Source organism: Sarcophilus harrisii, chromosome 3 (assembly GCF_902635505.1).
Source record: "Sarcophilus harrisii chromosome 3, mSarHar1.11, whole genome shotgun sequence".
In the NCBI taxonomy this organism is placed as follows: Eukaryota; Metazoa; Chordata; class Mammalia; order Dasyuromorphia; family Dasyuridae; genus Sarcophilus; species Sarcophilus harrisii.
The window spans coordinates 12,469,074-12,613,252 of record NC_045428.1 but is presented as its reverse complement, the minus strand read 5'-3'; positions in this window follow the sequence as shown (position 1 = coordinate 12,613,252).

Below are 144,179 nucleotides of genomic sequence, written 5' to 3'. Positions count from 1 at the left end.
TTCCAAAACACAGCCAGGTGATAAAAGAGTTCAGATCTTTTATTGTGTCCTTCAATATAGCCCGGTTAGCTCAGAGCCTATCTCTTTGCTTGGTTCCAAGAGATCTTGCAGCTTGGTCCTTGATTTCTGCCTCTGCTTTCTTCAGCCTCCAGCCAGTACCAAATTGGAAGATGCAATGAACCTCTCTTGCATCGAAAATAGAGCTTGTGGGCTTCCTCTCAAAGTGCTCCTCTTCAACTTCAGTCAATGTTCCCAAGAAAACTCGAGTGGCTCGCTGGAGCTGTATTTATGCTACTTCTCCAAGAGTGGGATTGTGGGATATCTCCCAGCATGCTCTCTGAAATCTCCCAAACATGTGAACTCCAATGAGTACTTAAATATTTCTTGCTTCTATGAGCTCTCTAAAGGTGTGAACACAAGCATCGTTTCTATCAGTTGTACTTAGTACCTTGTTTCAAGTTCTGGCCCAAAATATCTCTTTCTAAGATCAAATCAATCATATTGAACCATGCTAAATTAGATAATTATTGTCTCTATCAACTCTAATGGCTTAACACTTTGTAAAGATTCCAACACTTGGGAAGGATGGGATGTCATACTTCTCCCATGTAGCAAAGTTCAATGTCTATGATCTGACCACATTCATTATAACCCTTCCCAACACTTGTTTTATTACTACATATTTAATTTTATCCTCTTGATGTGTAGTATTCTAGGTACATGCTGTAAAAATGTAATTTTCATTTAAAATTTGCAATCTTTTCATTAACTAATTAGTGTAAACATCACCTCACAGTTAGTTGGATATTATTTCATAAAAGCAGAAATCTTTCCTGAAATTAATTTTTCTTATCTATAATTAAATAAATATTAAATTACTAAAAGGTATAATTTGTTAATGAATGAAAGCCATGAAAAGATAAACACATGCATGTTCAGAACTATGTGGCTATGAATGATGCAGCAGCATCCAATGTAATAAAAGTCGAGTTCTTTTTACTTGTCTAATAATTCTGTCTTATACCATTAAAGTCACTCCAGAGAATGATTATAATGTGGGAATATTCTTAATATTGCTCTTCAGGGTTAGTGCTTTTATCTCTCTCTTTACTCTTGTAATCACGAGTAACATTCGCCTCAAAACATTTGCCAATCTTCACAAATTCTTCAGGCAATTCTCTTTATAAGGTTTTATTATAATATATAACTTGTGACAGATCAAATGAAGATGTTTCACATCACCTTTTCTCCCTCCATCTTCTCTACAAAGTTCTCATGAATCTTCATAAAACACCTACTTTCTGACTCCATAGAGAAAAATACTTTGTGTGACATTATGTTCTCAACTTCTTTTTTAAGCTGCCAACTTGAATTGGTTTTTTTCAACATTCATTCAGGATTTAATGCTACTGTCAGAGAAAAAGGGGTCACTTATAAATATGTTTATATTTATGTCATTTTAAATCCATCTAGAATTTATTCATCGATGTTGAACTTAGGAATTTTCAGCTATGTCTGTCTCTTTGCAATATCATTTGAGGTTTTCTTGGCAGAGATACTGGAGTGGTTTGTCAGTTTAATTCTCTAGACTAGTTTCTACATAAGGAAAATGAGGCAGAGTGAAGGGTCTTCCCCAGGGTCACACAGCTAGTAAATGTCTGAGATGAGATTTGAACTCATGACTCCATGTCTGGAATATACACTGGCAGCTCCGAATATATTTGAAAATGTACTTATTTAGGAGGATTCAGGTTGGAACAATAGATAGTTAACTAGTCTCAAAGGCCAAAAAAAAACCCAAAACACTGACCTTAATTTTTTTTCTCTTATATGTATCAGTTGTTAAAGACCTAAAATATTGGGGCTCAAATGTTACCTTTCTCACTTATTAGCTTTATGATCACAGGCAAATTTCTTGATTCTCTGTCCCTCAGTTTCCTCATGTGTAAAATAATTGTTGTAATACTTCAGAAAATTGTCATGGGATTCAAGCAATCTAATGAACGTAAAACCTTTTATAAACTTTAAAAACATTTGAAATAAAAAAAACATATATGGAAAGATAAATTATGTAGTTTGACATAGTTGAATTTTACAGAACTTCATTCAATTTTCACATGGGCAATCTTCCATTCAATTTAAGTAGGTAGAAAAACATATATAAATTAGAAATATAACAGTTGGTATTATCTCTGATGAAAAAGATTAATGCAAAGATAGTTGGGTCATACTATTTAAAAATGTTTTTATAAGTTTCTTTAACCAGAAGCACTCTTGAAAATTCTTAGATTCTGAAAATGTCAATTTAATCACCCATCTGTGCTTAAATACGATCATCCTCATCATCCCCATTATTGATTAAGTATTTATGATATTCTATAAGTGTTGGTGAAAAAAACAATGATGCTCCTGAGGAGTCTCCATTCCTAGTGAGACAATATACAAATTATCATATATATCAATGATATAAATACAGTGTAAATTGGAAGCAATCATAGAAGAAAGGAATTAGCAACAGGAATAGGAAAGTTGTGGAAAGTTAGAATATGAGTTGACTTCTGAAGATTCCTATGTTACTATCATTGTTGTGACCATGATGATAACTATCATCATCATTATTATCATTTTATTTCCTATTATTATATCATTTCTTTCTATTGGTAAAAAGTTTTATGTAGATTCATGCCCAACAAACATTTCTTCATTGTACAATTGGTTTGGGCAATATTAGATTAGTTTATATTATCCAAATTTCATGTAGTTGGTAGTAAAAACTCTGAATCTAAAATCAGGAGACTTAGGTATGAATATTTCTTTGATGAGTAATAACTTGTATCTTTGTGTCCAAGCTTAAGGTCTCCGAGGCTCATTTTCTTTATCTATAAAAGGGAGAGGAGTTGGACTCTGACCTCTGAGCCTCTCTCCTGATCAATGTTTTCTTTAAAATGGTTTATTATTAAGCAACATTAATACTAGAGCCAACACAGTTTGATAATTTAATGGGAAAAAGGGGCAAATTGTTGGAGAATTTAGAATTACATAGTCAATATATAAACTGCATGAATTATTTTTTTACCCACTCTCCATTGTTTTTTATGATATAAATGAGATAAAGTGATTTGCCCAATGTCACCTGGTGAATGAATGACTTATGACTTCACAGACATCATGAACAGTGTTAAATAGGACCGATTTTAGGCAATTCTGCTTTAAATTTAGTGTCAACCCAAAACATTTGAATGAAACGAGAAACAGAAATGTCCCAAGTCTATCCGAAGTCAAGGGATGGCTGTTTAATTGGATAATAAGCTCCTGGGATAGTTGCAATCACGAATACCCCTTTTTTATTTGGATTAGAGCACAAACTAATATATTACAAACCATATAAACTGATTACCCTGAAGGAAGAAATGATAACATATGATAAAGGCTAACTGGAGAATACTGACCTAGCTTAGCATTAATCTATTTGAAAACACAGTGTGAATCCCAATCGTATGCTCCACTCACACTGGGCAATTTTCCATCCATTTTCCTTCCCTTATCATCATTTGCTCTTCACAGTTGAGTTGGAATACTTCCAGTTTATTTTTATTACATTTTGAATGGCCTAATTTCTATTCTCCACACCATTATGTTGTGGATAATCTGGGGCCATTTCATATCGAGTCGAACTCTTTGATTTCACCTTCTGGGCCAATATGTTTGCATGCTTAATTTAGACAGGTAGTAGTATATTCCTTTAACCTTGAATAAAGAGTCTGTTAGAAGTCTTTCAACTGGAAGTTCTAATTTCCCACATTCTTAGAAAATATTTAAAAAGTTAGCCAGTGGTGAGAGCATCAACAAGTGGATAGATCCTTTTAAAGACAGCCTTGCTAAATGGTCATTTTTTTTCATTATTCATCTAGGACACATAACAGCTGATGTTCAACAATTATCAAAGAAAGCTGGTTTTTATTTTGGTCAGGTAATCAGATTGGCTTAAATTGGATGGTTCACCCAGTTAAAAAAAACATATTTTACACAGCTGAAATAAAGTATCTCTAAGTACAGGGGCACATATTACATGTTTGTTTTTGTTCTTCAAGGATGTGTAATTTCTTTTTATTTTCTGAGGCAATTGGGATTAAGTGACTTTTCTTGGGTCACACAGCTAGGAAGTGTTAAGTGTCTAAGATCAGATTTGAACTCAGGTCGTCCTGATTTCAGGTCTGGTGCTCTATCCACTACACCAACTAGCTGTCCCTAAGGATGTGTAATTTCATGTATCAATGTGAATTCTTTCTCCACTGTCTTAAATTTCTACAATTTAGTACTTTGTCTCCAAGAATTGCTGCGACCAAAAAAATTATCACGCCATGGGAACTTTCATCCTAATTCTCTAAAAATGAACCTCGGAGAACATATTGGGTAATTAAAAGACCAGGTTTCTGATATACTCAATCCCTAGCATGTGGAAGTACGTCCTGAGTTATGTGAATGACAAATCACACAAAGCGGTCACATGTATATGAATTTGTATTATTTTAAATTATAATTATGTAAATATGGTAACTGGTTATTGTTTGCACTAATTGGGACCCAAATATACAGTCTCATCTACATTCTAATCTTTAAATATTCAGTCTTGCTAATGGTTAAATCTAACCCTGGCATTTACTTGCCTTGTCCCTTATTAAATGATTAGTGCCTACCACCAGAAGTTCACTTAACTCACTGATCACAATTAATCCAGTATGATTATCTCAGAAGCATTGTGTCAATTCTATCAACAAGAGAATCAAGCACAAAATGTGGAAGGAACAAATGGGAACTGCAAAGGCCTTTGGGAGAATCATAGAATAAAGGGTGTCTTACATGCTTACATGCTCCTGAATATGATATAGGATCTAACACATAACCATTAATAACTGATCAATCTACCATGTATTCATGTATTCACACATATGCATCCTGATATGCATATGTGTTCATGTATTCATCTATATAATTACCTACCCATCTATCAGCTATCAACTGAGAAAGAGAAAGAGAACATCATCCTCAGGGCAGGAGCAACCACATTAAAGGATTTTTCATGAGCAATATTTTTCCAATGCTACATGGCTCATAGAGAATCTAATTGTACTACTGTACTGACATTTTTCAAACAAGTTACATATACATATAAAATATTTGTAAATATGCTTCATATATGTGTATATTGTGTACATATATAATATCTTATATCTGTACAGTATATATATCTGTGTATATATTTTTATCAGATTCATGATTTCAGTTAAGAAGAGAATGGCCAGTCTCCAGCAATGAGATGAACTAAATCAGTTCCAATAGAGCAGTAATGAATTGAACCAGTACACCCAGTGAAAGAACTCTGGGAGATGACTATGAACCATTACATAGAATTCCCAATCCCTCTATTTTTGTCTGCCTGCATTTTTGATTTCCTTCACAGGCTAATTGTACACTATTTCAAAGTCTGATTCTTTTTGTACAGCAAAATAACTGTGTCTACTTATATTGTATTTAATTTATACTTTAACATATTAAACATGTATTGGTCAACCTGCCATCTGGGGTAAAGGGTGGGGGGAAGGAGGGGAAGAATTGGAACAAAAGGTTTGGCAGTTTGTCAATGCTGTAAAATTACCCATGTATATAACTTCTAAATAAAAAGTTATAATTAAAAAAGAGAGAGAGAGAGAATGGCCAGTGAGGAACTTCTTTCTACCAATGCAGAATGGTGACTAGTTACTTGTCAATTTTATTCTTGAAACATTAACTAGACCAGGATTTCTTAAGCTTTTTCCTCATGTCCCTTTTCATCTGACAAATGTTTACTCTGGTATATAGATATATAAAATAGATATACAACTCAATCATTTTCTGATAATCAGTTATAATTTCATGATTCCACCTGGGGTTGTGAACTATAGTTTAAGATGCTGGGACCTAGAGCACTGAGAGCTTAAATGTCCTCCAGAGACACAACCAATATATGCTAGAAGTTGGACTTGAACTAGGTATGTCTTATTTCTGCATGGATGGATGGGTACCTGGATATTGTATGCACATACATACAGACACATGCAAATTCTATCTATGTAAAATTGCTGTTATATGGGAATATAATGTGGGCTATACATATGTATCCATATGAATATGTCTTTTAGCATCCCTCATATCAACACATAACTCTACATCAACCAACCACTTCAGCAAGCAGTTATGTAAAGCTAACTATGTGCTAAGTTTTGGGAATACAAAACAAAATGGAAACAGTGCTTCTCTCTGAAGAAGATTATCTCTTATTTATTCTGCATATCTCTTTTGTACTTCATGGCTTGTCATCTCCCATTAGAAAGTGAACTCCTTGAGAGCATGGATGATTTTTGCCTTTCTTTGTACCCCTAGCTTCGAATACATTTAATGGTATGTTATAAGTGCTTGATCCATGCTTTTTTGATTTAATTTAAGAAGAGATCTTGGTAAGCTTTTCCCAGTTGCTAAAATTGTTAGTTATATCTTTCCTAGATGACTAAATGCGAATCGACAGTTCCACAAACCAAGGAAACCGTTGACGGTAAAAAGGACAGGAAGCCACTTTGTCCTTTCCCTTGGGCCCAATGATACAAAAATTATAAAGATGGTTCTATAGAAGTATATATATATAAAAAAGTAAAATGCCATAACTTCCTTAAAAGAACTGCCCCATGTGTGGATCTCAAACTATTATCATCATCATCATCTAAAATAGTATCAAACAGTAAATTTACTTGTCACATTGGCTATGCAGAATAAAAAGAATAGTAGATGTATACATTTCTCTGAGTTGCTTGGGTTTCTCTTCTTTACAATAAGAGAGTTAGATTACACATTCTCTGTAATTCCTTCTCTCTATAGTTATCTGGTCCTCCACAAGTATACAATACAATTGATTTTTTAAAAGTTATAAACAATAAAAAACACAAGGACTGACTTAATAGAACAAGGCAAAGATGTTTGAAGACAGAGCCACAACATTAATATTTGTACTGCTGATTGGAAATATCCTTGACTGCTATTGTGAGAATGGACAGAAAGTGTGAACAATAAAGACCATCTGAATTTACTGCTTGCTTCTCTTAAATAGCTTGAAGCCACTTTAATCAACAATTTCCCTGTCCAAGGTTCTGGGATAAAGAAATAGATATAAAATGTACTATCTTATTAAGCACTGATGGATTTATAGGTTTGCATCTTAAGATGTCTTAGAGGATTTCAGTAAAGTACTATGGGAATATATACAGGTAGAATAGAAACTCTCTTGAATACAAAATTATAAACAATTCCACGCCATTATAAAAATGAATTCCCACTCTCCAGCCCTTAGGAGACACACATTGAGCCGTACAATTTTATCATAATCATGTGACCCAAGTCAATAAAGATTTTAATATGGCATTATTCTGTATAAACAAAAACTTCAAGGTGCTAAATGCCAAATGATTACATTGAATGTTTCCCTCCAATGTACTTCAGGAAGGATTTAGCAAAATACTGTGTAATTGTTTCTTTCCCTTATTTCCCCATTCTCTCTTTGCCTGGCAATGGCACGGCATTAAAATCTGTCAGCACTTTATAATAAATATTGCCTTAATATATATTTTTTTAATCTTTATGGACTTCACTCTGGTAGTTAGTGTAAGTTTTCAAATACAATCATTTTTACTGCAAATAGAAAGGGAAGAACATTAATTGCTATTTGCAAGTGTGAGACCCAGAATCCTGATTGTGTTGCCCTGGTTGGCAGGAATCAGCAAAGCAATGTGGACAAAACAAAATGTGAGAATGAGTCACTGAACATGGGGACCCAGAATGTCACAAATCATATAAGGTTTCAGTAGGATGGGGAGGGAATGTGTAACAGGAGACCCGTGCTTTACCAAAGCACCTTTTATAGCCTCCTACATACTTACCTTCCAAATGTGAATTGAATATTAATAAGTTAAGCATTTTAGGAATGCTAACAAGTCACATGCATCCGTGGAGATAGCTCTGCTGAGACAGCAACTAAGTCAGCTTACATGAATTATAATACCGGTTTTAATAACAATCTGCCAGGGACTGCATGGACCAGAGTCTCTCTAAACACATTATTAGTTCCTTACTCATCTCCTGCTCTACACCTCATAGGTTCATGTTAAAGCTCAAGAACTCCAAAAGAACATAATCAATAAAAAACAAATACATTTAGTATCCTGTAGAATTTATTTTGGCATCAAGTGGCACAGTGAATAGAATACTGGGTCTGAAGTCAGGAAGACTTATGTTCCTGAGTTCTAATTCAGGCTCAGACACTTGCTAGCTGTGTGATCGTGAGCAAATCACTTAACTGTTATGACTCCATTTCCTCATCTGTAAAATGATCTAAAGAAGGAAATGGCAAACTGCTCCAGTATCTTTCTCAAGAAAACTCCAAGTGGAGTCACAAAGATTTGGATTGAGCAACAAGTTTACTTTATTACATAACTTTCAATCTCTTGTCTTTCCATAGAAAAGTTTTTTTTTATCACTAAGATAATGGAAAGGAAGTAGCTTTGTGCATAACTAGATAATACAGATGTTTATATAAAACATAGACTGCTGTCTGTAAGGTCTAACATTATGCTTGGTATCTTTTTTTCCCTCTTCATAAAAAATAATTTTTCTTTTCACTAAATAATAGAACTAATGTTCTAAATTCTTTTATGTAAAAGGTGGGTTGTTTTTTTGTTTGTTTGTTTGTTTTGATTTGTTTTATTTTCACTGACTTCTTGCAACTCCTTCCCAGGGGTCTTTTTCTAATTTCGAAATAAGCATAATTATAAGCACATGGATAATGTAGATAAAGGATTTCATCCCAAGCAACATTTCCCACTTTCCTGGTGAAATGACCTGGATCTTGCAGTTGAGAAAAAAAATGGATTTATTTATGTTTTCACAAAGTCATCTTCAACAATGTCTCCATAGAATCATTGATGATGACAGACACCCAGTCACATTTGTACAGCTTTTTCTGGCTAAGATTTCATTTTTAGGGGCTACCTTTATAATCAGTCATTCAGGTCACTTATTTCCTTTTCCATTTGTGAATGTTTTCCAATGTCACTTATTGTATTTAGAAATAAAGACCCCAAACCAAAGACCCAAAGCAAAATGTTCTCCTCTAAAATAAGCTCCCTAGCTCTTCTAGATGAATTAGAAGCAGGATAAAAATCCATGCTGTGTTCTCATGCCTCAGGAGCTTTGATGTCCCAGAAATTTAGTGTTTTACCTTGTCTTTTCTTGAAAAGCTGGATTCCTTGATGTATTCATGGAAAGCATATCAGCTGTCTTCAAGCAGATAAAATTGGCGACTATAATTACATACCGATCCAAAATATTTCTTCATTATCTTATGAAACAGGATGTTGAGGACTATGGGGACCCGTAAAAACATCAGTATAAAGAAATAAAATTGGCAAGTTTGCTTCAGATCATGTGGTTTGGTAATCTCAGCTGCCTCACTACAAATCTTTACTCTCAACGCTTTCTTATCTCTATTACCTGCCCATTATGCCATATCATTTAATCAAGTGGACTCTGGGATGGAGGAGTCTCCTCTTCTTCACCACTATCCAGATAGTGGTCAGGAATGGTATTTGCTAGTCCATCTATCCTTTAAGAAAATAAGAACTAGATCTGTGATTTTAACAGTACTGATTGATGAGCCCTGTTGAGCCAGATTTTGCCTTTCATCATCTTAAAGAATTGTCTGGACCACTGAGAAGTTAAAATGCTTGCCCACCCAAGATCACACAGTCAGTAAGTATAAAAGACAGAATTGAAATCGAGATCTTCCTCTTTCTAAGGTTATCTTTTTTTTTTTTCCTACTGCAGCAGGTGCTTCCGAAGTCCCCGCTGAATTCCCATGTGTGAAGCTTTCTCTTACTATTCTGGCCCTCAGTGAATTCTTCTAAATTCCAATAATTAGTTTTCATTTTCATGACTCTTCTCAGTCTCAATAATATTTCCTTTGATCATTAGTTTTTCATGTGTATAAATTTTGCCTCTTCAGTTCCTTAAGGGAAAGGAGATATTGAAGGGGAAGTATGGTAATAATGGATAGTGCTGGATTTAGAGTCAAAAAGACTCTAGTTTGACTGATGTCTACAATATTAATTAGTTTGGTATCTTCAAGGTCACACACTCAAACTATTTGGATCTTTAACCTGCCATCTGGGGGAAGGGGTTGGGGGAAGGAGGGGAAGAGTTGGAACAAAAGGTTTTGCAATTGTCAATGCTGAAAAATTACCCATGCATATATCTTGTAAATAAAAAAAAACTATAATAAAAAAACTTATTTGGATCTTAATTTCCTCATATACAAAATGGACTTTGACCTTGGACTTTATTACTCATAGGACTTGTTAAAGCCCAAGTCCAATATCTGATAAACTTATATTTTTTGAACTCTGGTGATTGAAAAGATAGTGGCAGCCTCCAGGTAGATATATAGAAGTTGAGGATGGGAAGAAGGAGGAGAAAATTCTAATATGTTCATAATAAGACATCCATGGGGAAATATGAAGCAGCAGATAATGAGGTGAGTCTATGAAAATTAGACTTAGAAGCCATTCCACACAGGTAAGAGTTAAATCTGGGAGAATAGATATCACTTTTGAAGGAGGGGAGCAAAATGGACTCCAAGAACTGAAATCCATCAGATGTCTTAATTATGTAAATAAATAGAGACAAATCATGAGTAATAACTTGGAGATCTGAGATAAATATGGCAAAATGACTGCCTAGAGGAACAACAGAAAAGGTGCTCTCAGATCACCTTTGGGAAATAACTTCAGGCAGGAATGAGAAGAAAGACTTAAAAGAAAGAATTGGGAATCAGGAATATAAAGCCCTTCTTGGGAAGAAACTTGTAGGGGGAAGTATTAGGGAGAAAAAAGCTGGGGATACTAGAAAGTAACGGTTGGGGAAAGCATCATTAAAAGAAAGACCAGGATTATGCAAAAACAAAATAGAGGACGGGGAGGAAGCATGATATCTGGTAGTTTTTTTTTTTTTAATAATACATTTTGTTTTCAGATTTACTCCTGTACCATCTTTCCTCCCCTATCTAAAGATGTTTCAGAATAACAAAGAAATTTTTGAAAAATAAAAAATCAGCAAAACAATAAACATATTTAAAACATATTTACTTAATATTTTCCCCAATTATATGTAAAAACAATTTTAAACATTCTTTTAAAAAATTGAATTCCAAAATTACTCTCCCCAATCCTTCCAAAGAAAGAAAACAAGGAATTTGATACAGGTTGTACAAGTGCATTCATGTAAAACTTATTTTTCATATTAGTCAAGATATAAAAGAAAACTCAGACCAAAAGCCAATAAAACCAAATTAAAGACAGATTTTCTTTTTTTTTTAATATGTTTCAATTTGCATTTAAACTCCCTTAGTTCTTTCTTTGAATGTAGATAGCATTTTTCATCATGAGTCTTTGTTATGGTATCAGATCACTGTATTGCAGAGAATAACTAAGTCTTTCACAGTATAGAAGCCTATTATTAAGTACTTCCAGCAGTTTATGTAGATCTTTCCAGGTTTTTCTGAAAGCATCCTGCTTGTCATTTCTTAAAGTACAATTGCATTCTTTCACAATCATATATCACAGCTTGTTCTGCCATTTCCCAATTGATGGGTATCCCCTCAATTTCCAATTCTTTGCCACTACAAAAAATTGCTATAAATATTTTGTACATATAGGTCCTTTTTCCCTTTAAAAATCTTTTTGGGATACCCACCTAATAGTGGTATCATAAAAAGGTATACATGTTTTTATATCCCTTTGGGCATTATTCCAAACTGCTTTTCAAAATGGTTGAGTCACTTTACAACTCTATGAATAATGCATTAATGCCTCAATTTTACTCCAGTCACCTCCAACATCTGTTACTTTTTTCTTCTATCATATTAGCCAATTTGATGGGTATAGGGGATGGTACTTCTGAGTTGTTTTCATTTGCATTTCTCTAATCACTAGTGACATAGCAATTTCTACATATGATTGTAGATATCTCTAATTACTTCATTTGATTGACCTATTCATATTCTTTGGCAAATATCAATTGAGGAAAGAATTTTCTTTTTATAAATTTGACTCATTTGTCTATATATTTGAGAAATGAGGTCTCTATCAGAAAATCTCACTGTAATTTTTCACATTTATAATTATTAACTATATATCTTTCTCTATCCTATTTTTTTTACCTTTTTTATCCTACTCTTTCTCTCCCTTTTTACCCTACTTATACTCAAAAGTGTTTTGTTTTTGATTACTACCTTCCTCCATCCACTTTCTTTTCTTTCAGTCCCCCCACTAATTTCCTTATTTCCTACTTTCCTGTAAGGTAAGATAGATTTCTATACCCAACTGAATATGCATGTTATTCATGCTTTGAGCCAGTTCTGTAGATAGTAAGCTTGAAGCACTCTTCTCCATCTCCCTCATCTTCTGGTCCACTGTAAAAATGCTTTCATGCCTTTTTTATTTGAACTAAGTTTGAAATGACAGGAGCAGAATGGAACAGAGGTCTGTCTGTTCATTGCCTAGACTCAAGGTCTTTGATATTGGCATTCACAAGCCTTGTAGAAAATCATGGCAAAATTTTGTTGCCTGGGAAAGTTGATCTGGATCATACATCATTTTGAAGATGGCCTGCTTGCATGGGTACTGGATACTGGGTGATGCTCTCACACTTTCTAGGCAGCAAGTGAAGCAAGGCCACATAGTTGCTCCCATGCTTTCTAACATGATGTTTTCAGCAATGTTGTCAGACACTTTAAGTGAAAACTAACACAGCATCAAGGTCAGTTACCACACTGATGGTAAATTATTTAAATTAAAAAGGCTACAAGCCAAGACTCAAGTAGAGGGAAAGTTGGTGCAAGACATTTTGTGCACATATGATTGTACAATTGATGAAGCCACTAAGGCTGTGATGTAACTCGGTACGAAGGGATTCTCTGCTTCTTGTGCTAATTTTGACCTAACAAATAGCACCAAGAAAACAGAAATTCTCTACACATGAACACTAAACCATCCATAGATGTAATTATATATTACAGAAAATGGAGAAATTTTGAATTCTGTGGATAAGTACTCTTACCTTAGCAGTTTATCAACCAGGTATGGTCACGTAGATCATGAAGCTGATGAATGTCTTGCAGAGCTAGCTTAGTATCTGGGAAGTTCTGAAGGACACTATGGGAAAGAAGATGTATTAGACTGCCTACAAACTGAAGAGATACAGAGCCATTATTGTGACCTCATTGTTGTATGCTTGTGAAATCTGGACAGTATGTTAGTACCATGCCAGGAATTTGAATTGTCTTAGGAAGATCCTGGTAAGATAAAGTACTGGACATTGAGGTTCTTTCTCAAGATGAACTGACAAGCATCTTCCTTTGTTTTCTGGAATATATTCCAAATCCTCTGAACTTTTAATATGAAACTTTTATTATCCTGACTGAGACTCTGCTATATCTGAATTGTTTCTTTCTGTTTGCTTGCAATAGTTTCTTTTTAACCTGGGGGCTCTGAAATTTGGCTATAATATTCCAGGGAGTTTTCACTTGCAGATCTTTTTTCAAGAGGGAATTAGTGATCCAGTTTCTATTTTTCCCTCTGACTCTAGAATATTGGGGCAGTTTTTCTGGATAATTTTTTGAAATATGTTTAGACTTTTTTTTGCTGAAGGCTTTCAATAATTCTTAAATTATTTTTCTTCAATGTCTTTTCCTGCTATTTTTCCAATGCGCTAATTCCCTTTTTTCCTATTTTTTTATTCTTTTGATTTTTTAAATTGTTTCTTGATGTTTCATAGAGTTCTTAAAGTTCTTTAAGTAATTATTTACTTTAGTGAGCTTTTGAACCCCCTTTTTATTTGGCCAATTCTGGTTTTTTTAAGGCATTCTCTTCAGTGGATGTCAGTGGACCATTTAGTCTATTGTGTTTTAAGGTGTTATCTTCTTCAGTATTTTTGTGCCTCCTTTACCAAGATGTTGACTTTTTTCACAATTTTCTTATATAACTATAAATTTGTTTCTAAATTTTTCTTTTACCTTTTTTACTTGACTTTTAAAAGAATTTTCAATATCTTTCCAGGACTCTTTTGGGGCGTGAGACCATTTATATTTTTCTCCTTTGGGTTTGGATATAGCAATTTTTACTTTGTCGTTTTCTTCTTAGGTTGGATCTTGATCTTCCCTGTCACCATAGTAAACTTTTATAGTTAAGTTTTTTTGTTGTTATTTGCTCTTTTTCCCGGTATATTTCTTGATTTTTTTTTATCTTATGTTTAAGTTGGGCTCTGCTTGTAGGGCGAAAGAGACACTGTCCCAAGATTCAGGGCTTTTGTGCAACTGTTTTCACAATTAGTTCAGAGATAGAGTAAGTATTCAGTTCTTCCAAGGTGATATGAACCAAGAACAGTTGTGTTTACTGTTTTCCTAGCCTGTTCTCCGGTCTGTGAACAATTAAATCACTTTTTCTGCCTTGGAACTATGACTAGGGTCCCTGTTCCCTTGCCCCACAAGTTATGGAGTCCTTGTAGTGCTCTTTGACCTAGGACAGAGACCTGGGACTGTAATTTGGATTCAAGTATGGGCACGACAACAGAGTTCTGCACCCACTGCTAGAAAAGAACTCCTTTAACATCCTTTGGACCAGTTAACCTGTAGGCCGAGAATTCTGGAAGTCACTGCTACCATTGCTGATAAAGACGTTCCCAAGATCAGCTGGTTATTTATTGGGAAAGAGGTGTGGCCTGCACTGGACTGTGAATTATAGTTACTTACTCTAATTTTGGCTCTGGATGAAATGCTAGAAAAAGATGAAGGAGCAAGCCAAAAAAAAGAGAAAATTCCAATAAGTTATAGAATCATAAACTTAAAGCTGTACATAAAGCTGTAAAAGACATCCTAATAAGTTTGATGTATTTAGTGTCTTTTTTTTTGTTTTGGTAGAGGATGTCATTCTAGTCATTTCATTTGCATAATTCAAAATGGTAACTTCCTATTTTTACTGTCTTACTAACAAGATGCTAACTTCTGTTGCATTTTTTTTTTTTGACAATGCCTTCTAAATTTCAACCCTGTATGGCAACATTACGGTTGCTTACTCTAATTATGGCTCTGGGTGAAATGTTAGAAAGAGATGGAGGTACAGGCCAAAAAAGAGAAAATCCCAATAAATTATAGAATCATAAATTTAATGCTGTTCTTAAATCTGGAAGAGACATGAGAGATTTTCTTGTTTAACCCCTTCATTTTATAGGGGTTAAACTATAAAATGTTTTTTTTCTTTTAATAATATATATATTATTAAAATTTCCTTTACCTTAAGTTTCTCTGAATTATGACATATTGTCATATTTTCATTCAGTTTTTCTCTAAGCATTATGTACACTATATATGTGTGTGTTGATATTTGATAAGTAATTGATAAATTGACCCTGGGAAATCAGGGTCGCACAGATATATCAGAGGTATGAATTGAACTTAGGGCCTATTACTCAAGTTAATGCTTTTTCCATTATTTATTTCCATGTTGAAGAAATTTTTTTAAAAGGAAGAATTTTAAGACAGAGAAAGGCATCGCTGTGTCACTGTATAGAAGTCAAGGAAAATGAGACCTGAGAAAAGATAATTGGTTTGGGAAATTAGAGGATTGTTTTTGTGACCTATTAAGAACTTTTCAAATTTGGTCATAAGGATTATAGAGCTCTTTACATATATTATTTAATTCGATTCTCTGTGAGATATGTGTTTTTATTTTTATTATTTTATTATATGTTATTATATTATATATATATTATATTATAAAATTATATATTATTATATGTTATTATTATTAGAAGAGGAAACAGAATAAGAGGAAATGAGAGACTTTCTCAGGATCCTGTAGCTAGTAATAGCTTGAACTCAACTTCCAGCCTTATCTCTTCATTTCCTGTTTTGGACAAGTTAAATGGAACAGTATCTTTGCCAAGGGACTGTGATTTGCTCAGAAGTCTCTTTCAGTTTGGAATGATTTCTTACCTTACCTATCCTTGTGTAAGTCTAAGTGAGATTCCACATAAGTCCATTTCTTGGGTTCTTGTAACTGAACGTGGGAATCACAAAATGATGATTTATTATCAGTAAATGTTTGAATTCTATACCTGTTTTCTATACTTATATATCCAGGGTCATGTAAATATTTCTTGGGCAAAAAGAGGTCATGAGTGGAAACATTTTAAGAAGCCTTGATCTAGGGACAGCAAGGTTGAGCAGTGGATAGAGCACCAGCTTTGAAGTTAAGAGGACCTGAGTTCAAATCTGATCTCAAATACTTAGCACTTCCTGGCTGTGTGACCCTGGGCAAGTCACTTAACCCCAATTGCCTCAGCCAAAAAAAAGAAGGAGAAGGAGAAGGAGAAGGAGAAGGAGAAGGAGAAGGAGAAGAAGAAGCCCTGATCTAGTTGACAACAATTGTCCTTATGGCTGAACTTCATTTAGAATACATACTATCAAGAAAGGTTTTTCCTGTTCAGTGCTGCAAAAAGAGCAAATTTGTTCATCAATCAGCAAGTATTTGTTAAGTTCCTACTATGTGCCAGAGACATCACTAAAACCTGGAAAAGAGGCAGGAAATGGTTCTAGTGATTAAATACTGAGTTTGCATCAGATACTTATAGATTTGTAACACCAGTCACATAATTTAGGCCTTTTTTCTTTTTAGGCCTTCATTCCTTGCTATAGTGAAAAATATTATTAGATCACAGGCTCCTTGAGGGAAAGGTTTTTTTTTTGTCCTCCTCCTTTTTTTCCATTCCCAGGGGTTAGCACATTGCTAGATGTATAATAGAGCTTAGTAAATAATTCTTAACTTGATTCTAGCACTTAGGTCCCAAGGTTATATGTAAGATTCAATTGAGGTAATGTAAAGCCTTTTGTAAAATTTTAAGTGGTATTCAGTTCAATTGGAAGGAAATAGTATCTATTACATGCTAATCACCATGCAAATATTGCCTCATTTGATGCTCCCAATAATTCTCAGAGATAGGTATTACCTCCATTTTACAACTGAATAAACCAAAGCTGATGATAATTAAATGACTTGCACAGATTGGGGCTGGATTCTAATTCTGTAATCTTCCTAATTCCACCCCTAGCACTCTATACTCTACATCACCTAGAAACAAAGGACTTGGGTTTGGATCCTGACTCTACTTATTTCATGTGTGATCTTGGACAAATCATTTCCTTCATTGCACCTTTACTTTCTTCATCCAAAAAAGGAGTTGGACTAAATGGCTTCTAAGTTCTCTTCCAGTTCAAAATTCAGTATCTCAACAAATAAATATTGATTAGAGTGATTATTCAGGTTTGTCAGAGTATTACATAGATATAGACATTTCAAGCAGATCCCATTATTCATGAGATTCTTGAAATATGAGCAGGATTGGCTTTTGCCTTTGGGACTTCACGTATCTCATGACTTCATGGAACACAAAGATGCACATGAGACTATATTCAGAAGTATTGATTAATTATCTGTCATTAGAGAGAAAAACTGTAAAACAATTGGATAGTAATAGTAATAGAAATCATAACAATAGGAAATGGAAAAATTAAGTAAGATTGATCAATATCAATCACAAAAACTAAGTTTCATAAAACTGAAAATTGTCCGGGGTGAATTTGGGTAGTTCACAGTAATTTCTGTGGTCTTTTCACAAGAAAAAATCAATATTTCATTGTACAATCCCCATTCAGCTTGAATCGAATTCTACTATGAATCATATTATCTTACTCTTAGATAAATGTACCAACCAATATCAACAGTAGTATTAAGTTAATTTATAGTTCAATAGATGATTAAGTGCTATATAATATATATATATACTATCTATACAACTTACCAATATTTTTTGTTATAATAAAAACTTTTACAGTACTTTTATAATCTACACTGTGAAATTAATTTCTGTTGGGAATAATGGGAAGAACAAGAATAACAATGGAGTATTATTTTAATCAATTAATAAAATGTTATTAATTATGCTGGATATTTAGGGCACAAACACAAAAGCTCCCAAAGAACTTTGCTTTCTTTCAACTGGGATTTATGATTTGTTCTGAAATAAGTAAATAAATGTAAATTAATGCCCTAAGGCCTCTTAAGGACTATGGTTTCACACGAATCAGGCTCCTCCTAATTCTACATTGTTGAGCACATTATTTTCAATTATTTAGAAACAGATTATTTGACTTGTTGCAGAAACTTATGCTCTACTGGCTAGGATCTAGGACCCTGGATCTGGGTGTGGTGAAAGATTATATTTCTGTCATCAAAAGACTAACTCATTGAAGTCCCTTTTTTTTGTTGTTTTGAAAAGGGACATTTTTAACCTATTAAGTGGAATTGATATTCTGTGATTAGCTACAAACATTACTTCTCAGCACACAATCCCCCTGTCTCCTTAAATATCTGTCTGTAAAGCAAAACAAAATTAGTTAAGCAGAATAGTCTAACATAGCAAAAAGAAATGACAGCACGGGCCATATTTGGTTCCCACCATTTGACAGGGTTATATTCTAAGATTAGGCACCTGGAGTCAATTACAATCCATATGAATTCATTGGCTTTTAACTCAATCTTCATCCATCAATATTGTCATCATGAATACTTTTTCAAGTTCATTTTTTCCTCCTCCCACTCTGCATTAATTTATATAAATCTTCTCAGATTTCTCTTCATTCTTCCAATTTATTTTTCTAATATTACAGCAATATTCTATAATATTCATATGTTGCATTTTGTCTCATCGTTTCCCACTTGATGACCAAATAATTTTCTTTCATACTTTTTGTTCTGATATAAACAGTGTTGCCTTAACTATTTTGGTGTAAATGGGAACTTTCTTTCAATAAGCTACTTAAGGATATGAACCCAGTAGTGGGATAATTGGATTAAAACATATCAGCTATGGCTTAGAATTCCAAATAGGTTTTGAGAATTGGTAGACTAATTCATAGTGCCACAAATTGCATATTAATACACCATCTTCTCATAGTTCCTCCAGCATTCACTGATTTCACTATATGCCAGCTATCGTCTTTGACAATTTGTCAGTAGTAAGATGATATTTCTGTAATGTTTTGATTTCTCTTTTTGTTAATAATTTGACCCATTTTCATATAGTTGTTAATAATTTTCATTTCATCTTTTTATCAAATAATAGTTAATTGCTTTCCCCAGTTACATGTTGAGGGAAATTTTAGCATTCATTTTTTAATTTTATTATTATTAAAGCTATTTATTTTCAAAACATATGCATGGATGATTTTCAACATTCACCCTTGCAAAACCTTGTGTTACAATTTGTTTCCCTCTCTTATCCCCACTCCTTCCCCTAGTTGGCAAGTAAACCAATATTGTTAAACATATGCAATTCTTCTATATATATTTCTAAATTTATCATACAGCATGAGAAAAAAATCAGATCAAAAAGAAAACAAAATGCAAGCAAACAACAATAAAAAGAAAGAAAATGCTATGTTGTGATCTATACTCAGTCCCCCCAGTCCTCTCTCTGGGTACAGATGGCTCTCATCATCACAAAGTCATTGGAACTGGCCTGAATCATCTCATTGTTGAAAAGTCATGTCCATCAGAGCCGATCATCATATAACCTTGTTGTTATGTACAATGATCTCCTGGTTCTGCTCATTTCACTCAGCATCAGTTCCTGTACGTGTCCCCAAGCCTCTCAGAAATTATCTTGCTGATCATTTCTTACAGAACAATAATATTCCATAGCTTTCATACACCATAGCTTATTCAGCCATTTTCTAACTGATGAGCATCTGCTCAGTTTCCAGTTTGTCACCATGACAAAAAGGGCTGCCATAAACACTTTTGCACATGTGGGTCCCTTTCCCTTCTTTAAGGTCTCTTCAGAATAGAAGCCCAGTAGAAAAACTGCTGGATCAAAGGGAATGCACAGCTTAGTTGCCCATGAAGCATAGTTCCAAATTGCTCTCCAGAATGCTCTCCAGTTCACAACTCCACCAACAATGTATTAGTGTCCCAGTTTTCCCACATCTCCTCCAACATTTGTCATTAAATGTTCTTGTCATATTAGCCAATCTGAGAGATGTGTAGTGGTATCTTAGAGCTGCTTTAATTTTTTTCATTCATTTTTGCAAGATTTTGAGTTTTAAACTCTTCTCCCTTCCTCCTCACCACTCTTCTGAAGGTATAGGTCATACATGTGATATCATGTAAAATATATTACCATTATTAGTCACAGTTATGAAAGAAACAAATTGAAAAATACAAAAAAATAATGTAAATGAAAAATGCTTGTCTGCATTCAAAGTTCGTTAGCTCTTTATCTGAATGTAGATAGCATTTTGTTAGTGAGTCTTTTTTTACATATCTTGGATCATTATGCTCTGAGGAGAACTGGGTCATTCATAGTTATTCATTACACAGTATTGCTAATGCAATTTACAATGTATTCCTGGTTCTTTTCATTTCAGTTTTTATCAGTTCATACAATTCTTTCCAGCTTTTTTTCTAAAATCCACCTGTTCATCATTTCTTATTGCACAATAATATTCCATTACATTCATATATCATAGCTAGTTCAACCATTCCCCAACTACTGGACATCTTTCCAATTTCCAATATTTTGGCTCCATACAAAGGACTGTTGTGTGAGTGTGTGTGATATTATTTATGTTTTATACATATATATATATATATACATACATGTGTGTATATATGTGTAATATATGTAGGTATATATATATATATATATATATATTCTGTATGTTTTAGTCTTTTCTCTTTTTGATGCTTCCTTTAGGATAGAGATCTAATAGTGGTATTGCTGAATTTAAGGGTATGCAAAATTCGGTTGCCCTTTGGGCATAGTTCCAAAATGCTCTACAGAATGGTTGGATTGGGTTGCAACATCATCAGTAGAGAATTAGTGCCCTCATTTTCCCATATTCTCTCCAACATCTATAATTTTCTTTTTTGTCCTATTATCCAGTCTGAGGTATGAAGTGGTACCTTAGAACTGTTTTAATTTGTATTTATCTAATCAAAAGTTATTTAGAGCTTTCTTTTCATATGCCTATAGATAGCTTTGATTTCTTCATCTGAAAACTGCCTGTTCATTTCCTTTAGCTATTTATCAATTGAGGAATGGTTGGTATTCTTACAAATTTGATTCAGTAATCTATATATTTGAGAAATGAGTCCTTTATCAAAAACATTTGCTATAAAGATTGTTCCCCTCTTTTCTGCCTCCCTTCTAATTTTGGTTGCATTGGGTTTGTTTGCACAAAAGTTTTTTCATTTTAATATAATCACAATTTTTCTATTTTACATTTTGTAATGTTCCTGATTTCTTCTTTGGGCATGAATTTTTTCCTTCTCCGTAGATCCAAGAAGCAGACTATTCCTTGCTCTTCTAATTTGTTCATTGTGTGACTCTTTATGTCTAAGCTTTTAGATGCTATACCATTTAATATATGTGTTTAGTATTGATATTATTTTAGTATTTAGCATTGATATTGCTTCATTGTCTATAGTACCTTTTAGCAAGATGTCATTTCTTTCCTTTGCTTTTAATTAGAGTTATTTTTGCTTTTACTTTGTCGGAGATCAAATTATTATCCCTGCTTATTTTTCACTTCATCTGAAATATGATAGATTCTGCTCCAGCCCCTTATCATTACTCTATGTGTTTTTCTGTGCTTCAAGCGTATTCTTTGTAAACAGTATATTGTAAGATTCTGGTTTTTGCTCCACTCTTCTATATGTTTTTGTTTTGTGGGAGAGTTCAGCCCATTCATACTAATAGTTATGATTATTATGTAGCTCCCTACATTCTATTCTTCTCCTTTGTTTGGGAGTACATACACACATGAAAGAGTTATGGTGATTCAATTATTACTTCATCATCTTAGTTGTTGGAAGTCCCTTTACCTACATTTCTTCTTTTAGAAACTGCTTATATCATTTGATTATTTATAGTCTGTGGGTAATCATTCTTATTATATAAACCTACTAACTAATAAAGAAATTATAGTTTTAATTGATAGAAAATCAGCTAGATTTTTTTCCCTCATGTTTGCTGCCAAAGTTCTAGAGAATAATCTATCATCAGTACATCTATTTTCTCACCACCTTATTGCTCATTCCCACAAGTCTGGTTTCTGTCCATACTTTGCTAAGGGCTTGCCTTTTTTGAATATTATTAATGATTATTTCTAGGGAAGAGTTCAGGGATGGACTTTTGATATAATAAATATAATGAACATTTGGCAAGGAAAATATTAATGCAAGTTTGTACTTTCTTAGTAATATGTCTTGGTGAGTTATAAGTGGCTGGGGGACTCTGAAAAATTAAGTGACTTTCCAAAGGGTCCAGCCTATATGTGCCATAGGCAGGACTTGAATTCATATTAACTCACTTTGAAGTCAGCTCTCCATCCACTGTCTAATTTTTATTGATATTTACTTATTGTTACCTCCAATGAGTATTCATCCTCTTAGACTTAATTGAGCAAATGACCTCTGTGATCTAGCATGAAGCTTTTCCCAATCCTCACAGCTCCCCAAACTTTCCTCCCCAAACCACATAAAGTTTATTTTACAACCTATGAGACAGTTTTCTCACATGGATATTTTCTTCCTCATTGAAATCATAGACCAGTTCCTGTCCCTATAGTTTATCATTATATAGGTACATTTAGCTAGTTCAGTAGAATATGACTACATTGAAGACAAGGTATTTGTTTTGTTTGTCAGTCCATCTATGCATCTCTATCATATATCTATCATCATTATCTGTCTGTCTACTCTGACCTATATTTAATCTCCGTCATCTACCAATCTATCTTGGGTACCCATGTACCTATGTAGATATATGTCTGTATGTTCATCATTATCTTCATCATCACATCTCTCCTGTTTTATTTATCTGTCAATTCTTCTATCAGTCAATCTATCAATCTGTTTATCTTCTCAGAGCCTTGCAAAGTATAGGCTTGTTGTCTACCCCTCATTTGGCTTCTATGCTGCTACACTATTATTGCTTTATTTGTATGATTACCCTTTTATTGCCTTTCTCAAAAACTCCACATCCTCCTCCTACCCTTTAAGCATAGTTTTCCTCCAAGTTTCTAATCTTGGATCATTCACTTTTCTTCTCTCTCCAGACAAAACCATCATTTCTAGGATGGCTCCCAAATCTATGTCTACAACCCCAGTTCTCTCCACAGCTTAATTCTATATTTCTGACTACCTGATGGATAGCTTTACCAGGATGACTCAAAAGCCCTCAAATTGTCCAACACTCATTTCACCGTCATCTTCCCCAATTTAACTCCTCCTTTAAGCTCTCTGTTTCTCTCAATGGTTCCACTTTCTTTTCAGTTACTCAGATTCAACAACTCTGAATTATTGTCAGCCCTTCCTTCTAAGATGATTTTTGTAAAAGTACTTAGCACTTAGCAGAGTTCTTGACACATGGGAAGCACTTATATAAATGCTTATTCCCATCTTATCCTTCTCCATTTCTCACCTAGACCTCAGATCCCATTTGGTATCATATCTTGTAATTTTCTCCTCCACAATATCTTTCACCTCTGAGATCTTAACTTCATACTCATTTCAGAACCCCTTGTTTAGGTGTTTGAGTCTTCTTGCCTATTTAAACTGCATTATCACTGGTGTTCTTGCCTCAAGAATACTTTTATTTAAGGACAACTAAGATTCGTTAATTTATTTGCTAAAACAAAGAAATAAACAAAAATTAGTCACATACAAACACACACATGCAATTTCAATGTTTCCTTACCATCTAGGGACTAATGTATACAATATGGTTTCAGCAAAAAGATCCTTTTTAATCTGGATCTGGAATAAATTTATACCATATATATAATATATATTTTATTTTATTATTCTTTTAAATATTTTATAATATATATTTTATATAATATGATGTAATATAATATGATCAAATACAACAACAAAATATAAATAATGTAATATACTATAATCTGGAATCTTTTTTGCCTCAATGGGATGCGGGATCAACAACTAATTTTAGAACTAAGAATACTCAGGTTCATGTTACAATCTAATACATAACTGACTATATGGCCCCAGGAAAATCATTTAATTTTTCTCTATTTTCACAATCTAAAAAATTTGTTATAGAAAAATTTTGACTTGCACTGGTAAAAGTTTCTTCACCTAAGAGTCCTCTAACCAATTAAGTCACAGTTTCATTTCCCACCCCTATTCCTTCATGAGCCAGACTGTAAAATATAATGTTTCCTTTCCTAATTCTCCCACTCTTTGCCTCTTTTACATTCTTTACTTTGTGTCATATTTTTCCTATGTTCCCTGTAATGGATATAGATTACCTTCATTCTATTTGTTGACAATCCTGACTTTATTCAAGGCCTGATTTAGGAATTATATCATTTATGAAGATTTCTTTGGTATACCTTGTAGTTGGAAGTGGTCTTACTAGTCAAATTTCTTCCTTCCTTCCTTCCTTCCTTCCTTCCTTCCTTCCTTCCTTCCTTCCTTCCTTCCTTCCTTCCTTCCTTCCTTCCTTCCTTCCTTCCTTCCTTCTTCCTTCCTTCCTTCCTTCCTTCCTTTCCTTTTTTTTTCTGAGGCAATCAGGATTAAGTGATTTGCCCAGGGTTACAAGTGTTAATTATCTGAGGCCAGATTTGAACTCAGGTCCTCCTAACTTCAGGAGGTGCTCTACCTGCTGTACCACCTAGCAGCCCCACTAGTCAAATTTCTTAAAGCACAGTATATGGCTTTTTTATTTGTACTAATCAGGCTCTCCTTTATAACATATTAATTTATGCATTTGCATCTCCTTTTTGACAACTCCCAAATAGAATATAAGATGCCTCAGAGCAGTTTTGGGGTTCTCTCTGCTTTTGCTTAATCACTGGAGCTCAACATAGAGATAGTGGGTACCTAAAATATGATCATTCAGTCAAATAGAACTTGTAGGAGTAGACAAGATAACCAAAGTAAAAAGGAGGGAGGAAGAGAAGGAGAGACAGAGAGAGAGAAAGAAAAGGAGAGAGAAGGAAGCCCTAGGATGGAACCTTGGTAGATGTTTACATTCAGATTCCTGAAGAAGATAATAGGGGCCATTGAAGAAGAAAGAGAAACAAGAGGTATGAGACAGAAACTGGATAGCATAATTCAAGGATGAGAAGAACATAGAAAGAAGTTTTAGATGAAGCAATGCTTCATATTAGAAAAAGTGTTTATTGTCTTTAGGAAAATGAGAATGATGTGTTTTCTTTTTAAAGTCAGTGGATTTGACATTTGAAGATAATTTTTTGTCAAAACAGTTTGAAGAATACACGGGTGATTTGCAAGTAGTTCTATTGAGTATAACTTACTCGTTTTAGGTATTGTGTAAATCAATAAGCATTTATTAAGCACCTATTATGTGCCAGATATGAGGAATGGGCTGGTAGTTGGAAAGTAGGTCAGTATCAAGGAAAAGAGAAGATTATTTAGGAATTAATAATGGTCTGACTATGTTTACATCTGAAGGAAAGAGTGTCATTGATGTGGGAAATATTAACATTTACAAGAGAAATGTTGAGTGATAATAGTACTAAAGGAAATTGGAATGAATCTAAAAGTTGAAGGAGTTAATCATGAAAAGGAGAAAGGAGTCACTCATGGAAAGGAAAGGGGCTTTGTCTGAAGCCAGGGAAGAGGTTTGAGGAAGATATAGAGATTTGGAATTGTAGTAGAAGGAAACTAAGGGAATTTATATTATTTACCCATAATCCTCTTAGTAAAACTACTGTAAGTATAGTAATGTGAAATTGAAGGATCTGGAATGTAGGTAGGGGTTGATGAAAGACAAAAGTTCTTGGAATGATCAATGTGGAAATTTGATAGGAGAATGGGTCATTAATAAAGGGATAAAAAGGCCTACAGAGCAGCAGTAAAAAAAAAAAAACATTAGAGAATAAAAGATGTGTAGATTTTTTTGTGAATTTCAAATGATGAGAAGCAAAGGGAAGCTTTTGGTTCAGAAATTTTAAAGAAAAGAGAGTTTGGGGAGAAAAGAACTCTTGCCAGTTAGTAGGTGCTCTATAAATGCTTGCTGACTTGACCCGGCTTTCATGTTATTTAGAAAATTCATTGCTTAAAACAAAATTTTAAAAGCTACAAACAACATAAATATAGCCTGAGAGAAGAGAAACATGGTACTGTTGTGCTGTTGTACAGGACAGGGCAGATGGAAGAGCAGGGGACTTTGAAGACTCAGGCAGTCGAGATCTTCACATCACATTATTGTCACTCGAAGCAGCATATATCACAATCGTTACCCAATAGCAAGAACTGGACTGAGGCATATGGTTCTATGTTAGGTACTCCAAGAAGCTAATGAATCTGATATGACCTTTCCCCTGCAGAAACTTAAACAGATGATGTGAAATGATAAAATATCTCTTGGGAAGAAAAAATAAAATGGCACCCAGGGAATACAGCTCTTTAATTCTGGACTCATTCTTTTTATCTGTTAAGAAATGGCAGAGCCCATGTTCAACCAACTCAAATCAAGTCAATAGGCACTTATTAAGTGTTGCTGTGGGCCAGTTACTGTGCCAAGCACTGGAGACACAAATACAAATAAAAATACAGTCTCTGCCCTCTAGGAGTTAAATGCATACATGTCTACATACATGGACAAGCCTTGAGAGAATGTGTGTGTATAAGTCATCTGTTTGTACATGCTTGCACATGCATGAGTATATGTGTGCATATTTTAATCTAGAAGAACATTATGTGCTATGTGCATATATACACACAGGTGTGAATGTCTACCTGTGTATATACATGCTTGTGTTCATGCAAGCAATTTTTTGTTTGTTTTGTTTTAAATCTAAGCACCTAGCATATGATCTTGCATAGAGTGAGCACCTACTAAGTGCTTATTGAATCAAACTGAATTGAATGAGGGAAGACAACACATGAAAAAAACTGCCAAAACATGATTTCCCCCATGGGGCACAGTGGCAAAGTCTGGAGTGTCAGGAGCACAGGGGCTGAAGCAAGCTTAGCCTGGGCACCTCCCCCAAATGGTGCTTAAGGGAATGAGCTATAATTGACTCCCTTCTCCTTTTCATGGTAAACTCACCAGTAGAAAAAAGGGCTTAAGGGACTGCAGGGAGAAGGGAACTGAAGCATGATGGTCAAATATGGAGAACAGAAAGGCTGAGGGGAAAGAGCTTTGATACCTGAAAATAATTCAATTCAGTTCAATTTGATAAGCACTTAGTAGGTGCTCATTATATGTGAGATCATGTGCTAGACATATATTTAAAACAAAACAAGTAAAAAATAGTTTGTATGAACATGTGTGTATACATACAGGTATATATTCACACATGTGGGTACATATGCACATAAACACATAAAGTTCTTCTAGATTATAATGTGCATATATAAATATATATTCATGCATGTGCACACATGTACAGACATATGATTTGTATACACATATTCTTTAAATGATTCTTTGTGTGCATATAATCTATATACACACATATACACATATATGTAAAATCATGTACATATACAGCCATTGGATGGCTAAGTGGATAGAGAGAGCATGGATGCAGGGAGATCTGAGTTAAATTTGGTTTCAAACACTCACTAGCTGTGTGACCCTAGGCGAGTCACTTAAGTTTTATTTGTTGCACTCAGTCCATTGGAAAAGGAAACAGCAAACCATTCTACTTTCTTTGCCAAGTAATGTCCTGGACAGTATTGGCATGCTATGATCTACAAGGCCATGAAGAGCAACATGACAGAATCACTGAATAGAAACATGTGTATACACACATATCTCCATGTACCTCTGTGTGTGTGTGTGTGTGTATAAACATATGTATTTGTATTTACAAGATCCTTTGAAATTCTAGTGGCCCTGATTTTTAAAAACCGAAATCTGCCTTATTTCCATGATTTCCTCCTGGCCAAACCTTTTATTCAGTCAGATTTATCTCAGGCTGGTTCAGTGATTCCGTTTTGGAACTGGAATGAAATTCCATACGCACAGATCATGAAAAGTATTAAAAGCAACGTTATTTAGAAGGAGGTTAAAATATTATGAATTCGGATACAATACTACCACCCTTTGCTCTATATTCACCAAATATAAATGAATATACTGAATCAGAAGTGAATGTAATCAGGATAATGGAAATTCTGCTAAAACTGTGAGAGCACCTAATCTCTATAGATTTTACCTCAGAGACCAAGGAAGTCAGATTAATAATTCATTCAAGCCAGAGGTGATAAGGCTTGTCATCTTAAAAGAAAAACTACCCTAGCCTATCGTAAAATAGAGGTTACTTCTATTCCACCTTCCTACTGACTGACTTCCATTGAGTTAATTCCCAATGGGTGAGTATCTTCCTATGATTATAATAATCTCCCATGTTCTCATGGGTCTAGCTCAAACCCCATTTACCAGCTCTTCTTCTAGGAGACCAGTGGAGAATGGTAAAGGGAGACTTCCCACAGCCCTTCAGTCTCTTAGCCATTGTTGAATGGTACCGATGCTGAAGATCCTCACTTTCAATCGGTGAGCCTTGTCCAACTGGTTTTGAAAGTCAAGAAGTGTTGCAGGTCATATGGAGGGAGATCAAAACAGCTTTTTCTCAGAAAGAAGTAAATGTGGTAGACAAGGCAGAAATATTTTGTCAGTTAAAACCCCAGGAGTCATATTTCAGCATTTCTAAGGCAATTTCATCTGTAACTTTACAATCTAGCTATTCTCTTGGGAGAAACAGAAACAGAAAGGAAATACAAATAAATGAAAAACTAGGAAGGGAGAGGAGAAAGATTCCAGCTGAGTCAGTATCTGCTTTATGGAGTCAAATAGAACATTTTCTACCAGTAAGCACAAAGATTATTACCCAACCAAAACCCATTGGAATCCAGCCCTTTCTTTACCCCTGCCACAAAAGGAAATGAATTCAGTCAGTGAGAGGGAAGGGAATCGATGTTGCTTATACTTCAAAAACTTTTATTAATCACCTTGTACTGGCCAATAAAAATAGCTAATTATATAATTATCCAATTTGTGGGTATTTAATGCATTTGTTATTGGTCAATCTAATGACAGCATCAGAATCAACAACATTTTTTTTCTCTTCTTTAGTTTGAGAGCGAGAGGAAAATCTTAGTGGATGAAAAAATAGGCTTAAAATTACTCTCTTTGTATGTGTGTGTATGTAACTATGTATATATATGTGTGTGTGTGTGTGTGTGTAATCTGATTATGTCTACGACAAACTTTTAATTCATCTAAAATTAATTCTACAGTAATTTATTTCTTATATAACAATAATGTAGGTTACCTTTGTATAGTGTTTTAATGGTTTACTGAGTATATAACAAGATGTAGATTTTGAGCTAACTCTCTTCCCTTGTCAGGAAGAAGCCCATCTGGCTACTATTGAGCATAACTAAGTCCTACCCTGTTTGTATAGAGTGAATTGCAAGAATAGAACTCTTTATCAGCCTCCATTGTTTATTCCTCCAACCTCTGGGCATCTTTAAAAACCTTTGAGATATTGATTAGCAAATCATTAGATGGGTCTGGGACCTGGTCTGCCAGGTTCATTCCATCTGGTTCCTCCAAGATCCCTTTCTCTGAGCTACTCTGGTACTTCTTTTCTGACAAAATCCCAAGGTTGTATTTCCCCTATAAAAGATTTACTCATCTTTGTTAAGTCCTTTCCAGGACTGAACTCCCTATGAAGTATTCTTTCTTTCCCTTATAGGCCTTCCCCTTAATGGCATCTGTCTCTTTACCATTACTAAGTGTGGTTGGTCTGCTAAACTTCTCTATGAATCTAACCTGCCAGTTAATAGCTTACTCTGGTATATTTCTTTTCTTTCAAACTTCTTTTTTTCAAGACTTTCCCAAGTCTGTTTCACATTTACCATTCCTGGTGCCTATTTTACCACTTCATTTTGTCTGTAACCTCTTCTAAATAAACCTTCCTTTTGGCAAAAAGAATTGACATTCTGAAGTTGTCACATGTTTATTTTGAACTAGGAATTACTACCTGGACTTTATATATTGTTTCATTGACTTACTGTGATCACCCCACAAGACGAAAGGGACTCCCATTTTTAACCTTATTTTCTCCTAAAAGATGCTGAGTTTCAGAAAGTTGAAGTGACTCATTAAAGATCATAACAGACACAACTATTAGAAACTGAACTTGAACTAGCTCAAGTCTCCTTCTTCCATGATGCTTTTAAAAAAAATGTAGAACAGTAATTCAGTTCAGCCAGAATGAGAACATCTGAGCCATAATGAATATTGTCTTAATTAAAAGTAAGTATTTTGCACTGTCATTTCTCCAAGAGATTTCCTTCTCCCTCCGGCCCTCACATAATCTTTTTTTTTTTCCAATTAGAAGGGAAATTTTGTTGATGAGAAAATTCTCTCAACCTATGAAAATTGGTCTGTGGTCTTCTGAAATTTAGAATGTATTGAAAACTGATATTTTGTCAAATAAGAAAAATGGAACTCAATTGGGAATCTTTCTGTTCTTTTCCACCTATCCATATTCTAGATATCCTTTGAAGCCGAGCTCAAATTTCCTAACTGCTCTATGAATTTAAGATTCTAACCTCTAATTTCCCCAGTTCCAAACTCTTATATTATTTATGACTCTTCTTGTCAGTCCTTACCCTCAATAAGCTTACAATCTAATGGAAGAGGACAGTCTACAAAAGGAAGCTGAAGAACAGGTAGGAAGTAAAGAATATAGCCATTAAGACATTTTCCCAGCTGGTTGGGAAATGAGGAGTTAGATAGATTCTGGGGGATCTCTTTAAATGGAAACTTGTGGAGGACTTTATTACACTCCAAAATCCTCTGATCAGAGGGGCAAAGGAGACTGAGGATACTGGTGAGGTAGGAGTACCAAGGTACTCCTACCAAAGCTGATGCAATCTCAAGAGGGCTTCTTGGGAACATGGTGAAGACCTGTCCAAAAAACTCCCAGCTAGTGGGAAATCACTGCACAGATTTCAAATAGAGGCAAGAGCTAGATGAAGGAGACTGGCAATACCCACAGATGCAGTAGGAGACCTTGGCGGGCTTAAGATAAGGTCTTTCCCAGGTCTCAATTTGTCTGAGGTAAGGCCCATTCAGTGGTTAAAGACTAAATAAGAATTGAGACCAAAAACTTTTGCCTAAAAAAAAAAAGATCAATCTGGGAGAGAAATACGCTCATTTTCTGACAAGAACAGAAACAATTGCTAGTCACACTCACTCTGAGCCATCAGAACCTTTGAAGGGGAAGGACTAGATCACCTCTGAGCTTCTTCTTAGCAGTAAATCTATGCTGTTGTGCTTGTATTATTGCTATATTCCCTTTAAATTTATTTTGATACTATCCTCACTGGTTAGCTGATGCTGGGTTATGTGCCTAGCATTGTGTTTTCTGCTGTGGGAGATTCATAGGATGGTTCCCCCACTTTCCCCCTGGAAGAATAAAAAAAGCTATCACAAAACAAAATAGGAACATGTGGTTACTTATAAAATGAATTATAAAAATTCAGAGACAAATGGATAAGTGACAGAGGGAACTTGGAGAGTTTGTTAAGGAAAGTTTGGTGGAGACAAAAAAACATCTGATTTTGACTTTGCAAAAAGCAAAGGTTTGGAATATACAAAAGAGAGGGTGAAAAATTTGTTTTAGACCATCTTCTGGTTCAGGAAATTTGATTTTCTTTTCTTTGTTTTTGGCTAGTTCAAGTCTCCTAAACATTCTTCGACTAGTTAATTTGAATCATCTTATTAGAACAATTAGATTTTTAATTTAACCGCTCTCTCCCCAAACTCTCATTTCTAAATTTATTATTAGCCTATGCTCCTGTCCTTAGCCAAATTCCTGGATAATAACAGCTCTATGGATGTCCCATCTTGGCAAACCAACCCACTTCCATTCATTCCCTTATCTGAATGAGAACTCCTTAAAATCAGGTTCTATTTTTTCTTTCTTTTTGTTTTGCATTTAGCATAATGTTTGACACAATAACTGTTAAATGATTTTCATTCATTCATTGATCCATGTATCCATCCATCCATGTATTTATCCTCCCATGTACACATTTATCCTCATATACAACTATTCATCCATTCACTTCAGAGACAGGGTAAAAAGTCCAAAAGGGACGGGAATAATCACTTAATAGAAGAATAGAATTTAGGGATGGAAAAGCTGTTTCCAAAAGGCACAGTAGTTCTAAGGGATGTGGAAAATGGAGATTACTAGAGGAAAAAAAACAGAAGAAGAGAAATAACTTGCCGGTAGAGTCTGTTTAATTTTTCTCTTTGGATTCCCAGCTCCTGGGTTAATGCTTTGCACATAGAAAGTGTTTAATAAGCTTAATTCCTCACTGAATTGAACTAAACCGATTGAGTAAAAGCGTTTTCTCTCACCTGAATTAGAAGCAATCTTGAGAAATTTGATACAAATGAAATATACTATGGATAACATGAGGGGGAGCATTTTACAACCCCTTTGAGGTATAATTGACCTCTTGGATAGTCCTGGAAAACCCTAACCTGGATTGTTTGGTTCGTGGCAACATCAGGTATCCCCAGATATTTCCATCATCCTGCCTATTGTCTTCACTTCACAGTGTGCGCTACATGGCGTGCAAATCATAAATGCAATTACAGCATCTTCCATCAAACATCTGGAACTCTGTCATCCATCACTGGAAAGTTCAAGAATTAGCATGTGCATCTTTCAAGAGAGGTAAAAAAAATACCTCATAAATTAGAAAATACAATAACATTGTTAGAAAAGGATAATGTCAGGATACTTCCAGGTTTATTTGTTGTATTTTGGGTGAAGGTTGGGGGTGGGAAGGGGTAGTGTCAGGATTTTCAATATTTTTAAAGGAAGACTACATTTCCTTTTTGGAGAAAAACACATTTCTAACTGAGGAAACCACAATGACACGCTTTTCCTGAGACAAGAGAAAGAGAGAACCACATGTTCACCTATAATTTTAGAAAGATGGATGAGATACCGAGGCAGAGTCTGCCTTCACCACTTTGAATCACCAGGAAAGAGGCGGAAAGGGGGCACTGTGTCTTTAAAGGAAACAGATTAACTTTAGAAAGGCAAGTTGAAGAAACATCTGTAAAGTGTGATAATAGATTTACTTCCTGAAATTTGGGGTAGACTGGAACTGTTTTGGGCAGGAAGTTCATGCTTCTTATCTCAGGCTTGAAAAAAAGTACATAGAGTGATACAGGGAAACTTAAGCTGAATGCTGAAATGCAATTCCATAATAAAATGATTATTAGAGAAAGCTTAGTCTTAAATAATAAATGCAACATTTAGTTATAAGAGTCATATTTTATCTCTGCTGAAGTCTAGTGCACAGAAAATACGTTAATCTATTCCATTCCCTTCTTGGGGACCTTTTCAGGAGAAAGGCATATACTTTCCTTTTTAAGGAAAGGACTATAATCTCTTGCCTGAATTACTAACTCCAGGATCCAATTTTAATGGAAATTTACATTTAGTTCTCCCACAGCAGCAGTTTTGATGCAGACATTTCTTGGTTTGACCCCCAAAAAATAAATAAAAAACACTAACATGGAGAAAATACTTTGTAATCAGAAAAAAAATAACCTTTGTGCTGTGAGCATGTAGATTTTGGTTACCAATGTTTTAAACTAGAAGGATGGCTACCTCTTTATGGTTACTATGCAATATAGTATCAAATGAACAGGAGAGGTTCTCTAAGTTTTGGTGAAGGGCTCTTGGAATCTGCTCCTAAGTCTCATCCGTTTCTATTTAAAGAAATATGATGGTAGATTTATTCTAGCAACAACTCAGACCAATACTCTTTTGATTTGAACTAGTGTTTTTATGCATGTAAATTAGCATTACCAAACTGTTTAAGTTAGATTAAAAGAGATTGACCTCATTCACACAAGGAAGACCAAGTGGATGAATAAATCAATCATACATTTATTAAGATACACTTGTGTACTAGGTACTGTGCTTGGTTTTAGGGATACAAGAAGAAAATAAATTGACCTCAAGAAGTTTATATTTTATCAGATGAAAAAGGCCTCTTGCAGTTAGACAACCTATAGAATTTTTGATCAGAGTGTATACACACACGTATATGTAGGTGTATATGTTCATGCACATATGTGTATGTGAATGTGTACGTGTATGTTTTTGTGTCTTTGTCTGTAGAATAGCTACTGTTGATGGACAGCATCCTAGGCCCAGAAATTAACAGGAGAAAAAAAACAGACTGAAAACTTTAGAAAACTGAATATTCTTTTTTTAATGACTTCAAGCATTCTGTTATATTTTTATTAGCTTTGATTAGAATCTCAGTCTCTAAATCATAGAATATCATACTTACTGATAAATTTGAGAAGAATATCACCGAAAGGACAATGGAAAAGTATATTATGAGCATGAATAGACTGAAATCATACTACCCATCTGGAAACGCAAGGGAGAGATGGTCATAAAGCATGATATCAGAAAACTGGGAAAACAATACATTGATAAGATCAGGAGGACAAGCAACTCTATGTCCTTTTTTGCTATCTAGGAAATAGCAAATGAGTTAGAAGAAAATATTCACTATGTTGGGGGAATGCCCTTTGACTGATAGATGGTACACCATGGACAAGAATCATCCTAGATGGTTAGTTATAGATAGGTGTGACCACATCATCCAGCCAATTTCCACAGCACTGAGTTCACAGGCAGATATTTTAAAGTATAAAAATAAAAGCCAATTTGTGAACTTTGGCCCAAATATTTGAAGAAAGCAGTATTCACTTCTACATCAAGCAGGCAATCAAATTGAATTTATTATATGGAGCAGTTCAGTAGATCATTGAATAGAACACTGGACCTAGAGTTAAAGTCTTAAGTTCAAATTTGGCCCCAGACACTTAAGATCTGTGTGATCTCAGGCAAGTCACTTACCCTTTGTTTGCCTCCTTTATTTGTGTACAAAACATAGATAATAATAATATCTACCTCCCAGGGCTGTTGTAAGGACTAAATGAGATAATAAGAGGAAAGCATTTAGTGCAGTGCCTGGCAGTTGGAAATGAGAGACAGGTCTGGAGAAAGAGCAAAGTTGGACCAATAGATCTGAGAATCATAGAGGTGATTATTGAATTTATGAGATCTGATGAAATCACCAAGAGAGATACTCTTTCTAAAGTATCTAGAGGAAGGAGGGAAGAGAAGTCAATACAAAATCTAAGAGGAAGCCCATGGCTAGAAATCATGACTTGAATAAAGTTCAAAGAAAATAATCTGGGAAGAATTGGGCACATGGGTAGGAAGAGAACCTGGGTAGGAAAATTTGTCACAAAAACCTGGGGAGGAGTAACCATGAGAAAATGATGGACATGTTGAGGGCTGCAGAGAGGCAAAAAAAAAAGTCTGAGCATTGAGAAAGGGCCATCAACAAATTGGATCATTAACAGATCATTGGTAACTCAGAAATTTCAATTGAATCATCTGAATTCAGATTGCAAAGTTAAAAAGATAGTGAGGAAAGAAAATAGAAGGATAAATTGTGTATTCTTGGGAGTTTTAACTGGAGGAGGGACAGACCAAATGAGGGATTTTTAAGCATTAAGAATACCTGGATATGTTTGTAGACCGTTTGTACACAGTCAGTAGATGAAATCTTTGAAGACTCGTGAAAGAGTAAGGAGTAGAGAGAAAGCAATCTGCTAGAGAAGATGGTGGAAGTAAATCACTTATGCTCACAGAGAGGATTGCTTTGGCCAGGAGAAAAGCCATCTTTTCATGTAGGAGAAGAGAAAAGGAAGACAGAGATTAAAGTTATCTAAGTGGTGTGAAGTGAGGAGGAAGAGGGAAGAGGGGGCTCTCAAAGACGGTTTCCATTTTATCAGTGAAATACAAGGTAAGATACCCATCTGAGGGAGTTGGAAAGAAGGAAACATGGGAGGTTTTGAGAAAGGAGAAAAGATCTGATAGAGTGAGTATGGGGTGAGGGATAGTGAGTTGATTAGGAAGGTAAAAAAAGATTGGCCAGAGGTAGTAGGGTGGAGTTGAAAATATATATCATAAAAGTAGGTGAGACCTAGTCAGTGGAGTTTCATGAGATTCTTCAGCTTTATCCAACAGCAAGGAAGTAGTAGGGAAGGCAGCAGATGGGAAAAGGGACCTAAGGCTAACTTACCAATAACAAGAAAGTGTAGACTTCTAGCTTGCCAAGGGATCCAGAGCAGGAAGGGAGAAGAATATAAACAAGTGCAGATGGTCTGGAAGGAACTGAGAGATTGGAAGTAGAAGTAAGGACAGGAAACAGGGTTGAGGGTTGTAGGCAGAAGGAGAGTGGATATGATATTAGAGAGCAGTCAGATAAAGGGATTTGAGAGTTCCCAAAGAGAGCTCACTTTTGCATGATGGTAAGTCTTTCTCTCAGTGTAATAGGGATGGGGTAGAGGTGAAGATCGTGGAAAATGGAGGAGGGGAAAGGTAACTGAGGTGGAGTTGATGTCAGACTGGGTTCCTGGAGCACCATGGGATGGATGCTTAAGGAAATCAGGAAGTTCTTTTGGGCATGTCCATGAAAAACAACTGTTCAGTGGTATTCCCAATGTGCCAGTGAGCATGCAGCAAAGACAAGGCTTGAACCCAACTCTTCATGCTTCTGGGGTCAGCTTTCTATCTACTATGAATCACATACAAATATAACATATGTATACCTGTATACATGCACATATCTGTGTATAGATACATATATACATATGTATACACATATATTCATATACACACATAGGTGTATGTATATGTGTTTGTGTGTACAATCATACGATCTTGTATATATTTGTGAGAGATGCGTATATATACACATATAAGTGAATATCTCAAAAACATATTGCCATACTTCTTTTTTTGTGTAGTGATGCTGTGAAAGAGAAGCCCAGTGTAGACATTTTTGTCACAGACCCCAAATAAACAATTTCAGAAGGCTTTGTACCAGTAGAATCTCACAGTTTTCACTATTTTTCTTTTTAATCTATGCCTTTAGCTGAGCTCCTAGGCACATAAAAGAAAATTATACATTCAAATCAATCTTGTAATTACAGTCACTTCTTGATTATCTCTGAAAAGGAGGAACACAGATAGAAGGGGTAGATTCCATTTACTGTACGGATCATTTCTAATCCGTTGTTATCCCGGTGGCAGAACAAACACAGGCTGGGAGTCTGGGGACTTGGAATCCAATCCTGCATCTGCCACTAACTGGTGATGGAATCCTTACCTAAATAAAGCTGCCCCCTTCACTCAGTTTCCTCACTAGGAAATTACAAATGGCGGTCCGGTTCATTAAGCTCCCTTTGAGCTGCATCTATCATGGAGGTAGCTCTTCTAAACCTAAATCTAAAAATGATAAAATGTTCTTTCTTGTTTGAATGTTGCATTTCCCCAGACATCTTTCCATTATCTTTTCATTATAATTCTCTTAGTAGTTTTTAGAGAACCCAAAGGCAAAGATCAGGAGACAGAAATAGGAGATAGGCCTTGATAATCAGCTGATGACTCCAATCACTAATCTAAAACAGAGAAACAGCAGTATTCATTGCATTGCTTATATTCCCTCTCTGCCTCAGGGAGGAAGGATGGGGCAGGGCTGTGTGGAGGCCAGCTCAAAGGGCTCACATATTGTTAATTTTTGGTGTGAGTATTTGCATCTCAGAAAATAATAAATATTAGAACATGCTTTATTGTTTGATTTTTTGACTTAAAAATGTTAATAAATTTTAAAATGTGTCATTTTTTTTCTGGAAAGTTGGTTGGTGAATATTTCCCAGCATACAGCCAGATTGGGGTACAGTAGGGTTCTTAGTTACACACTGGGTATGTTCTTCGGCAAACTAGTGAGAGGGTATGAAAGAAACTAAACAAAGATGACTTTTCATTGGCATTGCTGAAGGAACAATCATTTCTATGAGACTCTTCCGTGACTGTTACCAAGGAGGATCAGTGGTAATACTATTCAGGCTGGCAACCCCCATCCTTTCCAGGAATGGGATCTCCCTTGGACATACACAGGCCATGCTTTATGCATGTCTACGATGAAATTGCAGATCATTTGACTATTTAAACATGTTGTGGCGGTAGAACTAGGCTGTTAGATATTGGAGATCTTCCAGACATGGAGTATCATGTGGGCCTGGGGGCATATAAGATACTTGATCCCAGTTTGGGAAAAAAAAATATTTTGTGGAGCATAAAATCTATAATAGATTGAATTTAAGCCAAGGAGTCTCATTTGTCTAGAAATCCAATATAAGAAAAAAAATCCCTTCACTTTCCCCATCTGCCCCCCTTCCCCAAGGGAGGCTTCATCAGCTCCCCTAGAAGTTTCATTCTGTGAGTATCCCCTGGATGTCAGAATTCCTGTGGCCAGGGGACTATTTATTCATTGAAGCTGATTGCTCAGAGCAATCCATACTGCCGGCTTTGCTCTTCCTCCTTTTTCCTTCAGGAAAACTAGGCAGAAAAAACAAGCATTGTGGCAGACCAGGAAAACTCAGGAGCAAGACAACTACATGTTTATCCTCTGCTTAGAGTGCTTGCAGGACACAATTAGGGAAAAAAACACCAGAGATTAACTAGTCCAGTTTCCTGGAGGAAAAAGACTCTTAGAAAGAGGAACCAATTTGGCCAAAGATCATAGAGCTAGTTACTGGTAGAATTAGTAGGACCTTGCCTCTGAGAGCAGAAACTTCCTATTTTCCAGGCCAGTTGGTCTACATGTTCCCCATACTACCACTTCCCCCATCCTTGGCATAATGGTTCTGAGTCTTGTTATTCTGTCCTTATTAGTAGTCAAGCTAAACTAACACCTTTGTTATTATTGTGACTCCTTTTGGGGTTTTCTTCACAGAGATACTGGGCTGGTTTGCCACTTCCTTCTCCTGCTCATTTTACAGATGAAGAAACTGAGGCAAACAGGGTTAAGAGAGTTGACCAGAGTTACACAGCCAGTAAGTGTCTAAAGCTGGATTTGAACTCCTGAAGATCAGTCTCCCTCTTCCAAGACCAGTATTCTCTTTAGGTGTTCAAATTAACAGCATCTACACTCCATACACTGCTCTGTTCCCCTGTTCCCCTCCCCTACAGATATATATCACCCACAGCATCATTTGATAAGGTAAACAAGAACACAGGACAACAATCCCAAATTCAAGTCAGGATCAGCATCTTTCCAAGGTCTCTCCTCTAGCATCTTTATTGTGGGATGTTTCCTAATTTAAATAAGCAAATCACCTCCCCACTGATTCTGTGTCAGTAGATTATACACAAATTAAGCATGTGTGTAAATTACCCTCCCAGGGAGTCCACTTCAAAGAGATTTATTTAACAAAAATAAAAGAAGGCAGCTCCAGGTAATATGGACAGAGATCATGAATGTCACTCAAAATCAAAACCACAAGAAGCATATATCAGTGCTTGATAGACTGCTGCTCAGCACTTCACAAAGGTAACATGGTACGGGAAGGGGACTCAGGGGTTCAAGTTTCATCTCAGAAAATACTGTGAGCACAGGCAGGCCACTTAACCTCCCTATTAGCCTCACAACTTATTATGTTATACTACGAAGAAGATTCTGAACTGCCTTGGAAATGGGAATTCACGGAGGAATGAAATCACAGGTCTAAGAGCTATATCCATGTGTGTTTACCAATTGTCTAAGGATTATTTAACTAGGTGACACAGTGGATAGAACACTGAGTCTTGAGTCAGGAAAATTAATCTGGCCTCAAACACTTACTAGTTCTGTATTCCTGGGCAAGCCACTTAGCCCTGCTTGCCTCGGTTTCCTCTTATGTAAAATGAGCTGGAGAAGAAAACGGCAAGTGTTTTTGCTAAGAAAACCCCAAAGAGGGGCACAAAAAGTCGGACATTACTGAAATGACTCAAGAACAACAAGAAAAGGGATTGTTCTGGGTCCTAGGAATAAACAATATGAATAATAAATTTGGCATCTATGTAGAGCTTCAAATGCATGTCCACATTTTAAGCTCTGTATACATCATTATTACTATTTTATAGGTGAGGAACCATGGTTTGGAGGTGTTTAGTTACTTACTTGTGGTTATAGAGTGAATATGTGTGTTAGCAGGAGTAAAATCTTGATCTTTCCTGACTTTAACCAGGGCACTTTTCATACAGAAGGAAAGAGTGAGGTGAAGTTCTCTAAGAAAAGTGGAAACTGGAGAGATCTCTTTCAAGAGTTCATGGAGAAGATGATACCTTAACTGGACCCTGAAGGAAGTGATGTCTTTCTAGATAAAGATGTGGAAGCCGTGCTCAGGGGACTATTATAAGATTTCTGCGTGTGTGTGTGTATGTGTGTGTGTATGTGTGTGTGTGTGTGTGTGTGTATGCATGTGTAGTTACAGAAGGATGGGATAACTAGGATAGTTTTAGTTTTTTACATCTGCCAGAGAATACTGGTCTTGGAACCAGGGACTCTGATCTTCGTGAATTCAAATCCATTCTTAGACTAGCTATGTAACTCTGGTCAAGTCTCTTCCCCCTGTTTGCTTCAGTTTCCTCATCTGTAAAATGAGCAGGAAAAGGAATTGGCAACATCTCTACATCTACATGAGGAAGAGAAGGAAAGCAAGAGAAGACTGGAGGGTATCTTGAAGTGCAGTTGTAATGAGTCAATCCACAAATAGTTATTGAGCATCTATCATGCTCTGGGAAAAGACATCCAAATGAAAATGCCCAACAGATGCCTAGAAATTCAGGACTGTAACCCAGATCTAGAGATTTGGGAGCCACTGGAATAAAGGTTACTATGGTGATTATGGCAAAGCCTTTGTTAATAAGTGTAATGGGCTGAAGCTCGAGTTGATGCACCAAAGGCTTTTCCCTTAACCTGAATTCCTGACTCCGGCTGATTTTAAAATACGCGGTCATCACAAATAAGGTTATTTTAAAATTTAACAAACTAAATTGAAAGGAAAATAGTTTTTTATGGATCTGTGATTGAGCTAAGTCAATCTGTTTTGAAATACAAATGCAAAAAGCTTTGATGCTATTTTATGGAGGGTGGACATGTTTTATTTTATAGAGAATGGAGGGTGGATATATTTTATTTTATAGAGAATGGATAGTATTGTATATTATGGACTAATGACAAAAGGGAAACACACAAATATTCTCTGGATTACAGGATTAAGGATGACTTTAAATCTGCTGAACACACAAAGCATTAAACAGGATTTGAACACATTACCTCCACTCTAATTCTGTTGGCTCATTGTTAATAGATTCTATTGAACTTCTTTGTTGCACATAGCCTTGATTTAGGCACCAGGTGGCAGTGACGGACTACCCCCAGAGGGTAAATATTTATTCGATACCTTATGGAAATGAGATGATCCAGATAGTTCATACTTTTAGAGGTTAAGCTAAGCAGCAGCAAGAGCTATTAAATAGGCAAGTTGTCCTTAACGTAGATTATAAAATCACAGGAATTCACTTGAATCACCTGTTTTTAGAAAAATAATACCCTGGATAATGAGGAAAGGGGGAGGAGACAGGATGAACTCAAACTGTTCCAAGAAACTTTATCTCTTGTGATTCTTTTGCTAGTTGGCTGAATGTCATTGAGCTAATTTTGGGTGGCTGGTATATCTGCATCTCAGGAAGACCTGAGTCCAAATTTACTTTCTAACACCAGCTGTATGATCCTAGACAACTAACTCAATTCCTGATTGCCTCGATTTCTCCACCTTTAAAATAGTGATAATAATAGCACCTACTTCCCAGGGTTGTTGTGAAGATCGAGTGAGATAAGATTTAGAGCATATTAAACACTGTATATTAATCATTTCAATTTTATAAATTTTTATCAAGTATCCAATACACTGTCCTAGACACTAAGGACACTGTCCTTATGTAAGGACACTTACATATGAAAATGTACGAAAAATTATGTAATCCTTCTCAAGAAAATTGTTTCTAGCAATTATTCATTGCTAGCAGAATTCATGGCATAATGGAAGGAGTCTTGAAATGAAAGTCAATAAAAATCTGATGTCTCTCCTTCGAATGGTGCCATGTCATCATAGTTAAGTATAATAATGTCTACACATGCAAAATTAAGAGATATGGTACAAACCCATAGGAATGCTACTTTCCAGTGGGGAAAAAGAAGAGTTCTGATGATGCAATAAAAACAGGAGTGGAAAAAACAAATCAATTAACCTATGACTTTTGAAAGCAAATATGTATATACTTTTGCTGAGGCAATTGGGGTTAAGTGACTTGCCTGGGTCACACAACTAAAAAGTGTTAAGTGTCTGAGACCAGATTTGAACTCAAGTCCTCTTGACTTCAGGGCTGGTGCTCTATCCACTGTGCCACCTAGCTATCCAATATTTATATTTTTTAAAGAAAGGCTAAGTCACGTAAGGAAAGGATTCATAAAAAATAAAATAAAATAAATGAGTATACTTGTATCTACTGGATTCACTGTCTTTGAAACTCTTCTTTCTCTGTGGTGGTTAGATGAAGAACCCAACCTCTTTGTGTTATCTACAGATTCAGCTGTTAACAATGTCGTTGATCCAAGCCCAACCGAAAACCCTTACTCTGGCTTGTCAGCATTAATTAACTCAATAGATCTTGTAACTTCTCTTGGAAGAGAGAGTTACAATATGGATCCTTCCCCATCCACATCCCCCCCCCCCAATTTGTTGCTTCTGATAAGCAGAAAAAGTGGGATCATATGATAAGACTTGTAAAAAGATTCAGCATGCTATTTAAATATTTCCTGCTTTACCTCATTTTTTTATATTTTCACAGGTTTATGGATCTTTCAATTTTGGTTCATCATTTCCTGTAATATGTCTGGGTGTATGTTAAAGGCAAAATGCAAGGGGTATTAAAATAGAAACTGTAATCAAGCAGTAGATCATTAAAATTGGGGAAGGATGATTAAGGACTAGAGCAGAGACTTGAACTATCTCTACACAATTAGAACAAAACTCAGTAGATTAATGAACAACTTAATCAATCAACCAAGCATCTGGTTTGAATGACTTTTTTTTCCTTTCCATGGAATTGAGTAGGAATTTTATTTTTATTAGATTTAGCAGCCCTGATCAGTTTGATGTATAGATAAGGTTTCAAATTCCCTAGACCATTACCTTCCAAGAAAAAAAAATGAACAAAGACTTCTGATTTATCCAGTTTCTTGTTCTTTATAATCTCAGAAAAAAAAAATCTTATGATTTCAGAATCGGAAGAGATTTCATAGACCACCTTGTTGTACTCATACCTGAACAAGAATCCTAGTGGTTCTCCAGACTTTCTAAAAATTACCTCTAGAGAAGGGAAGCCCATTAATTTCCCTGCTTCTACTTTTGGATATCTTTAATTGATAGAATTTTTTCCCTTTACATGTAGTCAAAAATCTGCCTCTCTGAAACTTCCACTGATTGTTGACCTTGTTTCAACCCTTTGGAGTCAAATTTTCCCACAATAGTGTCCTTTATATACTTAAAGATAACATTTCTATAGCCCATTTATCTTTACTCTAGACTGAATACTGTCATTCCTTCAACATGACCTTAAGTCCATTGGCCATCCTGGTCACTTCCGTCTAGACACTCTAAAGAATGTTGATATTCTTGCTGGCACGTAGGAGATGCTTAATAAATGCTTCTTCAATGATTGATCAGTTCCCACATTTTATTGCTCAGAATTTAACACAATATTCCATCTGGGGCTTCATTGGGGAAAATAATGTCATACTTTAACTTCCCTACTTTCCTCATTTGAGGCAGCCTCTTAATGGAACCTTAATTTGCATGAATTCCTTCAGCTGACTTGTCACACTGATGACTTACACTAAACTACTGAAATGCCATTTTTTTTCCCATTTAAACTACTGTGTAGACTTGTTTTTCCTTCTTGGGCTTATTTTATTCCCAAACAAAATCTCCAGATTAAAAATGATTCTCTATTTACCTTCCTTTTTTGACCTTCTTTATCTCCTTCTTTCCTTCCTTTACCTTTCTTTTATTCTCTCCCTCTCTCTTTCCCTTCTTCCTATCTCACTTTCCTTTTCTCTCCCCCTTCTTACTTTTTGCTTCTTTTTTTCTTTTTCTTTCTCCTTTTTTTCATTTTTTAAAGGAAGCACATTGTGCTTTTTGTATCATTCAAGGATTCAGATCAAATACATTGGCTTGAGTGATCTGAGTTAAATAAACTTAGGAAGAAGTTAGAAAAAGTCGGATAAGGGTGAAAAAAATGGTGGCAGTTTCTTGGTAAACTGAGAAGTTCCACTGTGGCTCAATCACAAAAACGGCAATGCAGGCAATTATAGTTAATGCACATAACTCCTCTTGACTTCCTCGACGCTGATAAGTCTTTCCTTAAATAGACTCCCAGAAGACCCAGGTGATGAGCATCCTCACGAGCCATCTGTCATTAAATCCATCCCCAGGAGAGCAGCTTCTCTCCTGACAATTAGCAGTTTTTCTGTGTCTGCACTGTGCTGTGTGTACCTCAGTACAAAAGTTCAGCTCTTTTCTTGAACTCTACCAGTCAGGGATTGCTGAATTTTTCTGTGCCATGAAATCAGCCATTACAAGTGCTGTGGAGTGTTCAGGAACAGGGAGCAAGAATAATCCTAGGGTTCAAAGTTGGGCTACAGCCTCCAATATTAAAGCAACAATGGGAGCCTATGTTTGTGATTCCATCTTGATTATGTTGATATCAGAAAAAAAATCAGAGGAAAAGAATACACAATATTTCTAACCTCTTGAAAGTCATTAGGCACTTTAGCCTGTAGAAGTACTTATTAAAATAAAATAGGTCTGGATGAAATTAGAGCAGGGCAGTTCAAGTATGGCTCATCATCCCTGTAAATATTTCTTTGCTAATTCTCCCATCAGAATGGCACCTCTTTCCCCAGTCAGGAAAGAAAAAAATCCTTCATTATTTAAATGGCAGAACAATTAGATAAAAAACATTAACAAGGAAAATCAAAAATGGGTTTCAGCAATACTATTTTAGATAATACAGTCTTTATGCAGTCTGTTCCATTAATATATTACTAACCATGCCACAACTGATAATGAACAAGGTGCCCAGGAATACTCACAAAACATAGGCAATGTTTCTGTGACTCGTGATGGAAGAAGAGGTCAGAAATCTAGACATAATGAAAGCACCCCCCTTCCAAAATGTTATATTAGAACTCAGCTGTTTTGGAAGAAAAAAATACCAGATATTCAGAAATAGTCCAAAGAGTGGACATCACACTTAGAAAAGCTTGAAGTAGAGAGTGGTGATGTGGGGGAAGGAGAGATCAGAAGGACATCAGAAATAGCTTCAAAGTCTGTGGGATAAAAGATCAATGCTGTTGACTAAGGGACTTACTTGTAGACTATTTTGGATGGAATGGGACAGCATCTAAGTGGGCTTTACAAAAGACAGCATAACTTGGAAAGGTTAAAAAGGGAAATGATAGTATGAGTACCACCTAATTATTTACAATTTGGACATTTTTGTCCTCCGTCCTGCACCCCTACCTCAACATTAGTTTTCAGTACATCTAATACTTTGTCAATCACATCTAAAATAAAAACTGGGAGAGGAGAGAGAGGGAGTTTAAAACCAAAGAAGGTTTTAAATACTAATGGCTGCATATTTATTAGAATCCTTTTATTGTACAAGTTCCCAAAAGAGTAAGTTCTTTTTGAGGCATTTTGTGGGTTTGTAGGTATATAAAACCATATGGTTCGTGAGCCTCAAATAATAGGTTTGCTTTTAGCAGCTACCTAAAAGACACAACAGAGCAAAACAAAGGATATTTAATCAAGTAACATTTCAAATAAAAAAGACAAATAAATCCTATCTCTCCATGCTCACAAGGAGGGAAAGGGACACTCTCAAATAGGGCTATACCACCAATGAGGAGATCATATAAATGATTATGTATAACAAGGGAGGGAATTTATACAAGGAGGGCATTCATTTTGCCTCTATATGCATGGAGGAACATACTTGGCTGGGGAATATATATGGAAGAAAAACATTCAGGGATAAATGAAGCTCACATACATTCATGACCAGGGAAATTCACAGACCTAACAGCTGCCAGAATATCCAGGAGGAGATATTGCATTGATCTCGGTTACTCTAGACTGGGTAACATACCTTTACTTTCCATGACTACTTGTCTATGCGGCATATATTCTCCGCGATTTTTCATACAGTTATTTGGAGTTCTGATTTATCTTCTGTCCTAAGCTCCCTTTTCATTGATATTTGGTGGCTAGAGAGTCCCTTCTCAACAAGGGCAAAGAGATTTTCTTTTAGTGCAAAGATAAAGCAATTGGTCCTATACCTAACCAGCAAGCCCCAAAACAACAAGTCAAGTCAGCCAGGTCATGATCATTGACGTCATTGATTATGTTAGTTTAAGGTTATATTGAAATCATAGGTGTTAGAGAACTGTCTGACATAATTAAAATATTTCCATGATTTAATAGGAATCATACCTGACTTAATCTATGTCCCTGAAAATGATCCTAGTGATTCCTTTTCCCTGGAATCCTATAAAGGTTGTATCTTGACTGGATATCACACTCACTTTGCTCCCAAGATCCTCTTTGGTCTACAAAGGAAATGAGGGGTTTGAATAAAATCTAGGGAAAGAATACAGGCTACTTTTTCTTTATTAGTACGCATATCTATCACCAAGAACAATGCTAGTCCTTTTATGCTCCATTCTAGGTAGCATAGGCCTCTCTGGTTCTCTTTCACACATTGCCCATGAAAGAATGGAAATAATACAGTAGCTTATATTGTTTTAAGTGTCTAAAAAGTCATTATGTTTCTTGATTTATTTCTCAAACAATGATAATAGCAAACTTCAACAATTGAATGGATATTTATGAAGTCCCTTTCATATGGATGTGCTGGAAATAAAAACATACAAAATGAAGTAGTGTTTCCCTCAAAGAGATTACATTCTATTTACATGGGTATGGTGCTTTCAGGTTTTCAAAAAACATGTAGATGACCTCATTTAAGTCTCATCGAGTGACGGCATAGGTTTTTATTTGTGCCGTTAAAACATCTTAAATGATCTTCCTGACTCAAGTATTTCCACTCACCAATCCATCCTAAATCAATGTTCTGAAAATGCAGGTCTAATCAAGTCCCTGACCTCAGTAAACAAAAAATCTCTATTAGGACTATAATCAAATTTTCCTCTGGTATTTTTAGCACTTTGCATATTGGTTTCAATCTAACCTTCCAGGGCTCTTATATAAGATACTGCTTCCTGTATTCCTTAGTTTAAGCATATTGATCCCATTGCTGTTTTTCCCACATTACACTGTATATCCTGGGTAGGTATTTAAGAAAAAGCTATGACCTCTGTTGAGAAGGTTTGCCACTCCCTTCTCCATCCACCTTTAGTGTCCACTCAGTTCTCACCTGTGGATATAAGAAGCTATAGTGTAGACAATGGCTATACTGATAAACCATTTCAGCAGATGCTCTAAACCAGGTTGAGGAAAACTGAAGCATCTCAAACCCATTATTAAGTTGGGGGGGGTGTCTATCTCAAGCATCAGTGAAATGGGTGTATATAAATTTATTCCCATGGCTATGAAGGAGGAGAAAGCAGATGCTGTGGGAATGCTTAGGGATTGGTCAGATATCAAAGATGTCATGATCATTCACTGCTTCCTGGGCCATGTCCAGTTGTTCTTTTATTTTGCCACTGAACTCCAATGACTGAAGACAGACAGAGAGAGGCTATTGATTCTGTCATTCCGCTGCACTGAAATCCAATTTACACAGGATTCAAGACATGATGTTATGATGTTATTGGTCATGAAAAATGAGACAAATAGAATATCCTCTCTGTGAATCTGCACAGACTGTCCTATTCCCCATTTCTAGAATGCATTCTCTGCTGCCCACTATACTGTAAAAGCTTTACTTTCCCTCAAAGGTCAACTCAAAAGTTACTACTTATGAGAGGTCTTTCCCGATCCTACCAGCTCCCAGCTCCTTTTCTCTTAAAGTTACTTCAGATTTATTTGGAATATATATATATATATATATATATATATATATATATATATATACACATATATATATGTATATATATATATGTATTTTCCTCAAATTATATATATATATATATATATATATATATATATATATATACACACACACATATATATGTAAACATATATATAGGGATTTATTCTGAATATATGTGTGTGTGTGTTCTCCCTAAATAAAAATAAAAACTCCTTGAAGACTAGGCAATTTCATTTTTATCTCTTTATTCTTAGCACCTAGCATGGTGCTTGGCAGAAAGTAATTGCTTAATAAAAGGTTTTTCATTGCTTACATTCATCACTGAGGAAAATGAGGCATGAAGATACCTAAGTCTCTCCTGCCTCCCAAGGTCATCCCACCACTATAAGGAATTTGCCCTAGCTGCAACTTCTGATTTCTAATCCACAACCCACCAAATTTTTTTAGCATAGATACTGCCAGACTAGGAGTCAAGAAGATGTGAGTTCAAATCCTGCCCCAGATACTTTTTATAAAAAGTATTCTATTTTTTCCAAACACATGCAAAGACAGATTTGCAATCAGGAGGATGATTTCAGAAATGCCTGGAGAGACTTATATGAATTAATGTTAAATGAAGTGAGTGGAATCAAGAGAACATTGTATAGAGAGCAACAAGATTATGTGATGATCAACTATGATGGACTTAACTCTTTGCAACAATGAGGTTTTCAATGATTCCGGCCAATTCCAATAGATTTGTGATAGAGAGAACCATATGCATCCAGAGGAAGACTGTGGGTATTGAGTGTGGATCACAACATAGTATTTTCACTTTTTTATTGTTGTTTGCTTGCATTATTTTTATTTATTTTGATCTGATTTTTCTTGTGTAGAAAGATAATTTTGAAAATATGTATAGAAGAATTGCACATGTTTAACATAGATTACTTGTGGTCTAGGAGAGGAAGGGGGGGGAGTAATGGAGAAAATTGAACCATAAGGTTTTGCAAGGATAAGTATTGAAAATTATCAATGCATATTGTTTTAATAAAAACAAACCAGAATTGTTAAAAATGAAACAAAAATAGTTTTCAATATTCACTTTTGCAAAACCTTGTGTTGCAAATATGTCTTCCCTTCTTCCTCCCCCCTCCTTCTAGACAGCAAGCAATTCCAAAAGGGTTAACCATACTCATTTTTTCTAAACATATTTCCATATTCATCATGCCATGCCAGAAAATAGATCAAAAGGAAAAAAAAAAACAAGTAAGGATAAAACAAACAAACAAACAAACAAACAACAACAACAACAAAATGAAATACTGTATTTCAAACTACATTTGGTTTCTAGAGTGCTCTCTGGATAAAGATGACACTTTCCATCCCAAGTCTATTGGAATTACTTGAATCACCTCATTGTTGAAAAGATCCTAGTCCATCACAATTGATCATCACATGATCTTGTTGTTGCCGTATACATGTTCATTTCTTAGCTGTATGGCTCTGGGAAAATTCCCCAATTTTTGTCAGTCTCTGATTCCTAATCTATAAGATGAAGCTGATCATCAGAACAAGTCTTAAAGGTTGCTGTGAAAGTCAAGTTGAGATAACACATGTTCAAATGCTTTGAGAAAACAAAACACCTTAAAACCAACACCTTAAAATCAATAAGTAAAGGTTGTTCTCTGAGCCAAGCAAAAACACACTGCATCATTTTGGAAGGAATAGCAAACTTCACATACATACAAGGAGGGCATTCACTTTGCCTTCACATGCATGGAGGAACATACTTGGCTGGGGAATTCAGCTTTCTCAACAATATTTGAAAAGAAGGATTAAAAATAAAATATGGATATTGCAAAAAATTTTTTTAAAAGGTTAATTGTATAAACCTTATTGAGGATTTATTTTCAGCAAAAGCCACATTACGTATTTGCATGTATTAATTCTAGATGAAATATAGGAAGCTGGGGTTGCTAAAGGTGATGGATAAGCCAAGTAGTGAGAGGATACAGTATTTGTGATCCTGGAACAGCAGTTTTAGAGTTCTTCTGTTTACATTGAGTCTTTAACAATTTGGCTGCCACCCACTTTCCCAAATTTGCAAGACACATCATTTCTCTTCTTCTGCTTTTTGGTTCAAACTGACATTTTTGTTTTTTCTTACTTCATTTACCATATTTGTAAATACTAATCTAAAGTCAAAGAGGCCCTTGAATGACTGGTTAAATGAACAGAGCATGGTCCTTGAGGCAAGAAGTTCTGAGTTCAAAATCATGTTCAGATATGTACTGTGACCCTGGGTAAGTCACCTAAATGCAATTTGCCTCAGTTTCCTCATATGTAAAATGGGGAGAAAAGAGCATTTGACTCCAAGATTTTCATTAGGATCAATTGAAATAGAAATTTGTGAAGTGCCTAGCCCAAAGAAGACACTTATTAAGTGCTTTCATTCCTTCCACTTTAAATAGTCAATCATTTTGGGAATGGATAGCTATAACTTGGAGAGTCATTAACAGATAAATGGATAGTGATAGTGTGAATATAAAATATTATGCCTAGTTTCTCAGCCATTTTGCCTAAGATGAAATATAAATTGATATATTTCTTCTAGACATTTTTCCATTAAAATCAAATGATGTTGTTTATGAAAATAGGATCATAAATAATTTTAAATGACTCAAGTCCTTTTGTCAATTCTCACTTTTTTTGAACTTTTTTTCATCTTTGAATCTGCCAATTTCCCTACAATTCTTGATGCCTTCTTCTCTTTAGGTTTCTGTGGCTCTTCTCTTGTGTAGTTCTCTTCCTGCCAGTGGGACTGCTCTTTTTTAGTTTCCTTTGTTGTGTCTTTATCCAAGTCCTGCCTAATTCTGAGTGTTTTCCCAGACATAAATTACCATCTTATCTGCTAAACAAAAATGATTAATAACCATATTGCATCTTTACCTTTGCTTATTATCTTCTTTTCTCTTTTCTATTGATACAACCAGTGTTTCTGGAAACATGTTCAATAGTAATGGTGAGAAAGGCTCTACTGATTTGCCCCTGATCTTACTGGAAAGACCTCGAACTTTAAAATATGTTTATTTTTAAAATATCAGTGGAGGGAAGCAGAATTGGTGTAGGCAGTGGGATCCTTGTGGTACCTATATCAAGTGGATGTCCTCCTTTTCCCTACCACTTCCCCCTGCCACTTCCCCCTGCCCTCTGGAATGAGAACATACTAAATTAGGTTGTTTCAATGCAAGTATCAGGCTCAAAGTGCCATTTAACTGTGGTCTGTTGAGTTCTTGTGAAAGCTCTGCTCAGAGGCATCAGAGAAATCCTAAAATACAAGTCACGCTCTTGCTCGTTCCTTTGTTCACCCACTCCATTTCAGGTCCTTCTGTAAATATTCATTGCCACAATTCTTATAAGTACCATACCTTATCCCTTCTCCAACTAATAATGGGAACCTTAAGAATCTATGGCTTTTTGGAAAATAACTTTCTCACACCCATACTCTCTTTCTGTATATGAAATAATTCAGAATAAAGAAAAGTAAAATATAAAAAAATATAATAAATAATAGTCTATAAAGCTTAAAAATAAAGGAATAAGTAAATCCACAGAAAAAATTGATATTACTTTGTTCAATTTAAAGTACATATTTTGTCCATAGGCTGTATGTTCTGGAAGTTTATGATATTAGAGGCATATTTATTTTTGTTTATTTTGTTCGTGTATCTGTAATGGTTGTTTTACGCCTGTGGAAAGTAGCCAAATTTATAATAAAAATAATTTGATTAAAAATAGAAACAGCTTTCCTCGAACCTTTACTTAAATGTATAACACTGATTCTCTCACTTTTCAGACTCTTTCAGATCATAATCATCTTTCGAGTTGGAAGAGACTTTGAAAATGATTTCTCTCTGTCATGTTAAAGATGAGGAAACTGAGACTTAGATAAATTAATTGACTTGTTCAAGCTCTCACATGTGTCAATTGCAGTGGAAGGATTAAACCTCATATTTTTGAGCTGTATATCTTCCTGTTATAACATCCACTCACTATCTCTTTCTCTATCTCTTTCTAAATCCTCCCACTTCTGTTTTCTGTTCTGGGTACATTGTCTCCTCATATATTCTCTATCTCTAGTTGTCTTTAGACCTTACCACCTTGATGCCAATTTACCATATTTATTTATTCTGCCACAGCCCTCTCTCCACCTCCACACATAGACAAAGGTAATCCATTGCTCTAAACCCCACTCACCAACCCTGAATCATCTTAGACAAATTATTTCCTCTTACCCAACCACTTAAATACGTTTTATTCTCCTGTTCAAATCTAAATTCTTACTAGCATCTAAGCATGGGGGTTGTCTTAGTTCTTGTGCTTGTAAATTCAGGGGGAAAATCTTTGTTTGGTCCTTTCAATTGTGTCTGACTCTTGCTGATTTTATTCCAATTTTTTTTTTTTTGGCAAAGATACTGGAGTAATTTGCCATTTTCTTCTTCAGCTCATTTTATAGATAAGGACATTGAGGCATACAGGATTAAGTGACATGTCCAGGGTCACACAGCTAGGAAGTATCTGTGATCAGATTTGAACTCAGGGAAGTGAGTCTTCTTGGCTTCAGGTCTAACATTCTATCCAGTGTCCCACCTAGCTTCCCAGAAAAAAAATGAAGACTTTACGAAATAATATTCTTTATTTTATTATTCAGTCATTGTTTATGGGGAGGTTTCCATGCAGAGGCAGTTCTGATATTTAGCAGATGTGTATATTGGGAGACTTTTTAAAATATGGACTGGACTCTAAGGCAAGGGCAACTACTAAATAAAGTACTGACCTGGAGGTAGGAAGACTTATCTTTCTGAATTCAAATCTGACATAAAATCCTTAGTAGTTGTGTGAACCTAAGCAAATAACTTAACTCTATTGACCTTGGTTTTCTCATCTGTTAAATGAGCTGGAGGAGAAAATGGCAAACCACCTCAGTATCTTTGCCAAGAAAACCCCAAATCAGATCACAGAGAATCAGAAATGATTGAAAAATAACCAAATGGACCAGAAGGACTAGAAGGCTGTGGAAAACCCTTCTAATTTTCAAATGCTATAATTCTGTGACTGAATAACAATTCTTTCTTCTTTTAATTGAAGATAGCCCCAAATGGACCGCAAAGAGTTGGTCACTACTGAAAAACAACTGAACGACACAATAAACCCAATTGCACTCATTTTAGTGTGGCTGTGCTTAAAAAAGGAACATTGATCTTCTGAGCCTAGAGCTTGAGCCCAGATTCTCAGACCCAGCTCTTTAAATCTTAGCTTGATCTCAGTCACTTTACAAAATCTTACATCTTCACTTAAGATTTTCAATAACCTCTCGACAATGTCTTTCAGATGTCAAGAGAAATGAGACATAACCATCTTCCGAGCGGGGACAAATCCCTTTATTGGAAACATATTGAATGTTTCATTTGAACTTGAAAAGAGCCCCCACTGCTGTTCATAAAGCTTTCAAATTAATAAGATTCTACAATGTGTCCCTTTCCCAAAGAGTTGACATCTGATTTGGCTAAAAATAAATTTCCACCTTAAACAGGCTTTGAATAGTTGAGGTACCCCAAAAAAGGTGATATTCAGGCTTGGAGATTTTAGGGGAGGGAGTGGACTTAAAGCTGTGATTTCATTATGGGGGAAGTCTCACCAATGAAGCTGACTTACACACTTGCCATTTTAAAGAAAAAAAGTTAAGGAACTGAAGTCTAGTCACATGGACAGTATGCATGAGAAATAGGACTGTTACGCCATCCTTGACTCAAAACTAGCTTCCTATGTATTGTACCATTCTGCTTCTCTTCAGTACCAAGGTAATAATAACAACAATAACTCTTTTTATATACAAAAGGCTATATTTAAAGGAAGAAGGAATAGGCAATATTAAGTTCTTACTGTGCACCAGACACTGTGTAAAATACTGCAAATAAAAATACAAAAGTCCCCGACCTCAAAGAACGTGTATTCTAATGAGGGAAGACATACAAAAAGGAACCAAAAAAATGACAAAGGTGGGGAGGGAGGAAGAGAAGGACAGAAAGTAAGGGACAGGTGCCAGAGGGGAATGAAGGCCAATTGGGGTCTTTCTATGAAAGGAAGATACTGGGAGGAACTCACAAATAGAAGAAAGTGGCAAGCCCTATAGAGGATATTGTAGGTTTGGTTCTGTGTTCCAAGACAAGAAGGTTTGAGGGGTAAAACAAAATTCCAACATGAGACAGTAAAAAGAGCATGGCTTTGAAATCCGGAAAGCCATGTGCAGGGTCAGGGAGTCTTGCATTCTATACCCTGAAAAATGAGTTCACCTCCCTTCTCTTGTGTGCCTTATATTGTTTATGGACTTCTGCTTCAGAGTCATTCCAGAGAATAATTCCTATTTATCAAGCACAATAAAGTTTTAAAAATTCTTTTTTTAGTGTAGCCTTTATAGTCTGTGAGGGTCCTTATCCCCAAGTCCTATTTCCATTAATGAGTCAAGTGCTAGAACAACATTAACTTGTGGCTGTTGTTATTATTCAGTCATAACCAACACTTTTCAAAGACATGAACTACAGCATGTGAATGCTGTCCATGTATACTAAGTAATTTGCCATTTTCTTCTTCATTAGATTAAGGCAAACTGATTGTGACTTGCCAGGATCATGCAGCTAGATTTCAATTCAGACCTTCCTGACTCCAGACTTAGCACTCTATCTACTTAAGCCATACAGCTGACCCTAGAACAACACTAAATACAGATCCTTATTCCATATTTCCCTCTCATTGGGGAGTCAAGCCCCCAAGCATGCTAACTTTAGATTGGTTTTATGCTAACCCCCATTTTCACTATTCAAAACAAACCCCTTCAAGGTTCTAGGGGATATGGTGAGGTATCTTCCTAATCTACCAACTGGAGACTCCATTGTAGGATATTCTCTCTAATATCAATTAGACATTAATTATTTAATTGTTTGTTATAGTTAGAATCTTCTCTATAACAATTGTTGTTTCAGTAATTATTTAACTAATTGATCTTCATTAGTAAACATAAACAGAATTAATATTTACTAAGAAGATATAGCAAGAACAATAAGTATAAACTTATCTCCCTCTAATTGGAGATACACTCTCTCTTTTACCTGCTCAGTCTCTTGGAGAATAGGTTCAAACTTAAAGTGGTCACTTTAATTCTGTTTGCTCACATATATCAAATGATTTCTGAAGGTAATTTAGCTTTCAGAAACCAGAATCTTATATTTCTCTGTGGCTACATTGGGTAAATTAGATCACATGGGGTTTTGCTTGCCTGGGTGCCTACAAATTGTGCCATGGTCTCCTCTGAATCTCTATTACTCGGATATTAAGAATTTCCCAATATTTATTCCAACAGAATAAATGCAAAAAAGGTAAAGGATCCATGGATAAGATCATGTTCACAACCACATTCTACCCTAGATGGAGAGATGGGAAGCTGACTATTACTTCAACTTATTACTCTACCTGGAGCCAAAAGTAGTTTTTGCTTCATAATTTGGGTACAATCAGGGAGTACTAAAGCTTGAGTTGCACCCTTGCAGGTTTATCTACTGAACGCACATCCAATTCTGCCTTATTGCTCAATCAAAAAAGCATACAACGAATAAGGAAAAATCACAGGATATATGCCCATTGTCCAAAGGGATGACATCCAGATGATCACATTTAAGCATCAGATAGTATATATAAGAGCTGGACTATCTGGTCAGTCCTCCATTGCTCATCCAACAATATAGATAAGGTGGGTGTAGGGGAGCTGAATTATGCTAGAGGGGAGTTAGGAGGAGAATCTAGATGTGTGACTTAATAGTTGTAATAACTCTCCTTGTGGAAACTCCCTATATTGGTACAAATGGGCACCTTCTCTAAAAATTATAATCTTTGAGAATTGCCTGTGGTACTAAGAAATTAAAGAACTTGCTTAGAGCCATGCTCCTAGACTATATATGATTTGAACCCAGATCTTCCTAATTGCAGTACCCAGTACCCCATGCTATTGTTTTGGACAAGTTGTTTCCCTAGTTTATAAATGAAGAAATCAAGACACCAAGAGTGACATGTCATGATCATGTCAGCCCAGTTTCTTATCACTGAATCCATTGTCCCACCTGTCTTCTCAGTAACTGACTTGATCTTTTCTGAAGATTTGCTATACTTCATCACACATGCTCCCCACAGAGATAGGAATTAAAGATACATTTATCCTCATTTTTTTTTCCTTTAGGGAGAGCAAATTTATTTTTTTTCTCAATAGAATTTTATTTTTTCAAATATATGTAAAGATAGTTTTCAACATTCATTTTTGCAAGACTCTATGTTTCAGTGTTTTTCTCCTTCTCTTTCTTACCTCCCTCTTCCCCAAGACAGCAAGCACTCTGAGAGATTATGCACTTATAATATTTAGAACATACTTCCATATTTGCGCAAGAAAAATCAGGCCAAATGGGAAAAAATTATGAGAAATAAAAGTAAAAGCAAACAAAAAGGTGAAAATACTCTTCTTTGATCCACATTCAATTTCCACAGTTTTAACTCTGGATGCAGATGACATTTTCCATCCAAAGTCTATTGACATTGTCATGAATCACCACAGTGCTGAGATAGTTCCTCATCTATCATACTTCCTCATCACATAAACTTGCTCTTGTATATATTATTCTTTGGGTTTTGCTCACTATTGCTAACTGGTGCTAACATCAGTTTATGTAAGTCTTTTCAGACTTTTCTGAACTAAGCTTGTTCATCATTTCTTATAGAACAATAATATTCTATTATGTTTCTATACCATGACTTATTCAGCCATCATCCTGGGCTGAATAACTGTTCTGATGGGCATCCCCTCAATTTCCAATTCATTGTCACTACACAAAGAGCTGCTACAAACATTTTTGTACACATGGGACCTTTTATCCTCTTTTATGATCTATTTGGAATTCAGACCAAATAGAGACATTGCTGGATCAAAGGGTATGGGCAGTGTGATAGCTCTTTGAGCATAGTTACAAATTTTTCAGATAGGAAACTAAGGGTGCCAATGTTTCACTTGCATTCAAGTGTTTTTTTTTTTGTTGTTGTTGTTGTTTGTGTGTGTGTGTGTGTGTGTGTGTGTGTGTGTGTGTAGCAAATCCTAAAGCTTTATCATGGGCTTCTGCTAGCAGAAGCTACCACAGCCTATTTCTTAAAGAAGCTACCCTTCTTGTCTCTGCTCTAAATATTTAAAGAAAGATCATTTAAGGAGAAGATCTTTTGAATGCCGGGATGCAGTAGTTCTTTTTTTTAAAACAGATTTTGGTGAAAGTAATTAGTAGTTTTATTTTTCTTCCTTAATCTTCTCATTCCCATTAAGAAATTAGCTAATTTTCAGGTTCAGAGTTTGTCTCCACACCCACTTTTTATGTCTTTTCTTACATAGCCTGTTTGTCACCTTAACAGAGACAGTGCGTTCATGTAGACAGTTATTAGCAATCAGTTGTGAACTGCTGTATTCAAAAGATGTTTCAGGGACAAAAAAATCTATATTGTCAAAATTGAGACTTAACTGATCTGTGCAGCAATGTAATAATAAATAGTATTTTACAAATAATAAATCTTGTGAAGAAATCCTTCAGTGGTACTATCTAAAGTTTGCAACATATTTTCTTTGACAGGAAATACAATAAAAAATTATTAGACAGTTGTAAACGGTGTCAGTCAATAGTTCTGACTCTCAACCCACCATATCAGTCAGCGTTGACAGTGCAGAGGGGTAATGCATTATAAGGCCCAAAGAATGATATCTGGGGTTTTTATAGTATTCTCTTTTAGAGCTCAACAGATTTAGATGCATTATGATTTTTTTCTTCTAAAATAAATTGCTTCCATGCCTCAAAGAATTCACAGTGTCAGTTGTGTAAATCATGATCCCGCAGAGATTCTTATTCTTGGGGCTCTTGTCCAAGTATTTCTCCAGATCCTTCATTGATTATCCATACAATGTACTCAAAACTTTACATATACATATATATATATATATATATATATATATATATATATATATCCAGATTTTCCTGGAGTTTTTAAATCTCATATGAGATTTAAAAAGTCCAGGAAAACCAATTAACATTATCCAGAATAATCTGATGAAATATGTTCTGTTCCCTACCCCTATCCCTCTGCCTCCCCAAGAAGTAGCAGCTGGTGGCATCTCATTTCCTTTGACTATGTCAATATTATATGGATAGCAGTATATAAGGCCACTATACAATGGATAGAACTGCAAGCTTAAAATCAGGAAAGACCTGAATTCAAATGTAGTATTAGAAACTTACTAATCAAGTCACTTAATGCTATTTATCTCAGTTTCTTCATCTGTAATCTGAGCTGGAAAAGGAAATGGCAAAACTGTTCAGTATCTTTGCCAAGAAAATCCCAAGGGGGCTCACAAAGAGTGAGACAAAGCTAAACAATAACCAGTGTAATAGCCCATTTGTTATACCTTACACTGAGTACATGACTGATTTACTCACTAGTATACATATATATCCACATGTCCATATATGTGTATCTATGTATGTATATATATATATATATATATATATATATATATATATATATATATACTTGCACTGTATAGATATGAATATAGATATAGATATATATTTAATTATTTTTTTCTAGCTTATCCTTCCTCTGGTTCTTTTATCTATACTGCTTCTTCTGAATAAATCACAACTTCCAGTGTCATATTGCACAGATATCCTTTCCAAATCCCAGTGCTATCTATCCAATTCAATTTACTCCTTCCATTTGGTTCTCTATTTGAACTTCTTTCTTGATAATAATATGGACATTTTTTGAGAGATCTGTGAGTGATAGATTTTGGTTTGTTTGTTTTAATCTTTGGTTTCTTTCTTGGACTTTGTCTTCTGTTGATTTCTGCACTCTTCTCATGTATTCTTATACTCTTGTTGGCATACCTTGTTTGAGCTTCACAGCAATTATTATTATTCCAGTTTCACAGATGAGAAAGAAATTAAGTGACTTGCCTAGGATCATCCAACTAATAACTGTATCCGGCTCGTTTTGAACTCATCTATCTGAGTCTAGTGCAATATTCTATTAATTATGATATCTACATGCCTCAAGAAAGAGAAAAATTTAAAACTTGATGCATTTACATGCACTTAGAATAGGATACTGATATTTTAAAGTATCATTTAAATCAGGGCTTCTTAAATTTTTTCCATTCAAGACCTCTTTTTTGCCTGAGGAAGTTTTATGTGTTGTTGAGTATATAGGAATATAAAATAGGTATACAAATAAAATATTTCCTGATCATTAATTATAATTTCATGATGCCAAAATTCAGTTATTTGATCCCATGTTAGGTCACAAGTCACAGTTTAAGCAGCTTTGATGTAAATGATACTCAATACCTGCTATTGCAAAAGTAGTCGATACAAAGGTCAAAATGGAATTATGATACCTTAGGGGGAAAGGGTGAATAGTAAATCTATGGAAATGTCTGAAATATTATCAATATCAAATGGAAACATGAATGATGATTAAGAAGCCGAGTTAGCCCAGACTAAATTGTGCTACTCTAATGATGTCTCTATGTGAAAATGGCAATGTTTTTAGATATGAATAAGGAATCCGGTACTGCCGCTTTTGTTGTAATCCATCAAAAAAAAAAAAAAAGGCGAATTTCTGCTTTCTTTTGGACTAGATGACATAAGGGGTCTCTTTGAAACCCAAGATTCTAGGATCCTAAGGCTCATCAGTGCATAATATGTCTCCATGGTGAGGAGCTCTTTGTAAATTCAGTTTGGGAAAGGAATGTGTAAAACATTCCATGTGAATTATGAACCACATTTTCATAAGGATGAGAAAATGAAACATGTTGATTTGGTTGCCAGTGTCAACATAATCCACAAAGAGTGTTTTGCTTCAAGAAAAAATGAGAAGGATTATTGTAATGAGAAGAATCTGCGGCTAATGAAGACAACATCTCGGGTACTTTCCATTAACCTCACTTGCCCCTCCTCTCTGGGGTTATTCCCTCTCAGCCTCCCTCATCTGTTCAACATCATTTTCTTGTCAAAACTTAATGCAAAAGCATTTCAGGTCTCTGATTATGGGTTGTGGGATTGGTGAAATGGATTTTCTAACAGGAAAAATAAACACCGATCTCCCTGCTACATAGACTGTTGCAGGCAGATAACTTTTTTCTTTGTCTAGCCTCACTCCCTCAGTGCTGCCATCATATCTACCGACTAGCTTACAGAAGTTAACTTACTCTTTTCAAATGCCTTACACACATATCTGTGTAGTGTATACATACTACACTATGTATATATGCATATATATACACAATAGGTATATTGCTTGTATACATGTGCTTATATGTGTATATGTATCTATTTATATATGTATATATGTATGTGCATGTATATATAGATAGATATAGGTATAGATATATATAAATTTGCAATAAACCAACCATGGTTTTTATATCAATCAGCAAACATTTATAAAATAAAAATCAGCAAAACATTATAAAAATATATTTTACATATAATTATTAATTCTATATTGTATACAATTATTAATTATATATGACATATAATTGTTAATTATATATGATATATACTTATTAATTATAATAATAATATATAAAATATAATATAAAATACTTACTGTGTGCTAGATACTATGTTAGGTGCTGGGAATACAAGTAGAATAAATAGAACAATTTCTTCTGGTAAGGAGCTAACATCCTAACCACAGGGATGGAGATATATAAATATGGGAGACATACAAAAAAGACTAATTAAACATAAGGCAGTTTGTTAAGGAGGGGAACTAACATTTGAAGGGAATAGGAAAAGGCTTCATGTGGAAGGTGGTACCTGAGCTGTATTTTGAAGGAAGATACAGATGTACTGTGAGACCAAAGTGAGTTGGGAGTAAATTCCAGGCATGGTCTGGGCAAAATCACAGAGATGGAAGATGGATGCTGTGTGAGGAACATTAAAAAAAAACTAATTTGACTGGATCAAAGAAATGGAGAGGAGAAATAATAGAAAGCAAAGCTGGAAAGATAAGTTGGAGCAAGTTTGTGAAGGGATTTAAAAGTGAAATAGAGGAATTTGTACTTTATTCTAGAGGCAATTCTAGAAAACTATTAAGAGTTTATGCAGAAGAAAAGTTATAGGTTCCAAAAGATTAGCAATGAGCACATTAGAAAGTCAAGAAACCTTTCTTTTCCTCTCTGGTGAGCTACCATCTCCCTGAGGGACCTTAAAATCTTTCAGATTTATATGACTATCCTGTAATTGAATCCCACACCCTTAAACTCCAACAAGGAAAGTATCAAGTATTAACAGAAAATCATAGAATCTACTACTTTAGGTAAATCTTTCCTCCCCTAGAGACCTATGCATTGTACATATGAAGATTTCTACCTTGGGATCTTTCCTTTAAGTGGAAGAGAAATTGGAGATTTCTAGGGAAAAAACAATTCACTCTAGCCCTCACTCCCACCTCCCAAAGGGAACTTAAATGGTTATAAACCTTTTCCAAGCTTAACATTCTATCTGCCACATCAGTAATTTTATGTACAAATTATCATAGTTTTATCATGGATTATCAGATTTTCATTATGGGATACATTTCCTGCTCATGTCCATTACTCAAAAAAATTGACTTTCTTTGAGTTTTCTCAAGTGTTATTTCTTCTGTAATGTCTTCCCTGATCCTATAAATTCTATAAGTTGTTTTTCTCTTTCTTCTAAAATTAACTATTTTCTTATTTTCCTATATACAGGTAGAGTGTAATTTTTGTCCATTCTTGGGTATTTTTGAATTTTGCCGTGCTATCCTCAGCATTTAAGAGAGTGGCTTGTTTCAAACTGGAAATTTCCTCTACCAGTTAAGATCTACAATTGACATAGATATAGATATAGATATAGATATAGATATAGATAATAAGCCTAAGAAAATGGCCCGATGAGTTTAAAAGTGAACCTAAAAAGTAGATAAACATTTAGTAAGTGTCTACTATGTTTCAGGCACTATAATGAATACTGGGGAAACAAAAAGATGCAAAAGATAATTCCTGACCTCCAGAAATTTATCATTTAATGAGGAAGATAACATACAAACATTATTTGCAATTCCAAGTATATTCAGGATTATAGGAAATTTTTTTTAAGGAAAGGCACTGGAATTGAGAGGTTGAGAAAGATTTCCTTTAAAAGATAGTATCTTTATTTGGAACTAAAACCAGGGAGATCAAAAGTTGAAGCAGAAACTGGAGAGTATTCCAGGGATAGAAGATAGTCAGAGAAAATGCCGAGTTGAAAGATGGAGTGACTTCTTTGAAGAACAGTCAGCAGACCAGTGTCACTGATTTGAAGAGTTCTGGGAGGAGAACAAAGTATGAGATGCTGGCAAGGTAGGAGGGAACTAGGTTATGAAAGGTTTTAAATGACAACAGAGAGTCTTGTATTTGCTTTTGGAGGCAATTGGGAGCCAGTGGAGTTTAATGAGAATGCTTTAGGAAAATCACTTTGACGGCCAAATGGAAGATGGATTGGTTTGGGGACTCTTGAGAGAGATCACATAACCCCATGTATCAGAGGAGGGAATTTAACCTAGTTGTTCTTGACTCTGAGATAAACTCTTCATCCAATGTAACATGTATGTATTATGTGGCACTAGGCAAATCCTTATTTATTGTTTATATCAGAACGTTCTATGTTTAGAACATTGCTCCTATTCAACACCCCAAAGACATTTTTTCCTGAATAAGGCTTTATTTGGGCTTATGATCCTTGAGATCTTGATGTCACCTCTTCCTATCTGTATCAATCAACATCATATATGAGCTTCCACCTTCCCAACTGCCATATTGAATATGACATTAACAATATACCAGTTGAAAGGGAAAATACAAAAAGGTCTAATGTTCACCCTTGATGAGCTTAGCCTTTTATTCTTGAACAATGAAATCTGTATCTAATTAAGTGCCACTGAGCAGGGTAGATAATAGATATGTTTTGAGTAGGTTAATAGCTTTCTTGTTAAGGAAACTTTACTGCAATATAATTTAGCTTATATTACGGTTACTTTCATCTATTGTTCAAGAGATGATATAAATTTTAATTTTGATAAAGACAAAGAAGTTTGAGCTATAATAAACACCTCCAAGATCAACTAGTCCAATCTCTTCATTTGAAAAAGCAGCCTATTCATGTTTTAATTTTCTGGTTCTCAAGAATTTAATATAAAGTCAATGAAAATCATGAGAAAATTAAAAATAAGAAAAAGATAAAATATCATCATTGGATGAGGAAATTTCAACCTCAAAAGTTCCCCGAGTAGTTAAAATCAAAACTACACTCCCCTCTTCCAGCAAACACAGAGAGAAATAGATAGATAGAAAAAAAAAGAGGGGAAAGGAAATGTTTAATCATGGGATAGCTCACACGATGACATTGTTCTGTGTATCACTTTGGTGGATAACCCAATGGTCTTATTAAAAAATGTACCACTTCCAAAAATTAAATTCATTTTCATAATCTAGGTAGTATTATAGATCGGGTGTCTGGGAAGTAAATATTTAGCTTCAGTTTGAATTTGCAGCTAATCTCACTGAAAATTTCAGCTCACTTATATAAAATACCCTCAATTCCTGCTTGTTCTTTTTTTGGATTAAAACCAGAAAATGAGCTGTTTCTCTCTCCTTGATCTGCGTTTGATCCAAAATTATGTTAGCAAGAAAATTATTAACCCTTTCACTTGCCTCTCTTGTCTCCTATGAATAATCAATAGATAACAGCATGACAACTTGATAATAGAAAAAAGAAAAAAAAAATACAATAATTTTTGGAATGGGATTCCAAGACACTATTTTTTTTCTTTTAAAAAGTGAATGTTTCTTTTTTTAAATAATCTTTTGTTTTTTCCAAATACATGTAAAGTTTTCAATATTCATTTTTGTAAAACTTTTTCTTCTCTTCCTTCCCTTCTCCCTCTCTAAGACGACAAGCAATCAGATGTAGGTTAAATATGTGCAATCCTTTTAAACATATTTCCATACTTGCCATGTTATTCAAGGAAAATAGGACATAGAGGGGGAACAAGAAAGAAAACAAATGAATAAAAAGGTGAAAATAATATGCTTCAATCTACTTTCAGTCTCCATAATTTTATCTTTATATGTGATTGGCATTTTGCATCCCAAATCTAACAGAATCACCTTGAATCACTGCACTGTTGAAAAGAGTCAAGTCCATCACAGTTGATCATCATATGATCTTGTTGTTACCCTGTACAATGTTCTCCTGGTTCTGCTTACTTCACTCAGCATCAGTTCATGTAGATCTCTCCAGACTTTTCTGAAATCAGCCTTTTCATCATATAAAATGAACGTTTCACTGAAGCACTTCCATGGTATATCCCTACTGAACATTCTATGGCTTGCCTCTTCCATTTCACTTAAGGCTTTTGCCAGTTACATCAGCTCAGCCCATAGAATTCCCAGGAACCTGGCATTTCCCCCTCCTTTCTTTGAATACCTCAAATTTATTTGAACACCAAAGAATCACTTATTAAGCAATTCATAAGATGTCTTCCTCAGGATGACAAAACAACTTCTGGATTATTTATTTGACTAACGCAGAGGTCTTCAAACTTTTTAAATAGGGGACCAGTTCACTGTCCCTCAGACTATTGGAGGGCTGGACTATAGTCTATTGTTTTGTAGGTCATTAAATAAAGAAACTTCATAACCCTGAGTGAGGGGGATAATCGTCCTCAACTGCTGCATTTAGCCCACGAGCCGTAATTTGAGGACCCCTGCATTCTCGCAAAGTCACCTGAATTTTTTTATTTGCTCTATTTTAAAGGTATTTTTAATATCTTCTCTGAGAAGATGCTACACATACAACTCTCTCCTAATGCTTTTGATATACTTATATCTATTCTTTCAGGCAGTTAAGAATGTAGTTTTCAATGGAAACCTAGGGCACAGAGAATTAAAAGAATCCACTTTTCCAGTTATCACCCCTGTTAGTTTCCTGTTACTTAACTGACCATTCAGATACCATGTCTTCTGCCAGATAAATCATAACTTCAATTGCTTTGTAAAAATACTTTTAAATTGTGACACTCTTCTTCCACTTCCCCTCCAACTTATATTTTTCCTAAAACAAGGGAACGAATTATTCCATTCCCTCTAACTTTATTCCTAAAAAGGAATTTTTCAAAGTTCCCCCCCCACCGAGATATTGCTTTTATTTGTCTTCATGGCATATTATGGAATACTGCAGGCACTTAATAAGTGCACATCGACTGGCCAGGGATGGACAGCATTCAGTTGACTGCACTGTGCTGAGCAGAATAGCCCAGGCTCGTGTTTTATGACAGCAACATTTGGGAAGGTTCAATCAGTCTGAGCTTATTGGAGCTGAACACATCATCCCCACCAGGTTCTGTATCACTATTACACAGTTTGGGGCTTACTGGCACTAACTAAAAGAATTTCCTTGCAACCATTTGGGTTTGGGTGCATGATAACAGTGCATACACACATACAGCCGGGGAATGAGGCAATCAAACAATACAGTTTTCAAATAGCATGAAATTATCAATGGGGAAACACATGGCTGTCAGATACTTGAGTGTGGGCTTGCCAAATCCAGCTTAAGAATTAAAGGTAGGGAGAAGGAAGATTATTAAACATCCCAGAGAATTCCTTATATCGTGAGCTGAAATGCCGTTCTTAGTTTTAGGAGATACTTGTATGACTAGTCCAGCTGATCTTCAGATCTGCAAATAAGCAAGTACCTTTCAGAGCCAAAAGAAGGAGATGACTTTTTAAAATGAATTTATTTCCAATTTGTCACTCAGGGAAAAAAAAGTTTTTTTTAAGTAAGTGCTCATATTATTAAGAGTTTTAGTTCAGTGTTTGGAAGGACTTCAGCATCTATCAAATCCAAACTATTCCTGAAGAAATCTGACAAAACCTTCCCAACAAGTGGTCACTCTCTCTTTGCCTTCCACTGAAGAAAATCCCCTGATCTTCTTCCTTCTCACTTTGATTTTTTTTGGATGGCTTCAAATGTTAGAAACATTTTCCAGACATTAACCTCATATTTCCCTGTTTACAGTATCTACCTTCTATCAGCCCAAGATGTTATAAAGGGGGGGAGATGTTAGGATCGCTTGATTGAATTTTGGTTTTGATTTTATACTCTAAAGCATTCTAAACCCTAAACTTTAAAAGTATCTCAATCATTAACCAAGTATGTGTTGACTAGAAACTACTACTGGTAGTTAATAGGAAAGGGCTCCTGATCCATACATAAGGATCCAGGTCAATTATCGACTTAGTTTTAAAATATAATGTTATCTATATTTGATAAGATTTTTATTTATTTCGTTAAGTATTTCTCAATTACACATAAGTAAGTTCAGACAGCATTTGAGAGTTTTGACCTGCTGCTCCATTGATGCTTCTGGTACCAGATAGAGATTTATTAAATCCAGGAACTTGCTAGTAAAAACAACAACAACAACAACAACAACAACAATAAGGTAAGAATCATTTATTAAGTCTGCTACATGTCAGACATTAGCAAGATAGTAGAGAAGTAGAGATGAAATGGACTCATTCTTTCTGCACAAGAAGCTTATGTCTTACTGAAGAAATATAACTTGTACACAGAAAAGGAATACAGAGTGCACAGAAAGTCATGAAACACCTACTGTGTGGTTAAGCTCTAGGGATACACACACAAGAGCCAAAACAGTCACTGTCCTCAAGGAGCTTAGAGTCAAATGAAAAAAAATTCAAGTTTAAAAATATTTTGACAAAAATTTTCTAATAATTAGGGATTGGAGGGTTGGGAAAAGCCCTCTTCTAGCAGTTGCTATGCAACTCTGTCAGACTGGCCTGAAATTAGATCTTGTCTCTGGACACATAATCCTTATGTGAGCCTGGCCAAGTCACTCAGATTTCTAGGTACCCACCCAACTCCATAAATTCACAGTAATTGTATATCTTCTGTGGTATGTTCTATGAAAATTTCCTGTACCTCCCCCAAAAATCAGAATTCTAGTCTGAAAATTTTCACAAATAAGATAATTTATCTTATCAAATCTTTAAATTCTTACCATTATTTGTAATTAGGAAACTAACCTAAGGAGACATTATGTTCTAGGCATTAGAAGCAAAGTTCCATCTTTAATTTTTTTTTAAAGTCTTTTGATAGATTCAATTTTCATTCCTAGGATGAACAGAATGGTTCTCTCTTAAAGTAATCACTCCATATACACAAAGGTTTTGGTCTCCTTGATGTAGCTTGCTCCTTCGGTCAATTAAAAGCTATATACTAAGTTCTTGAAGAGCCACTGAGTCCAAAGATGCTCATTTAGATGATAGATATTTTCCAGATGTTGTATATCTCCAGACTTACTTAGACTAGTTACACATTGATTTATAAATATCTGGTAAGCATGCCAGGAACAATAGTAACTAACCATCAGAGATATAAAAAGGGGGCAAAGGAGAGTCCTTGCCTTCAAGAAGCTCACATTCGAATGGATTTGGGGCTGTACAGAAAAGCTTTTCCATTTTCGTGGAATGTAGCCTTTCAATGTAGCCAACCCTGGAGTCATCAAATAGAAGCCTTTCATATTATTTCATTGATAAGACAGTAGACCATCAATAACTATTTATTAAGCTCCTCTACTATGTGAAGAGGCAGTATGGCATAGTGAATAGTGGGCTGGTTTTCAATCCAAGAAGCACTGAGTTCATGCTGTAGCTCTGATACATATTTTCAGAATAAGTGACCCTCTAGGTACAGCATTTACTCTCTCACTGCCCTAGGTATCTCTCTATCTCTTTAAGACTATACATTGTAAATAAGGTGCCAACTTGTATTAGTGGAAAGAGTCCCCTCACCTGAGTTTCTAAACCAATGAAATTGTAGACCCAACATCTAATGGGTGTTTTTTTGTTGTATTTGTGCCCCTAGTTTTCTAAGGTGCTATATCTGATACACAGTAGGCACTTAATATTAAATGTTCATGGTTGACTGAGATAGACTTAATTAGTCTATATTCCTGCAACAGAATGCTAATTGTTTTCCCACAACGTGCAAATTATTTTATTTTTTTTGGTTAATTGTGCTAACATGTATGAGGGCATTCCTCAGTTATGTTTTAAATTGAATTTCTCTTATCATGAGTGATGTTGAATATTTTGTCATATGATTATTGATAGTTTTGATTTCTTCCTCTGAAAACTATCCATTCGTATTTTTTCATCATTTATAAATTGGGAGTTAAATGGCGGTTAAGTCACTTGCTTAAGGTCATACAAATAGTGAATTGTGAATGTGAAAATGAATGTGAACTCACATCCCTTGGCTCCAACAATGTTTTTAAGTCAGGATAAATAAAATGCAGTGTTTATGAGAACATTCAGAGTTTCATTTCAAAGACACCTAGATAGACAGCCCCATGTGGCAGGAACACACAACTAATGCTTAAGAGTCATTGACTGGTAAGAGTAAAATCATATTCATTCTTCTTTTATGGAACAAAGAAAAAATAGATTCAGCAGGCAGATTAGAAAAAGTGAAAGGATTCTATTCCTACCTACTAATACTCAGTTGGAAGAATAAATTCAGAATTAAACAAAGAGAGGAGAGTTCCTCAATTCAATACTCATTTGTAAGAATAAATTCAGAATTAAGCAAAGAAATGAAAGTTCCTCAATTCAACTCTCTAGCCATGAGGAATAACCTTGAAACTCCACAATCTGAGAGAGGAAAGTGCTTGGTTAACATCAAGGGCAGAGAAGACCGGAGAGATGTTAAGGATAGGGAATCTGCAAAAATCATAGCTGTTGCAATGTCACAGAATACTCCCTTATTGCAGAAATGTGGCTATCACATCAACAAGTTAGAAAGCTTTTCTCTGACCTGGAAAGCTTTAGTGACAGAATGCTACTCATTCCCATGTCATCTAGGAAAACTCAATTCTTTTTTTTGTTGTTGTTGTTGGTTGATGGAACTGGTAGAATTGAGAAATGGATTTGTTGAGATTGGAGTGGAGAAAAAGGTTGGATAGTTGTTTTCAGAATGATATGAAAGAATCATTACCTATGTTTCCATGGTGTAAGACAAGGAGTATTCCATGGCAGTTTCAAAGAGATGACTTGAGGTTTGTTAGAAACAATTTAATAGTGATTAGAATGATACAGAAGTGGAGTGAGTTGCCTCATGTACTGGTGATGGCTTTAAGAAGGGGATGGGTGTCCACTTCTACCCCTTCAAGATGGATGTTTTCATGAAGGGGCTGGAAAAAAAAAAGTACTTGGTGGATATGTGGACATTTCTTTCTTTCTGATATGTGTTGTTCCAGATGGCTTTAGACATCACACCCAGCTCCCCAATTCTGTTTTTCTGTGATTCTTGTCTTTGCATTAGGAATGGCTCTGGGATATAGTTCAGTTCTTAGCGAATGAAAATGTAATAGATGTCTTTCAGAAAGAAAGCAGAGCTTTTTACTTTAAATATAGGAGTGATCCCTGAAGGTTAGAGCTTCAGAATGAGCCTTTGGGTCACAGATTTGTGCCAAACCTAATCCCCTACATTTCCTATTTTAGTCTTTGCTCCAAGCACAGCAGTAGCTCTCTAACAATCTCCCTAGTGCTTTAAAAATGAGAGGGCAGGGAACAGAGGAAGAGAAAGAGAAAGAGATCACAAGTGTATGACATGAGATGGCATTGACAGATGGGAGGTTTATCAAATTCATTTACTCTAAAGCTCAAGTTAAATGTTACATAGAGTTATAGAATGTCAGGCCTGGAAGGGACCTCAGAGATCAACTAATCCAATTCCCTTATTTGATAGAAAGTCCCTGTTCCAGCTAAAATAACACAATACTGCATGGCTCAGAAATCCTTAGACTGGGTTTCAAAAAGAAGATCCCTTCTTCCTTCCCTCTTTCCTTCCCTCCCTTCTTGCCTCTCTTTCCCTCTCTCACACACATATGTACACACTAAACATATCTAATATATATATATATATATATATATATATATATATATATACATTAAGTAATCAGTATTTGTATATGATATATTAATAGACATAAATGTGAACATATATATGTGGATTATATTGATATCTATAGAGAAGTGTACACAATATTAAATAAAATTTTACGCATAAACTGCTTTGCAGAACTTAAATACTATATGAGTTAACTATAATTATTATGATATAATTTAGTTGTACATATGGGGAAATAGTCGATTCAATTATAATGCTTGTTTCCAAAATGCAAATTTATTCCAATATGATTTATATATGAATTTGAACATAATGAATGAACATTGAACATAATGAATTTTGAACATATTGAACAATTTGAACATAATGAAAATTTGTGTTTGCTTATGTGCACATTAAGGTGTGCCATTTGATAATAACAACAACATTTCCAGTGTCTACTTTCACATCTTGGTCAAAGTGAAATTCATCATCATTTCTACTGGCATAGTAGGAGCTGTGGGCTGAACAGGGCTGGTTCACCTTCCCCCGAGGACCTTGAACACTCACCTCCTGGGTCCTAGAGGTGTGATTTCCTTCTCATTCACAATCATGGACTTTGCCAACCTGGGGTTGTAGGAAGGGGGTGCAGACTAGCAGTATCTGAACCTGAGGCTGCTGATACTATTGATTATAGGATTTTGTGTTTCTTAACTATTTGATATATATAAAACTCCTATCAATTTTTGTATTCTTATCTTTTTATGTATCATTGATGAAGTTTCTTATTCCTCTAAGTCTATTTCCCCCATAACCCATGTAGTTGTTATTGTGTGATTTAAGAATGTTGTTTTAGGAACCCATCTCTTGCATCGTAGCACAGACACAACATGCTGTCATGGACAGAAAACCAGCCCAAGAACAAGGAAAATGGGGGTTCAAGCCATGTTTATGACACCTCCTGGATATCACTTGATTGATCACTTGAAAAGTCTCTGTGCTCATATATGTCTTGAAGACTGAAAACTGAGAAGCATTTGCTGATCTGTATCAGTTCAGGAAATACTTCTCTAGGCACTCCAACCTTATACTGAGGAAATCCAGCCTGGTTAAAAATATATAACATGTAATATATATACATGTATGGATTCATGAATGCAAATTGTTATAGGATCATCTATCTAGAATCTTGAAAGAGCAATTGAAGGCATCTATTCCAACAACCTTATTTTACAGGTGGGGAAACTGAGGCCAGTGAGGTTAATGGTTGCAGATACTACTTCAAAAGTCCCATTTATTTTTAAGCTTTCTAGTATTTTTAACAGAAATTGGTGGCATATTTGGTCAAAAGTTTTTTTTAGTATCTACTGGTATAAGTATATTATTTTTGTTGTTTGTGTTATTTTTATAGTCAATTATGCTTATCGGTTTTTCTAATTTTGAACAAGCCCTGCATTCCTGATCTCAATCAAACTTGGTCTTCATTTATGATCTTTATGATAAATTTTTAACCTTGTTATCTCTTTTATGATTTCATACTCACATTTATCTTTTAATACATCTCTTGGGTCTTTTCTTAAAACATCAAAAATTTATTCAGTGGTGTCTGTCTCTCTCTCTTTTGATCATGATTTTCAAGTAGTTTAACAACTCTTAAATTATCTCTCTTTGATCTATTTTCAAGATCTTTTTGTCCCTAAGAAAGTGTATATTTTCTTCATTTTTAAATGTTGTTACATTGTTTCTTGATGTCTTGTGGAGTCATTAGCTCCTACTTGACTAATTTTAATTTTTAATAAGCTATTTTATTCAGCCGAGTCTTGTATCTTCTTCACTATGCAGCTGGTACTGGTTTTTAGAAGTTATTTTCTTCAACATTTTGGTGCCTTTTTAAAAAAACAAACTACTAATTCTTTTGTTTCATAATTTTCTTGGACAGCTCATTTCTTTTTTTCCCATTTTCCCCTCTATTGCTCTTATTTGATTTTTATATTGTTTTCCCTCTTTTTCTATCTCTTAAATCTTCTAGTTTGGACTTGGATCAAAACTAAGATTTTACTTGAGTCTCTGCTTATTGATATTTTTCAGTAGTTTTCTTATTCTGTGTTTGTATTTTGAGCTTTCTTGTTTACATCGATTTTTTAATCATCAGATTCTTTGTTTGCTCATTTCCCCAGTTTCTTTCTTAACTTTAAACTATATATCAGAATTGAGTTTTGCTCACTTCTTTCCCCGATGGGGAAAGGAGGAGAATCTAGCCTGAGTTTTTGTCTTCTACATTATTTTCTGCTTTCAAAATCCACTGGGGAAAGTATTGTAATTTGTTGTGCTTTCAGCACACTATGGCCTGGTGTAATGTCTAGTCACTACTCTCCTGTTCTGGGCTCTGATCCTTACACAGGTAGGCCCCTACTCCCCAATGACCATCTTGCTCTCCTCTTCACTCTGGAACTATGACCTGGAACTGCATAATTGGTGATATAACAACCAGATGTTGCTCATTTCTGCACTCAGCACTAGTGCAGGGGTCCTCTGGGCTTTCTGTTTTAACTACTTCCAATTATTTGGCATTTTGTTGCTACCACTGATAAATCTTGCTCCCTTGACTGGTGCTACTTTTGTCTCTGGCTATCCTCCTGGTCACCCCATCCCAGCTAGAAAAATCACTCTCTTAAGTAGGTTAAGAGAATCCTAGCAAACTTAGGGATGATAGACCTTTGGAGAAAATTGAATGGAGACAGAAAGGAATATACTTTTTTTTTCCTCAGCAGTACAAGCACCCTATGCAAAAATCGACCATTCACTAGGGCATAAAAACCTCAAAATCTAATGCAGGAAAGCAGAAATAGTAAATGCATTTTTTTTTCAGATCATGATGCAGTAAAAATTACATACAATAAAAGGCCAGGGGAAAATATATGAAAAAATTAATTGGAAACTAAATAATCTAATCCTAAAGAATGAGTGAGTGAAATAACAAATCATATACATAAGTGATAATTTCATCCAAAAGAATGACAATAATGAGACAACATACCAAAATTTGTGGGATGCAGCCAAAGCAGTTATTAGGGGAAATTGTATATCTCTAGATTCTTACTTGCATAAAATAGAGAAAAAGAAGATCAATGAATTGGGCTTGCAACTAAAAAAAAAAACTAAAAAAAGAACAAATTAAAAATCCCCAGTTAAATACAAAATTTGAACATCTGAAAATAAAAGGGAATATTAATAAAATGGGAAGTAAGAAAATTATTGAATTTTTAAATAAAACTAAGAGCTGGTTTTATGAGGAAAAATCCCAACAGAATAGATAAAACTTTAGTCAATTTGATTAGAAAAAGAAAAGAAGAAAATCAAATTGTTAGTCTCAAAAATGAAAAGAGAGAGCTAACCACTAATGAAGAGGAAATTGAAGCAATAATTAGAAGTTATTTTTGTTCTACTATATGTTAATAGATTTAGTGATCTAAGTGGAATGGAAGAATACCTATAAAAATAAAGATTTCTCATATTAATAGAAGAAGAAATTACTTAAATAGCCCCATTTTAGAAAAAGAAAAAGAACAAGCTATTAATCAACACCCTCAGAAAAAATATCTCCAGACCACATGGATTTACCTGTGAATTCTACCAAACATTTAAAGAACAATTTTCAATACTATGCAAAGTATTTGAAAAAAATAGGGAAAAAAGAAGTCCTACCAAATTCCTTTTATTACACAGATATGGTGCTGATACCTAAACTAGATAGGGTAAAAACAGAGAAAGAAAATTACAGACCAATTTCCCTAAAGAATATTGATGCAAAATTTAACATATATATATATATATATATATATATATATATATATTATTTAAGATATTAGCAAAAAGATCACAGAGAATCATCTCCAGGATAATATATCATGACCAAATAGGATTTATAACAGGAGCATAGGGCTGGTTCAATATTAGGAAAACTATTAGCATAATTGACTTTATCAACAACTAAACTAACAAAAATCATATGAATATCTCAATAGATGCAGAAAAAACATTTGATGGAATCCAACACCAATAGGAAGCTATTTAAAAAAAAACTAGATAATATAGGAGTAAATGGAATTTTCCTTAAAATGAGCAGTAGCATTTATTTAAAACCATCGGAAGCATCATATGCAATGGGGACAAATGAACCATTCCCAGTAAGATCAGGGGTGAAACAAAGTTGCCCGCTGTCACCAGTACTATTCAATATTTTATTAGAAAAGTTAGCTTTGTCAATTAGAGAAGAAAAATAGATTGAAGGAATTAAAGTAGGTAATGAAGAAACCAAAGTCACCCTCTTTGCAGATGATATGACAGTATACTTAGAGAACCCTAGAGAATCAACTAAAAAAGTAGTAGAAACAATTCACAACTTTAGGAAGGTTGCAGGAAACAAAATAAATCATCAGCATTTTTATATATTACCTGTAATGGGCTGAGGTTTGAGCTGATGCACTGAGGTCCCAAGTACAGGAGGCTAGATAGTAATTGGGCTATACTCTTATTAATATACATGATTGGATTAAGAATGGTCCCTGCCCACTCTCCTTGCAAGTCCTGATGTGTTGTATAGGAAATGACGATTTTGGTGGGTGGAGGCAGAGAGAGAGGGAGGAAGACAAGTGGGGAGAGATTGGGCTGGGTTCGAGACTCCAAGCTGCTGGTTGTGTGGCTGCTGGTCGAGCTAGCTTCTTGACTCAGCTGCACACATTGCTATCGCCGATTCTCTTCCACCTCCGATCCTTCTTCACTGAGAATAAAGACTGACGATTTTCCCCTAACCTGAATTCCTGTCTCGTGCTGATCTTAAAATATACGATCTTAACAATTACCAACAAGGCCAACAGCAAAAGATATAAAAAGAAATTCAATTTAAAATAACTGTCAATAATATAAAATATTTGGAAGTCTATCAGGCAAGGTAAAGTCAGGAACCATATGAATATAGCTACAAAACACTTTCTACACAAATAAAGTCAGATCTAATCAATTGGAAAAATATCAAGTGCTCATGGGTAGAATATAAAAAAAGTGACAATGCTATCTAAATTAATCCACTTATTCAGTGCCATACCAATCAAACTCCCAAGAAGTTATTTTACAAATCTAGAAAAAATAATAATAAAATTCATCTGAAAGAACAAAAGGTCAAGAATTGAATGAAAAAAAAGCAAATGAAGATGGCCTAGCTGTACCAGATCTCATACTATATTATAAAGCAGCGGTCATCAAAATCATTTGGTACTGGCTAAGAAATAGTCAGTCAGTGGAATAGGTTAGGTTCACAGGACAAAATAGTCAATGACTATAGTAATGTAGTGTTTGACAAACCCAAAGACCCCAGATTTTGGGATAAAAATTCACTTATTCCACAAAAAACTGCTGGGAAAATTGGAAACTAGTATGGCAGAAACAAAGTATTGACCCATACCTAACACCATATACCAAGACAAGGTCAAAATGGGTTCATGATCAAGACATAAAGAATGATATTATAAACAAATTAAAAGAACATAGGATATTTTACTTCTCAAATCTGTGGAGGAGGAAGGAATTTGTGACCAAAGAAGAACTGGAGATCATTATTGACCACAAGAGATAATTTTGATTATATTAAGTTAAAAAGTTTTTGTGCAAATAAAACTAATGTACACAAGATTAGAAAGGAAGCAATAAAACTGGGAAAATATATTTTATATTCAAAGATACTGATGAAGACCTCATTTATAAAATACATAGAGAATAGTCTCAAATATATAAGAATTCAAGCCATTCTCCAATTGATAAATGGTCAAAGGATATGAACAGATTATTTTCAAATGAAGAAAGTGAAGCCATTTCTAATATATGAAAAGGTGCTCTTAATCACTATGGATCAGAGAAATGCAAATTAAGACAACTCTGAGGTACCACTACACACCTTTCACATTGGCTACAATGGCAGGAAAAGATAATGAGGAATGTTGGAAGGGGATGTGAGAAAATTGGGACGTTGATACATTAATGATGGAACTGTGAATGGATCCAACCATTCTGGAAAGCAATTTAGAACTATGCTCAAAAAGTTACAACAAGATTATACAACAATCACTTCTAATGGATGTGGCTCTTTTCAACAATGAGATGCTTGAGTCTAGTTCCAATGATTTTGTGTTGAAGAGAGCCCTCTACACCCAGAGAGAGGACTTTAGGAACTGAGTGTTTCCATTCTTTTTATTATTGGTTGTTTGCATTTTATTTTCTTTCTCATTTTTCTTCCTTTTTGATTTGATTTTTTGGTGTAGCAAGATAATTGTATAAATATGTATGCATATTTGGATTTAACATATATTGGATTACTTGCCATCTGGGGGAGATGGTAGGTGGAAGGAGGATGAAAATTGGAACATATGGTTTTGCAAGGGTCAATGTTGAAAAATTATCCCATGCATATGTTTTGAAAATAAAAAGCTTTAATTAAGAAAAAGAAAAAAACCTAACTCTCCATGACTTTTAATTAACTTTCTTACCCAGGATTTGATTTAACACCTTTTTTTAGGTTGTTTTGGAAAAACTGTGTTTTATAAGTTTGAGAAAATTTTGCTTTTTCTCCAACAACTTGAATTCTCCTCTATCATTGAATTTGTTTTCGTTTTGGGTTTTACCCCTATTATACCTTATTCTTTTTATTTATTTTTTGAAATGAAAATCTCTTCTAATTCTAGTTTTGAGAGTGTGGAGTCTATTAGAGATTGAAAAATCAGGTAAGTCACATTAGAGATGGTCCTCAATTTGCTCAGCTTTCAGATGAAAGGACTGGTCTCAGTGCCTCTGAATCTGGGGTCTGTATCTCCTGTTGCTCCCAAAATTGATTTTGCAGTTTTCTCTGAATCAATAACATTGTTGAGAGGGAGATAAATAATGTCTATTTTTTTTTAAAAAACAGTGACCCAGATCCCTTAAAGCTTCCAACCCAGATTCATCTCACCAGGAAATCATCTGCTGGAACAGGAAAGAAAAAGAAGCAAATTTCTATGATTAAAACAAGTACTTAATGTGTGTTCAGTGACATAAATTAAATGATGATTTGTGAATAAGCATGCATTTTGAAAAATTAATGAATTTTAAAATAATGTTAGAAACTTGTTTTTATGTCCTTTAGAATTATGATCCTGGAGGGGAATGGCATTTCCCCCCTTTCTTTGTAACACCAGCACTTAGCACAATGCATTAATACAAAGTTAAATGCTTATTGACTAACTATCTTTAGGTAACTTATTTGTCCCCCTCAGAGAAATTGAAGCATAATTAAAGCATCTCAAAAGTAATAGGAGATCCCTAAAGTTAGAGAATATACCTAAAGTTAGAGAGTCTCATGGACTATCTGTGCCCAACCTCTGGTAGAGTATTCTGAGCTCAAATTGGTCTGATTGGTCACAGCTGGACACACTGTAACTTGACACTAACATAATGGTGTCACTTTGGTCCTCTTTGAGAATGAAGGACAACAACCAATCATTTGATCTTGATGCCTTTACAGGACTCATTTGTGAAAATGTTGGTGAGGATGGGCTAGAATGATTTCTACATTTCTTTCCTATTAAGTATATATTAGTTATATTAATATATGAGCAATCTATTAATATTAACTATGCACTAAAGAGCTTTTTGACCATGAGCATGTACATAGTTGTTTTTAAGAATTATAAATATGGTCCTATGAGAAGGGAGAAGCAAATGAGGAAATAATTTTTTTATTCACATTATTTTTATATTATTATTTTTGTTGTTTTCTAGACCTTTGGTTTCATTGGTGGAGGGTGATTTATGGAGTGATTTCTCTCTCCCAAGGCTGAATCAGAGGATTCTTTAGACTTTATATTCTTAGAGAATTACCTTTGAATCCTAAGGTACATAGTAAAGGTCATATTGACAGATAGTGGCAGAGATGGGCATTGAACCCTTTTCCTGACTCTAAGATCAGCATTCTAGGAGTTATTCAAAAAGCTAAACTGTGGATTATATGCTAATAGTCTGATGTATCTGTGGAAAGGGTATTCTCTCCAATAATGAAGACCTCAATCCTTTCATATCTGCCCTTTTTCTTTGGGTTTATCCATGTTCTGTGATAAATATACCTCAGAGGTCTATCTAATATGCAGGGACCTTGACTCTTTATCTTATTGTTAAATGGATAGTAAGAAAACATGTGGGGCTGGGTACCAGAAAAAAGGGGAAAAATGATCAATTCTGGAGCATATGTGTTGAAATATGTGTACTACTGCACACTAATGCACTAAAACCCAGCTTTTCTGGGCAAAAAGGAAATTGAAAGTGTGTCCAAGAGAGTATAAAACTGTGCATACTCTTTGACCCAGTGATACTAGATTTGTATCCCAAGGAGGTAAAATAAAAAGGGAAAGAACCTATGGGTACAAAACTATTTATAGCAGCTGTTTTGTGTCAGCAAAATGGAAATTGAGGGATACTCATCAGCTAAGGAATGACTGAATAAGTTGGGATATGTTTCTGTGATGGAATACTCTTGTGCCATAGTAAATGGAAAGCAGGATGGTTTCAGAAAAACCTGGGAAGATTTATACAAACTGCTGCAAAGTGAAGTGAGGAGAACCAGGAGAACTTTGTATAAAGTAACAGCAACATTGTAACGGTGACCAAGGGTGAAAGACTTAGTTACTCTGATCAAGACAGTTATTCAAGACAGTCCTGAAAGTAGCTAAGATGAGGGAGAACTGATGAATTCCAAGTGTACATTAAAACATTTTCTTCACGTTCCTTGCCTTTTACTGTATGTTGTTGTTATTACAACATACTAATACAAAAATACATTTTGCCTGACTCCACATGTATAATTGATACAGTAATGCTGGGATCTTCAGTGAGTGGGGGAGAGACAGAGGGACGCAAAATTTGGAATTCAAGATTTTTTTAAATTAATTATAAAAAATTTAAATTTTAAATATAAGTTGGGAAATATATATAAAAGAAAGCATTTGGACTATTCAGGCTCAGACATTCATAAGCTGTGTGACCTTAGACAAGTCACTTAACTTTTGTTTGCCTCAGTTTCCTCAATTGCAAAAGAGACAATCATAGCACCTAATTCTCAAAGTTATTGTGAAGATCAAGTGAGATAAAATTTGTATAATGAATGAGGTAAAATTTATAAATTGCTTCGTATAGTACCTGGCACATAGTAGCACTTAATAAGCACTTTTTAAAAAAATCATTATTCTATCAGTATTCTCTGTGTATGGGTGCCCCCCTCTGTCTTTCTGTGTGTATGTCTGTCTTTCCATCTTTCTTTGTCTTTCTCTGTGTGTGTGCCTCTGAGTCTCTCCCAAACTCCCCAATAATTTCACTGCTATGATAATCTTGTGCAAGTGACAAATTTCTCAATATCCAATCTCTTTGTAATGGAGTAACCTTGAGCAAATGGTTTGTTCTGAGCTCCATTTTTTTTTTACCTATGACATAAAACCCAGAATATTTATAGATTACCTTACTCATCGAGTGAAAATGAACAATAAACACATTCCATATTCAGCTCTGCCCAATAATAGCCACATGAAACTTGCCTCTGGCAGGTAACAGTTATTACACCTAAGTAGTAAAGTATGAACATTTCTTTCAGTGTATAGCCATTTTTTTTTTCATGGATCAAGAACAGCTGCTAGCCATTTTATTTGGACTAGTAAATACTTTGCATTTATTCATGTTGACCTTCCCTTGTATAAAAGAAAAGGCTGAAAAAAATTTGGTGATTGATTATTACATACACATATGCATGTGTATGTATATGTATTTTGTATATCTGTATGGGTATACACACATATATATATACATCAATCCTTGCATGCATATATAGAGAGACAGAGAGAGACTAAATGATGTTAATTAATGAACATTGAGTGTGGAGACCCTTCCTATGGGCTGGACATTTTCATCTTCTTTTGGCCATTTTGAAGAAGCATTTTAAGACATAGTTGAAAAAGTTCAAATATACTTTTGTTATTTCCTGACTGCATTGCCATTTTTTGTTGTCCTGCAGGCAAGGGAAGATTGTTTCCTTATTTCTACCATTTTAATTGCTCCTAATCCATCCCCCAATTTGGACAGATGGAAGCATACTGAAGATCTGCTCAATGAATATAACTTCTCAATGCTCATTTTTTCCCCCTCTTACTGAGCTAAAGATCCAAAATTTTGCATAATTGATTTATACATAGACTTTAGCTCAGCTTGCGTAATTAACTAATTTATCTCTTTATGTGCTTTCATGGGGCTGTTTATGCTTGTTCAGAAGATACCATGATTGTTCACAGAGCATTTGGCCCTTCCTGACATATTCTTTGGGGCAAGGTCACTGCTTTTATCTCACAATTGCTTATTCCTTTGTATGTGAATGGCAGAAATAAAATGAGCCATATAAAAATTAAATATATAGGACTACTTTCATCAACACACCAAGGTTTTTGTTCTCAGTATGTCTTAATGTCTGTGTCCTTGAATCCTATGTCTGTGAAATTGGGCAGCAGATTTCTTTTTAATGTCAAAGCTATTTGACATTCATTTCAATAGTTAAAAATTTCACAGCCTGAATAAAAGGGGATAAAGAGTCCCTCTGCTAGCATCATCTCAGAGACAAAATCTCCATTGGCATATTTGTGGAATTGGAATACTAGGTTTAATACTTAGACATTACTCAAGGAAAGCTGAACAGTCAGGAAAAGGCTATGGGGTCGATTTGATTTAGCTTGGAGAGTCTTGTGTAAGATCAGTAATAGCAGTAGTGTATCTCAATTATATGGCCAGTGATCCAGTTGAAGGCAGTGCTATTAAATCATACAGGTTGCATTATTATCAAGTACCCCTGAACTTTGATTTTACATTGCAAATGACTATGTTCCAGCAGGTCTATTTTCTTGATCTACTATGTGGTTCTTAATTAAATTAAATTAAATTAAAGCTAAAAGTGTACCGAGGAGAGTCCAAAATCTCATTCAAAGTGAACTGAATAGTTATATGGATTTTTGACAATTCATTTTTTTATGAGGGAATTGCAATAATTTTTTGACTGATATATTTTTATTTGCCTCCTCCTTTCCTTAAGAGGAAAGTCAACATGGTTCATTACAAATTGCACAGAACTTAAAGACAGAGCCCTCTATTCAAATCCTGGATCTTTCACTTACTCTTTGTGTGCACATGTATAAATTACATCATCTTTGTGAACTTCATCATTTGCAGGATGGTGAGGTTGGATTAGGGGACCTCTAAGATCACTTTCTGATTTAAAATTGTAATTTTTGATTCCTTTAATTGAAGATCATTTGACTAATTTGGAACTTCTAAGATGACAGGGATTCATCTCCCTTTCTGTCTTCTCCACTATCATCACAGTGCAACCTACATAATAGATGTTTATTTCAATTTAATAAATATTCTACTGTAATTAGTGTACTATACTAAATACTAGAGACACATCACTTAAATAAATGAATGAAGAATTACATGAGATTTTCCCCATTTGTTCCTCCCTGAATAGCATTGTATCTTCTGAATGTATAATGGAAGAATCCTTCCTCTTATCTCCCCAGTTTTCTTCCTGTACCAGAATTCTCATCTTCATAAAAGAACTGCTAATGGTTACTGGGAATAGAGTACTTTCCTGGGAAGCTTTGAATGACACATCCAAAGAAATCCCAAGGGAATAAGTATAGATCCATGGAGTGGTAGTGTGTAAAAGTGGATAGAGGGAGAGACCAAAGGTCAGAAAGAGCTAATAAATACTAGCAGTATGATAATAGGGATTTTAAATAGTCACTTAGATCTAATCAATTCTCTTAAGATATCCCTTTTTAATTAGAAGGCAGAGGTAAGTAAGGAGAGTATATTAGGCAGAAAGACCAGTCAGAGAAAATTCTGTGCATCTGGAGATAGAGTGTTGTTCTCTATTTTCATTGAACACTAATGAGGTCTTTATTCCTGAATCTATGGGAGAGAGGGAAGTATAAGAAAACTAGAAAAGTAGAATGGACTATAAAAAGTTTTAAAAGATAAACCAAAGGAGGTATTAAGGAACCCTTGGATTTTTATTTATTGGAGGGTTATAATCAGACTTGTACTTTAGGAAGATGGCTTTAGTGGCTGAGTGGAGGAGACTTTCAAGTGAAGAGGGATTTGAAGGTAGTGCTAGAGTCAGGGTTTAGTCCACCAGCTATATCTAATGCATGTTCAACCATTTTTCAGTCATTCCCTATGCTTCGTGACACAATTTTGGGTTTTCTTGGCAGAAATACTGGAATGTTTGCCATTTCTTTCTCTAGCTTGTTTTACAGATGAGGAACTGAGGTAAAAACATGCTTAAGAGACCTAACAGGATCATAGAGCTAGTGTTTAAGGCCAGATTTGAACTCAAGAATGAGAGTCTTCTCAACTCCAGGCCAGGCACTATATTAACTCTGCCACTTAGGTATCCCATTATATAGGACCCCTTCTTTTGTAACCTTATAAGAGAAAGAAGCATCCAAGAAAACTGCACAAGCCAAAGTAGATCATTTTATACTGATGGTGGTTATCTCTAAAAGGATCCTCAAGGCTACTTCTCCTAGCATGAATATGCAATTATTCCTGTATCAAAAAAGAAATTATATTTGTTCTCTCATTTTTTTGTGTGTCTACATTCAGGTGGGTATAAGCATCAATCAATCAATATTTATGCCTATCATACCAGGCATAAGATCAAGCACTGAGGACATAAAAAGAGACAAAATACAGTACCTGTCTTTAAGGACCTTATAGTCTAAATAAATCATAAATCAGTAGGTTATATAAAACAACAGCATAATAATAAATATGTACATAGCATTAAAATTTTGAAAAACATTTTCTATATAATTTTCAACATAATTTAAAAGTTAACTATATATATAGACTCTTCAAACAAGAGAGGAAGTAATTATGGAATAGACTATATGTCTGTGGATACATAAATATATATATGTATCATATATATACACACATATATACATACATACACACATACATATATGTATGTGAGTGTATTATAAATACACACAGAGTGATAGATAAGATATGGAAAATAGATGCTACTTCAAGACCAAAAGGAAGAGAGAACAAATCAGGCAGATCAACACAACGAGTATTAATTCAATGTTTACTAGGGCTCAATACTAAGAATTGGAAATATAAATACACAGAGAAAGAATAATAGTCTTTATCCTCAAGGGGCTTACATTAAAATTGGAAAATATTATGCTTAAAGCTGAAAGGGTAAAGGGGTGATAAAATACTCAGGGGGTACTCACGAATCAATCAGAGAAGAGGACTACGGGAACAGAGTGAATTTACAGGTTGAGAAGATTATGAGTGTGGAAAGAACTTCTAGGATGAGGAAGCTGCCATGACATGAAGAAACTCAAGAGAGTCAATAGAAACTAAGAGAGAAATGAATAAATATGTTTCCCATCATTCTCAACCTAAACTTTCTGATTATTTCTTGATTAGTAGAAGAAGCCAAATGGACTATCATTAACCTTCTTATGATTTAGCTTTTCCATAAAGACTTTTCTCATACTCCCAGATTCTAGTGCATCTCATTTCCAAATTATGATGATTCTCTTATGTTTATATCTCCTATGACTATATTTCATGTGTTTGTAACACCAAAACTTAGCATACATCATAGCTCATTTTAATCACTTCTTTTATTGACAACATAAATTCCCAAAGATAATATCCAAATTTTAAGAGCCCTATACAGATTATCACAAAAAGGTCCACAAAGTTCCACTCTCAGATACCTGGACAATGATCAGAAAAGTTTTTTTTGTTTTTATTATTATTTAAAACATTATTTTTCTAATTGATTAAGTCCACTTCAGCAGAGAACATTGTGATATATAGGAAAATAGAAAGTTTTATTTGAAATTCTCAGAAGCCCAGTTCTTCTTGTTCAATAAAATTAATAGACGTGAAGTTGGAGTCTGTGAAGAGAGAATTCATATGCCCCTTTCAAGTTATAAGTTGGGAATGTTGTTTTAGTAGGGGTTGCATTTCAATTGTGGCACCATACTTCATGACCTAGAAGTATTCCAAGAAGGATAAGTAGTTATAAGAACAAAGTAAAGGTGAAAGAATATAAACCAAGAATGGTATGAGATTTCCTTGCCAGTGGACTAAGATATAACTCTGATTCAGGAGTCTCATTTTGTTCTCTTTTCCCCCAACAATGAAATATTCATTGACTATTCTGATATCCATGTAGCTTCAATCCAATTTCACAAATATTTACTTAACACTCATTACATGCATGATGCTTTACTTTTTTTTCCCCAAAGCTTTTTATTTACAAAACATATGCAGGGGTAATTTTTCAACATTGACCCTTGTAAAACCTTCTGTTTTGAATTTTCCCCTCCTTTGCCCCACTCCCTCCCCTAGATGACAGGTAGTCCAATCCATGTTAAATATGTTAAAATATATGTTAAATCATGCAATGTGGTTTTAAAGGTAGTTGGAATACAATATCAAAAAAAAACACCCACAACCATAATTTGCACTCCAGGGAAATACATTCTAGATTTCATAATTTTAGGAAATTACATTGATACTGCTTAATTATTGGTAGCATTGAAAGTAATTAATTATCAGGAATGGAAACTTACATAAAGTTTATATTATCAAATGTATATAAGAACATAATAGAAAATGAAGTGGAAAAAATCTTTTTGGCAAACTTTAGATTTTTATTTTAAAACTTCAGAAAAATATGAGATTTCCAAAAATAGTTATCATGAATGATGAGCTCTAGTAAGGTTTTTTTAATATCAGAAGCTTTGGATGTGCTTTTAGGTAGAAGGAAAGATGCAAGTTGTTAGGAAAAGATTAAAGATAAATTACAGGAATAAAAATTAAGGCAATCTTTCAGAGATGATAGGATGAAATGGGAACATCAATGACTCAGGCAATAACTGTATTTCTTGCTCAGCTAGAAGCAGAGCAGCTGGCATATTTATGACTTATCTTGATGTCAGTTTGATTATTCAAATGGTAGAAGATATCACTGGGAAAATGGTGGGTTTGGGACTTGATTTTTTTTTTACCAAAAAAGATTAATTGAAGAAATAAAAACAAATGAAAACTAGATAAGAAGAAACTATGCCATCTCAGATACATGAGAGATAATTGAGGGAAAACTGAACATCATCACAAGGACAACCCTTACAGAATATAAGCTACCCGAGGGTGGGTTTTATCTCACTGTTGCATTTGTATCCGATGATATACAATGACAATATGTAGTAGACTTTGTTAAAAGCATGTTTAATGATTGGTTTTAAAATATAATTTGAGCATGGTGATTTCATTACTTTGTTTAGAGTTTCCCTGCCTCTTTAGCTGCTTTCTAGAATTTTAAGATAAAGGATTTTACCTTTCTTTGAAATTTATAATTGCTTCTCTCTGGGATTTCTTACACTACTCTCAGTTTTCTTTATCCTTATCTTGTATCTCTCTATTTACCCATCTCTTTTGCTGGGTTATTAACCATGTTACATTTCCTAATTTTCAGTAGACAACAAGGAGTTCTTTCCAGGCTTTTGTTATCTTTCCTCTATTTCTCTTATTTAAGGACCTTTCATGAATTCAATTATCTTTATTTGGATGATTTTCAGATATTCGCATCAGACGCACTTTCTCTTTTGAGGTTGAGAACCATATTACCAGATGACTATTTGACATTGCATACTAGATGCTCTCAATCACCTTTTGGTCTCATGACCAAAAGAGAATTAATTATGTTTCCCCCAAAATGCACTCCATCAAATTTCTGTTTCTGTTGAGTTTACCACTCACCACCTAGTCATCTTTATCCTCATCCTTGGGACCATTCTTAATTTACCATCCTTCCTCCTCTTTAATATCCTTCAGACTTAGACAATTGCACATCACAGCCTGTCTGCTTCCATAACATTTCACACCCAATCTCTCTTCTCTTCACTCAATCATTCCCCATTCCAGAACAATTTCTTATTACATCTCTCTTGTATTATTGCAATAACCTCCTAAAAGCTCCCACTTTCTCTACCCTCACAATTCCAATTCTTCCTCCATGCAACTATCAAAGTATTTTCTTAACGTTCAGGTCTGACCATGTCATTTAACCACATATTCAATAACCTCCAGTTTACTCCCCTAGAGTAAAAAATTGGCTTCTCTGTTCCATATTTGAAGATCTTTACGATCTGAGCCCTTTCCAGCTTTTCAGACTTGTTACATTACTACACATCATGTACTCTGATAAGTCAAACTGGGCTTCTTGCTGTTCTTCACACATGACATTCCAGATTTTATTTCTCTCCTTTCATATTGGCTATCCTCTATGCCTCTTTACCTCTTCTTTACCTCTATCTTTTTGCATCCCTTGTTGAAGTTCAGTCACTCAGCTTACTTTTTATGTGAAATGTCTCCTGGTCATAAAAAGGTTAGGCTACTTTCCAAAACTCTTTAGTTGCATGAGCTTTGTATTTGTATTACCTATACTAGTACATGAGTATTTTGTCTCTTCCCCATAGATTATCAGATGCTTAAGGTAAATATCACTCTTTCACTTTTATTTTTGTGCCCCAAAAGTCTTGTATAGTAAATTGTACATAGTGGGCAGCTAGTTAGCACACTGGATAGAATGCCAAACTCACTAGATTTGTGAAATTGGGTAAGACACTCAATCTTTCTTTGCCTTAGTTCCCACCCCTCAAAATTGTGATGATAAACTTGTTTTTACTTCAGTTTCCTCATCTGTAAAATGAACTGGAGATGTAAATGGAAAACTCATAACTTTGTCAAGGAAACTCCAAATGGAGTCACAATTTTGGCGGTAACTGAAACAATTGAACAACAACAAAATAGTTCCTATCTTGCAGGATTGTGGTGAAGATCAAACGAGGTAATCATTTTAAAGCATTCAGTGTTATGGGCCAGAACTCTGAATTTGAAACAAAGGATTCTTACAAGGTATAAAGTCAGTGGAATTGATAGAGACAAAGTTATCTCATTTAGCATGGTTCAGTATGATTGATTTAATCCTACAAGACTTTGAAAGAGATAATAAAGGATTTGGACTTTAACCTCTGGCTACTCATGTGGTGATTACTGAACTGAAACGAAGGTTGCCTCCAGAGACCCCAAGAAAACCTCAACAAAGAACATTACATTTTAGAGAGAATATTACAATTCAGCGTACAATAAGTACTACATAAATGTTAGCTGTCATTTTTATTAATTTAAGAAATTATTGAGGGTTATTTTATTGGTCAATTGATAGTAAGATATATGATGTTTGTATCATGACTGGTGATATGCTTGTTAATTTTTGAAAAGTTGTTAAGAATAGTATTAGAGGTAAAAAAAAGAATTATTTGAATTTTCAGAATGAAATAGTGTGATTTCTTTAAGCATAAACTAATGAGCTTGATTTAAATTCTGGCAAATTTCTAGAATACATTATTAAATTCCCTTGAAAAGGATAATGGTGATCACTAATGTCTGCATAGCTTCATTATGAATAAGTCAAACCAGAGTTAATTTAATTCCATTTCTGGAAAGGTTACTAGATTAAAAGAATGCTATTGATATAGTAACTCCATTTTAACATCTGATAAAGTTTCTCATATTTTTTTTTTTGCTAGTGGAAAAGTTGGAAGGATATAGGATAGATGATCAAACAAAAATAGATTCAGACTTTCCTGAACAACTGAATCAAGACATCAATGACTATTGGACTGATGTCACCTTGAAAGGATGTTTCTAATGATAACAATTCATGTTTATGTAATGCTTGTGGCTAAAAAGATATTTTCTCATAACCCTGAATATTTAGTAGAACAAGTTTGAAAGGTTAAATGACTTGTTTAGGGTCACACAGCTAATAAATGACAGATCTAGCATTCAAATTATTTTCCCTCCTGCCTCAAAGTCCAGCACTTTCGCACTGTATCATGATATTTTCCCAAACACAACTTTGGAGAGCCAGAGGACATTCTCATTGGACACATTCTAACAACACAGGTAGTAATTTAATAGAGGATACAAATGTTGGAAAATAGCTAATGTCTTGAATGATAATGTTAGGCTTCAGAATTATGCCAACAAACAAGCTCAATTCACTGATTCACCTCTTTCTCTCCACTATTTTTTTCCTTCCTTCCTTTATCCCTCCCTTTCTTCTTTCTTTCCTCCTTTTGCTTTTTGCTTCCTTTTCCTTCCTTCCTTCTATCCTTCCTTCCATCCTTCTTTCTTTTCATCCTTCCTTCTTTCCATCCTTCCTTCCTTCCTTCCTTCCTTCTATCCTTCCTTCCTTCCATCTTTCCTTCCTTCCTTCCATCTTTCCTTCCTTCCTTCCTTCCTTCCTTCCTTCCTTCCTTCCTTCCTTCCTTCCTTCCTTCCTTCCTTCGTATCTTCTGCCTTGGAGTAGCATCAAGCAGATTATTAGATTAACTTTCTACTTTTTCCACAGCAGGTAGTTTTACGTTATTTTGACGTTGATGGGTTTTTTTGTGGGGGAGGAAGAGTTTAAACAATACTTTGGAAAGCATCCATCCTTCTACAAAGTTATTCTTAAAGGGGAGTGGGTATAGAAACATGTGTAGAATGCAGGTAAGTGAACAGAATAAAGATAAAAAGTAAAGGAAAAAAACAGATTAATTCTCATCTGAATAGCTTAAATGTTGAAATTATCAAGTTGAGTTCATACTCTGGGTTTTCTGAACTTTAAATCCACTCATAGATATTTGGAAGTTGAATTGTTTTGATATCTCTGGTGAAAACAAATATATGACATACATTTTCCATCAACAACATAGACAATCTCAATTTTGATCACTACCACGCTTCATTCACCTTCCGAAGAATGATTGGCTGGCAGCCCCATTTGTGCTTCCTAATGATGCAACTTGGTATGGTAGAAATGTAATTGTCACTCTACAAAAAATATAAAGCCCATTATGTTTAGATGAGTTTGTACATTTCTGCATTTTTTGGCATAAGCAACAACTTTCTCATTTGCACAACAAATGTTTGCAGTTAAAAAAATACACCATTATTTCTTCTAGTGCAAACGAAAATAAGGCTTGAGGTAATTAATACTGAAGACACTTTTTCTTATTTATGGGAAAAAAACTCAGCATAATTTTAAATCACTTATGTAAATATGTTCAGATGCTCTCTATAAGCACATCCAAATGTGATTCATTCAAAAACAATCTATTTAATTTTTGTCAACTAAAATAACTATAAATTGGATTTAACAATATTTCAAAAGGATTTCATTTTCAAGTTAGAAATGATTACATGTTTATAATTTATAATATCAGGCACTCATTTGCATAGGCAATTAATTTAAAGTGAAAAATCCCATTAAAAGTATCAATAGAGAGAATTACACAGGCATCTACCATGTATTTAAGTAGGTTTCATTTATTTTGAGCTCCAAAGTATTCATATTCAGCATTTTCCACCATTGATGCTATTCACATGAGGGACTAATAGTTTTGCTAAAATTACCCTTGTTCTAAGCTTGGATGGTGGCCAGGCTCACAATCCCAAGAGAAGAGAGAGGTGTGCTCCCACTAGGTATCTCAATAGCATTAACTTCCTGAACAAATTCAGTAGACATTTATTGAATATCTATAACAGTCAAGACATTAAGATAGACTCATGGGATCCAACCATGAATTTATATACATTTTTTGCCTTCTCAGAATTTATAGCTCAAGAAAAAGAGTATAACATATCAAGTATGATACAAGACAAATCTATTGCTTTCTAGGAGAGAGACCTACACAGGAGTGCATTTTTGAGACTGGAGAGATTCTTGCTATTGAAGTATCAGGGAAGATTCCATGGAGATTGTTTTCTGAGCTCAGCTTTGAAGGAAGAGAAGGCTTTTATAATCCAAAATATGGAAGGGGGCAACTACTGTACAAAAGAACAAAGGATCATGCATGGAATTGAGACATAGTTGGATAGTGTCTTTATTTTATAACTGAGGATATTGGATCCCAAAGAAGAGTACGCTTTTACCTCTTTAACCTCTCAGGGATTCATCCTTTCTTGCAAAACCATCATATAGATGCATATTCTTTTGTTTTGTCTCTTTATCCCTTTCCATTTTTCTCTTCTCACACCAAACTACAAATAAATGATGAGTCCTAAGTCTTATCTAACTCCAGAGTTTTTCCATGGCCTCTAATACAAAATCTATATACTTTTGTTTCCCTTTCAAAGTCTTTCACAGCATGAGTAAAACTACCTTTACAATCATTTTATACATAACTCTCCATAATGAGTCCTTTTCTTCAGGCAAATTTTCCATTTTCCTATTCCAAGTTTCACCATTCCATTTCAATTTGACTCAATGTAGCTAAATTGCACCATATTATAAGGATAGTGTGACAGATAAGGGAATTTAAACTTCACTAAGTGGACAATATCTGAAGCCATGAAATAATGAGAGAAAAAAATATCAGTATCATTAGATTTGAGGCCAAAAAAGATTAATATGTCAACAGTGTGAAAAAATAAATATAATGCAGAGTGGGATTAGATTCTTCAAAATATAGGCCAGTGAAGTTGATTCTTGTTTTTTGGGAAAGCTTTCTCATGCTTTATTTAAAGGACAATTTGTGACATTTAAAAAAGGAAGTAGGATTCACTGTGAACAAGTTATCACGAAGTCTTTACTTAGAGGCTGGATGATCACTTGCTGGTTGTTTTATAGCACGGATTCCTCTTAGAGGCAGGTTTTTAACTACGTGATTGCTGGGATAGCTTCCAATTCACATTCTGCTAATCTGAGATTTTTTTTAAAACTAGCTTACTATTTGTTCAGATGGATTTATTTAGATTGGGAGAAGTGTTGTGGTAGAAAGAATGTTGGATTTAGAATCAGTGGAACTGGAAACAAATTTCTCAGTTCTGAGCTTTAGTTTCCTTATTCAAAGAAAAGTGATATGACTAGACTAGATAGTCTCTAAATTCCCTTTTGGCCACCAAATTATGATTCTTTAATTTTAAGCACTTTGAAAGAAGACTGGAAGAGTTCACTAATCATAGAATGTCAATTTAGTGGAAAGACTATAATGAAGTAGCTCTAGGGTTCTGCCCTTAACTTCCTTCTGTTCAACACGCTTATTAGTGACAAAGATGAAGGTATAGATCACCACTTTTGTTCAGAATCACATACATTGGGAGGGAGAGTGGGATTGCTGGTTAAAATGATGGATGACAGAAGATCCACTAATACCTTCACTGTCTAAGAAAACAAATGCAAATAGTGACAGAATTTGACACTTTAGTACACAAATTTAATTTTGCAACATAGAAGAAGAAAGATGTAGCCATTTAATAATTCCAACAAAAATGATCTGGGTTTTTTGTGGACAGAATGTAAAAACAGCAGAAATAATCAATATAACTTGATAACCAAAAAGATCAATTCTACCCTAAGCTACATTAAGAGGAACAAAGTGTTCAGCATGAAAGGGATGCTGGTTCCCTTGTACTCTGCCATCATCAGATCAAAGATGGATTAATATACTTAGTTCTGTGTGCCACAAGCTGAAGAATCTCCAGAAAAAAACAAAGAATTTATATTGTAAAGACTGGAGACTGGGCTGTATAAAACTAAGTAGAGCAGGAGATAGGGTTGATGAAAGAGTTTATAAGAGTGATGGTTTGAACGATGCCTTGGAGAAGGTAGAAGGGAATGGTTCCCAAGGCTATAACAGAGGAGTCAGTCTTGCTAACCTTGAGACAGGAGCTGGGAGTGGGGTACAGACAAAGAGAGAGGTTGAGATATAGAACTGTTACCATTGACTGCATAAAAAAATAATCATGAGGAGAGTAGGAGATAAAGTCATATATAAAGAGATGGGGTAGAGCCAGGGGTTTAGAGAAATGAGGTTTTGGATTCATTGCAGGATTCATTTTAGTAAGGAATGAATGATGTATAAAGATAGTACAAAGAATAGGATTGCCTTATTGCAATGAATTAAATGATTAATTTTTATTGAAACTTTTTATTTTCAAAACATATGCATGGATAACTTTAAACATTAGCCCTTACAAAATCTTGTGCTATGATTCCCCCCTTACTCTCACCCCTCACCTAAGTTGTAAATAATTCAATATATGTTTAAAAATAGTAAGAAATATGTGTTAAATCCAATATATGCATACATATTTGTACAATTATCTTACTGCACAAGAATAATCAAATCAAAAAGGAAGAAAAATAGGAAAGAAAATAAAATGTAAGCAAATAACAACAAAGAGAGTAAAAATACTATCTTGTGATCCACACTCAGTTTCCACAGTCTCTCTCTGGGTGTAGATGGCTCTCATCATCACAAAATCATTGGAACTGGTCTCAATCACCTCACTATTGAAAAGAGCCATATCCAGTAGAATTGATTGTTGTATAATCTTCATGTTGCCATGTGCAATGATTTCCTGGTTCTGCTCATTTCACTTAGCATCAGTTCATGTGAGTCTCTCCATGAAATTTCAGGCCTCTCTGAAATCATCCTGCTGATCATTTCTTATACAACGATAATATTCCAGAGCATTCATGTACCATAATTCATTCAGTCATTTTCCAACTGATGGGCAGTCATTCAGTTTCCAGTTTCTTGCCTCTACCAAAAGGGCAGCACAAACATTTTTGTACATGTGAGTCCCTTCCATCCTTTAATATCTCTTTGGGAAATAAGCCCAATAGGAACTCTGCTGGATCAAAGGGTGTGCACATTTTGATAACTCTTTGGGCATAGTTCCAAATTACTCTCCAGAATGGTTGGATCCGTTCACAACTCCACCAACAATGTATCAATGTCCCAATTTTTCTATATGCCCTCCACCATTTGTCATCATCTTTTCCTGTTATCTTAGCCAATCTGAGAGACATGTAGTGATACTTTAGAGATGTTTTAATTTGCATTTCTATAATCAATAGTGATTTAGAGCACCTTTTCATATTAGAAATGGTTTCAATTTCTTCATCTGAAAATTGTGTTCATATCCTTTGAACATTTATTAACTGGAGAATGGCTTGATTTCTTATAAATTTGAGTCAATTCTCTATATATTTTAGAAATGAGGACTTTATCAGAACCCCTGAATGTAAAAAATGTTTTCACCGTTTATCACTTCTAATCTTTTCTGTATTAGTTTTATTTGTACAAAAACTTTTTAACTTAATTTAATCAAAATTATGTATTTTATATTCAATAATGATCTTCTTTGGCCACAAATTCTTTCTATCTCCACAGATTTGAGAGGTAAACTATCATTTGTTCTTCTAATTGGCTTAAAATATCATTCTTTATGTCTAAATCATGAACCCATTTTAACCTTATCTTCGTATATAGAATTAGGTGTGGGTCTGCTATACTAGTTTCCAATTTTCCCAGCAGTTTTTGTCAAATAGTGAGTTCTTATCCCAAAATCTGTAGTCTTTGGGTTTGTCAAACACGAGATTACTATAGTCATTGATAATTTTGTCCTGTAAACCTAACCTATTTCACTGATCAACTACTCTATTTCTTAGCCAGTATCAAGAGATGTTGCTGATCGCTGCTTTTTAATATAGTTTTAGATTTGGCACAGCTAGGCTACCTTCATTGGCATTTTTTTTATTAATTCCCTTCAAATTCTTGAGCTTTTACTCTTTCAGATGAACTATTATTATTTTTCTAGGTCTATAAAATAATTTCTTGGAAGTTTGATTGTTATGGTACTGAGTAAGTACATTAATTTAGGCAGTATTGTCATTTTTATTATATTCATTCAGCCTGCCCATGAACACTTGATATTTTTACAATTGATTGAATCTGACTTTATTTGTGTGGAAAGTGTTTTGTAATTGTGTTCATATAGTTCCTGACTTTCCCTTGGCAGAAAGATTTCCATTTTTTTTTTGGTTTTGACAGTTATTTTAAATGTAATTTCTCTTTGTATATCTTGCTGCTGGACTTTGTTGGTAATATATAAAAGTGCTGATGATTTATGTGGATTTATTTCGTATCCTGCAACTTTGCTAAAGTTGTGAATTGTTTCTACTAGTTTTTTTTAGTTGATTCTCCAGGGTTTTCTAAGTATACTGTCATATCATCTGCAAAGAATAATAATTTGCCTTCCTCATGACCTACTCTATTTCCTTTAATATCCTTTTCTTCTCTTATTGCTAAAGCCAACATTTCTAACTCAATATTGAACAGTACTGGTGTCAGTGGGCAACCTTGTTTCATTCCTGATCTTACTAGGAATGACTCTAGTTTGTCCCTATTACATAAGATGCTTGCTGATGGTTTCAAATAAATGCTACTGATCATTTTAAGGAAAACCCCAATTATTCCTATAATCTCAGTGTTTTTAATAGAAATGGGTTTTGGATTTCATCAAGTGCTTTTTCTGCATCTATTGAGATAATCATATGGTTTTTCTTAGGTTGGTTATTGATATAGTCAATTATGCAACTAGTTTTCCTAATATTGAACCAGCCCTGCATTCCTGGTGTGAATCCTAATTGGTCATAGTGTATTATCCTGGAGATGACTTGCTATAATCTCTTTGTTAATATTTTATTTGATTTTTTTTCACCAATATTCAGTAAGGAAACTGGTCTATAATTTTTTCTCTGTTTTTACCCTCCTTCTTCAGGTATCAGCACCATATCTGTGTCATAAAAGAAATTTGGTAGAAATCTTTTCCCTATTTTTTCAAATAGTTTGCATAGCATTGGAATTAATTGTTCTTTAAATGTTTGATAGAATTCACATGTAAATTCATCTGGTCCTGGGGTTTTTTTTTTTTTTAGGGAGATGATTAATAGCTTGTTCTATTTCTTTTTCTAAAATGGGACTATTTAAGTAATTTATTTCCTTTTCTGTTAATCTGTACAATCTATATTTTAGAGGTATCCCTCAATTTCTCTTGGATTATCAAATTTATTGACATATAATTGGGCAAAATAAATCCTAACTGTAGCTCCAATTTCCTCTTCATTTTTGGTTAGTTCTCCTTTTTCATTTTTGAGATTAACAATTTGATTTTCTTCTTTCTTTTGCTTTTCCTTTCTTTCCTTTCGAATTAACTTAAGTTTTAATCTATGTTGTTTTTTTTTTTTATAAAACCAACCCTTAGTTTTATTTATTAATTCATCAGGTTTCTTACTTTCAATTTTATTACTATCCCCTTTTATTTTCATAATTTTAAATTTGGTATTTAATTGGAGGTTTTTAATTTCTTCTTTTTATCGTTTTTTTTTAGTTGCGAACCCAATTCATTGATCCCTTTTTCTATTTTATGCAAGTAAGCATTTAGAGATATGTTTTCCACTAATAACCACTTTGTCTACATCCCTCAAATTTTGGTATGCTGTCTCATTGTTGTCATTCTCTTGGATAAAATTATCGATTGTGTCTATGATTTATTGTTTCATCCACTCATTCTTAATAATTAGATTATTTTGTTTCTAATTAATTTTTTATTTATTTTCCTCTGGTCTTTTATTGGGTATAATTTTTATTGCATCATGATTTGAGAAAAAAATGCATTTACTATTTCTGCCTTTTTGCATTTGATTTTGAGGTTTTTGTGCCCTAATAAAAGGTCATTTTTTATGCATTCTATGTACTGCTGAGAAAAAAAAGTCTATTCCTTTCTGTCTCCATTCATTTTTTTCCAAAGGTCTATCATTTCTAACTTTTCTAGTGTTCTATTTACATCCTTAAGTTGCTTCTTATTTAGTTTGTGGTTCAATTTATGTAGTTCTGAGAGAGCAAGAATAAGATCTTCCACTAGTATAGTTTTGAATATCTAATATTTTTTGTAGCTCTCTGAAATTCTCTAGGAATATGGATGCCATACCACTTTCTGCATATATGTTTAGTAGTGATATGACTTCATTATCTATGGTACCTTTAAATAGAGTGTAGTTTCCTTCCTTATTTCTTTTAATTGGATCTATTTTTGGTTTTGCTTAATCTGATATCAAGATTCCTGTCCCCCGCCCTTTTTTTTTTTTACCTCAACTGAAGCATAATAGATTTTACTGCAGCCTTTCACTTTACTCTAAATGTATCACTCTGCTTTAGATGAGTTTCTTGTGAAAAAAAATCATAGGATTCTGGCTTTTAATCCAGTGTGCTATCCACTTCCGTTTTATGTGAGAGTTCATTCCATTCATATTCACAGATAAAATTACTAACTCTGTATTTCCTGCCATCTTGTTTACCCCCAGATATAATTTTTTCTTCCCTATCCCTCTTTCTTCCCCAGTATTTTGTCTTTGATAACCCCTCCCTAAAATATCCCTCCCTTTCTACTTCTATTCTTCCTTCTATTAGCATTTTCCTTTCCTTCCCCCCTTCCCCTCCTACTTCCTAGAAAGTAGGGAGAAACAAGCTTCTCTGTGAAGCTAAATGTGTCTGATATTTTCTCTTTGAGCCAAATCATATCAGAGTAAGATTCACATAATTCTCATTCCTCTTCCCTCTTTCCCTCAATTGCAGTAGGTCTTTTTTGTCTCCTCATGAGATGTAATTTACCCCATTTTAACTCCATTTTCCTTTTCATTGAGTGGAATCAGCATTCTTCCTCTAGTTTCTTTTTTAAATCATCACAACAAAATCAAATTATTCCTGCATCCTCTAAGTATGCCCATAATAGACATACCGATCTCAAGAGTTAAACATATCATCTTCCCAAATAGGGATATAAGCTTTTTAACTTTTAAAAGAAAATTATTTTTTCTTTCCTTTTTATCTTTTGATGCTTCTCCTGAGTTCTGTATTTGAAGATCAAATTTTCTATTCAGCTCTGGTCTCATCAGAAAAGATGAAATTCACCTGTTTTATTGAATGACCATCTTTTTCTCTGAAAGATGATGCCATATTTCATTGGGTAGTTGATTCTTGGCTGCAATCCAAGTTTCTTTGCCTTTTAGAATATCAGATTCCATGTCCATCGATCTTTTAAAGTGGAAGCTGCTAGGTCCTGGGTAATCCTGATTGTGGCTCCTCAGTATTTGAATTGTTTCCTTCTGGCTGTTTGCAGTATTTTCTCCTTAATTTGGTAATTCTGAAATTTAGCTACAATGTTCTTGGAGTTTTCGTTTTGGTGTCTCTTTCAGGTGGTGATTAGTGACTTCTTCCAATATCCATAGAAAGAAAATCATAAATATGTGTTGGTTTCTGGACACTGAAATCTTATTCATAGTGTCTCTGATCTCTATCTCTGCATCTCTATACATATAACATGTATTATGTACAATATATGTATTTATCATACTGTACAGACAATACATCCACATAGCATATAAACACAGGATTGCATTTATATACATATACATGTATTTATGTATATTTGCAGAGTGAGAGCTAGGGAGATATTAGAGCAAAGGAACATATTTTTCCATCCTCCAACATTAATTTTCTTCCAAATTCAGTGAGTTGACTGAATTGAACTGCTTCTCATATGACTATTACTCCTAATAAGAACAATAATAATGGTGGTAATAACAGCTTAAATAAGACCATGAACCTGTTATTCTTTTTACCTGCCACTGTTCCAGTCCTGGGAATTCTTTGTCCTGAATAAGTCTTTTCCACCCCACATCTGCCTTCTCCATTGTTGTTAATCCATTCATTTATGACCAGCTTTTTGAGATCCAGTAGAACATAGCTCACTGATACTGTTTGTAGAATTTTCTTGGCAAGAATACTACAACAGTTTACCATTCCTTTTTCTAGTATTTTAAGGTTAAGATTAAGACTTGCCCAGAATCACAAAACTAGTAAGTGTCATGGGACTGTTTTAAATTTAATTCTTTCTCATTGAAAGCCCAGCACTCTATCCACTGAGCCATCTGGCTGCTTCCCTAGCTATTCTTAATGTTCAAACACTGCATAAAGCAGCCACCAAAGCTCACCGACTAAGTCTGCAATCACTTTCTGCTATTTAACTCTAACCAGAATCTCACTATTATGATGTGATATATAAACAAATATAACATCAGCCAAGCAATAGTTTGGGGTAGAGAGTGAGCCTTGAAGTCAAGACTTGCTTCTGACATATATGGACTCTGACTTTAGGCGAGTCTTTAATGACTCAGTCCTGTGGGTAACTCTTTAGACTATAAAATGCAAAGAATACAGCAATCTGCATTTGTGGAGGAACTTTTCTCTCCTATTGAATTTTACACTAATAAAATCAGTGGTCTAGTTTCTATCCTTCTCTCTATAATTTTAATTAGGTTAAAATTATTGATGCTTCTATTACATCATAATCATTTAAAACTCCTATTTCTGGAGGGCTTCCCCCATTATTCCAATTTTCAGCAAGTTGGCATATTTGCATATGGAACATTTTGAATCTATGATTCTTTGCTTCTCAAAAGCAAGGAGAAAGATTTAAAGCTTTGTATTTATGAAAAAGAAGTCTATACATATGTACATGAGGGAAAATTACTCCCTGGATCACTCTAAGTATTATATATTGGGGGAAGGTGGAGCAAGACTTTAGAAACTATACCCTCCTCATCACTCATTTATACCAATAAGTTATAAAGAAGTCACATATTTATAAGTTAAGAAGCTCCAAAGGCTCTATCAATAAGTCATCTTTATAAATCTTTAAAGTTATTGACTATAAAAATCTCTATACCTCTTCTCAATGTAAATACAACGACCATTGGATGCCAGGAGAGTTAAAAGTCATTTATTAATAAAAGATGCAAAACCCTACAGCTATTGTTTATCATCTTGAATTAATCTTCAGCACGATAAAAAATCAAATAGTTTTATACTATGAATATTCCTGTTAATATATTTTCAATAAGAAAGTATTTATAAGCAATTTTCAAGAAGTCCATTCCCCTACTGATTTTTCATCCCAAAATTTCTGGAAATTTAGAACAAAACCAAATTTATTGATTGATCACATCAAATGGTGTGAATCTTGAAACTCTCAATGTGGTATGTTGAGATAGTCTCCTTAAGGAAGAGTAGTAAATGAAAATGGAATTATGTATAAGTATTCATGTGAATCACAACTGAAAGTCACCTTAACTGCAGTCTGCCAGAGTCTGAAAAAGCATAATAAGGTCTCACTGAATTTTAAAAAAAATATATTCAATTGTCTTAAATATCTAAATTTGCTCATCCCTGATCAGGATGTGATTTGCATATTAATATGGTGTTCCCAAGAATTTAAGATTTGAGAAATTTATTAATTCCTGAAATTGAAGGTCAAATATTGTTTCCTTTGAGAGAGAAGAAAATGTCTAATGTGGGTTTTCTGTCACAAGGCCTTATAAGCAAACATCAAAAGATGATGCCTTTCTCTAACATTTTTCTCATGGAAAAAAATACTTAGAAGTGCCAGAAAGGAAGAAAACAAACAAAAAAAAAGATTTCTTCTTCTTACAATTGAGTATCAACATGAGAAGTTTGGTGTTGCCTATCCTCACTGAAGATAAAGGGAAGCACAACAAGAGAGATGCCCATTGCGCTAATAAGTATAAAATGAATATAAAAACAGAAAATTGACAATCTGTTAACTGGGCTACATAGAACTTTGTGATAGCATTGGATATCAATAATAAAGGAAACATGTACATGGGAGGCAAAGAAACAAGAACTACAAAATAGAACACTTATGAAATCAAATAATGAGAAAAATAAGGCCGCTAGAGAGACTAATATGAAATGACTGTAATAAAAGGACTTCAATAGACTGTTTTGGGACTTCATAAAACTGGACCCAGATCCACTCTTCTGTGACAAAGAAAGTAGAGACCAGAAAGGCAAAAATCAATGTTCTCAGGCTATTCTAAAAAGGAGGGTAAACTATCTATGTTCTCTTAAAACTCTAAATCCAAGTGAGGAAGAAGAACACATACATATACTAATGCCTACCTGGACTGGCTGTTTTCAAAGCCAAACATTTTCAGAGAGCAGAAAAATGAGAAGCATCTACCATGAAGAAGAATGAAGTCCTTTCCTCCCTTTTCCCTATTCCACATAGCATACACTGAATGTGCCAAGCAAGGGGGGAAAATGCAAGTACTTCTCTTTTGTTCCAAATGGAACCAATGAGGGAGTGCATTTTAAACAGAGGAAAAACTACCCCCTAAAATTCCTGTTTGCCATTTGACATCTCTGCTGGCATATTCCCAGAGTATACTAATGCAGACATGCCATCTGATACCTGAAACTGACCATTTAAATTCAGCACCTTGGAGAAGTACAACCATGTAATAGAATCAACCATGCCTTCCTTTTGGGAAGTTGTTTGTTTTCTCAGTCATGTTTGAATCTTCATGATCTTTTTAGGGTTTTCTTGCCAAAGATAGTAAAATGATTTGCCATTCTTTTTTTCATGACTCATTTTACAAATAAGGAAACTGAGGCAAACAGAATTAAGTGATTAAGTGGGGTCATACAGCAGTGTCTGGGACTGGATTTGAATTCTTTCTGATTCTTGGTTCGACACTACATCTATGTACCACATAGCTATCCCCTTTTTATATAGATGGCTTTAAAGTACTTTCTATCCTTCATTTGTAACTTTATACATCTAGCAGGAAAAAAAATCTCCATATATATATATATATGATACATATATATACATATCTACATATCTATATATGTGTGTGTAGCATTTGTATGTATCTCACAATAAATGTGTTTCCATGCTCTCAAACATTAATTTCATCTATAAAAAGTGCCTAGCATTTCCTCTCACTCTTTTTTCAAAATTTTCAAAATAGTGACTCTTGGAAACTCTAAAATTCGATCTGCAAACCAAAAAATTTAATAAATGGATTATGGGATTTAGCATTTAAAAAGCCATTTGTTTTATTCAGTATATTTTTAAAAATATATTGTGGCAATCAAATAATAACTTTAGATCTGAAAGAGCCTACTAGAAACTTTTTTGTGTTTCAGATTAGGAAACTAGTTCAGAGAGATTAGATGATTTGGCCAAGTTTCCATGGCTATTTTGCAGTAGACAAGAGATGACAGACCATGTCTCCTGCCCTCCAGTCCCATCACACTCTGATAGCTCCTCTCCCAAGGAACTCTTCATTTTAATTTCAAATCTGGAACATAATTTGGGTCTTTAGTGTCAATTTTGGTTCAAATGGAGAATAATTGATAAGATTTTATACATGATCACTGTCATGATATCAATCCCTGAAGCTGCACAAAGCCCAACACACTGCAAAGGAGCATTCAAGTTTTATATGAAACAAAATCAGAATTCTCTTTCTCAGGGAAAGAAGTTATTTATGATAATCAATTTTTACTATAAACAAAGTGAATTAAACACTCTAAGTGACAGAAGAACTTGACAATCATTTCCAATAATAATGCTAAACCATTTCTTACAAGCTTTTATAAGATTACTTCTCTTTCTAAAGAATTTAAAGTCATATAAAGTGTAGAAACAGCAATATAAATTATGAACTATGGGATTTAATTTTTGTATGCATGTTACTCATGAATCTTGGATGCTGTAACTATTTCAGTCTCAATTTTTCAAGATATTGCAAGGATTTTTTTTTTCACTCTTTATCCTCAGATGACATTTTCTAAAGGTAGAGATTATTTATATAGGGAAGTAGTGGCCAAAGAGAAGTATTTTGGTTCAGAAGATGAAAGAAAAATGAATGGAATCACGAGAGAGTAAAATGCTACACCCTTTTCACTAATCCATATGGTAGCACTGATTTTTATTATAGATTGACAAATAGAAATCAAGATCAGAAGAGGCAGGTGTTCTGAAGCTGCAAGGATTCAGTCAACCAGGATATGGTTTCTGGACCTGTTGGCAAAGCAGCTGCTGAAAAGATGGCAGAAGAGTAAAATGAAGCATGACTCAAAGTGGCCTCCATATATTGGAGCTAATGAGGCCCTCATCAAGGAGATCATTGGAGCTCCAGAGAGGGAGATAACAGTCAAATGAGTTAAGTTCTAACTAACAAGGCACTGTTAAGTGTTAGAATTACAGATATGAGAACAAATACTGCCAGCCTTAAAAAGGCAGAGAACAGAGACTTAAAAGCAGCAGTTGCAAACTACATACAAGAATAGATCAAGTAATTTCAAGAAAGACATTGTGGATTAATGGCATAGAGGAAGGGAGGCTGAATAAGGAAAGGCTTCCTGTAGGAGGTAATATCTAACTGGTACTTTAAAGGAAACTAAGACTTCTAAGAAGTAGAAGTGAGGAGGGAATGAGTCTTAGACATGGAGGACATGTGTGCAAAGGGAGAGAAATCAGTGATAGAGTGCTGGATATAAAAATGATAAGCAGGCCAGTTTGATTGACACAGAGAAACTGTGGAGAAGAGTTAGAATAGCAAAGGAGGTACAAGTCATATTATGAAGGGCTTTCAATAGCAGGTTAAAAATGTTGCATTTTACCAGACCTATAGTCAGCATCATTTTTTTATCTTTGAAGTTGAGATTAAGAGGGTGGTAAGATGTGATTTGTTATGAGAATATTGTCAACCATATGAACTGATATGACAGAGAATACAAGAGACAAATTAGGGAACTTTGGTAATTATATAAAAGATGGGGAGGAAAGGGTCTCTAAATGGGAAAATAGGAAAAATCCTAAATGATATGGAGAAATGATTGACTATTTGGTAACTGATTCGATAACGGAGTATGAGGGTGATAAAAGAGACAAGTATGACTCCAAGGTTGTGGACTTTAAAGAATTATGGTGTTTTCTTCAAATGAAATAGATAACTTTGGAGTGATAGGTTTGAGGGGAAATATAAGTTGCATTGTGTTTTGGATATGTTAGATTTGAGATGTCTACAAGAGATGTCTGACAATTTGCTAACTATATGTGACATTGGATTTTAGGAAACAGCAAGGACAAATATATAGATTTTTGGATTCATCTGCACAGATATGAATAGACAGGGAGAGAAAGAAAAAGGAAGGCCCAGGACAGAACCCTGGGGGACATTGATGCTTAAATTGTGGTAGAAGGAAAATCCAACAAGGGCAAATAAGACATAGTAGTCAGACAAGTAGAAAAGAACTATGAGTAATCATTTACACACAAGTCAAGGAAAATCAGAAGAACCAGAGGAAGAAGATGGTTGAATATATATATATATATATATAAGTAAATGGAAACCAGATTATATATATATATCAAGAATGATCAGGCCTGAGAAAAAGAAGCTTATTTAGTGATTAAGAGATCATTGCTTGAGATGATTAAGGCTAGTTTCAATGATCTTGTGATGAAGAGAGACATCTACATCAAGAGAGAAGATTGTGGGAACTGAGGGTGGATCACAACATAGTATTTTCATTTTTGTTGTTGTTGCTTGCTTGCATTTTGTTTTCTTTCTCATTTTTTCCTTTTTTGATCTGGTTTTTCTTGTGCAGCATAATAATTGTAGAAATATGTATAGAACCTGCCATCTGGGGGAGGGGGTGGGGGGTAAGAGGTGAAAAATTGGAACAAAAGGTTTGGCAATTGTTAATGCTGTAAAGTTACTCATACATATAACCTGTAAATAAAAGGCTATTAAATAAAAAAAAATAAAGTAAAAAGAAAGAAAGAAAGAAAGAAAGAAAGAAAGAAAGAAAGAAAGAAAGAAAGAAAGAAAGAAAGAAATATGTATAGAAGAATTGCACATGTCTTGCCATCTAGGGGAAGGAGTGGGGGAAGGAGGGGAAAAGTTTGAACACAAGGTTTTGCAATGGCCAATGCTGAAAAATTATCCATTCATATGTCTTGAAAATAAAAAACCTTTAAAACAATAAAAATAATAATAAATATTTTTAAAAGAAAAAAGAGATCATTGGTAACCATAGTAGTTTCAGGAGAGTACAGGGATTAGAAAATGGATTATGAGATACTGAGAAATTAGGGAATTAGTGGAAGCTACAAATGTAGATGTTACTTCTTAGGAATTCAACTTAAAGGAGAAAAGATATAGAGGATAACAATTTGAGGGAATGTAAGGTTCGAATGAAGAGCTTTGAAGAAAGGGAGAAAGCCAGAAATATTTATAAGGAATGGAGTTGGTGGATAAGGGATACTAAACGAAATAAGGCATCATTGAAAGAACAAATCCTTAGAACATTTTCTATCTAGAGTTCAAAGGGAATTTAGAGCTCTTCCAGTCCCTTCATTTTACAGAAGAAATGAGCCCTGGAGAGTTTAATGCTCAGTATCGCATGTGTAGTAATGAAATCAAATCTTACTTCAGTATTATAAGTGATGGGCATGTAAATTGAAGCAAAAAGAAAAATAATCACTGTTCTCAAGTAGGTTGCAGTCTAATGGATGAAGATCACACATAAAAGGAAGTTGAAAAGCTGTGATTGAGGAGCTTACCCTTATAGGGCTATGATGGACAAATGAATCCACAGTCAGAAGTGACCTGGAAAGGAATGAGGTAATGAACATGGTAATAAACATTTCCTCAAAATGGAGGCTCAGAGAGAAGTTAGCAATCAAAAGAAGAGGTGGCAGATGCTGAGTGACCTTCCAGTATGATAATGTGTTGGGAAATTAGAGAAGAAGAAGACATGAGAAACAGGAAAAGGACCCAGAGAGGAATGACTTGAACCCAGATTATGGTTCTGAGTTTCAGGATTCTTTGCATTGAACCTGCAAGATAATGAGAGGAAAGGTTGTCCTTGACAAAGGACACTTTAATTCAATAATACTTTATTTTTCCAATTATATGTAAAGATAGCTTTTAAAATTCTTTTTTGTGAGATTTTGCGTTCCAATTTTTCCTGCTTTCCTCCTTGACCTCTATTCTCCCCAAGACAGTAAACAATCTCATATAAATTGTGCATGTGCAATCATTTAAAACATATTTCCATATTATTCATGTTGTAAAAGAAAACTTTGAACAAAGGGGAAAAACTATGAGAAAGAAAAAGCAAACAAATAAAAAAAGGTGGTGCGAATATCATGCTATGATTCACATTCAATCCTAAAATAGTTTTGTTTTTGGATGCAAATGGTATTTTCCATCCCTAGTCTGTTGGAATTATCTTGAATCAATGGATTGCTGAGACAAGTCTATTGTAGCTGATCATCACATAATCTTGCCGTTATTGTACACGATGTTATTTTGTCTTTGTTCACTTCACTCAGCATCTGTTCATTTAAGTTTTTCCAGGATTTTCTGAAAACAACTTGCTCATCATTTCTTATAAAAATACTCCATTACATTTATATATCATAACTTATTCAACCATTCCCCAATTGATGGACAGCCACTCAATTTCTAATTCCTTGCCACTACAAAAAGAGCTGCTACAAACATTTTTGGAAGTGTGGATCTTTCCCCTTCTTTTATGATCTCTTTGGGATAGACACACTGTAGTGACAATGCTGGATCAGAGGGTATGGGCAGTGTTATAGGTCTTTGAGCATAGTTTAAAATTGCTCTTCAGAATGGTTGGATCAGTTCACAGTTCTAACAACCATGCATTAATGTCCCAATTTCCCCACATCCCCTCCAATATTCATCATTATCCTTTTCTATCATTTTAGACAATCTGAGAAGTGCGAGGTGATACATCAGAGTTGTCATAATTTGCATTTCTCTAATCAGTAATGATTTAGAGCATTTTATGATTAGAGATTGTTTTAATTTCTCCATCTGAAAATCATATTCTTTCACCATTTATCAATTGGGGATGACGTGTTCTTACAAACTTGACTCAGTTTTCTATATTTAAAGAAATGAGACCATTATCAGAAAAATTGGCCATAAAAATGTTTTCCAGTTTTCTGCTTTCCTTCTAATTTTGGCTGCACTGGTTTTGCTTTTGCAAAGTCTTTTAAATTTAATATAATCAGAATTACCTATTTTGCATTCTATAATGTTCTCTGTTTCTTGTTTGGTCATCACTTCCTCCCTTCTCCAAAGATCTGACAGACTATCCCTTGCTCTCCTAATTTGATTATAGCATTCCTCTTTAGTCTAGTTCATGAACCCATTTTGACCTTATCTTGGTATAGCATATGTCAAATAGTATGTACTTACCCAAGAACCTGGAATCTTTGGGTATATCAAACACTAGATTACCATAGTCATTGACTATTATGACAAAGGATACTTATTTCTTTTTCTGAAGCTAGAATAAAAGCAATGATGAAAGAATGATTTTGAGGTGTAGCATAGATAAGAAGTGAGATTTCTCGTGGAACAGATCTTGCTTCCTCAGTAAAGTAGAAAGCTACCAATACAGAGATAGGAAAATATACTTTAGGAGGCCCAAAGAGAAAGAGACTATAGGGACAATTAAGATGAGTAGAGAATTGGAGATTAATGTGCTATTTTGAAGCTTTTGAAATAATTCATTTATAGAAATATCACAGGTCTACCAAAAAAAAAAAAAGAAGAAGAGAAACCCTTATTACCAAGAACAGAATCTGATATACAGTAGTTACCTAATGACCACTTGTTGAATTATGATACTTTGCCTTTCCTCTGCCTTTCCAGAATCAAATGATGATTTAAGATCTTAAATACCTATTACTTTTCCAGATGGAGTAGGAAGCTAATGGAAATTGTATATTAATACAGTCAGTGACTTTTTCTCCAGTTAAAAAAGGATATCTCTCTCTTCCACAATGGAAAAAATACAGGCCACTTTAGAAAGTGCCAGGAATGATCAGCAGAAGATGGAAAATCAGGCAAAGTGTGTCCATTTCTGCAAGAGCTCACATGGTAGAGTTAGTCTTGTTGAAAAGAAAAATATTTTAAAAATATATAATATATCATAGCTCATGCCTTCTTGTTGAGTTAAACTTTCTTTAGCCTTTGTTCAGAAAGCTGCATGTCCTTTTTCAATTTCATTAATAGACTGCAAAGTCATCCAGAGCTCTCTTAATTACAGAGATGAATTAAGTGAAAGGAAAATTAGCGCTCCCTTTGTTAAATGACAATTAAAAAAAAAGACACTGGCCTAGACATTTGCCATGTTGTGAAGCCAACTTGTCACATTTGGTATGGAAAACTGTTATTCTTATCTGTAAAATGTACTTCTTCAGGAAGTGATTGTGTGATACAATTAACTTCCTTTCCTGATTAGAAATTTGAAGAATCGTTAGCAAACGGCTGGTTGGTTATTTTTGGATGTAAGGGCAAGGCTAGATTCATACTTTTTCAATAATAAGTGTAATTTCTGAGAGAAAGAAATACAGACTATCTATATTCTATATGTGTGAGACACCTAGAGAAAGCTGTTCCTTGAACAACTGTAAGCCTGTGAACTTTACAGAAATTTCCTACCTTATTATAAAGATTGAAAACCAACAAAATGATTTCTATAAATTTATAATATAATGATTTTAAACCTTTTATTGATACATTTTATTTTAGTATTATATTCATTTATAAATATATTCTCCCCTATTTCCTCTCCCAGGCAACCATCTCTTATAAGAAAGGAGGAAAGGGAATAAACATTTATTTATATAGGACCTACTATATTTCTATGACTATGCTAAGTATTTTAAAAATATTACCTTATTCAACCCTCACAACAATCATAAAAGATAGGTGATATTATTTATTTTCTACATTTTGTAGGTGAGAAAAGTGAGACAAAGAGTGACTTGCCTGGGATCACACAGTTGGTAGGAGTATGAGAATAGATTTAAACACGGTTCTTGCCAATTCTAGACTCGGCACTCAATTCACTCTATCACATAAATTAATTGACCATATGTAGTTTGGAAAAGAGTACACACACACACACACACACACACACAAATACTCACACAAACATATCTCTATAGGATTCCTAAAATACACATATATACATACATATATATATATATATAATATATATATATATATACATAACATATAAATATATAGGAATTTCTAATATACAGATGTGTGCCTGGTATTTGTTAAAAGAAAATGATTATTTCAAGGAGCTAGTTTACTCTTTGTGGAGTGGGAATGTTCAAAATACATGTATCTTCCATAGAGTGTCTCTGAGGTAATTAATTTTCTATGTCTGTATATGCTAGCATGCAAGTGAAATGCTGAATATACCTAGGTACTCAATGGAGTCGTTTTCCCCCAATATTCCTCCAGGGAATAAGTAAATAGGACTTAATAAGTCTTAACAGCCATTCTATTGACCAAGAAAGTATGTACCTGTGGTTTTTTTTTTTTTAAACTGGGCTTCATGCAGAGAGATGCAGTTAATATGCATTCTGGGCAAACACACATCACTTCATTGGAAAAAAAAAAAGAAGTCCCTAAACTGATAGTAAAAGTAAAATATTGTCAATCCTGGTTTGGCCAGCCATAATGGAAGAGACTAATAACATGCAAACATCTGGCACAGGGAGTGTGAAAGATGCCTTTGGACACCCTCTCTGACATTTATTGCTTCTGCTTCTTCAGAGCTTCCAGCATCGTAATGCTCACTAGACCCTGTTTCATGGCCTACTCCAACTACTCTTTGGTATATTGGAATTTTGGAAATAGTACCTCACAGAATCTTAGAATATTTGAGGTCGACAGAGCTTTATCAATTATCTAGATCCAGACATTCTTACTCTTTTTAAGTTATCACAGCCTTCCGTGACAGTTTGGTGAAGTTTGTAATTCCTTTTGCTGAATAAGATTCTTAAATACACAAAATCCATGCATATCATCATAAATAAATTAATTCTATCAAAAAAAATGATGTTTCCCTTCCCAGATTAAATGATCTCTTAAAATCTATCAAAAAAGCTTTTAGATGTACATGGAGTTAGGAATGCTTCACTTAATTCCCTTAATTTTCAAAGAAAGGAAATCATATGGAGAAGGGGAGGAAACTTCGCTAAAATCACACAAAGTAAGGGAGTTAAAGTCATTACTATTTGTCAGTTGAAGTCCTTCACACCCTAACCTCATCCTATCCACTAAAGTCAAGAGAAACTAGTCTGTGTTTGCTTCTCACACACAACCTTCCATTTCTTTTCTTCATGTCTGGAAGGAAGGAAAAAAGCATTTATCCATGGTAGACATTATTATAGCAGTTTTGTCGCATTGGATTCTCACAAAAATCTTGGGAGATGGGCATTATTATTTTCCCCATTTTACAATTGAGGAAATTGAGTTGGGTGGTGGTGAAGTCCTTTCCCACAATTCACAAAGCCAATAAGCATCTGAAGCCAAATTTGAACTCAAATGACTCTAGACCCAGAGTTGTTTCCAATATGCCATCTAATTGTCTCTGAATGAGAGAATTTTAAGTTTACTTTAAGGCTCAGTTAAAAAAATCTGTATGTATAATTTCTCTCCTTACCAAAGTGTGAGCTGTTTGGGGACAAAGACTGCTCCACTATTATGGTGTATCCCTAGCATCTAGCATAGTCCATAACATACACTAGGTACTTAATAAATGCTCATTGAGAGTTTGATCTGAACTCTATTAGCTTCTATTTATAAGTCCATCATTTTGTCCTAATTGCCAATTATTCAAACTCTTCTCAAAAGGAGAAAAGAGAGAGAAAGGAAGGAAATTTGAAATAGATGAAGGAATAGAAAGAAAAAAGAGGGAGGAAGGGAGAAAAAATAAAAAAGGCAGGGAGGAAAAAATGAAGGGAGAAAGAAAGGGAGGGGAAGGGAGAAGAAAACAAAGGAGAAGGGGAGGAATAAAAAAGGAAGGGAAAAATAAAAGAAGGAAATGAAGGAAGGAAGAAGAAAGGGAAGGAGGCTTTGGCAGTTAGGTAAAAGTATCTAATAAGCCTAAATTCACAGGGATAATCAGTTCCCGTATAGTTTTACTGCAGCACTCAGGAATACAAAATGACCCAGTTAATGCTGGAAAAAGTCTTCTCCCTGCTATCCCAGGAGCCAACAAATACCTAATGGAGCCATCACTCAGCCCATGAAAGATGTCATTTTTCACTGGTGGGGCTCCCCCTCCCCCACCCATTCTTCCCCACACTTTTGAAAGCTTCATGAGCTCAGACATTAGTGCAGAGAGAGTCCAAAGGAGCTCATCCTTTGCTCCCTTCCTTTACGCTCTGGGGATGTTAGAATCTTTTGTAACTGTGCAGGGCTCTGAATGAACACTCTCTTCATTTTGCAGACACTTTCCCTGCCTCCTACTCTCCCTTCCTTTCTGAATGCAAAACTAAGCCACATAAACCACCTTCTCGACCATCCCCCTCTGAATGCTATGACAGGCAGCCATTCACACACCCTTCCATCACAACTCTGGCTCCTGGACACAGAAATAGGACTTCAGACCCCAGGAGTCATTTGCATTTCCACTGATGGGGCTCCTGTCTCAGAAACCTTTGTTTTATGCCTGTGCGTCTGTTCAAATTAACACTGAGATCAGTGGTGCTTTTTAAAATTTTTTTCTCACAAAGGGTCACAGTCTCCTCTAGTCACTTGCCCCAGGCCAGTATAAATTGTATCAGAATAAAAGCTATGACTGCTAAGATTATGTTCTCTATAGCAGAATATCCAACGTCGAGAGAAAGAGAGAGAGAGAGAGATGGATGAATGGAAGGAAGGAAGGAAGGAAGGAAGGAAGGAAGGAAGGAAGGAAGAAAGGAAGGAAAGAGAGAGAAAAGAACAAAAGAAAGAGAGAAAAAGACAGAGAGAGAAAGAGAGAGGAAAAAGAGAAAGAAAGAGAAGGAAAAAGGGAGAGAAAAAGGGAGAGAGAAAGAAAGAGAAAAGAAAGGAAGGAAGGAAAAAAGGAAGGAAGGAAAGAAAGAAAAAGAAAAGAACAAAAGAAAGAGGGAAAAAGACAGAGAAAAAGAGAGGAAAAAAGAGAAAGAGAAAGAGAAAGAAAGACAAAGGGAAAGAGAAAGGGAGAGAAAAAAGGAGAGAGAAAGGGAGAGAGGAAGGAAGGAAGGAAGGAAGGAAGGAAGGAAGGAAGGAATCAAGGAAGGAAGGAAGGAAAAGAAAAAGTCATCTCAGTAATTTTTCTTCATAGCATTTGATTGATTGTTTTTCCTGATGCTTATGTTCATCTTTGACTTTGCTTTCCTTTTACCATCTTAATCATTTAAGTCAAAGAACTCTGTGGCTTTTTCCAACTTCTAATTTGGAGTGCTTCTTTTAAAAGGAGAGTTATTTGAAGGTTCCATAGAGAGCTGGTTTGCCTCATGCAATGTGGCTTTTGAATTATTCAGCTAGGAGATGCTGTGTAATGACTGGATTTTTTGATATTTTCAGATGGTCTCTATTGGGGGAAGAATTTGGCGTTATTTTTGTCTGCTGTCACTTGATTTTCTAGTTGTCTTTGAAACATGTTGTAGACAATAACAAATCTTCCCTAATAAAACAGCTCCAATCAATCACCCAAGCAATAAACATTTATGAAGCACATCTTCCTATTTATTAGGAAGGTAGCAAGCTGCAATTGATATGGATGTAGTCAATTTCACTGTGACACTTGTCAACAATTTTTGAGGGTGAATAAGAATTGAATGTCTGCAGTCCAGCCCGAGTGGACTTCTTCCCCTCGACCCAGAAGTGAAATAATGCAGATAGCACAAGTATTTTTGAATAAAAATCTTAGCTAAAATTGATGTGAATGTAATGAATGTCACTGTTTATGGAACATCATTAGATTTAGCCAGATCTATTTTCTGGTCTCCTCTGATATTTGTTATTCATGCTTGCCCTACCCATCTGCTCAATTGCTAGCCCCTTGTCCATGTTGGATGTTCACTTCCCATTGACCACACAACCTGGCCTAGAGTGGCACCTGTGATCGGGTGCTCATACTCTTGCATTTTATAACTTAGTTATAAGAAATAGAAGCAAATCTACATATTTTTCTACATATATACAGAGGGAAATTGTATTTGGGGCTAAAAAATCATAGTTAATTTTTAGCAAATCAGATATTTTAATGAAAAATTATTTAAGAATATATTTAATGGGTACATGGTGAGCTTAATTTTTTTTAAATTGAGTTAATAAAATGAGACATTTAAGTAAACTTTTTTCATCTCAATGAAAGCATTTTAAAATTATTTTCATTTTTATTAATTATTATAATTTTGAATCCAGTTTTTCTATATTCTTAACCATTCAAATACATATTTAAAGGAACACGCTGCCAGAACTATAAAGACAGAAATTACGCCATCCTTGTGCTCAGGAAGATTATATTCTACTAGAGATTCAACATTAATATGTACAAATATAATACAAAGAAACCTGGGCAGGAACAAATCAAAAGTGGGAATTAGAAAATTCTTCATGGAGGAGTGGGCCCTTGAGTGTACTCTTAGTGACAAAAAGGACATTGTAGAGATAACTAATGAATATATTTTAAGCATAAGAGATTAAACTGAATAACTGTAGGCAAGAGATGACAAACTATTGAGATCAGTGAATAAAATTTTCCTATTTTGCCTGGGCGATATAGTCTAATAAGGACAATAATAAGTATTAAGCTTGAGAAAGTAAATGGAAACCAGATTATAAAAGTTATTAAATGCTATGGTAGGAAGTCTGGATTTTATCTGAAGGGAAATGGGAAGTCAATGAAGGATTTTGGGCAGGAGGACAGAAACAAGCCCAGGCTTTAGGAAGATGAAGATATCTTTCTAAGGATGGATATTGAACTATTTTATTTTTGGTCATGGTGACTCCTATTTCTTCTAAGCTCTAACAGTGAAAAGTTTCAGTCAAAGAAAGATGTGAGCTTGCACATCTGCATGTACACACAATTGCAAGTGGGAATGGCTTTGATTTTTAATTATTCTTATTCAGAAGAATAAGATCTCTAAGCAAGCAGATCTTCAGACTTAAACATAGGCTGATTTCCTTCTCAGTATTTTACTGTTCTGTAGTAGAAAAAGCCCTGATTTTGACATCAGGGTAAAAATCTTGGCTCTGAAATTTACTTCCCAGATGAATGAGTGAATGAATCAATGGATGGATGGATTTTTAAAAAGGAATTAACATCTTACCCTATACCAAAAACAGTGTTAATCTCTGAGGGTCTTCCTAGAAAAAAATGAGATGATCCCTGCTTTCTAAGACCTCATACTCTATTGAGGCAGACAACACATATATGAGAATTCAACTGTAAGGATAATAGAAAGATCCAGAAGTCCACAGGAACCATAAATAGGGACAGATGCCAAGTCTTAATGATCTTAGAGTATATAACTTTGCATGTCATCTCCTTTTATGAAATGGCAGGGTGGAAAGAGTTGAATTAAATGACCTCTAAATTCTCTTCTAACTCGAAATCTGCAATCCCATGATCCCACAGAAATCCTGCCATCAATGGCACTTCTGCTTATTCTAAGGCCAAAGACTCCAGGAATGGTGCTTCCCTTTGACACACCTGGGTTAGTCTCTACTCATATTATTCTACCAGTCTTCTAAGATTTAATTCCTCTTAGGTCATTCCCATATACAATTATCCTTCCATTCAATGTGATATAACTTCAGGTCTTCATCTGACAATTAAGGAAAATTCCAAGTCTAGGTCCCATTGGAAATCATCTGTCCTGATGCATCCAAAGTTGGTCATGGTCCCTAAAGGGCTGGTGAGACACACAGAGATGAAAAACATGTGGAAGTAAGTATTGCCAGTAAAAAAAAAGAAATGCTACTGGAACCAGAGAAATTGTCATCATTAGATCACATCAGCTATTTTGCATACAGTTTGGACTAGTTTTTCTAGATAGATTTAGGATGGGACAGATGGTTATATTTATTTTCTAACTTGGGATTGGGAATTAGCAATGCTAACTTTTTTTGTGTAAATAACTTCTTTTTGAGTATAGTTATTAATAAGTGAAAGTTCACTTGCATTTCAAAAATATACTTTAGAGCCAGCTAATTGGTTATAGAGCACCAGAGTCAGGAGGATCTGAGTTCAAAACCAGCTTCACACACTTAACACTTCCTAGCAGTGTGACCCTGGGCAAATCACTTACCCCCAATTGTCTTGGGAAAACAAAAAAAAAACATAAATATACTTTATTTTCACAAATCTTTCTTCAAAAAAAAAAGCTTCTCAACCAAGTTTTCCATATGCTAATTTATCCAAACATGACATAAGGTCTCACCCACATCAGCATTCTGAAAATAGAATTATAAATAAAATCATAGTTAATTAAGACATTGTTCTTCCCTTCTCTGTATATCATTCATAATCTAGATGTACACTACTATTTGTCCTTTCTGCTAATTTTCGTAACCCATCAGACCTTTGCAGTTCTTCAAAGCAGCAGGAAATAAAGGCAGTGGAAATCAGTGTTTTTTATCACCATTGTTATTAAATGGCTTCAGAAGTTTCCTTAATAGCTGCACAGAATGAAAATCATGAGAGGTCACACAGTTTAATTCACCCATTTTATAGATGGATTGAATAAGACTCAGAAGGGTTATGTCCTTTGCTCTGGATCACCCAGACAAAATATTAGTATGGGGAGGGAGAATTCAAAATTAGATCCTCTGATCCCAAATCTGATATTCTTTCAACTGGTTTTGTGACCCTGAGGAGCAAAAGTCAATAATTAAGAAAGATCAAATGCTGACTTCAAATGTCATTATCTGTTTTGAGGTGGGGGAAGGATAGCTTCCTTTGTTTTTGTTTCAAATAAGCCTATAGTCTAAAACATTTTAAAGAGGCCATTGCATTGGGGATTTACCCCACAATGGATAGACCTTAACTCTATTTCCATTTGTTGTGGTGTATTACAAAACATTTAACTGTCAGAATTTGGGAGTATGGCTATATTTAGTGGGTTACAACAAAATGACCATTCTTTCCATCGAACTTCAGGGAAAGACCAAAGGAGGTCTAGGCAAAGCATTCTGCCAAAGCCTGATTATCAAGATCAATTTATAATGGATTATTACCCACCATAAAAAGGAAAGCTATTTTTAGCTCCTTTGAAATAGCTTCTAAAGGAGATAGAGAAAGAAAACTCATTTACAGAAAACAGTAGCAAATGTCTATCCAGCAACAATCTCCCACAGGATTTGATTCGATGGAATAGGAAATGTGGCAACTCTAGCTGTGCTCATTTTCATCCACCCCTATGAAATTTTTGCTTTGCTGTGAGACTAACAAACAAAAAACTTCAGTCATATCGCATGCTCATAAATAAGCAATACAACCAACAGCCAGTCACACAGCCATTAGGCACTGACTTAGAGAAAACACAAATCTTTCTGTGCATGAACATGAATCATAAAGGACTTCCCAAAAACATGGAGTAGTCTGAGAAAGATCTGAGAAAATTAAAATTGCATTCATTAAGTTCTTGAAAGATATTTGGAAAGAATCCAATATCCAACAAGTGATTCAATAAAATGAAAAGAAAAAAACAAACCATGTCTGTTTGCACCTTAAATCACTTTTATTTCATTCAAACAAAAAAATGTCTCATTTCATATTTTATGAAGAGAAATTTTTTTTTACCATTTCACAGATATTTAAGAGAGGAAAATAAAAGAATCACCATTTCAAGCCTAAAAATCAAAATTATTTGGTTTCCTTTTGTAATGGATGGAGATTTTTAAAATAGCATAATTTGATGAAGTTGTCTGTTGATAGGAGAGATATTGCCTTGGAAAATGGCTTGGAATCAAGAATGCCACAAATAATGCCTTATAAATTTGCTAATCAAGAAATAACTCCCTTTGAGAGATGAATTATGACATATAATTTAGAAGACAGTATAGGGAAAAAAGATAAGTAGACTTTTAAAAATAAAATATTGTCTTAAACTTTGTTTTGTTTTTTTCTTCTTCTTCTGGTGAATCACTTATTAACCATCTGCTTTTTGCTAGACTTTTTTTTTTATTGTTGAACTTTTTTATTGTTTTTGTTCAGTGTTTAGGGTCATGGTCCATAGGCATATTTCTCGGAAAAGAAAATCTCCTTTTTGAAACTGTGACTCCTGGTGCTATCTCTATCAAATTAACTATTTCATAAAGTATCTTAGTTTAAAATACATTTTGTTGGTTATGTATAATGCCTTTCCAATTAAATTCAAATATTGTGAGCATTCTGGATTGATGTATAATGTGCCATAAACAATTAAAAAGTAAAAAAAAAAAAAAAAAGAAGATGTCAATGGAAAGTTGATAAACTTGTGGAACCAGGTGAACAAAAATTCTAGGCCAAGAAGTTTCAGTTAATTTGCAAAAGCTATATCTGTGTCAGTTATATGAATGATTGAAAAATATTTTAAAACTATCAATCTTTCTCATATCTGATTGCTCCTACTCAACTAATATTGCTTGCATGCCTTATATATAAATTGGTGTGTGTGTGTTTGTATGTATGTGTGTGTGTGTGTGTGTGTGTGTGTGTTTGATACTGTCAACATGGAACATATTCCAGTTGGAATCAAATGTTCGCAGTATACTACACCAGGTAAGAGGCAAAGCACAAATTCTCTTCAAAGAAAGATAATGCAGGGAAAAATGACTAAAATGGATGTGTGAAGGACATTATTTGCATCCAGCAAAAGAACTAATAAATACAAGTATATAAAGAATATTTTTACATATACTTACATACATACATACATATGTGTGGATACACATACCTATTTGAACCTATGGTAACTATCTCTAGGGTGGGGAGGGAGTAAGAAAAAAAGAAAATTAATTATGTGATAATTTAATTGTCTTGTATATTTGAAAAGGATAGCAAGTTGCACATTGTAGATTTGCAGTTTCACATACAATCATGTTTTTTTATTGCATTATGTCATATTGTATTATGCTTGTTTTATTTCATAAACATAAAAAAAAGATTCAGGAAGAGATAAAAGAAGTCATTAGAATGATCCAAAAAATTGTTTTGCAGATACATAAAACATGAAACTTCTCTCATCAGCACCAGGAAGTCACGTGTGTAAGAGTCCTGTGCTTCACACCTGCTGCTGAGAAGTCCCAGGATTCAATTACTGAGCAGGTTTCTAACACCTTTTTATCCTCTCACAAAATGCTGAGGCATGATATCGGAATTCTGCACATGTTAAGAGAGTGGACAACCAAACTTGGATTTCTTCTTTTCTCTCCTTACTCCCTGTCCTATTGCTTTTTGTGGCTTGGATGATCAGTCAACACAAAATGGCACAAAAAAGGATGCTCAGTCTAGGCTTTTTAGGTATTTGGAAATGTTTCATTGGCAAAATAGTGTGTTCACTGCATGTTCCTTATTTCTTTTCTATGTCTTTCAATCAATTTTAAAGAAACACCTTTTTTTGCATCAGTAAAATATCCTGTCCTCAGTTCTCCTGGTTATGAAAAGCTAAAAGCAAAAACAAACAAGCAAAAAGTGCCCATAAGCCAAAGTTGGATAGGAAATATGTTGGAGTGTGCTTGATCTAGGAACTTACTGAGCTTCCTAGTTATATAAGCATGGGAATACTAAATAAATAAAAAATCAGATAATAATCATTTTATACTAATTAGTATATACAGAACCAGAACTGTTGGAGAGACAGCACTGCACATCGCTTCTTAGCTTTTCACAACATCATTTAAATTATCTGCAAAATGGGATAAATAAGAAATAAAGTGCTTTGCAAAACTTAAAGCACTATATAAACAAGAGTTAGTATGATTCAATAAACGATCCCTCTGCACCATAATCTAAGATGAAGTCTAATGAAACTCACAATGGCAACATCTGCCATTCCTTTTATGTTTTGGGATATTTTTTAAGCACTTTGGAGAGGTAAGTATTTTTAAAAGGTGTACAAAGTGAGGTCATGACAGTGGTGGGCAAGACAACTATCATGTGACAGAATCAACACTTTTTGTTTTGCCAAATATGACATTTGAGAGATGGCATAGTTTGGGATGATATGGATTGTCTCACTACTTCCAAAAAACACTATGATAAGAGCCTCTGTCTCCAGAAAATTGGTGACACTCTTGTGGCCTGGTGTCAAATGGGTTGACAGAGAATTTGTGTTGTATTTTAAATGTCTTTTCCCAAGACATCTGGATTTTCCAATTTAATTCCCAAGTAAGCAGTTCAGACCAACAAAAAGAAGAGGATAAGGGAAAATCATTGTCATTATAATCTCTGGAATAGCACCGGCCATAATGATTCCCACTTGGGATAGCTTTAGAATGATCACATTTGTAGAACATGCCACAGAAAAATGAAGGAATCAGTGCAAATAAATCATCCTTTAGAATGTGACTACAAAAAAGAAGTCAGTAATTTTTCAGCTAGTTATACATTCAGTGAAAGAGTCAATCTCTGGACTCTCCACCTAGGCTTCATGTGATCTTCTCTGTAAAACTGGATTCAAATTTAGATAGTTTCTAAGGTACAACATTAATATTGCCTTACATATGTTAGATCAGAAAAAGCCTGAATTTACAAAATAAATATTTTTGTATGAATCTGAAATACTTGGCCTTGCCTCAAAAAACTTGGAAAATTCTACCCAGTCCATTGCTTCCCTGAGACTTTAATCTATTATCCCCCCAAAATCACACGTTATTAGCAAGGAAACTTTTGAAAATTGAAACCCAAAAGATCCTCCACATTCCCTCTTTTGTGCCTTGAACAGATTGTTCATAATTCATAAGAAACAGTGCTTTGTAATGTTTATTCTTGAAATGCAACTGGCAGAGAAAATGGGCATATTCCCTCTCCTTTAGAAATATCTGACTTCTTCCACTAATTAGAGTGAGTGGGAATTAGCTCCATATTGGGCTTAATGATTTCTGTGGGGGTTACTTCCTGGCATGATTTAAATATTATCCAAGCAACACCCATCTTGTGAAAGTTTTATGTAAAAAGGGGGAGCCCTCTCCACTGAAGCCATTTTAATGGTTTTACAATTAACAAGCAATTTGAAATGAATACCTCAGTTATTCATTTGTAAAATCTGAATAGTGAAAGCTTATGAGTTGCATAGCTTTAAAAATAATCAAAACAAAAATAAGTTTAAAGAAAACTTGAAAATAAACCCACTTGAAAAAAGATAACTAAGTGGCTTAAGGATTAAAAATGGCATAAAAACAAACAGATGAAAAATGACAAAGATCAAGAATAATGATTCTGCCATATTGAACTCTAACATGACAGTCCTGGAAATACCACCAAAAAAAATTGAAATAATACTCAGTTGATTGGTTTAGAACACACCTATCTGGGAGAAGCTTATGCTGATGATGATGCCATAGGAGAGTACTAAGAAATTAAAAGTTTACTCTATGTGCAGGGGAAAAGGAAGTTTGATAACAATTTGTTTTGATAACAATTATTTTGTAAAAATAATTTATTGGGGCAGCTAGGTAGTGCAGTGGATAGAACACCAGTCCTGAAGTCAGGAGGACCTGTGTTTAAATCTGGTCTCAGACACTTAACACTTCCTAGCTGTGTAACCCTGGGCAAGTCACTTAACCCTAATTTCCTCAGCAAAAAATTAAATAAATAAATAAACTAACAAATGAATAAATTAATTAAAAATTAAATTAAATTTTAAAAAAGAATAATTTACCTGCTCAACATATGCCAATGTATACCAACAAGCACAAACCTACATTATGTACCACCCTCAGTCAGAAAGAACAATATAGGATCTCAATCAGACACGCATTTCCTACAGATGGTAAGTTTCTCCAGATGGTCCTCAGGGAATTTTTCTGCTCGCATTAAGTCCAAGAATATTGAGATGTGTTGTAAGAAAGGATGTAATCTAATTCACCAAGGAAGGATATCCAAAGCAGAACAAGGATCCCTATTGTCCAGAATATGTGCCCAATCCTTAGAATTTGTTAGTCAGGACATAGAAGTTGCAAATGGAGAAAAAAGCAGACTTGGAATTGGGCTTGAAGGGGTGACCAACAGTCAAGATTATCTTTTGAATGACTCTTTCCTTTGTCCTGAAGTGAACATTCATTTTACTTTCAAAAAAAATGTTCTATTGGCATGTTTTGGCTTCAATTCATGAAATGCTTCATTGTCCAGGGAATAAAAGTTGAGCAAGAGGAATCGATGGATATATCATAAAAGAGGAATTATCCTGAATATGTTGGTAAGGATACCTACCACCAGGAAAAAATGTTATTTAAAGCACACTATAATTCCATTGGTAGAAGAACTCCTGGTGAGGAAATTCTATCAAGGAAGATCAGTATTTATGCTGTAATTTGTAGTGTGGAAGGATTTCTTGGCACACTGAAAGCCTATAGTGCTATAGGCAATACACATCAGAAGATAGAATTAAAGACTGGAAATTAGAAAGACATAGATTCCAACTCTATCTCAGATACCTCTGAACTGGGGCACATTGGGCAAGTCACTTAATGCCTCTGAGTTTCTTAGGATAGAACATTGTGTTTGTTTTTCTTTGATCTAGTGAAGCTGTTTGAAAGGCTGTGTAGTGTATAGCACAGACCCTGGAGGTGGGTTCAAATCCTAGGAATGAAGTCTGATGTCTTTCACAGTCTCCCCACAGAAAACACGAACCGCATTCATTTTGAGTTCATGCTCCCCAAAAGAAATGTGCAATAATACAACTCCAGCCACTCTTATGTCTTTTCTTTGCCTCTTCTACAGGAGAAAGGCAGATATTATCTTTTATTCTGGAACCACTTCAGCGACTTGCACTTCTTTAGAAACCAGAAAGGAAAAAAAAATTTTTCTTATCAAGTCTTTTGCCAGAAATTACTGATTAGCCGGCAGCCATGAGATATGAAGACAGTCACCAGGGACAGCGGTCAACCCAGTGTTCCTGGGACTGAGAATCATAGGAGCGGAATTCAATGTATTTACATTTACAATCAGCCAGAAATTAGCAATTTTCCAGTGGATATCTCCATTCCTATCCTAATAACACTTTAACAAAATAAATCTAGCAATTTTGCCTTTTACATTTGTAGCAAAGTCATTAATCATGGCCCCACACTTCCTCATGCTCATATATGTTTGTTTTCTCTCTCTCTCTCTCTCTCTCTCTCTCTCATTTGCAAGTGGACTAAGATTTAAAACCATTAGAATCATGGCACATCTGCATCCTTCTTGATATCTTTGTGTCATAATGGGAGGGACAACCTGATGATGAGAGAATGTGCAACAGCACATTAGCTAATAACTTGGTTAAATTATTGGACCATGAGGCATGATTATACATGTACTAATATTATTTAGCTACTGAATTAATGCATTGGAATATATCTGAAATGAGGACTAACAGAATGAGCTTAACATTTAAATATCTGAAAAGGAAATGTAAATATGTTTGTGGTTAATGAAAAAAATAAGGATGTAAATTCCCTGCCAGTGAATTAATACCAGCCAGAGTGATTTAGATAATGGCGTCTATTGGGAGATTAATCAGGGTAATTTTGTAATAGACATCATTAGCATTGATTTGCAATCTAAAAGGGGAAAAAAAGAATTTAATAGACCACATTAGGATGACTAGTATTTGTAGGGTCTCTTCCATGTGTGGAGTGGGAATAGTACAAAAACGGGCTGAGCTTGATTTTTGTCCAGCAAGATACTCAAGTAGATTTTGGCAGGAGACAGATGGAAATATGGGACTGGAGTTCTAGGGAAAGATTAAATTGAGAAATCAAGATTTGAGTCATTGGCATAGAAATAATCACTGAAGTGATGAGACTGGATGAAATCATCCATGGAGAGAGGTCAAAGAGAGAACAGAAGCTGACCAAGGCTAAAATCCTGAGACAAATAAGCATCTAAGGGAAGAAAGAATTGTAAAAAGTCTCCTTTCCTTCGCTATAACAAGAAAGACAAGAAAGGAACAAAAAAGTAAATGGATAACAATGAGAGTCCAACTTCATTGTAGCCCAGAGAATGGAGGACACTGAGAAAGAAGCAAGTATTAATGACGTCCAATACACAGTGAGACCTTAATTATGAGGACAAAAAAAATTATGAGGACTTCAAGAGGATGTTAAATAAATTCTTAGTTTAAAGCTGTTCATTTTATTTAAGAGTTTTGAAATTTATAGTTCTTTGTCTCATGTACCTTACAGCTATGGGGCCTTGGTTTTGTTCCCTAATCATTCACTGCAAACTTCACTGTTCAAGTCTTCATATTGACTGATTGTAAAATGGATAATTATAGTACCCATCTTGCAGGATAGCTTGAAGAATGAATGAGATAATGTACATGAAGTCACTTACAAACTTTAAGCTTCCATGATAATATGGATGCTCTAGGATTCTAATTCTCTCCTCTCATATTCAATGGAGTTGAGATAGATATGAGCATAGAGTAAGTCTTAACCCAACTATTTTTAACTTTAAACAGACTATTAAGGAGGTAACATAGGGATTTCTTTCTTTAATTGAATGTGAATGTGGGAATATAAATACATCTGAAGACTCACAGAAAGCATGATAGTACAATTTCAGTAGCTGACAGGATGATTAGGGTGATCAGATCTTCACTTCTTTCCTCTTCGTGCAGTTTTGCTTGGTCTCTATATTTTGAAAGCTTTTCATATCACATGGTTCTGAGAGTCTGAGTGTTTTTTTTACTTGCTACTTAAATTAAACTAAGTCAACAAGCATTTATAACATCCACTATGTTCTTGGAGGCAGGAAAACTTGAGTACAAATATGGCCTCAGACATTTGGTAGTTGGATAAATTAGTTGGGCTCTCTTTTAATCCACTGGAGAAGGAAACAGCAAACCAATCCATGGTCTTTGCCAAGAAAACTCCATGAATAGCATTCACATGCTATGGTCTATGGGGTCACAAAAAGTCAGATATGACTGAATAATTGAACAACAATTATGTGTCAAACATTCTGCTAAGCACTGGAGAAAGAAAGCAAAGGAAAAGTAGCCCCTGGTTTCAAAAATTCCCCAGTTTAATGTGAAGAGACAATATCTCCAAAATATGTACAAAGAGATATAAAATAAATTAAGAAAGGATAAATTAGGGGAGAAACTGCATCAAGAAAGACCATAAAATATTTTTACAGAAGGTGGAATTTTAGTTGAAGCTTAAGGGAAAACAGGGAAGTCAAGAAGCAGAAATGAAAAGGGGAAAATATTCTAGATATGGGAGACAACCAATGAAAATTATTGAACTTGGGAGATGAAGCAGCAAGTGAAGAACATCAAATAGTCCAACACCTCTAAATTACGGATTATATAAAAGGAAGTAAGATATAAGAAACCAGAAAGGTAGGAGAGAGTCAGATTGGAAAAGATTTCTAAAACTAAGCACAAGATTTTCTATTTGATCCTGGAGGTGATAGAGTATCACTGGAATATACTAACTAGAGAAATGATATGGTCAGATCTGAATTTTAGGAAAATAAATTTAATAGCTGAATGGAAGATAAATTAGAATGGGTATCAATGAGGCAGGAAGATTAATTAGTAAGTCCTTGCAATCAATAGGCACAAAGTAATGAGGACCTATACTAAGAAGAGAAAGGGATGAATTTGGAAGATGTCCAAAAAGAAATAAAGCTATTTGAACTGCTTGTTAAATTTCTATGGTTTAATAGTATGCCCAAGAGACTTTGTGCAATAATTTTGCTTGTAATCATGCTCCAGTTCCAATGAGGTTTATTTTTGAATTATCTAATATATGTAGAATTTTTGTATTTGTGATCTGGGAATTTGTCATATCCTAATTTTTGAAGAGTAGTAAGGTTCTGACATAGAATTCTGTTGATAACCATACCTACCTAGGTATTCGGTGAGTGCTGAAGATTTACAACTTACAATGATATATTGCAATATCTATAATTCCCTTAGAAAATTCACACCAATCATTACATCTAGGTGACTTTCTATAGTTTTCTGGGAGCACCAACATGATCTTATACCACTGTCAGAAAACCCTCCATTTCTTTAGAAATTGGTCTTTCACTCATTTGTTCAATGTAGCTTTGCTGATATGTCATAGATTAAGTAAATGTGGATGTCACGTGGAGAGAACCTTTTAGCCCTGAACTTAGATCTTAACCAATTTGTAACTTACATATAGAGGTAACCCAATACCAATGACAATAACTAAGTTTAAGGGCATGTATTTACTGCCAGCTCTTACCATTGCTCAGTAGAACGATATATGTTTGCTCCAGGAGTATTTCTGTATATTTTTAAGCTAACATATGATCTGAGATCATCTCTGTGACTTTTTTCTTTTCTGGGACAGAGAAATATCAAACTTTCTAGACCTGCCTTATCAGTTTTATTATTTTTTGCTTGTATTGTTATTTGTAATATTACAGTTAGGTTCTGATTCTGCAAATAATGAATGACTCCAAAGTGGTCACATTATTCATACTTTCATGGCATAGTTCCATTAATCTGGAACCAATCATCATATTGATAATTGTAACTTCAAATAGTTCCTATTCAAATACAAGTGATTACTTTAGGAATTCATTATCCCCACTAATCAGGACTTAGATGTATCTATTCTTCACAAACTTTAATCGCTTTAGCTACAAAAACTAAAATAGTAACTTCATTGGTAAAACAAGTCAAGATATTTATAGCTTAAGTATTTGTGAATTCAAGGATCATGTAACATCATACAATGTATGCTTCTAGAGTGCAAGAACTCTTCTTTGCTTGTTTTTATTTTGTCTTTTTATCTCAAGCATCTAGATAGTAGTTGTTATGTAAACAATCCTTAATATTAATAGCTATTTAACATTAATTAAAATATTAAACTTTTCTCATTTTTCAATGATTTAGTTGTGTCTAATTCCTTGTGATCTGCTGGACCATAGCAGACCAATTCTGTCTATGAGATTTTCTGGGCAAATATATTGTGATAGCTTACCATTTTAATATCAAGTGTATTAAAACAAATAGAGATTAAATGAATTGCTCAGCATCAGGCAGCTAGTAAGTATCTTGTGGAATCAGCTAGGTGCCTCAAGGATAGAACACTGGACTTAGAATTAAAAAAACCTGAATTCAAATCTGGCTTCAGATGTTCACTAACTGTGTGAACAATTAAACTCTGTTTTCCTTAATCTACTGGAGAAGGAAATGACAAACCACTGTGTTGATTTTGTCCAGAAAACTCCATACAAGATCACAAAGAGTGAGAGATGACTGAATAATATTAAATTAATAAGTACTGAATGACTATATCTATTATCCTCCTATAAAATTGAAAAGGGACCTTTGAAGTCATCTGGTCCAACCCTATCATGTCCTATATGAGATGATGTCCTCAGAGTCATTCAGGGAGAGGTGACAGACTTGATCCTTGGACCTATGTCTCTGCTTCTAATCCACAGGTGTCCTCTCCCCTACCTAATCCCACATTGCCTAATGCTATGAAACCATGATCACTCTTTTCTCATAATCTGTAGAGTTTGAAAAGTCATGGACACTTCCAATTTGAGAAGCAATAAATTGGGTATCATATCATTTTTTTCTTTACTATGCTTGAGATGGTAACCTCATCTTTGTGGATCTGGCAGAAACCATCAAATGAATGAGCATGTGTAAAAGAAATGAAGCATTGGTTTTCATTTTTTTTATTTCAAATGAGTAGATAGGGGAAATGGAAATAGTAAATAATCAGAGAAGGCCTACATTTGTGCTGGGAGGAAATATCAATTATAATAATTTTTGTTTGGAAATATTTGATAAAAAGTAAATGATTCTTTATTCAAAATAATTTTAAAATCTGCAATGATGTACAAATAAAATCTTCCTGTATTTCCTACAATAATATGCCAGCACTATCAATGAAGTGTCAATTAACCATGGAAAAGCTTGACAGAAATGAGAAGAGAAATATATCAGCTAACAGCAGGTACGATCTTGTGATGAATTTTATCAAATTGTTTGAGCTACAGCAATCTCACCTAGCCTATAAGACTAATATATTTCTCATTCATATTTGTTAATACCCTACTCTTGCCTTTCTTTGACACCTATCTTGTTGTCTCTCATATTCACATAATAAAATCTCACAGTCCACAAATACATTTGTGATCAATCTATTTGGAGGTCAAACTTAAACACAGATTCTCAAGACAACAGCCATAAGAAGGAGTTTGTTAAATTTCATAATAATCTTATTGTTAAAACTCTAAAGTCCTTTATTTTTTTTCAAGTCTCAAACAAATGGGAAGCTACTTATTACTACTCCTAATTTAACTAAGCCTTAGGAAAATTCCCTTTATGGCAAGAACATGTCGTGCTCTTGATATATAAGTGCAGTTTGATGTCAATTAAATGTCTTAATTCTCATTGAAAATTTCTGGGTTTGTAGTAATCACTGAGGTAATTAGTTCTGATGATTAGGACACATCATGCCAGTTTGAACATGACATTTCTGACTGAAATTTCTCCCAAGTCAAAAGGGGTCAAAAGGATAGGTTTATCCTACTGCCCTCACATGGATCATGGATTTGGAGTAAGCATAGTAGCACTTAGCAATAAACACAGTACTTCCTCTGGAGTCTAAGACAGAGGGCAGAAGGCTCATCACCTCCTTGCTCCTGAAAGTTCTTGCTCTCCTAATGTAGCCTAAAAGAACATCAATTTTCTGGGTGGTCAAACCATGCTATTGACTCACCAAACTTATTGTCCAATAAAGTGACTAAATCTTTTTTTTTTCAGATAAGTTATTGATCAGACACATTCTGTTCTGTAATAGTTGGGATGACTTTTTTAAGGCTAAATATAAAATTTTACATTTCTCCTATTGTTTCATTTTATTAGTCATTTACTTGCTCAGTGGGCCAGTGGACAAAGCACTGAGATAAAATCCAAGTTCAGTCAATTTCTAGTATGTAATCCTGAGTGAATCTCTTCAGTTTTCTTATCTATTAAAAAGTGTGAAAAAATAATAGTATCTAATCCATGTTATTGTGAAGATCAAATGAGATAATTGTTCTGTTTTGCAAACCTTAAAGCACTATGTAAATATTAGTTGTTGTTATTGATGATGATATTATATAGCCTAGTGTTCCAGCCAGTCAAAATGTTTTTTATTTGGAGGCTTTTTTAATTTTTAGTTTTTATTCTCTTATCTTATCTCCTATGTTAGCTCTTCTCCCAGTTTTATATCATCCACAAAATAGAATATTTAAAAGGGGAAAAATTATGTCTCCCTCATGAGAATGTGTTAATTCATAAATTCTTATGTGTCCTGCTCTTATGAATTTGTGTAGCCATTTCAATAACTTCATATCATTCTGCCTCCAGAACTAGCCAAGGATGTGGAACCACCCAAAAATACAAATTCAATAAATCCATATGATTTTTACAGTTCAGTTAATCAAATGCTTAATTGCAGTCTCTTGTGGACTTTTAGAAGAGAGCGATTTGTTATGAGGGATTTGTTGTTAAATTGATTTTTCAATTGTCTGAACTTTTGTGATCCCATTTGGAGTTTCCTTTGTAAAGATAATCGAGTAGTTTTTCCCATTCCTCCATCCCATTTTATAAATGAAGAACTGAGGAAAACAGGGTTAAATGCTTTGCCTAAAGTCAATCAGATAATAAGTGTTCCCTTCAGTTCCAAAACTTTGGTGGCGTAAAGACGTATCAGACATGGGGCTTCATATGAAAAAAGGGCTTGATAATATAGGGCAATTATTTTGGGTGGGGCACAGAAATTACTTAAATTTAATTTGTTTTGCAAGGGTTTATGCACCATCTTTTCTGGGCCATCATTTAACTTCCTACAGAAACTAATTTGGAGTGTTATATAAATACATGTTAACAATCATAAAAATAAACATGTTAAGAATGCATATATTTAAGGTATTAACAGTTAAGTTTTGAATTAATCAAGCATTTTAGATCATTTCTCAACCATCTAAGAAAAACCTAAAACATTGCCAAGTGACATTTTCCCTTAATTTTTAACCCAATGAACACATGGGTAATCTGAAGAATATGGAAACCATATGCTCCCTTCTAACCTGGTAAGCCTTAACTTACAAGAATGAAGTTTGCATCAAAGCTATTTCAAGCTCACGTAGCCCTTTGGACCTTTAGCCCAGACTGCAAAATTAAAGCTAAGTGGTGCTTTTCATATTGCAAAACCTCTCATTTTATAGATGAAGTATGAGAAGAGATTGAACACTAGAAGTGTTATGGGTTTGCAATTTGATGAGATGCTTCTGCCCAGTCTTCAATATGAAATATTTATTGAAGATAAGCACAATTTCCCACATGACTTGGGTGGTATCCTGCAAAATATGAGTTAATAGAAAATCATCTCTGCTTCTATCTTCAGAATCTCCCACAAGAACATGAATTAGCAGCCGAGTTCTGTGCTTTCTCTATTATTTATCATCATGGGATTGCTGTTTTAACATTAAATTAATTTGCCAACCAATTAGTTGTAAATCAAATGGAAAATCTTTGTCCTCTAAACAGTGACACCCCATACTTTCATGTGCTAATATTTAACCATGTCCCATTTATCACCCGGCACTACCCTGTTCTCCAGCGGGACGTTAGTAATTAGATTACTTCTCTGAGATCTTTAAATAGCTTCATTTTAGCTCCCTTCTCACATATGAAGGCAGAACAGGCCCAAGGCTAAACTGTGAAGTCAGCAGAATTCATTCTTGGAGCTTTCACATTTCCTCTTTCGATCCATTTTGTTACAGGTCTTCATCTAGAGTTCATTTTCCTTCCTTATATGGCTTACTGGTGGTCTGGATATTGGGGTATCCCATTCAGATCTAAGTCCCTTGGGAGATTGAGCCAAGCTCTCTTTCTTCTACATCAAGGTAAATTTACTTGTTTCTTTCATTTCTTTTCTTCTAGGGATGGCACAACTGGAGACAAGAGGACCTGAGTTCAAATTAAATTTTATAACTTATTAGCTTTGTAACTCTAGGAAACTCACTTAAATTTTCTCAAGGTATCTATTATTAATAATATGCTAATTAAACTATTAGAATTAAATATATGATAATTAATATATTATTATATGATATAATTACATAGTTCAAAGTATAATTATATAATAATTTTAATATCAAGTCCTGAATGACTGGTAATAGCAGAGGCAGTTTGGGGTCATGGAAAGACAACACTGGATTTGGAATCAGGAAGCCTAGTTTCAGAATCTGAATTCTTGTAGAGTATAGACTACCTCTCTGGAGGGCTTCAGGGTCAGCCAGAGTCAGGATAAATCAAAGTCCTTGGTTTTTAGGGGGAGAAGTGAAAGAAGCAGCCAAGCAGAATCCTGGATTCAGGAGTATAGAGTCACCAACTTCTCTCCTCCTCATCCTGTGGCCAAGTGACTCTGGCCTCTGTCCCTCTGCCTTCCAATCCTTGCCTATGATTATCTTAAAACCAAACATTCAGCAAGTACCAACAGTGAGAAGAGCCATTTATCCAAACATATGCTAATAGAGTCATTGTCTCAAGAATAGGTAATTAGCCTTAAGTGCTCAGTTCTCTGAGTCAAGCATATCTTTTTGGAGTTTCAGCCCTCTACAAATTCTAGATTCTGAAATAATTTTATAAATCTCCTAACACTGTTTCCTCATCTGTCAAGTACAGTACTGAACCTTCCATTTTCTAGCTCCAAACTTCTTGTGAAGAGAATACTTTGTAAAAAAAAAAATGTGAGTTGTTGCTTTTGTTGTGGATTTCAGGGCACTCCCAAATTAAAATACAGGTTTAGAAGTGTGGAGATCCTTAGGAATCATCTTTTACAAGGCCTTCACTTGAAAGATGAAGAATGTAAGATCCAGAGAAGCCAAATAACATTCTCAACTTCAGAACACTAGCCAATGGCCATAGTCGATGTGGTTTAGACTTTATTTTCACAGAAGATGATAACATTTCAAGGGGATTTGATTTGAGTGAGGGAGGATGGTACAAAGTCATCAGCTTCCCTTTAACCTGTAGAGTCATCCAGTTCCAGTAGCAAGAAACAGATCAGGATGACTAGAGATGGCTCTAGATGCAAGAGATCTTGACATTTTTGGATTAGAGTCTCAACTTCCATTAATTTTTTTTTTCTCTTTTTACCCCATTCACACAAATCTTTCCCTCCTTAAAATTCTATTTTCCTTTTTCCAGTCAAGAAAATAGTAGAAAGAAACATTCCCCAAAGACAGTGCTCTCAGGACTACTTCCTTCTCCCTCTGCTCTCCAACAGCCGAATATTACCATCACTTCCCATTATTTGTTACTCTCTAAATACATCTCAAACAGAAGTTTTACTTGTATCAAAATTCAGTTATGTAATCCAAACCATATAAAGGCCATGTCTGACAACGTATGTCACAATGTATTCCCAAAGTCCACCCCTTCTCTTCCCAAGGGAAAAAAAAGGTATATTTCATCACCAATTCTCTGTCTCTTCTTGCATATGACATTGCTCTGAATTCTGGCCATTTTTAATGTCCCTAACTCTTATTTAATTATGCTCATTGTTTATAGTGGAGTTTTGTTTCTGTTTACTTTGCATTGTACCTGTTCATAGAAATCTTCCCAAGTTGTTCTGGTCTTTATTTTTGCTATTTTTAAGAGCACAAGAATTTTCATGATAGTTACACTCACTATCAATGTGTTAGCTTTCCCCCAATTAATGCTCATCAACTTTCAGTTTATTGTTTCCATATAAACACTTGCTATGAATATTTTAGTTTCTAATGGCATTCCTTCCAACAGCATCATACAAGGATTTTTTTTTAATTAAACAAATGCAGTCTCACAGCATTCACCATATTCCATCCCTTGTATTCCCTTGCCCCCAACATTGCTCTTCCAAATTTGGAATATTTAGTCAGTTTGTGTAAATAAGTTTAGTCAAATCTTAAGGTGGATACCAGGAGAAAAAGAGTTTTAAAAGGGAAATCTCTGAGTTAGCCTAAATTATAAGCTTCATTCTGAAAGTTTTAATTCAATAAACTATTTAATATGCATGTATTAAGTGGCAAGACAGCTGGGTGATATGATGGATAGAGCCACAGATCTGGAGACAGGAACTGGCCTCAGATACTTCCTAGTGGGGTTATCCTGAACAAATCACTAAGCCTTGTTTGCCTCAAATTTCTCATCTGTAATATGGGTTGGAGAAGGAAATGGCAAACCACACAAGTATTTTTGTCAAGAAAATCCAAAATGAGGTCATGAAGAATCAGATATGACTGAAATGACTGGAAAACAAATAATATTAATGTCAACTGTGAGTGAGATACAAATGCTGAGAATACACAATTAAACAATCATGGCTTTTTCTGCCCTTAAGCAGCTTACACCCTCATAGGAGTTGATGAGAAATATTTATAAATGATATTGACACAAATTAGACTGTAATTAGGACTGGGGAGGGTGATGAGAGAAGAAAATTCTAAGTAAAACTATCTGAGTTTAATTTGCCAATAAGACATCCAGGAAATCAGTAGAAAGTCTTTTAGAATGGGAGCTTAGGAGAAAACAGAAGATTAATAAAAGAATTAATTTGTTTTTAAAGACATAATCTACCACAGAAGATAAAATTGAAGACTTCAAAACCAGAAGAGGGATGTTTCAGATCATTGTCACATTAAAGTCCTTGGAGGGTTCCAGGACACATTGGGAAGTTGTCATTTCACTTTGGAGATAGAAAGGGGAATTGTCGGCAACTCCTGGATTTGGGGACAATGGATGATACCTTCTGCATGAGCCGGTGAAAATGAGAATATCACATTTCATTTTCTCAATCTTACTGTCAAAGATGGATCATTTTGAAAGATGAGCTGGCCTGGTTCTTTGATAAGGAAATAGAGGCGAGGATGCTGGCAAATCATTTGAGAAAGCATTTTCCTGAGGTTTAAAAAAAAAAGGCAGACACATAAGGGAGAAAAAAAGTAATGGCCAAGCCATAGCTATAAGATGGCTTTACGTTTCCAAGAAAGAGTGTGTGTGTGTGTGTGTGTGTGTGTGTGTGTGACAGAAATAGAGAGAAACTAATAGGATTGAGAAGACTGTGCACTGGTACTTAGGGAAGAACAAATTAAAGTCAGTAGAACAATGAGCTCCATTTAATACATATGTAGCCTGTTGACTACCCCATGGTTCAGAACTATGGAACAAACTCGAGCACACTATAGCACAGTGTGACTTCTCATTTTGTTTCTTTTTTGCCTTAATTCAAATGTCCTTTATCTATTGTTTCTTTTTCAGCAAACTGTGTGGGATGTGATGTTGAGGTTGCTATAGTTACTCATTTTTAATGAATTTGGAGACTTTATTATCAAACCAAGTAAATCTCTCCCTCCCCCCTCTCTCTCACACATACTCTCTCTCTCTTCCTCCCTCCCTCTATCCTTCTCAATCTCTCTCTCTCTCTCTCTCTCTCTCTCTCTCTCTCTCTCTCTCTCTGTCTGTCTCTCTCTCTCCATCCTTCTCTCCCTCCCTCCTCTTTTCTTCTCTCTTTTTAATCAATGCTCTTTCTTTATCTCTCATCTCCATTGGTCCTTTTTTCTCTGTTTTACTATTTCTCCTCTTTCTCTCCTTTTCCTTCTGTGAATCTTTTCTTTGTGTCTTTCTCTACTTTATCTCTCACTGCTTCACTACCTTTTTCTCTATTTCTGTTGCCTTCTCAACTTTTTCTTTTTCTCTGCTTCTTCTGCCTTCCTTTTCTGTCTTCTTTCTTTTCTTTTTCTCTCTGAGTCGCTCTCTTTTCTGCACTCTGGGTCTTTGTCTCTAACTCCATTTCTGTTTTCCTGTGTCTCTGACTTCCTGTCTCTGTCTAAAATGCTGTAATATCATTTCATTTTTCTTTACCACTTACAAGCCCAGATCTTGATTGTTGGTGCTTTCTTTAGCTTTTTAGTTTCCTTAACTTATCCTTTCTTATTGGGATTTGTCAGCTTTTAGGTCCCCTCACACTAAGGGGAACAACTGCAGTGATTCCCTTTTTCTTGTCCATTCTCTTTGATAACACACTTTGTCAAGGGGATTTACAATGAAGCAATGTAATAGAACATACAGTTTGGTGGGGAAAATAAAAAAGATAAAAAATATTCATCATTTTGATAGCTTGAAAAACTAAAGTTTAGATACCTGTGGTCATTACAGATCCATAGCACTCACAAAAGCATCATAGAGGCCCCAAATTATAAGTGAGCTCAGTGGCCATCCAGACTAAATGACGGCTGGGGGAGAACCCAGCTTCCTCAATCAGTCCTCACATAGACAACCAGCAAGAGAAGCCTGAGCATCTTCTAGGCAGTCCCTTCTACTTACAAACTGTATTGTTTGGATGTTTTCTCCATCAGACCTAAATCTGTATCAGTAGCAGATATCTTGCATTTTGGGGGTTTATGGATGTCTTTGGCAATCTCATGAAGCTACTGACCACAACCATAATGAAAGGAAATTCCAAAGTAGTGAAAAGGAAGGTTTTTTCCCCATCCCAGCTCATGGAATCCATGAAATCTATCCCTTGGTGCTCCAGGAATCCTAGATTAAGAACCCCTGGTCACCAAATTGTCAAAGAAGTAAATGTTTTACAAAAAGGTGAACTCCTCCACTGCTCTGAATTCTGACTTTTGGAACCAAGAAAAAAAGTTCTAGTTCTTTCACATGACAGATGTTTGAAGGCAGCTCCCCTATCCCTCTAGTTTTCTCTCCTTTAGGTTCAACACCTCCATTTCTTTAAACTTGTGTGCAGATATGCTGAGTAGGAATTATTTCCTTCGTTGACTTTTTATCCTAAATGCCTAGCCCAATACCTGGTACACAGTAGGTACTTAACAAATGCTATCAATTGATAGATAACCGCAAGATCCCCAAAACTGCTATGGTTCTGTGCTTCAGTATATTAGCAATCTTGTCAATTTTCTGCCTCAGTGTGACATGTAGAACCTAACCCAATACTGCAGATTTTATCTGACCAGAGCTGATGAAAGCACAACTATCATTTTTTGTTTGTTTGTTTTGGACACTATGTGCCAATCTTATTACGGCATGAATTTGTATTCACTCTGTGTGCCTTCCAAAATACTTTGCCAACTGACATGGATTGCACTTGCTGTCTCCAAAGCATTAAGATTAGTTTCAGATGAAACTCTGTTTAACCATGTCTCCCCCATCATGTCTTTGTGAAACTGATTTCTGAAAGACAAGTGTAAGATTACATTCATCTCCATTTCCATTCATTTTATTGATTTTTTTCCTTTTTATTTATATATTTTTATTGATTTTTTTCCTTAAGATTCTAGACTATTAAGATTTTTAGGGGTTCAGAGCCTGTTAATTAAGATATTAGTAATCCTCCCAGTTGTATGTTATCTGCAAAGTTAATATTATCCAAGTAATTTATTTTTAAAAAATACCGTTAAACAGTTCAGGACAAAGCATTGATCCCGGAGTATGCCATCCAAAGCCACCTACCAAGAAGACATTCAATTTTTAAGGCTGACTCTTTAGATCTGTCTGTTTATTCAGTATTGGAGTTGCCTAGTTATCTTGTCCCCACATTATTTAGGTTTTTGGCAAGGAAAATGTGATATTTGGTCAAGCATTTTTGACAAAATATAAACTATAACCATACAATTCCTTTGACCTCAGGATCTTAGGACCCTGAAGGAAATTAAATGATAGACAATATGGGTTAGGGGATATCACAATGGAATTAAAGTTAAAACCCTTGGCTCAAATCTGAATACAGTTGTTTAATGCTTGCATGATCTTCATTAGATCATTATTTTCCTTTGAGTGACCTAAGTTTTCTTATCTATGAAATAAAGGATCAGATTCAATGTTTTTTTGTTTTATATCTATAATCCTATTCTGACTACACCTATTTCTCCCTCCCTTCCTTTTCTCCCTCCCCCTCTTTCTCCTCCCCCCTTCTTCTCCCTCTCTTGTGTGTATGCGCATATATAGTTATATATATATGTAATATAATTTTTAAATATTAGCCATATCCTCATTACTAAAACTAGAAAAGGAGGATATCTAAGTCAAGATAAACAAACTTCCCTTCTTTGGTTGAGATAATGTCAGAGGTCCTTGGCCTTAACGTAAGCCCTCTAACTGCATCTATCTCATCTCCTAATATATTCCTTTTCCTTTCCTCCTACAGAAAATCATCTCACTTAATAAAGGAAAATAAAGTTCAACAAAACTAACTGCATATCAAGTATAATAACATAAATAGTATTCCAAATGGAATTGCCCTATCACTTACTTTATTATTGACATATAAAAATACAGATGAGCTGAAGGGGGGATTGATTTATTTTGTATTCTATTACTTTTATAAAGTGTTTGAGTCCTTCAATTCTTTTATTTCTTTGTTTCTGGATTCTCTTAGGATTTCTACATAGTTAAATTAACATTTTTAATAATTGCTTTTTATTTTCAAAATACATGCAAAGATAATTTTTAATATTCATCCTTGCAATTCTTCTAAACATATTTGCACAAGAAAATTCAGATCAAAAAGGAGAAAAGTGAGAAAGAAAAAGTCAAGCAAACAACATCAAAAAGTTAAAAATACTATGTTGTGATCCACTTTCAGTCCCATTGCCCTCTTTCTGAATGCAGACGGCTCTCTCCATCACAAGTGTGTTGGAACTGACCCAAATCACCTCATTGTTGAAAAAAAGCCAAGTTCTTGGGATTTCTATATGATCAAATCATTTGCAAATAGAAATAATTTTTGTATCCTCTTTGGTAGTGCTTACACCTTTATTTTTTTTAATCAACATTGACTCTCTATAACTATGAATCATAAAAATCTTCTAACATGTATCCTTTACAAATAAGATCAGATTTGTGTTTTAGATAGAGAATTTTATCATATAAAAAGGGTTCTTTATAATATGCTTCTTGGTGTTGTTTTTTAATGTATTATGTCAGATAATTTCCCAAACTTATTTACAAAATTATATGGTTTTGTTATGTATGTAATTAATTTTTGTAATTGCCTTATAAATGATTTGCTTTTCTCCTCTCCCTGCTATAAATTCAACCTTGGTAATTGGGGGATGATTTTAGAATTATTCTTTAATAAAAGTCTTTGGGGGGATAGGATTTTATTTGTTTTGTGTCAATTTTCATTAATGCTGAGGAAAGTGCATGTCTGGAGTAGTGTGTCTATTTCTGGAACCTTATTTAGGAAGACCACTGAGAAGCCCAAAGTTCCAAAGAAATGAAATTGAGATGATGGAGGATCTTGAGTCTATTTCATGTGAATGTCATATGAAGGAATTGTGAGATTTAACCATTGAGATGAGAAGATTTGGCACAACTGAAAACTATATTAAAAATGAGATCATGTATATAAACAGCTCTGGGTATAAAGGACTACATAAATATTAGTTATAATTGTTATTAATATTATTTGAAATCCTATCCAGAGAGATTGGAATTGTTCTATTTGACTCCAAAGGGCAGAACCAAGAATAATTTGTAGGAGATATAAAAAAGAAAAATTAGTTTTAATTAAAAAAAAAACAGGAATTAGAGCAAGGCTGCTATGTGGCTCAGTGCAGAGAGTGCTGGTTCTGGAGTTGGGAAGAGCTGAATTCAAATATGGTTTCAGACACTAGTTGTGACCCCAGAAAAGTCATTCAATATCCGTTTGCCTTAATCCATTGGAAATGCCAAGCAAACCCCACGGACAGTATGGTCCACAGGATCATGAAGACTCAGGCATTACTGAATAACAGAACAATATTAAGAATTAGAGCTGTCCAATATTGAAATCAATTGCCTTATGAAACAACTTTTCATTAATGGCCTTTGAACAGCACATACTTGTTAAATGTGTTACACATAGTAGAGAATTTCTTTCAGTATATGATGACTGAGGTATCTTTGCAGTTTAAAATACTGTGTTTTTTATGGTTCTCTTTTACTGATTTATCCCTCCCTTCTTTAGTTATTATTCTTATATTGCTACTGAAGGCATCTAGAGGCTACTTTCCTAATTATTGAGAATTTTTTAAAAATATGTTTATTATCTTTAAAATTTTTGAAAGGATTCATTTATAAATCCTCATGTACCAGGAATTATTTTTCTTTGACAATTAAGTTGCGAAATATTTTACTTTACTTTCTAAGATTTGGCTACTTAAGCTATTTTTTAAAAAAAAATTGCTATGTTTCAATAACATTTAATAGGATTGATATGTTTTAACAAAATATTTAATATATTTTTGTAGGTAATCATTGATTCCCTTTAAACCCTTGATTTTTCTAGTTCAATGAAGAATTTCTATTGAATCAAGAATCCCAAAAGGTCCTCTATCTGGTGTGAAAGGATATGAAATGTACTTTCCACTGCCAAAAGGCACAGCAGCTCATTTTATCTACTTATGGATCATATGGTACCCAAATTCCTGGAAACATTCTTCAAAATATAGCTGATTTTTGTAGGTCAACTCCCAAATGGTACTGTATGATTGTTCATCCAAGTTCCCAGGTATTAAATTTGCAGAGTGAGGAAGTAGAAGGAATCTACCTGTTATCTAATTATAAAAGGGACATAGTTTATTTGAGATAGACACTAGAGTATATAGTTGAATTCCTGCTTCTTGGCAGTAAGTATAAGGAGTATACTGACATGTAAGGAAAGGCAATTAATTATCCCTTTTATCCCTCTCATTTCACCAGTCTCTTTCATAGTGGTTTTGGCAAAAGCTTTTTTCCCTTCTAGAGAGAGAGAGAGAGAAAGAGAGAGAGAGAGAGAGAGAGAAAGAGAAATTAATAAAAATTAATAAAAAGAATTAATAGAGACTCTGTTGGGGAAAGCCAATCTTCATTATGAATACTAAATTCAAAGATTAAGATAGAAGATGATCAATCAACAAGCATTATATAAGCACCTGTTATGGTCCCAGCATTGTGGTAACTGCTGGACAGACACACAAATCTTTTGACTCTCCCTCTATGATTGAAGGAAAGAAATAGAAAGGCAAAAATGGGGGTAAGGGGAAATCTATTGGTAGCCAAAAATAAATGACAAAAGTTAAAATGTACTTTATTTAAAAAACAAACTACAAACATTTATAAAGGAATTTTCTCCTAACAATAATTGAGCCTATACTTTCCCAGTTCCCAGACATTTTAATAACTGTAGCTAAACTCTGAAGTGTAATCCACTCTCTAGTGGAGATATTCTAACTATGAGGCAGTGAAAAATAGGTGATACATTATTTTACCCTAAAGCCCAGGCAGGCAAAGAAAGCAAATGATATGAAGCTATTCCTCAGACCAAGGATTTTTATTTCAGTCTCCATCTCCAAGAAATGAAGTCTAGGAAATAAAGAAAGGGCAATTCATGACATGTAACAATAAGTCATAAAATTAAATATTTAATTGGTCTCAACAGAAATGATGTTCTCAAGCCATCCTCATTACTAGATGTGACAATGTTCTTGTCAAAACCTGAGGCTCAACTACAGAGATTGTTTTTTGTCATCAGCAAAGCGATCACTTGACAAGATAATGAATTTATCAAGTAACAACCTAAAGGAATAGACAACATAAATTATAGGCAAAAAAGAGTAGAATAACATTCATAATAATATGTAAAAATTACCTCCATTTACAGCCAATTAAAACTCCTTCAGACAAAAGGAAACACATTATGATTAAAGTAAATTGGGATCTATATGTTTCAAACTTCATGGTACTTTTAGAGACAAATTTAAAGGGCCAAAAGCTCATCTGTTTCAGGTTCACTCTCATTCTGTTCTAGCTCATCACCCTAAAATCTGGACAGGGACCAAAATATTTGGATTCTCTTACTCTCACACTAAAATCTGTTTTTCTAATGCAAAAAATTCTACTTCCCTTTGCTCCCCAAATTTAAAGAATATAAGTTTGCTGTCTTTTAAGCAAATGAACTGGAAACAAATGATCCATTATGAGATGTATTCTATGTCTCCTTCCATCAAAGATTCTTTAATTTACAATGAAATAAAATGAGTAAACCTACCATGATCATCATCATAGACAACTTTTACATAATGTCTACTATATGTCAGAATTATTCTTAGCACTCTGCTATTATCTCATTTGATCCTCATGATAACCCTGTAATGTAAGTGCCATTATTATTCTCATTTTACAGAAAGGAAACCGAGAAAAATAAGGTTAAGTGACTTAACTAGATCATGCAGCTACTAAATATCTGAGGCCTAATTTGAATTCTGGTCTTCCCAACTCCAGGCCTGACACTATATCTGGGAAAGGAATTCTAAGTTTTGACTCAGATGACTTGAGTTCTTATTTTACTTCTGTTCTTTTTATTTTGTGATCTTGGACAATGAATCCCATTTTCCTCATTAGTAAAATTAAGAAGCTGGAACAGATTGTTTATGAGGTTTCCTGTAGCTCTAGCTAGACAGATCGTTCTATGACTTCCCAATTCTTGGCCAAAAGTGATATCCAACTAACTCCAGTCAACAGAATGAATAATGGGTCTAAGCTAGTCATAATTTGAGAGAACCATTCAAATGCTGCTTTGAATTTATTATAGAAGGTGGAATTTATTTGAAACACATAATCACTGAGATACTAATTAGTAAGAGTCTTCAGGACAAGGACATCAGAGAATTAGTCTAAGAAAACAAATATAGTATCTGCAAGTGTGAATTTCCTTAATTCAAGTACAACTCATCAGGCAGTTGCTATTCACTGTCACACACCAGAAACAAGGTGGAAGTGACAAGATTAACAGTTCTAAGAATTAATGGCTATCTGGAAGACAGAAGAAAATTTCACAGGTTTTCTGACCCCAAGGGCAAGCCTGCAGATGTCCTGTTCCAGATATTTCAGAGCTATAGACAAATACAAAACAGAATATTTTAATGATAAATATAACTTAGGTAGTTTTCATATTCAGTCTCATGGCCTGATATATTGAAAAGCATCATATATAGATAAGTAAGGTTGTCCAGTAAGTAGACCAGTCTCACTAGTTCCCATCCTCTCCGATAATCCACACTTACAATTTTTATGTGGACAAAACCATGAAGGAAGGTTAGAAAAGATCTAAAAAGTGTAAAATTATTTGATTTTTATTTAGCCTTTTGTGTTTGACCAAAGAAGACTAAGGCATTTAGTTCAGTATAAAAGACCTTTATTTGAAAAGTACCATCAAATGCAAAAATGCAAAATATCTTGCAAAAGATGCAAAAATCTTAGATATAATATTAGCAAAGAGATTACAGAAAATCATCCCCAGGATAATACACCATGACCAAGTAGAATTTTATGCCAGGAATGCAAGGCTGATTCAATATTAGGAAAACTATTAGCATAATTGACTTTATTAATAACCAAATTAACAAAAGCCATATGATTGTGTTAATAAATGCAGAAAATCATTTGATAAAATCCAACACCCATTTCTATTAAAAACACTAGAAAGTATAGGAATAAATGGACTTTTCCTTAAAATAGTCAGTAGCCTATATTTAAAATCATCAGCAAGCATCATCTGTAATGGGGATAGCCTGGGACCATTCCCAATAAGATCAGAGGTGAAACAAGGTTGTCCAAAATCACCATTACTATTCAATATTGTATTAGAAATGCTAGCTTTGGCAATAAGAGAAGAAAAAGAGATGAAAGAAATTAGAATAGGTAATGAGGAAATCAAATTATCACTCTTTGCAGATGATTTGATGGTATACTTAGAGAACCCTAGAGAATCAACTAAAAAAACTATTAGAAATAATCCACAATATTAACAAAGTTGCAGGATATAAAATAAATCCATATAAATCATGAGCATTTTCATACATCACCAACAAAACCCAACAGCAAGAGATACAAAGAGAAATTCCATTTAAAATAACTGTCAATAGGATAAAATATTTGGGAATCTATCTGCCAAGGGAAAGTCAGGAATTAGACGAGCAAAACTACAAAATGCTTTTCATATAAATAAAGTCAGATCTAAACAATTGTAAAAATATCAAGTGCTGTTGATAGGTCGAGTGAATATACTAAAGATAACAATATTACCTAATTACTTATTTAGTGCTATACCAATCAAACTCCAAAGAAACTATTTTACTGACCTAGAAATAAAAATAAAATTCATCTGGAAGAACAAAAGGTCATGAATTTCAAAGGAATTAATAGGAAAAAAAGCAAATGACAGTGGCCTAGCTATACCAGATCTAAAACTATATTATAAAGCAGCAGTCATCAAAACCATTTGGTACTGGATAAGAAATAGAACAGTTGATCAGTGAAATAGATTAGGTTCACAGAACAAAATAGTCAATGCCTATAGCAATCTAGTGTTTGACAAACCCAAAGACTCCAGATTTTGGGTTAAGAATTCACTGTTTGACAAAAAATGCTGGGAAAATTGGAAACTAGTATGGCAGAAACTAGGCATTGACCCATACATAATACCGTATACCAAGATAAAATCAAAATGGGTTCATTATCTGGACACAAAGAATATCATAAATAAATTAGAAGAACATAGGACAGTTTACCTCTCAGATCAATGGAGGAGGTAGGAATTTGTGACCAAAGAAGAAGTAGAGATCATTATTGATCTCAAAATAGATAATTTTGATTATATTAAGTAAAAAACTTTTTTATACAGAGTTATCAAACTGTGCATACTCTTTGATCCAGCAATGTTTCTACTGGGCTTATATCCCAAAGAAATCTTAAAGAAGGGAAAGGGACCTGTATGTGCATGAATGTTTGTGGCAGTCCTCTTTGTAGTGTCCAGAAACTGAAAACTGAGTGGATGCCCATCAATTGGGGAATGGCTGAATAAATTGTGGTATATGAATATTATGGAATATTATTGTTCAGTAAGAAATGACCAGCAGGAGGATTTCAGAAAAGGCCTGGAGAGACTTACATGAACTGATGCTGAGTGAAATGAGCAGGACCAGGATATCATTATATATTTCAACAACAATACTATATGATGATCAATTCTGATGGACGTGGCCCTCTTCAACAATGAGATAAACCAAATCAGCTCCAATAGAGCAGTAATGAATTGAACTAGCTACACCCAGCGAAAGAATTCTGGGAGATGACTATGAACCATTACATAGAATCCCCAGTCCCTATATTTTTGTCCACCTGCATTTTGGATTTCCTTCACAAGCTAATTGTACACTATTTCAAACTCTGATTCTTTTTGTACAGCAAAATAACTGTTAAGACATATATGCTTATATTGTCTTTAATTTATACTTTAACATACTTAACATGTATTGGTCAATCTGCCATCAGGGGGAGGGGATGGGGGGAAGGAGGGGAAAAATTGGAACAAAAGTTTTGGCAATTGTCAATGCTGTAAAATTATCCATGCATATAACTTGTAAATAATAATAAAAAAAAGTTTTTATACAAACAAAACTAATGCAGACAAGATTAGAAGGGAAGCAATAAATTGGGGAAATATTTTTACATTCAAAGATTCTGATAAAGGCTTCATTTCTAAAATATATAGAGAATTGACACACATTTATAAGAATTCAAGCTATTCTCCAACTGATAAATGGTCAAAGGAAATGAATGGACAATTTTCAGTTGAAAAAGTTGAAACTATTTCTAGTCATATGAAAATGTGCTTTAAATCATTATTGATCAGAGAAATGCAAATTAAGACAGCTCTGAGGTATCACTACACACATCTCAGATTGGTAAGATGATAGGAAAAGATAATGACAAATGTTGGAAAGGATGTGGGAAAACTGGGACACTGATACATTGTTGGTGGAACTGTAAATGGATCCAACCATTCTGCAGAGCAATTTGGAATTATGCTCAAAAAGTTATCAAACTATGTATATCTCTGACCCAGCAGTGTTTCTACTGGGCTCATTTCCCAAAAAGATCTTAGAGGGAAAGGGACCTGTATGTGCAAAATGTGGCAGCCCTTTTTTGTAGTAGCTAGAAACTGGAAACTGATTGGAGCCCATCAATTGGAAAATGAATAAATCATGGTATATGAATGTTATGGAGTATTATTGTTCTGTAAGAAATGACCAGCAGAATGATTTCAGAGTAGCCTGCAGAGACTTATATGAATTGATGCTGGGGGAAATGAAGAGAATCAGGAGGTCATCATACATGGCAACAACAAAACTGTATGATGATCAATTCTGATGGACATGGCTCTCTCCAATAATGAGAAGATTCAAACAAATTCCAATTGTTCAGTAATGAAGAGAGGACCAGGGGAGCTGAGTGTGGACCACAATATAGCATTCTGACTCTGTTATTGTTTGCTTGCATTTTTTTTTCTTTCCCAGTTCTTTTCCTTCTTGATCTGATTTTTCTTGTGCAGCAAGATAACTATATAAATATGTATACATATATTGGATTTAACATATACTTTAACATATTTACCATGTATTAGACTACCTACCATCTAGTAGAGGGGGTGGGGAGAAAGAGGAGATAATTTGGAACAGAAGGCTTTGCAAGGGTCAATTTTGAAAAATTACCCATGCATATGTTTTGTACATAAAAAGCTTTAATAAAAATAAAAACAAGTGAAAAGGCATCAATGTAGTCTTCAAAAGTGCTAATATTGCTTACTCCAATCCTCCATGCATATGAAAGGAAACTGGACAAATCAATAACTTTTTTCTTAAACCTTAGAATCCTTATACTTCCTTATATTGTACATGGTTAAAATTTTGGGTTCTTTTCAAACAAAGCACCAATTACCCATCCTATTTACTTCC